Source organism: Canis lupus, chromosome 15, assembly GCF_048164855.1.
Source record: "Canis lupus baileyi chromosome 15, mCanLup2.hap1, whole genome shotgun sequence".
Taxonomy (NCBI): domain Eukaryota; kingdom Metazoa; phylum Chordata; class Mammalia; order Carnivora; family Canidae; genus Canis; species Canis lupus.
The window spans coordinates 49,033,841-49,165,462 of record NC_132852.1 but is presented as its reverse complement, the minus strand read 5'-3'; the positions used below and the strand labels follow the sequence as shown (position 1 = coordinate 49,165,462).

Below are 131,622 nucleotides of genomic sequence, written 5' to 3'. Positions count from 1 at the left end.
TTCCTCCTTCCTAGAGAGTCCAAACTGCAGTAATATTCACATGATGGAATTCAAGCTCTGAGCCCTGAAGGTGCCATTGCTGGAGATTCCAGCCCAATCAGGCTCTTTCCACTGACTGCCCACCAATTCTCTCCAGTTATCTCGAACTAACAGCAGTTGCTTCATCAAGCCCAACAACCATGACAGATGGCACAATATATCACAAACTGAACAATAAATTCCACCATCACCACAACAAAAAGGCTCCAAAGTCTTCCAAACCTCTTGGACATGGAGCAAAAAGGACAAGAATTGTCTTTCCTATTTCCTTTCTTCTTCTAATTCTTCCACCACTTGTTCTCCATCTACCCATTCCACAATATCAAGGCCACCTTACAAAAAAACAAAGCAAAACAAAATTACCTCACTCGAGGGTGACAAAACATGAGAGATGCCTAACTCTGGGAAATGAACAAGGGGTAGTGGAAGGGGAGGTGGGCAGAGGGTTGGGGTGACTGGGTGATGGGCACTGAGGGGGACACTTGGCGGGATGAGCACTGGGTGTTATGCTATATGTTAGCAAATTGAACTCCAATAAAAAATATTTTTAAATAAAATTTAAAAAAATTTTAAAAATCACCTCACTCGAGGTATTATATACAACAATTGGAGATGAAAGGCATAACTTCTAGAACACTACAGGAGACCAAGTATATTTTAAATTGCTACTTCTAAGGGATGACAAAACAATAGCAACAATCCCCCTATGCTCCCTTTGATGTAACTGGGTAAAATTTATCAGAGAAGATAGGTCTAAGGTGTGGGAGCTGAGTGGCAACTACCCTTAGGATTTAGGTTAAGCTCTTCTCACCTTGCATATGTTTTGATTTAAAATAAGTACCTTTTGTTCTGCTTGACTCTCAGCTCCCAAATCTTCCCAACTCCAGTCTTCACGGAAGGCACCCTTGAAGTCCTTCCATTTAATGCAGAGTTCTTGAGCACAGCTTGGTATTTTCAACTAAATCCAGTAACAGAATTCAGGCTTCACTGGCCACACCCTATTTCTCCCACCCAGATATTTTTCGTTTTTGTCCAGCAAAGTGTCATCTGTTCCCAAGAAAGACAAAAAGAAAAAGAAAAATGTTTACTTAAACTAATACACTCTAAAGTGCTCAGTCCATTCTCACCAAATTTAAGATGCCTGAGACCCAGTTTTGATAGAGAATATTTAACTAACTTAACCAGTGAAGCTTTAGTTTTTTGTTTTTTGTTTTTTTAATCCTCACTTGTAAGAACATTAGGTTGCAGGTTACTGCTGTGCAGTAGAGCTGCTCTGGATGTATTTATTTTATTAATAAACCCACATTTACTGTGCCCTGTAAGATACAACATATTGTGCTAAATAATGTGTAGGTGCAAAGTAAAATATATCACAGATCTTCTCTCTCAGAAGTTTATAAATCAGATGAGATAGGTAGAGGGGATAAGATGTGAACATAAAACCCTATAATATGTGGTCCAACTAAGTTAAGTGCTGTAAAAAGCTACAAGAAAGGTTCTGTGAGAGTCCAGAGAAGGGGAGAAGTGTTGCTTCTTTTCTCCAAGAAAGGCTGCCTGGAGAAAGAGGCATTTCAACTGCCCTTTCAAGAGCAAAGAGAAAAGGGCCTTCACAGGCTTCGGAAGGGAAAAGAGAAGCTCCTTTGGGGAAAGGATGTTGTAGTGAATGGAAGACTAACAGGTAATGTTTCCTGAAGAATCTTGTACCTCTGAGCTCATTTGGATTGGCTTACTTTAAAAAAAAAAAAAATTTATTATTTTTTTTCAGAGAAATAGAGTGCCTGAGTGTGGAGGTAGGGAGTACAGGTAGGGCATGCAGAAGGTGAGAGAGAATCTTAAGTAGGTTCCATACCCAGCTTGGAGCTGGGCCCAGGACTTGAACTCATGACCCTGAGATCATGACCTGAGCTCAAATCAATAGTCAGGACACTTACCTGACTGAGCCACCCAGGACCTCGTCTGGACTGGCTTACTTTGATTTTGCCTAGTTTCAGAGTAATGCAGGTGATGTCTGCATACGTAGGTGAACCTTCTGTGCTTTCAATGTATCCAACATTTCTTAGATAAAATTATGCAATTGATCTTGTTCTCTCTCCCTCATCTGCCCTCCCCCCCCCTGCAAATAGTTCCTGGTAGGAGAGAATAATTAAAGCCAAGTCTAAAGATGTAAGGCCTCTAATTTTCTCCATTATATAACTAACATGAACCCTAAGCTACACACTGACTCCCATCAGAAACATCTGGGACAGTCCCTGTACTTGTTTCCTGGAAATTAGGTAAAAGATTTCCAGGTTAAGAGCAAACTTTAGTATCTCCTCAGCCACTTTGCCTAGAGAGTGACAGTTCCGTGTGCTTTAATGAAAGCAGTTCTCATTACTATGAAGTACAATTAACTGCTACTAGAAGAAAAGTTTCCCATTGGCCAAGATCCTTGACCTTCCCTTGTTAAATGATAAACTGAGGCAGGGACACCTGGATGGCTCATTCGGCTGAGTGTCTGACTCTTGATTTTGGCTCAAGTCATGATCTCAGGGTCATGAGATTGAGCCCTACATCAGGCTCTGCACTCAGTGTGGTCTCTTTGAGATTCTCTCCCTCTCCCTCTCCCCCTAAGGCCTGTGCTCTTTCTGTCTCTCTTTCTCTCTCTCTCTTTCAGATAAATAAACAAACAAAAAAATAAATAAAATCTTTAAAAAAAATTAACTGAGGCATATTAGATTTCTAAGACTTCATTTGAGCGAAAATGGATTCATAGTAGGCTGTGTGAACCCAGAAGTAGTTAGGAGCACTCCAGCACCTATAGGAGCCCTGGCGGAGACTTTATAGAGAAAAGGCAGAATCAAAGCATGGAAATTACTAGGGTGTCTACAGCTTACAGAGTTCCTTTATCTGGGAAAGCCTCACTTTTGATGGATTATCCTTAGGTTTTGATTTCTTAACCTTGAAGCACTGCAAGCTTAGGTTTTGGGTTTGCTTATATAGGCTACTAAGGTATTAAAGTCCCCTCTGTCTAATGACCTCCTTCTTTAATTTAATACCCTCAAACACAGATGCTAAAGGAAAAGAGGCTCCCCTGTTTTCTAGACCTTAATATGTTCCACTTGTTTTTTAAGTGACAGCAAACAACTGATCTGATTGGCTGTTTTTCTCAGAATTTGTTAGAGGACTGCATTGAGGAAATTAACCAACTGCTTGAGGATCACGTAAAATACTCAGTTTTATAGACATTAATTCTTCTGCCCAAGAGAACAAAAGATTTCTTCCATGCATAAATAAATTAGATTTGAGAACTGTATTTGTGAGCTCTATGACTGACATCATGCAAATCTTGAAAGGTGAATTCAACACAAAGCAAACAGAAATTAGGTAGCAGTAATAGTACTACCTCAGATCCTAGGATGCAGATATGTTAATAACCATTAGAGCCCTTCTGTTCCATTCCAATCTAATATTTTGCAGCACATGTTGCTTGTTGCTTGCTCACTGATAAAATGGCTGACTTGAGTGACTACCCAGAGAACATCTCCATTTGGAAAGAGATGACCAAAAAACAGCAAAACCATTTTACCATGCATTGAGGAAGAGGAAGAGGAAGAGGAAAAAGAAAAGAAGAAGAAGAAGAAGAAGAAGAAGAAGAAGAAGAAGAAGAAGAAGAAGAAGAAGAAGAAGAAGAAGAAGAAGAAGAAGAAGAAGAAGAAGAAACTAAGTATTTGCTGGGATCTCAGAGAAGGAAATGAACTCCAATCCTCATGCCCCTTAGATTTACACAGGATTGTCAAGAGCTGAAAAACTTCAAAGTAAAACAAAACTGTGGTTCAATTTTAGAAATATGAAGCATTTGGAGTAACTAATTTGGCCAAATATTTATGTTTTGGTGCATAGTTGAACCGCTTATCGGACCTTCAGGAATTCTTTGTTTTTCATTTTTGTTCTTTTATTTCCTCCATCTCCTCCTCCCCCCACTAGAAGCAAAACACCCTCTGGCAACAAAAGTTAAAGATGCTTCTCCATAGAGGCACCAAGCCAGGCCCAAGGGGGTTGATCTCAAGCCTCTGCCAACTGCACTCCAAGCATTAATTTTCCTTCCCCCATGCTCGCTTCTGGGAAGTGCTGGGAAATGTAGAAATCTCTAAGGCCTCCGTGGGAGAGAAACAGAAAGCTTTCCCCTGATAAGTATACCAACCCTCCTCTTTTATTGACTCACTTTAAAAGGCTGCTGTGGAGAGGCTGGCCTTTGTGTCTGTACAAACTGGGGCAGAGAGGTAAGCAGGAGCGTCCCCAGGAACGTCCAGGGACAGAGAACCAAACCCTTTGCCTCTCCTTCCATTACCAGCACTCTTTACCCTTCCTTGCCTGGGTCCCATGATCTCTCTTCAATCCTCACCTTGAAGAAATAGAAAACTGCTTAGAGAGAAGATGCCCATTTCCAAGAAAGAAGGATGGGTGACACTTTGTTTTTTACTCTCAGTACCCACAGGGGTGAGGGAGGCATTTTGGATAGCCTCTGCTGGAAATGATGCTGACACTGTGGATACTTATAAGACAGGACAGAGCAACTGCTATCTTCTTTTAGCTCCAGGTTGACCTCTGCTCTCTGGGAAGCCTGCAGTGACAAGTTCTGTATTTCCTATTACTTTCTTCCCCTCCCAGCCCTGGGGGCTGCTGAACCACACCAGAGATCCCTGGTGGGCCAGATCAGCTCCTGCTAGCAGAGCCCTTCTGCTCCCAGGCTCCACAGCCCACACTGTTTCAAGCACATTCCAGGACATTCCATAGCTGGGAGGCTGGGAGCCTGGAATGTCTGGAACCCACAGAGGAAAGGTGTCCCAGCATGCTCCCCCACCCCAACCAAAGTTCCCCAAAGATCTCAAAGCACTCTCCAAGGATGATTTCATTTTCTGATAGGTGTTTATTTCTATTTTCATTCCTACTATTAGTAATGACTCCCTTTTGTGTGAATGTCACTTTGATTGTTTCACATAACCTACCTATATCATGGTAAGAGTCTCATCATGGGAACCAAGAATTCAACTACCAATTGGATATTGTGGAAACTCCTTTCTAGCACACAGGACTGTGAAATTTAACGATGAGGTAGCAAGTGACTGCTCCAATTCTGTCCTTTGAAAGAAAAATATATAATGTGGGGCCCAGACATATATCATACATCTATCATGTGTGTGCATGTGTGTGAGTGTATGTGTGAGAGGGCACCAATGCTAATGTAGTCTTCAGGACTTCCATTTCCTCACCTATAAGATAAAGATAACATCTGCTTTACAAAGCTCTTGTGCTCTTGCTGCAGTGCCTAGAACATAATGGACACTTTATAAATATTTGTGGAATAAATATGTGGATGGATGGACAGATGTAACATTTCTGGGCTTATTTCCTCATTCTAAGCTTGCTGTTCTTGCTTCACAAGGCATTAAGAAGATTAAAGGATATCAAGCTTTTTAAAAATGCTTTTGACACCTGAAACTAATATAATATTATATGTCAATTATATGTAATGTCAATTTATTATATATTTAAATATGTTATACTTAACATAATATTTATTATACATTTAGATGTCAATTTATTGTAAAATAAATAAAATGCTTTTGGAAACTAAAAACTGACCATAATTATGTAAGATTATTATTCATGTGACTACTACTATAGGCATATTAAAACCTCATGAGTCTATTTCTCTTCTATGCAATGAGCACTAGACAAATCCCCAGTACGAATCAGGGAGGAGCTCTTCCCCTCTTTGGTTGTCGCTGTAACTTGGTTTCTATGTCCCACTCTCGTCTCCCCCATCTGAACTGAGTGCTTGAGGTTGGGGAGTTTCAGAGCTTTATAGGACAGCATATGGTTAAGAGCACCAGTCCTCGAGTCAAATAGCCTGAGTATGGGTCCTAATCCCACCACTTACTAAAGAACTTAACCCCACTATACCTAGTTCAATATACAATGGGGAGACTAGTAGAATCCATTTCATGGGGCTGCCATGAAGGTTGAAAAAGACCATACATGTAAAGCATTCAAAGGAGTGATTGCACATGGGAAGAACTCAATCAATATTACCTGTAACCACTGTTGGTACTATCATTATTGTTGTTGTTGTTATTATCCCATTTTTTAAAAGATTTTATTTATTTATTCATGAGCAACACAGAGAGAGAGAGAGAGAGAGAGAGAGAGGCAGAGACATAGACAGAGGGAGAAGCAGACTTCCCTGCGGGGAGCCTGATGCAGGACTCAATCTCAGGACCCCAGGATCTTGATCTTGACCTGAGCCAAAGGCAGATGCTCAAACGCTGAGCCACCCAGGTGCCCCTATTTATCCCTTTTTTTAATGGGGTATGCAGTCAGTAGATGAGAAAGATTGTAGTAGAAGGCCAGAGGAACAACGCAAACACCAAGAAGGTTGCCAGCAGTATGCTATGGATGCAGAGGGAGGAGACATCTTATTCAGCATCCTCACCACCTCCTCTGTGTAGTCTGCAGTTTGTCCCTGTGCCAACATACACAGATTTTAAAAATAATACCCCAGATTTCATCCGAGGAGTGCAGAGCCTAATGTGTCTCATGATGATCACACAATGCTTCCATTAATACAGCTCAGTTTGCGGAGCCATATCACAGTGTTGGCTCAAATCAAGCTTTTGGTCAAATAAGACCCCCAGGGCCTTTTTACATCAACTGCCGCCAAGTTACATGTTCTCCAGCCTGTATTCCTATAATTCATTTTGGGACCTAAAAAAAAGACTTTGCATTTATTCTTATTACATTTCATGTTGTTAGTTTTGGCTGGGCATTGCAGCATGTCAAGATAATTTTGAATCTTGATTCTGTCAACTATCTTATATCTTATTTCTATCCCCTCCAGACTTGTGTCACCAGCACATTTGATCAGCATACCTGCTACATCCTCATGCAAAACACTGATAAAAATGTGGACCAAAACAAGTGTAAGAGAATAGCTCAATATTTCAATTGCAGAACCCTCTGCTTACTTGAATGCATCCACTAATCATTTGAGATCTGCTTAAGCAGCTTTGAATTCATTGAGTAGTACCCCTATTTCACTTTTATTAAAAAGTGACTACCCAGAGAAGCCTTGCTGACAGCAAGATACACTGCATCTATAACATTGTTGAATATCATTTTTAAATTTTAAAATGTCCTGGAGTGCTGGAATCTCCTTTACACTTGATGAGAATGTCGATATCTACATCCACGTTACGGATAGAGAACCTAGGAGGTCTAGATTAACTTCAAAGTTATGCCATTTGGCTACCACTCTTAGGGTCCCATTTTAGGCTTTAATTTGAAGGGTGTACTTGTTAGGATATGCTATCTGATGTTAAAACAAAACAAAACTACCAAATCCAAGTTGCCTTAAGGCAACAGAAGTTTATTTCTCACATGAACTCACATGAAGTGCTCCTGATTGATAGGCTGCCTACTGTGTCATTCTGGAAACCTAGTTTCTTCTGTCTACGACTTCACTCTTTTCTTGGTCCTTGGAAACCTCTGCATTTAACTGCTAAAGGAAAAAAAAAATAGAGACAATTACAGGTGGAGTGTTTCTGCACTCCATATTCACCTCTGAATATGTCACATGGTCCAGGCATGGAGTATTGTACGTCACCTCTGAGTATGTCACTGGTTAGAACTCAGTCCTTTGACCACCTCCACCTCCATGGTAGGCTGGGAAGTGTAGTCTAATTATGTGCCCAGCAAAAAGAGGAAATCAGTATGAGGAACACTAAACCTAGCTCTAAAAGAGACAGCAAATATAATTTAGGTGAATATACATTCTATTTCAGGTCAAGTATGGGGATAAACCTGCCAGAAGGAGGTTTGATAGATCAGGACCTGTAAGAGTTTGGTTCTAATTTCAAGTCCATCATTTACTGAGTAACAAAACTGTAAGATTTCTTGGTCTATGAAGTACTGTCTTAGCACATTTCATCTAGCCCTAGCCCAGTGCCTGGCACATAGGTGGCACTATAAGTATTTGTTCAATCATTGAGTGAGTATATGAATAACTTTTCTGGACTTTACTTATTTCCAAATTTTCTCTAACTACCATACAGGCTGTTGTAAAGATCAAATGGGCTGTGGCTATAAAAATGCTTTGAAAGCTAAAAGTCATTATACAAAATAGAGAGTATAAATTTTACTCATATTTTTACAAAGTTGTGCCATTTATGTCACATTCTATGCTTTTTTTTTTTAAAGATTTTATTTATTCATGAGAGACACATGGGGGGGCAGAGACATAGGCAGAGGGAGAAGCAGGCTCCCTGCAGGGAGCCTGACGTGGGACTCAATCCCAGGTCTCCAGGATCATGCCCTGGGTGGCCGATCTGCTGAGCCACCCAGGCTGCCTCACATTCTATGTTTGATCTCCTCTGCAGTTTTCCCTTATTGCACACAGTAGAAAAGAGACAATCTCTAAAACCATACAAGGTAAAGTTCTACCCCAGTTGTTTTTTTCTATGGCTTGAAGTCCAATTCACCAATGTCTCCTCTCTAGTTAAATTTCAGAAGCAGGTGTAAGTGCCTATTGAGGTCAGGACACATGGTAAGATTTGGGGTGAAGTACGAATTAATCCAACCCACACTAAAACAGATAAAAATACTTGTCCTGTAGTTGAGAATCCATCTGATAGTTTTATATACCATATAGAACTTACCTAATTTTTTAAAAGTACACTGAACTGTTGAACAGAGAAAAATCAAAAACATTACTAAAGCCAGTAGAAAATATATTTAATTAGAGGCTGGATTATAGATGACCTTAAATGCAAGGACAGCGAATTTAAACTTTATTCCACAGGGAACAGGGAGGCTATGAACAGTCACTAAGCCAGAAAAATCACATGGTCAAAGTCGTATGTTAGAAAGATGTATCTGAGAGATGGTATCCTAGACAACTCAGAGGAAAATGCAAGAAAGGGCTAATACAGGAGTCTTTGCATAAGTCATAGGGGCTGTAGCAGGGGAAAAGATAAAGCATAAATGAAAGGACTTCTAATTCTGATAATATGGCATGCTAACATAACTTGAAAACTGTCCCTTCAAATATGCCTACAATGGCAGGATAAAATGCAACAACAAAAAAATGTTAAGATTTTACTTATTTATTCAAGAGAGAGAGAGAATGGGGACACACACACACACACAAACGAGTGAGGGGAGGGGCAGTGGGAAAGGGAGAGGGAAAGAATCTCAAGCAGTCTCTGCACTGAGTGTGAAGCCCCATGTGGAGCTCAATCTCATGACGCTGAGATCATGACCTCAGCCAAAACCAAGAATCAGACACTTCATTGACTGTACCACCCAGGTGCCCCAACAAAAAAATATTTTAAAAGCAAATTCAAGATCATAGGAAAGAAAGGAAAATCACAGAAGGACAAAGACTGAAACCAAGTAAGTCAACATGTAAAGTGATGTTCCATTTGCCCTCAGAATTGGAGTGAGTCACACATCTTCGTGACCCTTAGGACTTGGATTTTAATGACTACAGGAGATCAGGCCTTGAGCCTTCACAAAATGGGGGTAGGGATGAGACTATTATACGAAGCCAAGACCCTTATAGGCCCGAACCCACTGGGGAAAATACTGACCCCTCCCTGCCACCATCCTTCTAAATTCCCCAACCAGCATAGTAAGAGGACACAGAAATTCATTTGTCTCTCTTTGTGGAAAAAAGTCTTTCCTGAGAATATGAAACCCTGGACCTGGTCTACACATGAATTTGGTTTTTAAAATTTCCCTATTGGAATGGCCCAGAAACTTTCAAGCCAAGAAATTAATGTAAAAACTGATCCCTGGCTAGTAATATTTTGGGAGTGCCTGGCAGAAGCAATTGCAAAAACACTCTAGAGAGACATTCCACGGTTCAGAATACAGTTAGTTTCACAAAAATAAGCAAGCCCCACACGAGATGAGCTCACAATAAAAGAAATGGCATAATACTGAAGGGACAAATCCATCATGGGCAAGAATCAGTAGGAATTCACCACTATCACTCCCACCACCAAGAGAATGGAGCTACTACAACAATCTAAAAGAATATTTAAAAAGGCATGTTTAGAATAAAAACACTTCAAAAAGAAAGAAATCCACAAGGTGCCATGACAAAAAAAGTTTTTTTTTTGAAGATGAAATAGTAATTTTAGAAATAGTTACTGAAATTGAAAACTCAGTGGGCAGACTAAACAGTAGATTAGACATGTCTGAAGAAAAATTTGTGAACGAGGATCCCAGAGAAATAACAAGATAGAAAATTTGGAAGGGAGATTAAGATAGAAAAGCTAGCATGCGAAGGTTCAATTAAGTCTAAAAGGATTTCTAGAAATGAAGGAGAAAGAATGGGGCTGAGGCAGTACTGGAAAAAGTAATGGTGAGAATTTTCTAATTTGATGAAAAAATAAATCCTCACAATGAAGCAACATATATATATATATAAAATATACTTATATACAAATGCATTTATATATTTTAAAACATATATATTATTTAAAATATATATATTATAACATATTTATATTATTTATAATATAGTTTATTTATATTATATATTTGTTATTTATAACATACTTATGTATATAATTGATATTATGTATAATTTATAATTATTTGTAATTACAATTTATAATTTATCAATGTTACACATTTATTTATATTTTGTATATATTTTATACATTTATAATATATACTTAAAATATATTTATGCTTTATTGGAATATATTTATAAACAAAAGATATTTATTTATAGTGTAATTATTATAGTTATTGTAATTTGATGAAAAAATCCTCAAGATGTGGTGTGTGTAGATATATATGTATAAAGATATACAACATAGTTATATATATAAATATTTATATTTATATATTTATAAAAGTGTATCAATATTATGTATGTATAAATGAATCCTGGGTAACATATATAAAAATTTGTCAAGGGCCATCTTTTTTGGTGGTGATGTAGTGTACCATCAAACACCACCAGTGGTAGTTCTCTAAGGAGTTAAGGCCATCTTGACACAGTCGTCATTAGCCGAATCAGTCGCCACAGGCTAGACAATGTATTGTTTAGCTTTGTTCTCTAAGGGATGGTGAGTGGCACTCACTTGGTCTCTGTTTGAGATAGAAATTTCTCTTTGAAGAGTGATGAATGAAACGCAAGGGAGGGATCCTGTTTCTTTGTGTCTCCACCCTGCAAGGTTCCGTCTGGGAGTAGACAGGACGTGGAGTAGCATGAGGGCAGTGGCAGGAGCCGGGGTGTGCACCTAGAGGTGTGCATTCATCTTTAGCTCTACCTCCACATGTACATGCATATCTGTACAAAGAGCTCTAAGTACATAAATGCGCTATCTTCTTTGGCTGGGTCACATTCTAAACCAGAATTTGAGACTCCCTTCATAGGTTTTCACTGATCTTATGCCCTCCATTAAGAGATTTGGGGACCTCATCTATCTGCTCCAGATATAATCCAGTTATTATTCTCTCCATTTAAGGGAGATATTTGGTTTGGGCTTTTGATGTTGGTGGAGATGGTTCTTTTTTATTTTTTTAACCTGAATTTCTTTTTTTTAAATTTTTTTTTATTGGAGTTTGATTTGCCAACATATTGCATAACACCCAGCGTTCATCCCGCCAAGTGCCCCCCTCAGTGCCCATCACCCAGTCACCCCAAGTCCCCGCCCACCTCCCTTTCCACTACCCCTTGTTCATTTCCCTTGTTAGGTGTCTCCCATGTTTTGTCACCCTCACTGATATTTTCACTCATTTTCTCTCCTTTCCCCTTTATTCCTTTTCACTGATTTTTATATCCCCAAATCAATGAGACCATATAATGTTTGTCCTTTGGTGGAGATGGTACTTAGAGCAGAAAGTGTCCTCTGCCTTCACTCCTTTTCTTCCACAAGGCACAGAGAGGACAAAAACTTACATTACATTTCCCGTGGAAAGCACTATATCCAGGAGGCCAAAAACCCCTCAAAAAGGACTGTTTAAAAAAAAAATGACACTGTATCTGGTCATTCCTCTCCTTCCTAGGATTTGAGGTATGAGTAGCTTTTCTAGATTTCTTGTCAGTGTCTTTGTGGATTTTTTTCCTTTTAGTAGCATTCTCACCAGCTTCCCATAGGGCACTCATCAGTGTCCCCGAGATATTTCTCCTAGGTTACTCTCCAGGACTCTATCAGACCCCTTATAACATGGACCTCAGCTGTGATCTCAGGAGCCACCAGGGCACTGAGCTTTTTCAGAAGACTACAGTGAGCTTCCAGGTCTGCAGGCAGCACTCTCCCAGCTAGAAGTTCACTCTCCCCCAGGTACCACACACTGCCAGACTAGGGAAGCAGTACAATGTCCACAAACGCTGCCTTGTCTCAACTGACATCCCTTTTTATTCAGTGGTTTCCTCTGAGGAGCTTGTTATATGTCTCTACCTCCCGTAACTATCTCAGATAGCCACAACATTTTACAAAAAATTTCAAATTCAACTTTCAAGTGCCTTATGGTTATAGGATAACATGTTAAACTAAGTCCCAGGAGCAATCATAGAGACCGCATAGTACTTAGAATAAGTGTATACATTTATTTCCCCTAAGAGCACAAAGCTCCACCTACACACACACACACACACATACACACACACACACAGAAATACCATTCCTTTAGGAGTGTTTGACGGTTATCCAAATAAGTGTCCTGCATGATACACACACACACTCACCAGATAATATTCATATATGGTATTACTATCCAAGTTTAAGTTCTAAGGTTTATGTCAATATTTCACTCACCCAAACTCAGTTATTCAAATATCCTGAATGGAGTTTATTATATATTTTTCTAGCAAGACCCCTCCAAATGAACTAATGTGTATAAATTTTGAATTACGTGCTATGAGGAGGTGATACATCAATACTAAGGCACTTCAAAGAGAAACACTTGTGCTGCATCTACTAGACACCAAATATCTTAATGAAAATTGAAAACAGTGACTCTCAAACACTAATTTTCTATGCGTCCAGATGGCTGGCATCATCTGAAGTGTCTGAGTGGTACAAAATGATTCACTCTTGAAGAACAAAATGAGTAAGTTTTCTCATGAATTTTTAAAAAAGAAATTAAAATCTAGCAGCTTTGATATGGTTTTTAGAAATTATTTATAGGAAACAATGTTTCATTTGATGATTACCCTTGGATATACAAAGGAACTAGAAGTGTGTTCATTTTCTGTATGTGCCTCTCCTCAGGCTTTGCAGGCCCAAGAATTACTTGTTTCCCTGCGTATTAACCGGCTTCCCCTCTATAAGTCTCTGGTAATGTCGCTGTTGCAGATCAGCAGCCTCCTAAATTTTAATACTTATTAATATAAATAACGGCATAATATGTTCTAAATCCATGGTATAACACTGTATCAGATTTATTATATAATAATGTATGGATTCAATGATATATAATAATTACATAGCTTGTATGTCATAATTATGGTATATAATTTAATTACCTGACATATTAAGCATCCAGTATGTCACCTACAACATGTATACAAAATATAGTCATTGATGTCAAGAAATTCACAATTTTATCAGAGAGCATTTTGACTCCCTGCATGGCATAGAAGAGTCCTTGGAAGGGAGCCAGTTCCCCGGATGGAATTTACAAAGCTGACAAGTATGTGTGTGTGCTGCTGTCCCGCCCACTGCAGGAGCCGGGGATCCTCTAACCCTACCCCTGACTGCAGAGGAGTCTGTCAAATTCTTGTGTTTCATGTCTTAGGAAGCCTATTGTTGGAGCACAACAAGGCACCTTTCTTCAGAACCAGTTTTTTCAATAATAAAGTATTGTTTTGATCTTATCTGCCACTTGTCCCTCTCAAGTGGGGAGAAGGGTGTAATTTATTGGGGCCTCGCCAATCCCAGCAGGGATAAGACAGGTAACAGGTAATTATAATACAAAGCACACTGTGATCAGTGCAGTGTGAGTTCCAAAGTAGAGATCCTTAGCAAAGGAGAACTCATGTCCCTCAAGAGAATTACAAAGTAGCAGAATCACAGTGGAGACCTTTGGGGGGGCATCCTACTTCAGAGCTTGTTATAATTTTTTATACACAGTATATAATCCAATCAATGAATTAGTTATCAACTAAATCATAAATAAATAAGGACATTAAATCATTTTTGAGTTAGAGTTTTTGTCTCTTGCTGTTGGGTGTAAAACTACCGCATGTGATTGTATACTGGTGGATAAATTAAAAAAAAAAAAAAAAAACAACTGGTTGAGGGGTAAAAAACTCATGGGAAATAAAAGTGGAGAGGTAGTTTGAAGTTAGAGGTAGAGGATCCTATATTTATTGTGTGCATTTGAGTCTTTATGCTTTAGGCCTTAGGCAACCACTGAGTGGTTGAGCAGAGAAATAACCAGCTTAGATGTGTGCTTCAGGGATCTATATGGTAGTGGTGTGTGGGGGCATAAGGTTCAGCTCAGGAGGGGAAGACAGGAAGCAGGAGGAAGTCAGATTTTGAACTAGAGGGTATTAGCAGGAATAAAAAGGAAAGGATGAACACAAAAGATCTGTGTTTCTAACAAAATTAATAGAACCTGACTACTCATCAGATGTGGGACAAAAGAAAGGGGGAGAATTAAAGATTCTATCAAGGTTTTGAGCTGGTGCAATGAGAAAGATCTTAACAGAAATGGGAGGAATAAATGTTCAGGAAAGAAAATAACGATTGAGATTTGAGTGTTAAAAGCAACACATAGGTAGAACACACGTGTAGAACTTCCAACGAGGAGGTGGCCAGGTTGAAGACGCGGTTTCAGAAATGAGTCACAAACAAGGAAGAATTAAAGCCATGAGACTGAACGGGTTTACCAAGAGGCCTTACAGAAGTGAGGGTGGAGGGGGATGGGGTAACTCGGTGACCGGCACTAAGGAGGGATGAACACTGGGTGTTAGGCAATATGCTGGCAAATCGAATTTAGACAAAATATTTTTTTAAAAATGAAAATAACAGTTAAAAAAAAGAAAAAAAAATAAAGAAAGAAGTGAGAATGAAGTAGAGGGCCAAAGGCAGGTTCTTAGGGGAAACCTACATTTCAAGCTGGAAAAGAAGATGAGACACAGGGATAAAAGGAGACGTGAGAAATTATTCTCCGGGAAGCCTAAGGAGGTGAGACTTTCACAGGCAAGGGAAGGTGAGTAGGATGCGCCATAGGGTCAATCACATAAAACCACTAGGCAAAAACACTGCATTTGGTGTCCAGCTAGTGACCTTTAAAAAAATCATTATGGAGTGGCAGGCCACTGCCCAGGTGGCCATGGCCAAAGCAGACGTGTGACCTCGGCGTGCAGCGACATCAGCTCGCAGTTTGGGTACCCAGCCACCGGGTCAGGGGACTAGTGCACAGGTCCAAGTTTGCCGAGCTGGCGGGCAGCACCGTGGGGCTGGAGGGCACGCGTGGGGCCGGCCGGGATGGGGAGGGGTCTCGGGAACGCCAATGCCCGAGACGGCCCGCAACCCTCAGGCGTGCCTGGGCGCCCCCCGCGCCCCTGGCCTGGGTGTTGAGAGAGCCGCCTGTGGGAAACCGCTGGAAGGCAGCGAGGCGGGGTTCAGCACCGCGGCTTCGGCACTGCGGGTCTGAATCCGCTTCCCAGGCCAGCTTATCTGTGCCCGCCTGGAATGCTCAGGTCTGCAGCCTCCAAAGCCTCGTCCGCTGGCCTGTTCGGAGAAGAAGGAGGAGGCTTCTAAGAAAGCCTCTAAGGAAACCTCCCAGGGAGGGGGAAGTTTTGAAAGACTGTTGGATCCACTTCTGGATGCTCTCTTCTGTCCCATTGATCTGTGTGTCTGTTTCTGTGCCAGCACCACACTGTCTTGATGGTCACAGCTTTGTAGTACAACCTAAAATCTGGCATTGTGCTGCCTCCATCTGAAGAAAGTCCATGGTATTTTGATAGGGATTGCATTAAACGTGTAAATTGCCCTGGGTAGCATTGACATTTTCACAATTTTAATTCTTCCAATCCATGAGCATGGAATATTTTTCCATCTCTTTGTGTCCTCCTCAATTTCTTTCAGAAGTGTTCTATAGTTTTTAGGGTATAGATCATTTACCTCTTTGGTTAGGTTTATGGTCAACTAATATTTGACAAAGGAGGAAAGACTATCCACCAAAAGAAAGACAGTCTCTTCAATAAATGGTGCTGGGAAAATTGGACATCCACATGCAGAAGAATGAAACTAGACCACTCTCTTGCACCATACACAAAGATAAACTCAAAATGGATGAAAGATCTAAATGTGAGACAAGAGTCCATCAAAATCCTAGGGGAGAACACAGGCAACACCCTTTTTGAACTTGGCCACAGAAACTTCTTTCAAGATCCATCCACAAAGGCAAAAGAAACAAAAGCAAAAATAAACTATTGGGGCTTCATCAAGATAAGAAGCTTTTGCACAGCAAAGGATACAGTCAACAAAACTAAAAGACAACCTACAGAATGGGAGAAGATATTTGCAAATGACGTATCAGATAAAGGGCTAGTTTCCAAGATCTATAAAGAACTTCTTAAACTCAACACCAAAGAAACCAACAATCCAATCAAGAAATGGGCAAAAGACATGAACAGAAATCTCACAGAGGAAGACATAGACACGGCCAACATGCACATGAGAAAATGCTCCACATCACTGGCCATCAGGGAAATACAAATCAAAACCACAATGAGATACCACCTCACACCAGTGAGAATGGGGAAAATTAACAAGGCAGGAAACCACAAGTGTTGGAGAGGATGCGGAGAAAAGGGGAACCCTCTTACACTGTTGGTGGGAATGTGAAGTGGTGCAGCCACTCTGGAAAACTGTGTGGAGGTTCCTCAAAGAGTTAAAAATAGATCTGCCCTACGACCCAGCAATTGCACCGCTGGGGATGTACCCCAAAGATACAGATGCAGTGAAACACTGGGAGGCCTGCACCCCGATGTTTCTAGCAGCAATGTCCACAATAGCCGAACTGTGGAAGGAGCCTCGGTGTCCATTGAAAGATGAATGGATAAAGAAGATGTGGTTTATGTACACAATGGAATATTAGCCATTAGAAACGACAAATACTCACCATTTGCTTTGACGTGGATGGATCTGGAGGGTATTATGCTGAGTGAAATAAGTCAATCGGAGAAGGACAAACATTATATGGTCTCATTCATTTGGGGAATATAAATAATAGTGAAAGGGAATAAAAGGGAAAAGAGAAAAAATAAGTGGGAAATAGCAGAAAGGGAGACAGAACATGGAAGACTCCTAACTCTGGGAAATGAACTAGGGGTGGTGGAAGGGGAGGTGGGCGGGGGGTGGGGGTGACTGGGTGACGGGCACTGAAGGGGGGCACTTGATGGGATGAGCGCTGGGTGTTATGCTATATGTTGGCAAATTGAACACCAATAAAAAATAAATTTATTATTAAAAAAATAAAGGTTCATATGATTCTGAAAAAAAAAAGAAAAAGAGACTGTTGGATGAGACAGTAATATTTACTGAGAAAACTGAGAAGTCAAGTATAGAAGGAAGCACTACTTCGAGCCAAAAAAATAAAATTCTGTTGCTTAAAAAAGAAAAAAAGTAATGCTTAGGGTCCCCGGGGTGGCTCAGTTGGTTAAGTGTCTGCCTTTGGCTCAGGTGTGATCCAGGATCCTCTGGATGGAGCCCGCATCCGGCTCTCTCCTCAGCCGGGAGTCTGCTGTTCCCTGTGCTCCTCACCCTGCTCATGCTCTCTCTCTCCTCTTTCTCTCAAATAAATAAATAAATAAAAATAAAAATAAAATTTTAATGTAATGCTTAAAAGGGGATAATGTGCAGCGGCACTGGGCTAGCTCAGTTGGTAGAGCTTGCAACTCTTGATCTCCGGGTTGTGAGTTCAAGCCCTACCTTGGGTGTAGAGACTCCTTAAAAAAATAGTCTTTAAAAGGTGTCTGGGGGTAGCCCGGGGGCTCAGCAGTTTAGCCTTAGGCCTGGGGCCTAATCCTGGAGACCTGGGATCGAGTCCCATGTCAGGCTCCCTGCATGGAGCCCGCTTCTCCCTCTGCCTGTGTCTCTGCCTCTCTCTCTCTCTCTCTCTCTCTCTCTGTGTGTGTCTCTCATGAATAAATAAATAAAAATCTTTTTTAAAAGTTTTAAAAGGTGTCTGTGTGTGTAAGGGGGAGGGGATATGCATTTGACATGTTAAAGAGCTTATTCCTGAACCAAAACACTTACCACCACTGTAAAATGTTTTCAAGGCTTCAGTCTCCTATCTAGCATTGAGTATTTTCTCTACTAAGAAAACCACTTAGGTAGGGAGCAAGCTGTAGTCCTTGAGTAATCACAAAGGAGATATCAAAGAATCCAGCTTCCTCACCTAAAGCTGAAGCTTCACACAGTGGATGATTCAGGTACTGAGGATGTAGAAACTAAAATGCTGACTCTGTGATCATTGTTACTTGCTGTGAATTGACCTGAAAATCTATACCCACTCTCTCTACCCAGCCATTACTCAGCTATATAATCTCACTCTGGGTACCTGAAACATGAGATCACTGCCAAAGATAAACCAGTGATCCATGCCACCACTCTGGCACAGCTGCTACGCAAATGGTAGGTGTTTGTTTTAAGGACACTCTCCTTCCCATCCTGTTCAATTCCTGTATCTTTTTATTTTTTTTTCAATTCGGGGGGCGGGGGGAAGGCTGATGTAGTATTCTTCACTTTAAACTTATTTGATTCTTCTTAAAAGAACTTATCCCCTTTTAGCTGTCTTTGCTTAATGGATGAAATTAGATAAATGTTGATATTTCTATGATTCATGTAATAACTTCTCCCTACCCATTTCAAACCCTACAATTTTGTAAGTTAAAAAACAATGGCAGTAAAAGTTTTAAGAGTTGCTGGCAATAAATAAAATAATGAAAAGAGTCCCGAAATTTTAGGCTTTTGGTTTATTCAAATCCATTTAATTAGGGGGGAAAAAAACTATTAAGAATGTAGCTTTTCACTTTAATTGTGGAAACACTATAATAGTATCCCAAGCTGTGATTAAACTGACCTTAGATTTCACAGTAATAAGCTAGGAAAGGTGAATTTGTGTGTGAATGGAAAAGGCCCAGGTCCCCTTCATCTATGGCAGGTTATTTGTGGTGGTTTAGAATTAGCTCATTTGTACCCTTACCCTTAGACAGAATCCACATATTAACCTTCCTACTAGCCTCGGTCCTAAAGAGACCTTATTTTCACTCTCCAATGCCTTTTAAGAGTGTTGAGTGTAAAGTATGTTATCACGAGGACACAATGCTACTGCCCCAAAGTCAAAGAAGTCACTTCTAATCAATCACCACTGGCAAATATAAAAAAGCAATCTTTCTTTTTTCTAAAAGAGTCTTGCCCAACAGCATCACCATTGCTGCATGGTTTGTAGGGTCTCCCTTCCCTACTAAAGAGGAAGAGACACATACCAGAGAAGGGGCATGCAAGTTCCAACTCATGTGCCAGGAAGTACATTCTGGAGAGTCAATTTTTCATCCGCCCAACTGTGTAGCAGCTGCATGGCACAGTCTTCCACGTGTGCCAAGCATGATGTAGGATTGATTCTCTGTCCACAATCACTTCTGCCAGTCCTAAAGAGCTGCCGGGTCCCTATCACATATCTCTCCTGAGCACTCTGTGGTAATCGGGACATGATGATATTTACTGAACTTTCTTATTCTAGGACATTCTCCAGTAGTTCAAGGAGCTTGAAAGATACATCTCTTCCTTTCCCTTACTCCATCCTTGTCTTTACTTCCCACACTTACTGTAAAATGTTAATAAAATAAATTTAAATCACGTAAATCCCATCAACAGAGAGAGAGAGAGAGAGAATGAGAGAGAGAGAGAGAGAGAGAGAGAGAGGCTTTTCTTTGGGTCTCTGCACTCTAAATCCAGAAATCTCACCACCCCCCCACCCTCACTCCTTCCCCTCCCACCCCCACACAAATGCCAGCCTGTCTGACATACAAAATCTGATGACTCAGGAAAGCCAAAAGTCTATTTTAATCCTAAAATTACCGTCTACATTGCTATTTTGTAACTTGTGTTATTCCTAATTATGGTATTAACCAGTCAATGTTTTAATTTTTTTCTAATGCTAGAAGATGAATAAGGCCAAAAACTTATAAATAGACCAACCCACATTACTAGTTTCTGCGTTTCTTCAAAACACAGGATGCCAGATAGAAGACATCTTTTGAGATATAATCTGTTATCAGTCTAAGTGCCCTAAGTCTGAGTTTTTTAAGAGGCTTAAATCACGGCGCGATGCTTGCATTACTACTCGTAAAGCCTGTTTCTGCTGATAGTACCTGACTGACTCTCTTCTGATGATGAAAAAATTGGGAAGTTAGAGTCATGGCATGATGCATTTGACAGAAGCATTTCTGTCTTTCTCCACCATTGTCTGCTCTGTTGGGAAAACCGAAGGATTACTTGATGCTCTTTCGTTTTACTTCTCCTTATGGATCTTCTAATGTTTCTGGTGTTTGAGTTATATTTAGAATCAGACACTGTGGGTGCTTGAGAAAGAGAGAGAGAGACAAAGAGGGAGAACAGAAAGAGAATCAGGATGAGATTTAAATCCTGGTTTGGATTCTGGCCTTTTCTGGGAAAGGGTGGTCCCCCAGAACTAAAACTCATCCTTTACTTCAGGGCTAGCAAATTCCCCAGCAGAAACAGCCGTGGTAACCTCCTGGCTTCATGTCAGTGACTATTCAGGCTTAGGTGGAGCTTTGTGAATCCCTCTCTCCAGCAAGAAGTCTCTGGGGCTTACAATCTACAGAGCCTGCCTTCCAGAGGCTCCCATCCACCTGTTGGATCCTTCACCCAGACATCTAGATGTAGCAATGGCACCAATAGCTTTCATTTCCTCTCATCTGGAGCTTGCCTCACTGAGGTACATATTGCTGACTTTGCTTCCCATAGGCAGCAAATAATTTTCCATATCTCCTTAAGGATCACTCACATATTCCTTAATACTGTCCCCTCTTCCTCCACTTTATCCTTGGATCTCAAGGTGGCAGACAGAGGCTGCCAGGTTTATTAGGTATGAAGGTATTTGGTAAGTCCTTCAGAGCCCTAAAGTCAGAACCAGTCTGCACACAAGGATTAAGGTCCACCAGCCAAGAAGAAGGAGGCCCTTGGCCAAGGGGTGATTTATGCTGCACCAGCCTTCCGAATCCTTCCTATGTGTCCCTTTAGAAGAGTTCCTACCTGGACTCAGGACTGCCCTCCATGGGCTGTGTGCCATGCACTGGACCTGGGCTTCTTCCTCCCTTGCATCAGCATTTACCTGCCGTGTCCTTTTTCTGTCCCTCCTCCCTAGGTGAGAGGCAGCAAAGGACACAGACTAAACAGGTGGGCATTGGAGACCAATTCTGAGGGTTTGAATCCCAGCTATGCCACTTAGCAGCTGTGCAACCTTGGGCAAGTTACCTGACTTCTCTGTCCCTCACTTTAGTCATCTGTAGAAAAGGAATAATAATAATAATACCCTATGACAGGGCTTTTATGAGGAATGATGAGTTAAACTGTGCATGAAGCATTCTGTAGTACCAAAGAAGTCTGAGTTACTACTTGAAAAACTCACTCCTCAAAGGTGTTAAAAGTGATAACTGTTTTATGCCTTGTCACTTACATGGTTTTTGTATTTTAATGAGATCTTTGTGGAAAAGGTCCAAGGAATTAACTTCAAAGAATAAAACAAGAGAGACAATGCAGAGATCTTCCATTACTCTTAAATCATACTAATGCAGCTGTCCAAAACACTGGCCTTTCCAGCCAGATATTCTCTAATCTAATACTTCCTTTCGGTCAAGGAGAATGAGGGTGCCTGCTTAAAAATCATCACAGATCAAAGACTTAATTAATCCAGGAAGCAAGCTGGTCAGGACTCAAACAGGGTCAAAGTCATTCCCTACACTAGAAGTACATATAACTACCTTTCAATCCCTTTTTAGATTTTATTTTTTCTCATCCTGGACACAAAAATTGGTAGCCAATAGGATGTCCATAAAGGAAAAAGTGTTAGTAAAGAAAATTACCAGAAATAGGAAGTTAATAACACAGACGATTTATTCCCGAATGACCTCATAATTCTCAAATATGTCTGACTACAAGGTATTTCTTAGGAATAAAAGGAAAGAAGAGCTTAGCTGCGTGCCAAAACTAGGTCCTGAAGAGTACATGATGGGTCACTAATGCTAAGATCTCCCCTTCGCCCTGCCCTCATGACTCCCTAACTTTGGTAGATCTGAAGTCATGGAATGGACCCTTGTCAATTACTATCATCATCATCATCATCATCATCATCATGCTGTTCACATTCTGCACTTCCTAGTTTGGAGATTTCTTTCCCTATACATCTTAATGCAAAGCAAAACTTGCTTCCCATCACAAAGCTGAAGCCACTCTCCCAACCTCTCTTGCACTCAGAGCTCAGACCATGACCAAGACTGTCAGTTGGACGCATGCGACATAGCCGTTAGCTAGTGGTACAAAGAGGCAGAGGTGAGGAATATCCTTGCTGGGAGTTGGCAGCAGCAGTGTCAACAAAGCTGACTTCCTAGGGGCAGCAGAGGCTGAGAAGCAACAGTTCCACCTGGGACAGGACTTCAGAGCACAGGCTGTGGCCTCCAACATTATCCTCGCGAGATGGGCTCTGGAGCAAGATGTTGGCTGTGGTCCTGACTGCTGCCAGGCCTCATTTGTTCCTGCTCGATTTCTAAGACAGGTTCTGTAGTCTGTGAAATACACAATATCCTTTTATTAAATGCTTTTTCTGCTTAAATCGACCACATCTGTTTCAGTTGTTTGCAACTATAAAACCCTGACTAATACAACTGGTGAGGCAAGATTTTTACTATGATGGCTGGGACTGCCAGCTGTCTGCCAATGCTCTCCATTTCATCTTTTGGTAATAGAACTTGGAAGTTAGCTGTATCCTCAGCAGCACTAGGCCCTGATCTTAAAAAGAAAGAGTGGATGCTAGTTGTTTCATTTGTGTCTCTTCTGGGTCAGTTGAATTGATGGATTTTTCTTCTCATTATGTGTTGGGTTGGTTTTTTTTTTTTTTCAACTTTTTTGCATGCCTGGTCATTTTTTGATTTGGATGTTAAACATTGTGAAGTTTATCTTGTTGGGTGCTGAATAATTTTGTATTCCTATAAATATTCTTGAGTTTTGTTCTGGGATATGGTTAAGCCACTTGGTATATTAATCTCCTGATGCCACTGTAACAAATTATCTCAAATTTAGTTGCTAAAACCGTAGGAATTTATTCCTTCACAGTTGTGGGGGCCAAAAGTCTGAAACCAAAGTGTCAGCAGGTTATCTCCAGGGGGTCTAGAACAGAATCCTTTTCTTGCCTTTTCAGCTTCTGATGGCGGTGGCGCCTGACATTCCATGGCTGGATCAGTCCAATTGTAGACTCTGCCTTCTTTCCATTGCTCTCTCCTCTTTGTGAATCTAATCTCTCTTTGCCTTCTCCTTCTTCTTTTTTTTTTATTTTTGTTTTTGTTTTCTTTTTTTAAAGATTTTATTTATTTATTCATGAGAGACACACAGAGAGAGAGAGAGAGAGAGAGGCAGAAACATAGGCAGAGGGAGAAGCAGGCTCCATGTAGGGAGCCTGATGTGGGACTCGATCCCGGGGATCCAGGATGGTGCCCTGAGCTAAAGGCAGGCGCTAAACCACTGAGCCATCCCGGGATCTCCTCTTCTTTTTTTTAGATATTTATTTATTTAAGAGAGAGAGAGAGAAAGAGAGAAAGCAAGCACACAAGTGGGGAAAGGGGCAGGGGGAGAGAATCCTCAAGCAGACTCCTCACTAAACGCTGAGCCAGATGCAGGACTTGATCTAATGACCCTGAGATCATGACCTGAGCCAAAACCAAGAGTTGGTGCTTAACCAACTGAGCCACCCAGGCACCACCTTCTTATAAGGACACTTGAGAAGATATTTAGGGCCCACTTGGAGAATCCAGGTTGATCTCTTTATCTCAAGATTCTTAATGTTAACCATATCTGTAAAGATCTTTTTTAGAAATCAGGTAACATTGATAGGCCCCAGGGATCAGGACTTGGTATCCTTAGGCCATCATTCACCCCATTACACTTGGAAACAATGTGATCCTTTTAGGTCTTATTTTAAGCTGTGGTGGCACCTGAGCAGTGTTTAATCCAGGGCTCATTTTGCCTTACTTCTGATGCAAAAGCCCATGAGGAGTCTACCTGTGCCCCATGAATTATAAGGTTTTCTGCTCTGGCTAATGAGTAGAGGAGCTGTTCCTGACTGTGAGCTCTAGAGAATTATCCTTCTAAAATGCTTAGGTGATTCTTTCCCGGCACTTGGCTGGTTTCTCACACGTGTGAAGTAATCAGGGTTCAGATGACACCTGGGCAGGGATGGGGTGAGGTGGGGAGGGGTGGACCCAACCCAGATCTCCAGAGTTGTCCCCATGGCATCCTCCTCTCCCATACTTTACCTTCTGCATCCTAACTTCTGGGGACTCCCAGCCCAATCCTCAACTCTGGATCCTCCCCATCCAGCGCCACTGTAGGGCTTACCTTACTTGTTTCCTGTCTCTCAGGGATCCCTGTACTTTGTCACCTGATGTTCACTATCTTGAAAAGCATCACTTAGAACGTTTTGGTTTTTTGTTGTTTTCTGAGGAGAGATTATAAATCTAGTCTGTTACTCCATCTTGGCTGGAAATCAAAGCATGTTTTTTAAAACTAAAAACTATAACCGAAGGTGCCTTCCCTTCCACTTTCTCCCCTCTGGCTGGCTAGGATGTGGATGTGATTCTGTGAGGTGGAGGGGCCATCGTGGGCTAAGAGGTAAGAGCCAAGGTCAATAGAGAAACAAGGTAGAAGGGACCTGAGTACCAGCCCCTCACTGTCCATACAATGCTTGCAAGGAGAGAGACGCATTTCTCCCTTGTTCAAGCCATCATAGTTTCAGATGTCTTTGGGCCTGTAGTTTGGTACCTATTTAATAGAAGTGATTTATGAAATGTCATAGTGTCCTCTAGTTTTGCCCTTTCTGGCAGAATGATTTGAAAATTGATACAGTTTTCTTTTTTAAAGCTTTTATTTATTTATTCATGAAAGACACAGAGAGCAAGGCAGAGACATAGGCAGAGGGAGAAGCAGGCTCCCTGTGGGGGCTCAACCACTGAGCCACCCAGGTGGCCCTGGTACAGATTTTCACTGAATGATGCCAGTAGACCACAAGAGCAGTATGTAGTCATATCCACAGTCTCCCATGGGAATAAATGTGTGTGGTGCGCGTGTGCACGCATGTGTGTTGCATAAATCAACAAGCACTGTAATTTATTTTTACTTCTAACAAAATTTTTGAGCACAATAAATAACACTTACTTAGTGGCGTTTTACGACTTCTAACTCCTAGTTCGGGACCCTTGAAGCTCTGACCCGTGGGCTAAATGCCGCCGGTCGGTCACCTGGTTTTGTACAGCTCACAGCTAGGAGTGATTTTTACCTTTTTATGTAGTAGAAAAACATCAAGAGTATTTTTTTTGACAAGTGAAAATGATACAAAATTCAAATGTGAGTGTCCATCTGTACAGCTTTATTAGAACACAGCTACTTTCCATCATATGTGTATTGTCTGTGGCTGCTTCCACGCCTTAGTGGCCGAGATGAATGGCTGTGACAGAGATCATGTGACACACAAAGTCCAACACATTTACTGTTACCCTTGCAGAGAATGTATACCAATCCCAAAACTCAAGCTCTAGTACTTCATAGAAATTGTGACGTGACATAAAGAGGATCTTCACTTACAGCCCTCAGGAAACGATAGAAGGGAGACTGAACCCAGAGCCATAGACACCAAGCTCACTCACGGTTCTGGAACTTGTGAACAAGAGTGTTCACACACTACAGTCACAGCTGGTGGGCACGGCTATTCTCCAGGTATTCCAAACCACCATGGAGCACACAGCCCAACCAGGGTTTTGTACTCACTTAGCCCACCAGATTTGGAACTAGAATATTCTTGAGGTTCCCCCTCAAATCTTCAAAATTGACCAACAACACTACCGCACTATAATGATGAATGTGCCCCTCCCTTTTCACATAGAGAATTATCTTCCTTCTGTCTCATGCTTTATTCCACTGGCCAAAACTTTTGGAGACCTGTTAACTAGGGAGAGTGCTGTTCACTTTAGTACCTGTTCCAGTGGGATCCTAAGTTAAAAAAAAAAAACAAACCCTCAATGATACGATCTCTCAGGCTCTGTTCATGACGAAGGGAGGAGTAACATTTGTCAAGCACCAACTTTTAGCAATAGGAGTACCACGGAATTAAGGGACTGATGTTAATGCCATATTTGGTCTAGAAACTGAGGAATAGCTGAATCCTGCCCTAAATCATCCACTTTTGAAAGCCTTCCTGAGAGAGATAAGTGTACAAATCATGGAACCAGACAAAGTAATGCTGTTCCCAGCAGAGTTTCAATCCCACAGGCAACGTAGAATCCAGGGAGCTAGGGTAAACCGGTGGAAGCCTCCATTTGTTCCATAGAAGAGAACCCTGAGGAGGTCTATCTCCATCAATATCTGCAGTGAGGTCCAAAAAGTGTTGGATTAAGGAAAGGCTCCACCCAGGGGAAAGAAAAGAGGCCTTTGCTTTGAGGCCTACAAAGGGAGCTAACCTGGGCTTTCCACACAGGTGCCTGGGCCAGGCTGAGGAATGAGAAAGGGGTCTTCCCAGTTCTGAGGAGCAAGCCCTATGCCACCTAACTCCATCATCCCCAGAAGTGGAAGAGAAAAGGGAAGGAGTTGAAGGTACCCACCTCTGAGACTCCCTAGGCAAAGGGAGTTGACTGTGGTCTTGCAAAGAGATCTGGAAGCAGAAGCCTGTCCCCTGGTTGGGCACAGCACCTTTATCTCAGCATACCGATGTCTCCAACAGGTGCAATGGCCATTTAATGGCTTAAGTGTCCTTGAAGCACCAACCACAGAAGATGAGAGGGAAGTGGACAGGAGGCGAGTTGAGGTCCCCCTTAGGCCAGGGCCAACTACCTGCCAGAGGCATCAAAGATTATTCCATTCCTTTGAGGTTGTCTGACTGCGTCCATTTAACAAGCCAAGAAACCAAGGGTCAAAGAGGCTTTGGATTTGAGGAAACAGTGTGTTATGGTGGAAAAAACATGGGCTTTGCAGTCAAACAAATCTAGGGTGACTCAGCCAGCCACTGACTATGTATGATTTAGCCAAGCTGCTCTAAAGTGTTAAATGTAAAAATACAGTGGAATCATACTGCGCATGTGAGACTAGCATTAAGTCTGGCATATGGTAGGTGGGTGGTAACTTTAATTATTTTCTTTTCTCCTCCAGCAAAAGGAGGTGGAGTTGGGAGCCTGGTCTTCCTGACCAGAATCCAGGTGCTCTCCCCTCCCTGACAGCTTCTTCTCAGCTTCCCCTGAACATAAAACCCAGGTTCCCACTGTAGAGCCTTTTCAGAGTTAAGCTGGTTGATCTTCATATTTTAGGAACAGAGGATGGTTCCCAAACAACCCCTTTTTAGGTCTCTCACCCACAGCCTCAGGGAGGGCTGGAACTAAAAGGCTGGCCAGTCTTGCCCTTTCCCAGTGATTTTTCAGGCTTGCAAGGGAAACCCTTGAAGGGAATCCCTCTGGGCAGCAAAGTCCATCCCTTTTATGGACAGATTCTCCTGCCCTGCATAGCAAACCTGGAGCACATTTTTTTGGCACGTAAAAGGCTACAGATCTTTTTTGTCCAAAAGGCAAACATGCTTCTGTGATTCATAACAGCGGCTCAGTTTAAAGGTTTTCAAATCCCATTGAATGCCTCCTTGATTTAGATGTTTCTCAGGCTTAATAAATAGTAAGATACTAAAGCCAAAAGGATCTCCCTATTTACAAAATGATTTTGTGTAACTGGCTACCTCTACACTAGGGTTTCTCGACTCTGGCACTATGACATTTTGATTAGAGCAATTCTTTGCATTGTGGAATGTTCAGCAGCCTCCTTGGCCTCTACCTGATACATGCCAGTAGCAATGCCCCACACCACCCCCAAGTTGTGACAAATAAAAATATCTCCAGACATTATCAGATGTCTCCTGGGAGGCAAAATCACCCCCACTGGAGAACTACTGCTCTAAACAGATCCGGTATGAGATTTAAAATGAACTTAGAGTCTGCAATTTTTATTTATTTTTAAATTTTTTTTAGAGAGAGAGAGAGAGAGAGAGCAGTTGCCCACGAGAAGGGGGGAGGGGCAGAGGGAGAAGGAGAGAGAGAATCTTAAGCAGGCTCCACACCCAGCACAGAGCCTAATGCAGGGCTCAATCCGAGGACCCTGAGATCATGACCTGAGCTCATATCAAGAGTTGGACACTTAATGGACTGAGCCACCCATGTGCCTTTGAAGAATATTTTTGATCATGCAAGTAAAATTTTACAGTAGTGGGGCCACGTGTTTAGTATGATTTATGGAAAGCAGCCTCAGGACCTTGTGATGGGGATTCCATTTGGCACTAAGTATGTGAATCTATACTGGAGATCCACCATGGGGGTTTTTCTTTTGACTTTTTAACAGCAGCTTTTTACTCTGATTATTTCCATTTTTCTCTGAAAAATGGAGTACAGCTGAACAATTTTGGTTAATGTAGTGCTGTTTTACCACTTTTTATTCCATCTCCACCCTCTTTTTCTTTTTCTTTTCCTCGGCATGGAACCTGCCTGGATTCTCTCTCTCCCTCTCCCTTCCCAACCCCCCTCACACTCTCTCTCTGTCTCACTCTCTCAAATAAACGAATAAATAATACTCTTCAAACAACTGATCCAAAATCCATAAAAATATATAGTTGCCATTTATTGATCATTTATACTTGTTCCTATAGCAATGCTATAAGATGAGACTCATTAACCCCATTAGGGATGGAGACATGGTCAAGAAAGGTTGAGTAACTTACCCAAGCTCACACAGCTAGTCACTGGGATTGGCTCAAGACCTCACCTACCCCTTGCCATACACACACACACACACACACACACACACACACACACACAAACAATCACACAGTCATGCACTGCCATCTGGTTGTATTCAATGCACAGTTTTTGCTACAGTAGCTCAGTAAACCCAGAAATTCTAAGTTTTTATCCACAGAAGCTGAAACAAATCATGCTTTGTGCTCAATTCATAGAATTACAGAATTCCAGGGCTGGCAGGGACATCAGGGTCATAAAGTCCCCCTCTCTCTCGCTCTTTTTTTTTTTTTTTTTTTTTTGCAGATGACCTATACCAGGCTCAGTGAGTCGAAAGGAACAAAATCACAGCGTTAGTTGTTACAGTTAACTAGAATATTAAATTAACTCAGAACCCTCATTCTTGAAAATACCCTGTTCCTGTGGGTTTTGTTGTGCCCCTGAGGGCACATTCTTCTTTCTCAGAGGGCTGCTTTGCCACTTTCACACCAATCATGGGGCCTCCAGAGCCTCTCCAGGGCACCATTTTGCCCCCCTCCAGTGGTGGGTGGGGGCACACGGTGAGCAGCCCCCTGGTGTTGAGGGGCAGGTCCCCTGTTGAGAAGACCCAGGAGGTCTATTTGGCAGACCCCAGCTTTGCTAGGAAGCTATGCGGCAAAAACAAAACCAGCACTTCCCAACTCTTTGCTCCATACTATTACTTTTATAATCTATGGCTCCCTTTAAATACAGTGTAGCATAACAGGCTTATAATTCAAAACACATTTGGACAAAATGTAAAATCCATACTGTACAAGCCCATGAATGTAAGAAGCAATGTTCCCTTCAGCCCTCCTATTGAAAGCAGACAACACTTCTTCAAACAACCTGACATTTTTTGTCTGCTTGTTTTCACGCTCTGTAATATCCACTCACTGTTGCTTTCCTATCGATCAACTGCTAAGTTTCACATGGGTCCTCTTGCTGGTATGTGAGTGCACGTTAAGAACTTGTTTTGTTTTGTTTTGTTTTGTTTTTCAGGACAGACATTCCCTGCTGTGCTTTTCCTGGATTTGGACTATTTTTATTATTTACTTTATGTTGCCATGGAAATGGGGAGATCACAGATGTTAAGAGTTGGAATCTAGGGCCACAGGAGACATTTATCATTGTACTTTGTATGAAGTGGGCTCTTGTTCCTTGTTTCTTCAGAGCCTAGTGTTTATTTTATAAAAGAGTTACTAATGAGGACTCAAGCCTAATGAAAAATATGAAACTCTGCTTCACCTCTAGGGCACACATTTTCCACAACAGTAAATTATCCTATGAGAGAGCAAGTTGCGGCTCATGAAAACACAGAGATTAGCAGCTGTCAATTTATTCCCATTTGGAGACAGAATGATGCATCAGAACAAGGGAGCCATTCATCATTTTCTCCCATCCCCCTGAAGAAGAGAAACTTTCCCAAATTATTTCAACCATGCCCTGCTAGGAAACAAAGAACCGGGGGGCTCACCAGCATGTCGCCATCATCACTGATAAATGTTTGCAGAGTGTCAGTGAGCAAAGTGTAGGTCTGAACAAAACAAAGTATGGATGCAATGTTTACAAGGCTACATGCTAACACCGTATTTTTAGTTACTACCCAAAGTGGAGGTAAAAAGAAGCAGCAACCTTTATTATTTTCAAGGTTCTTTGTGGCTCAAAGCACAACTGAATTGAAACAGATCAATAGAAGGGCACAACAACTCACTGCAGGTACCTTTGAGGATCGACTCTAAACATTGTGACTTTTGAACAAGTGTCTTATAGAGTCCACTCCCCTAAGGGCCAGCCAAGGCAAATGGTGGTTGCTGTTCCTTTGTCCAAATCAGATTGGGGTCCTCCATGGTTTCCTTCTGCACACAAGTAAGGCTGTTGGTGTTCAAACAAAACAAAGCAGATGGACACCCAATAGTGACAAAAGATTGCCCCCATCACAATGATCCAGTGCCTTGAGAAATCTCTCCTATCTGCTCTCTCCAGTGACCAACACCTTGAGCTCCTTCTCTGTCTCTGGTGAATGCCCCATTAGCTTGCTTACTTGACTGTTGGCTCCTTCCAGGCCCTACTCTCAGTGCTAGGTTTGAGATTCTCCACTGGTCAACACCAATTCCTCTGAGTCAGACCCATAATCCTCTCCTAACCGCAACCCTTGTTTTAGGGACCTCACTCCACCATTTGCACTAAAAGGTATCTGAACATAATTTTCATCCTTCTCTCTTCTTTCTATTTTCTTTCATGCTCACTTTTTCTTCTCCTCTCCCTTTCCTTCTAGTTTAAAGCTCAGATTTTTCTCTTTCAACAATCATTTTTCCTTTCCCAGTGGCCTTTATACTTTATTTTGAAAATTAACATTTTTATAGCTAAAATGTTTCAAGAGGCAATAGTGGCAGCAAGAACATTGGACTCATTTCAAGCTTCAGTTCCAACATTTACTAGTTGTAAGATACTGGAGGAAATACTTAATGTTCCTACATGTCAATTTCCTCATTTGAAAAATGAAGATAATAGTCTATACTGTATGGAGCTGTTGTGAGGCTAGCACAAGAGAAAACCTCTGGTAGGTTCTCGCTAAAAAGTGATTCATTTGTTCAGCTTAACTCAAAGATCCAGTTGACAAGTGTTATTGATCTAGGTAATGGTGATGGCATCTTCATAATGTAAAAAATCTAGATATAAAAAAAAATCTAGATATAGGTGTCAATAACTATGAAAGGTCTGAGGTTTTACCCTAGCAAGTTAGCCTAGTGGAGTTGCATGAATGCTGGGTGAAGACACAAGTCTCCTGGATCAGAGACAAGGGACTTCGTTATTCACAGAAATACAAGTAGTCAAATGTTTTGGCATTTTTCTTGTATCAGTTTCCTAAATCACAGTCCCCATAGAGTGACATGGAGAGGGCCAGAGGACACCTACACACAGTCAGGCTACAGGAGGGGAACTCTGAACTTAGGGAACCCAAACTTTTTACAGTGGTCAGTAAAGTGTGCCTTCTGTTGGCTCCAGGAGAAAACACCATCTCTGTCTTCCAAGGCCATATGAACATCCTTGAATAGATAATCTAGAAGAAAGTCAGTGCCTTTTCTTGCAGGACATCCGGAAATGTAGGAGACCTGGAGACCTGGAGAATTGTCTCCCAACAAGACTATATTGTTTGTGAAGCATTAGCATAATCCTAGCAGCAAATGGACAGTATATTTGAAATTCAGATGCAAGTTCAAGTCTGTGAGGTCCATCTGCATTGTAACCAAATCTATATTAAAGGATGGAAGATTAGTCTTTTAATTCCAACATCCTTTTGAATAGTAATTCACTACAATGTAAGATTTGTATATTCCTAAGTACAGAACAGGTATTACAGACTATATTTGGCCACTTATCTTAGCTCCTATCTGAGGTATATTGTTATATGAAATTTTCCTTCCTTGAGATGCGTTATATTAAATTTTCCTTCCTATCCCATAATATATAAATACATAATTTATAGCAGTATAGTAGAGTGGTTAGGAACCCAGGCTCAGGAGACAGCCTACTCAGGTTCAAAATCTCAGCATAACCATACAGAATTATCTTGGGCAAGTTATTTAACTTCTCTGTGCTTTATTTCTGCTTCAGCAAAATGGAGATTATAATAGTGTTTACTTCATAAGATTGAGGAGTGGGTAAAATGTTATGATCCATGTAAGGTGCTTAGAACAATGTCAGGCTTAAGATAAATGTCAGCTATTTTTAATAGTGAATATTCACACCAATCGTTTGGATGGAGTGTTCTTCCCTAAGTGGACGACTTTTTAAAAATGTATTCAGGCTGAGAACCTAGGATTTTACAATAAAGCCACAGGCACTTTATAAGCAAAACTACTCTCCCACTTTTCTGCTTCTTACCACTAACCAACTTTACTATGGTTCTGTGTCAATAAGAAGAAAGACAGATTGGCATCAGATAAAAGGACCACCTTCTCTGAGAATTCATACACTTAGTATTGAGTTTTTTTTGTATTCCAAAAAAAATGCTCTTGTATTGACTTTGTTCATGTGCTGAAGGGGAGATGAGGAGAGTCACACTTCCAGATTCTCATCTAGAAATAAGCAGTTTTTATTATTTTCTCTTTGTTTTAGCTGTAGCCCAAACATGCCATTCAATGACAATATTGGTAAAATTCCAAATAGAAATCTATTTATATTTTCTTAGCCTTTTTTTTCTTTTTAATTCTTAAATTCTCCAAAGGCAATCAGCACAAGAAATCCTGAGGCTCCAAGAAAATGTTTTTCAACCCACTGAACACAAACTAGCCCTGGTCTGTATGTACCCTCTATCACTTGTAGCTGGAAGCACGTTTGCCATCAGGGCATCAAACCACTCGCTTTGAGGACCTTGAGGACCGGGAAACTGAGCCAGCGGTGGCAGGAGAATGCCCCAGGCAGTGAGTGACAGAGTTAGAAGCTGCGTTCCAGGGCTGGCTGATGCTCCATATCATACCTTCCTTCTGCTCCACCAATTTCTCTTCCTTCCTCTTTCTTCATTCTCACGGCCCAAACAGGTAAATGTAGTTGGTACTGCATGAAATGTATTCATTGAGATGAACTGAGTGGAAATTAAATGTGTTTCATCTTAGTTGCTGGTGCTTTATTTGCTCTTGCGAACAAGGTAACAATGTCACTTTATTTTTTTTTTTTATTGGAGTTCAATTTGCCAACATTTAGCATAACACCCAGTGCTCATCCCATCAAGTGCCCCCCTCAGTGCCCATCACCCAGTCACCCCAACCCCCCCACCTCCCTTTCCACTACCCCTTGTTCGTTTCCCAGAGTGAGGCGCCTCATGTTTTGTCACCCTCACTGATATTTTCACTCATTTTCTTTCCTTTCCCTTTATTCCCTGTCACTATTTTTTATATTCCCCAAATGAATGAGACCATATAATGTCTGTCCTCAGATTGACTTATTTCACTCAGCGTAGTACCCTCCAGTTCCATCCACATCGAAGCAAATGGTGGGTATTTGTTGTTTCTAATGGCTGAGGAATATTCCATTGTATACAGAGACCACAGCTTCTTTATCCATTGATCTTCCAACAATGTCACTTTAATTTCTCAGTTGGGCTCTTCCAGCTTCTTAAAAATACAGTGATCCTTACAGCGATGACACTATTCTGTTTGACACTGTAACGATGGGTACGTGACATTATACATTTGTCAAAACCCACAGAACTTGCGCAACACAAAGTGTAAGCCCTGACATAAACTCTGGTCTTTCATTGCTAGTAGTATATCAATATTGATGGTTCATCGGTTCTAACAAGTGCATCACACTAATGCAACATGTTAATCCAAGGGGAAGTTGTTGCCAGGTAGAGGAAAGAGTACGAGGGAACTTTTGTACATTCTGCTCAGTTTTTCTGTAAACCTAAAAACTGCTTTAGAAAATGAAATTTAGGGGCACCTGGGTGGCTCAGTGGTTGAGCGTCTGCCTTTGGCTCAGACAGCAATCCCGGGGTCCCGGGGTCAAGTCCTGCTTTGGGCTCCCTGCATGGAGCCTGCTTCTCCCTCTGCCTATGTCGCTGCCTCTCTCTCTGTGTCTCTCATGAGTAAATAAATAAAATCTTCAAGAAAAAATAAAAATAAATAAAATGTATTATACATATATATATTTTAAAACTATAGGGGATCTCTGGGTGGTGCAGCGGTTTGGCGCCTGCCTTTGGCCCAGGGCACGATCCTGGAGACCAGGGATCGAATCCCACGTCGGGCTCCCGGTGCATGGAGCCTGCTTCTCCCTCTGCCTGTGTCGCTGCCTCTCTCTCTCTCTATGTCTATCATAAATAAATAAATCTTTAAAAAAAATAAAAATAAAAATAAAACTATAGTAGTCCAACCTTGTTATATTTTAGAGATAGTATGGTAACAGAGTTTTTTAACCAACAATGATAATCACAAATAAACACTGGTGATTTTTTTTATCTCATTTTGGATGGATCTTTGGTGTAAAAAAGTAAATTCCAGAATTTATTATTCATAGTGTTCCCATCAAAAAGTAAAGTTTACAATGTAAATAAATATATTTATTAATAAAATTGACAATTTACATGGCACTATTCAATGTAGTATTTTTAAAGATTTTATTTATTTTACTTTAGAGAGAGAGATGGCACCTGCATGAGGAGAGGCAGAGGAGAGGGAGAGAATCTCAAGCAGATGCCGTGCTGAGCATGGAAACCCTTGTGGTGCCCAGTCTCACGACCCTGAGACCATGACCCAAGCCAAAATGAAGAATTGGGTGCTCAACCAACTGAGCCACCCAGGCACGCTGATCTTCAATGCAGTTTTGAAAGAATTTGTCATCTTACCAATGGCTGGTGCAGACCCACTCAGTGTACAGTGAACATGTGAATTAACTCTGGTAATGGTTTTGAAATGAATGATTCCCTCTGACTTTTCTCCCCTGCCATTGTTTTCATACTGTCCATACAACTAGCTTATATTTTTGCCAATTTACTTGATGGTGTGTTAAAAACTGATCTAAACACCTAAAAATTTCTTCTTCTGTTGTGCACATGTCAAAAGTTTTAAAAAGTAATAAATCTTTTTCGTATTTGTGTAAACATCTAACACAAAGGCAAACAAAGCAGATTCTCACTCACTAAATCTGTAAAGATTTTATAAAATCTCTGCCTCTGAATTAATTCATCAAGTACATTGAGTGATAATTCTTGCATTCCACAGTATGCTCTTGTCAGACAATGATAGTGGTTGAACTTTTTTCTTTTTATTTTCTTTCTTTTTTTTTTTTAATGTGGTTGAATTTTTATAGTAGCCAGTTGCATTGTTAGTAACAGAACATTTAACAGTGTTTTCCCTGGTGGAACATTCCATTCTCCCTCATAGAGCACATCTACTTTGAATGATGTTGCATGTGAATTTTCATTGTCAGATTTAATTTTAGTTCATATTCAGTTTTCTAGGAACAGTAATCTCAAGACTGTAAGAGGTAAGATGTCAATAGTCTTATTTTTATTCTTACTATATTTTGTTTCAAGATACCATTGTAACTTGGCAGGAGTCATAGAACTATTTTGCAAATTTTTACTGCATGAAGTACATCCAGTAACTTTTAGAACCATAAAAGGTGAACCCCAGTAACAAATAATTATTACCATTCTTCTTGTCTGCTAGACGTTATGAGAGAGTTTTCCACACATGGCCTTTGTTTTCTGGACAGGTGCTTCATCTGGTCAGCCTTGTCTTTATTATCTTGATTCTTTTCTTGTTATAAGCATAATCATCTCATCCCATGAAGGGAGGATATAAATATAAATATAAGTTATCTCTCATATACATGTGTATAACATTTATTAATGTGAAGGTCAGGAGCACAGAAAACTTAATTCACTAAAACCACCATAATATGATACTATCGTAATGCAATGTGTTACATGTCCACTTGTTATTGCACAACTGATTTCCACCCCATGAGGAGAGCATGTGCTGCACATATGCCCCCAAGCTTTGCCCAGCATTTAATGGAGCATGATCACCACCATGTAAACGGAGGGTACACGCTTGCAATAATTTACCCTAGGAGACACACACAGGTCTGAATTCAGGAACAGATCAGGGCAGAGCTACAAGCTCTGTTCAAAGGCATATCTATAAGATATTAAAATATACACACAGAGACATCAAGAGAAATGCTATTTCCAGGTCTAAAGTAAACCGAGCTCAGCCAGCAGTTCAAATCATCATAGTGGTGGTCTCTAATATGTTAAAATCTGGTGCATGTCAAATTAGAGTATGTGTTTATTATCACAGTTTCTTTTTAAATAGTGGAAGTATATATATTTGAAAACGAAGCTAGAGTTCTATACTTACAGAATCCTTGCAGCAAGGCCTAGCCTTGCTCCATCGATAATATATGACAATGCAGGGATGAACCTGAGCCAAACAATCAGAAAACTGAAGCCCCCTCCCCTCACTAGGCAAACATGAAACCACAGCTGGTACCAGCATGTGGAGGTGCAGCAAAGAGATGGTCTGAGAAAGGAGCAGCTACAATGGAATGAGATCTCCACAGAATCTTCACCGAGTGAGAAGTGGACCGAGACCTGGAAGAGGAGTGACCCGAAAGGACTGGAAAGAACTTGCCAGAAGAGGGAAAATCCATCGAGAGATGAAGGGAGACATTGAATATCCATCTCCGTGGTTGCGCAGATCCATGTAACTGTGCAGCTGGAAATTCCTCCAAACCAGCTTTCTCCAGTTCAAGACACTTCTCTCCACTTATATGGAGTCATCTGAAATCTCTCCATTTCCACCTCATGAGCTTGGGTGTGTGTTTTCTCAACTAGTGTGCTGGGGACCACCATTCCATAGGGAACAATAATTTCCACCTGGGATTATAACTAAGCTAAACTAGATTCAATGAGTGTCTTTACTGCAGGATATTAGGCCTTTACTCTTTTTTTAAAGATTTATTTATTTATTTATTTATTTATTTATTTATTTATTTATTTGACAGAGAAAGAGAGAGAGCACAAGATGGAGGAGCAGCAAAGGGAGAGGGAGAAGCAGGCTCCCCACCAAGCAGGGAGCCCAACGTGGGGCTCGATCTCAGGACCCTGGGATCATGACCTGAGCCAAAGGCAGACCCTTAACAGACTGAGCCACCCAGGCACCCAATGGATAGCAAGCCCTTATTATGCTAATATCTCTCGGAAATTTCCAAGGGAGGATAAAATATGTCATGTTTCCCACACTCATTCGAATAAAAGAAAAATTCTTCATAGAGTACCTGCAAAGATCTCCAGAAGCTCTTGCTCCACAAAACACAGAGAAATACCTCATGCCTGGAGGCCTCTGCTCTCTGTCACACGTACAGTGTATCATTCACAATCCTCTCCACGTCCCAGGGGAACTGGATGTTGGGAGCCAATCCCATCGTCAGCCAAAAGGAAATTGTCTACTGTTGTTTTCCAGGGGAGAATGACTGGGACCTAGGTCAGGTAAGTCTGGATTGGAGAGGACGTGGACAGTTTGGTGTAGGTTCCAGGCAGGCATTAAGTAGAACCACCAAAGAGCACCGTGGTTGCACCAAAACAGATTCCAGACTCAGTACTCTAAAGAGAAGACAATGCTGGCTGGATCCCCAAGCGATAGAGGTGATAGAGGTGTCTGACGTAGCAAAAGATAACTGGAAGAAATGCCGTGAGATTTGTGTTTGTTGACTGATTTTAAAGCCTGTGGAAAAGGAACGCTTCGGACTTTGGGTCAAAGATTAAAGAGAGAGAAGGACAAGAGCAGCCTGGAGCCTTCCTTAGGGCTTCCCTTTTTTCCTCTTTTTTCCCATTCCTGCCTACTCTCCTTTCTTCTTTCTTTCCTTCTTCCTTCTCTCCCTTCCTCCTTCCTGCCACTCTTGCTTCTTCTTTTTAATTTGCTAATACACCAGGGACTGTGAGAATGCTACAAAGATAAATAGCACATGGCTCCTGCTCTGAATATATCTGATAATCCCCTCTCTCTCTCCTCCACTGACCTTACCTGAACATTCTCCTACATTTTATCTTTTTTTGTTTCCTGTACTTTACATAATAGCCTGTATTAGTTAGGGTTCCCCAGAGAATCAATAGGGTATACGCACATACACATGCATGCACGTACATACATACATACACACACGTATACGTATATATACATATATGTGCGTGTGCATGTGCGTATATTATCAATAAACCAAGAAGATGTATATATATATTTTTTCCTTTTGAGAGAGATTTTTAGGTATTGGGTCATGTGATTAGAGGCTGGTTAGTCCAAAATCTGCAGGGTAAGCTGGCACACTACGACCCAGGAATGCAGTTCTAGATTGTCAAGGCCCTCAGGGATCAGAGGCTGGTACTGCCTATTCTTCTGAACCGAATGGGAAAGCACAGGGAGCATGATGGTGGGCATAGCAGAGGATGCCAGCTAGCGTCCCCATGGCATGTCCTCACCAGACACACATTCCTCTAGCACAACAGAGGCAGAGAAGTGCTGGCCTAGTGAAGGGCTCCCTGAATCCTGTGGCTAGACTGTACCCAACCCCACTGCAATGGGCCACTCTCCAACCACTTACAATCATCCAGTACATCATCAATGTTAAATGTTCATGGTAAATGATCAACTAAATTAAAAAGCCAGTTCCTAGCAGTTTGTAAATATGAGTTCCTTAAGAGTGTGTCTTCCATATATGATACATACATAACATATAAATGTAGGTGAGTGTGTGCATGTAGATACATAGAAGAAAGACTAAAAAGATAAGCTCATGATGAAGTCTGATAACTGGTGATTTTTATTTTATTCCTTATGCTTTCTTGCATTTTCTAAATTTTCTACAAATAGACATGTTTTGTAAAAATGTACAAAATATTAGACTTTTGTGATTGAAAAACAGGGCAACTTTGAAGATATTTAGATATTTAACTATTTCTGGGCCATTTAATCCTACACGAATCTGTTTCAAAAATCAAACCCTACAAATACTGGGCTCAGACAAACCCATATTGAGATTATTGGTTACAGATGAAACGTCAGCCTCTAAAGAGATAAGGTGCCTTGGCCAGGAGGGAGCTTCAGCCTCTCCCAAGAGGAACCTAATCCAACAAAGGTGTTTGGCCTAATGACAAGAATTTTCATTGCAAAAATATTTTCCATTCTTTAATCAGAGCCTAATCCAACAGGAACTTCAGATGCCCGTCATGGTACTTTCCATGTAAATCTCTATCTCCCTCCTCATTTCAGTCTCAAGAGCATTCCTGTGCTTTGCAAATGGCCATGGAAAAGCTAGGAATCACAAAAGTCTTTGTCACATTGTTGCCTGTTTTGTTAATCCTTCAAATTATAATAATGTGACTAGGTTTTTAACTAACATTCCAGGACTAATGCATCAAATAAGAACTGTCTACTCTGTGAAGACAAAAAGTTATCCCAATGAACTTCCATGCATCCAAACATTTTCAGAAAGCTTTGTGTGAAATTACTTTCAGAGGTTAGGGATATCCCTTTGCATTATATCATGTATCATGCTATTTGTACATTCTCCCATTCATCCTCAAAATATCCCCAATACTTTATCTTTCTTCCATGGCATGAAGAAACCAAGGCCCTGAGCTTTAAAATAACTTGCCAAGAACATATAGGTGGGAAATAACAAAGCAGAACTTCTGGCTTCAGGTAAAAGTGTTCCTTCCAACTTATATCTACTTCATGATTACATCCCCAATCCATCTCTTGCAACTATTCCTAAAAATCATTCTTTTTTGCTGGTCGCTTGGTTTAAAGAATTGCCAAGTCCACTTTGGATAGGGAGACAATTTGTGACCCTTTAATTCCCAAAGATCATTGATTGGTCTCTATGTTGGGTCATGGAAAATGATGTGCACACTTCAACTAAGTCACTTGTTTTCACTCCCCAAGCACAATAAAAATGATAGCTCTCACATTTTATGAGTTTTCCATGTTCAAGAAAAAATACTGGGTGCTCGACACACACGTTACCTCATTCAGTACTCACGACAACTCTCTGAGTGGGTGTTATCAGCCCAGATTCACAGATAAGAAATCTGATGTCTGGCAAAGCAATCCTCAATAATTAAAAGCATGATATTACTTTCATAAATTCTTGAACGTGTCCCCATGGCACTGGTCATGCACTGCAGTGTGATAAGACTCATTTCTAGAATGGATGCCTGGGGCTCATGTCAAGTGAAATGCATCAGGGAGGAGGTTCTATGGGTCCTTAGTGTTAAATGGCATTAGCACCTCCACCTGCTTATTAGCAAAGGGAAATCTTCGCTGGGTAGTTACCGTGCATTTGGGGTACATCCCAAGGCCTCTGGGTCCCTGGCAACATTCAAAGTGTCCCCAGACAGTATTTACTGAGGTGACGGAGGAAAATTTACCCATTGTTTACAAAAATGCTGCTGAATAAATTTGCAGAAAAAGTCAGCAAAGGGCCCTTTGAAGTCTGTGATGCTCTGTCAAAAAGGTCTCTGCAGAAACATTGCTCTGGTAGGTCATGGGTTGTAAATATTTAAAAGTCCAGGCACACAGAATGCCAAATTTGTCTGTTGGCTCTGCAAATAAAACTACCTATTATTTTTCCATTCAGTTCTACACACTTCCTAATTTATACATGGCCCAAATCAAGCCATTCCTGCCTTATACAGCGGTTTGCCTGGCCCCTGCGGTGACCTTGAATGAGTCAGCTGCAAAGAAAACAGATGTTTTTATCTGCCCTTTGTTCTTTTTTTTTTTTAAGATTTTATTTATTCATTCATGAGAGACACAGAAAGGGGCAGAGATACAGGCAGAGGGAGAAAGCAGGCTCCCTACCTGGAGCCCGACTCGGGGTTCGATCCCAGGACACCGGGATCCCGGGTCAGCTGAAGGCCGACGCTCAGCCACTGAGTCACCCAGGCATCCCTGCAGTTTGTTCTTGGTCCTTGACCTCAGAGAAACTGCTTTGGAGAGAGGTTAGAAGTCTGCTGGGGAGGCAGGGGAGCAGGAGGTAAAGGGGCAGCTCCTTCTGGGACAAGCTGGTCCAAGGCATCTTAACCTTGGCCTGTGAAGAATCAGGGCCTCTCTTCTCGGGAAGGCTTTCTCCTCACCCGGTGACACCGAGGCCATGTGTGTACCAGGGTTACCACATTCCGGGCCATGAGGCCAAAGGGAATCAAATCTACCTTTCCTGAAGCCTGGAGAGCTGTCTGGCTCTTTCCTGCCCACACTCTTCCTCACGCTTCCTTGCCAGCTCCCTGAGCATGGTGACCTAAAACAGGAAGCGATGCTGGCACCCAACTACTTCCCTGCTTTGAATGACTTCTGTCTTTCAGGAAAAATAATAATTGATCCCCCTCATTTGTAGGCAAGGGAGTAGACCGCACCCCACATTAGCGGTTCTAGAACCTGAACTAAAATTGGCCTGAGGTGTTGTTAAGATTCCTGGGCCCCATTCCCAGAGATTCCAGTTCATGGGTTCCAGTTCCCCTGCAGATGGCTTCCAGACTGGTGATCACTCAGTCCACCCCCGCTGGCACTTGCCAGATCTTCCACTTCACCGATGCCCTCTCTTCCCAGTCTGGGGCAGAACATCCAGTCTTCTATTTTTTTTTTAATAATTTTTTCAAAGATTTTATTTATTTATTCATGAGAGACACACAGAGAGAGGCAGAGACACAGGAGGAGGGAGAAGCAGGCTCCATGCAGGGAGCATGATGTGGGACTCGATCCTCAGACCCCAGGATCACACCCTGGGCTGAAGGCAGGTGCTCAACCACTGAGCCACCCGGATGTCCCATCCAGTCTTCTTCAAACCCTTGGCCAGTCACTGCCTCATGGCCCATTCACTATAACCTCGGCCTCCTGGCCAAAGTCCTGACCATTCCGTCTTCCTCTGTGACAATAGCTCAGAGTCCTTGTGTTCTTCCTCTGCGGCAGGGACACCCCAAGAGCAAGGCAAAGAGAAGGACGAGAAGCGTATTTTCAGCTGAGCGAGAAGGATCTTTGAACTTTCTCCCACCACTGCCCACCTCCCCCGCCCCCCATCCCCTCTTCTAATTGGTACACTCACCATTTCTTGAGTTTTTAAATACATAAAAGCACAAGCCAAGCATATCAGGGCTAAGCAGCACCTTCCAGAGAACTCTGGAAGAGAAGGTTGCTCTGTCCTGTCTTTCTAGGTAAGGAAACGAAAGGACAAAGAGCAGAAGGGTCTTGGCCAAGGTCAGAGAGCCAGCAGCGGTAATGGTGGGACTTGAACCCAGGCAGTCTGGCTCCAGCACTTGGGCTTGTAACCAGGTTGTTTGACAGTACAGAGATTTACCAAGAAAGAGGTGCTAGGAGTGGAAGGCAGGCTGGCAGGACTACGTTGGGGAGACACATGCAGAGTCTGGGGGCAAAGCTATCCTCATGCTGCTCCTATAATTTTGTCCTTCTGCCAGTTTGTGGGAAGAAAGAATGGCCATGCTACACGTTATCTGGATACTTTGGAAATACCACTTACATGGGCGAGGGGATTCAAACCCAAATTGTTGGATGACTTGGCTTCTATCAGTTGATTCTTTTCTAGAATGCTCCAGAAGAGGCAGACGGGGAACCCCCTCCGCCCCAGCACCCTGGTTCTGCTTCCAGTTGTGTCTCCTCCTGGCCGCATTGGCCGAGAGCTTCCCTTTGCTGGATACTGTTCCTTCCTCTGCAAACTGGGGAGAGGACTGTTCGAGGTGTTTCTGGGGCTGCTTCCCAGTGCTAACTAAGATCAGGAGTGTGTCCCACTGAGGGACTGGCATGGGCGTTTGTGAGATCTCCGAGCACCTGAAGTTGATGGCCAACGTCTTTGTCACTTGCATTTCTCCTGACTGGTTTTGTGTTGATTCATACTTTCACCTTTAGGAATGGGGAGGCCATGTACAGCCCTCGTAAGTCTCCTCAGGTTTTGGAACAGTGTTCTGTCAATGACAGAAATACTGGCATTTAGGAAATATTGCTGAATGGCTGTGCCTAGGGCCAGAGTCAGCAGGGGCCCCCCAGTGCATGATAAAGCTGCCCCTGTGCAGAACTCCTCCTTCTCTCCTTCTATCCAGGAAGCCACCCTAGGATTTAGGGGGACTCAAGGATTCAACAGCAGGTCTGAGAGGCCCTGTGACCTCATGGTGACGAGACAAGAAGACAGTATCTCCCCGACTCCTGTGAGCCAGCTCCTCCTGACTCACACGGATATCCAGCTGCAAGCAAAGTACTGATCATTTTGCTCCTCACTTGGGTTGTCTGGGGTGCCTCTGGGTTTCCTTGATAAAACAGAAAGTGTTCGATTTCTTGCAGGTATCCCCCTGTCCCTACTGGTGACAATGCCTTCATTACCAATAACTAGCCAATTCTAGCTTGTCTGCAATGTCCATATTTTCTATCATCTCTTCCGTTCCGGTTCCATAAAGTTGCTAACGGGTCTCCATGATGATGTTCGGTGATGACTATGGGAGAGGAGATGTGCGTGGACTGCCACATAGGAGAAATCACTGGTGAGACTTCTCATCTTCCTGGGCCTAACATCTGTCCTTGTGCAAGTGAAACACCCATCCTCTTGGAATGTTCTGGGAGCTATGCCGCCTGAAGCACAGGGTTGTTCTAAGCCAGTCTCAGAACTCTAGACCTCTGATGTCTAATTCAGTGGTGAGAATGTGGGCTAAATGCTTGGACACCTGGATGGGCCAATGAGCTTGGCTTAATTCATGGCCCAGACCCCACCACTGGCTGCAACATGATGCATTTCAGCATAATTATTCAAAAGGAAAAGCAAAAAGAGAGCTTGCGCCTTAAATTTTCTCAAGCTGTTTACTACCCCAATACAATCTGAAATGTTAATATTGATCCTGTAATGAGGTGGGTAAGGAAGGAGTTAGGAAGATCAGCGTCAAATGCTGAGTCTGTCTAGAACCTTTAAAGGCATTTGCTCTAAAGGAAAGAATGGTTCCTACTTTGTGCTTTCATTATGCTCATGTCCAGGTAAAATTCTGCTTTGACATTATATTTAAAAAATGGATAAAATTTGAGTGTTCAATTGGAAAGGGAGGCAGAGTTGGAAGTAGAATGCATTGTAAATATGCCAGCTTTCTGCATAATCCAGCTGTTTTCCTATCTCCTGTGTGGCCATTCTTTGTTGACTTGTTACGACATGCTTTCACAAAGAGTTGTCTTCGTCTGTTCAGGCTACTACAAAAAGTGGCAGAGACTCGGAGGCTAGAAAAAAGAAATTTTATTTCTCACAGTTCTGGAGGCTGGAAAGTCCAAGGTCAAGTTGCCAGCAAATTCAGGCTCTGGTGAGAGCCCACTTCCTGCTCATAGATGGCTGTGTCTTTGCTGTGTCCTCACATGACAGAAGGGGTGAGAAGCTCTCTGGGGTCTCTTTTATTAGGGCATGAAGCCCATTCATGAGGGCTCCACCTTCATGACCTAATCACCTTCCAAAGTCCTACCTCCTATTACCATCACATTGGAGATTAGGATTGAATTTATGAACTTTGTGCGGACGCCAACACTCAGTCTGAACAAGATTCATTTAGTTCAACAAACTAGTTATGTTCCTCTTTTAGCTAGGACAGTTTTATTTCTCACAAAAGTAACCACTCGATGGTATCTATCTTACCAGAAGAGAGATAGATCGGAGTTCAGTGCAGTTGTCTGACCTCAGAGCTCTTGTCTCCAGAAAGCATCCATTCCTTTTCATTATTCCTTTACCTCTCTTCATGCCCCAAATCCCATAACACACATAAAACTCCAAAAAATTCAGCCAGACCCATGTGTATGGGTGTCATGGTGCTTTCCTCTCCTGAGAGGCAGAGCACAAAAATCTCTCTCATCCCCTTTTCCAATCACACCATGCAATGATGACTGGTGGCAAATCGCTTGCATGTTCCACCAAAACAAGCGAATGAAAAATTGAAATTGGTTCATTTCTTGCTGTAGAGATTCCAGAAATTTCCATTATGTTGGTGATTAAGTTTCCAAAATGGATAAACAGTGTCGAAAAATCTAAATGGCAACATTAGGTAGAGGAGCAAGCACTTGTCAGGATAATGTTTTTCCCTTAATTTTACCTGTTAGGTGTGTGACCTTATGACACAAATAGCCTCTCTGAGCCAGGATCCTCATCTGTGGACTCCTGTCCTCCCAGCATTCCAATCCTGTACCTTCCTCTCCCTCTTTATTGATGAAGCTTACCTTTTTGAATAGGGCATCTTTATTCTTCTGCTTTTCTAATATTTCAAGAGAGTAAAAATTATTTTCTGAAAGTTTTTTTCATAATTTGCTATATACATTATTTTTCTTTTAAGATTTTATTTATTTGTTTGAGAGAGAGACAGAGACAGAGACAGAGCATGAGCAGTGGGGAAGAGGCTGAGCGAAAGGGAGAAGCAGACTCCCCGCTAAGCAGAGAGCCCAATCATGACCCCAGGATGATGATCTGAGCCGAAGGCACTTAACTGACTGAGCCACCAAGATGTCCCACCATATGCATTATTTTACTTAAATGGCAATTTCCGTATCTAGGACTGAAAACATTCGTTGTTGTAGCTGACCATTCCTTTGGTGTTATTTCTTTCTATTTCATGTTAATGTGGAGGAGGCAACTTAGGTTCATGGTGAAAGAGCCACTTGGAAAAAGGGAGGAAGGAAAATTTTGTTTGGCTCACTTTTTTTTTTTTTTTTTCATTTTTGCCACATGTGGGTAGGCCTCATCCAATCAGTTGAAGGTCTTAAGAGAAAAGCCTGAAGTCCCTGGAAAAGAAAGGAATTCTGCTTCCAGAATGCCTTCAGATTCAAGCTGCTAACAGTCCTCAGAACTTCCAGCCTGCCAGCCTGTCCTGCAAATGTTGGACTTGTCCACCACCACCTGCCCCAATCATGCAAACTCATATCTTAAAACAGATCTATTTCTAACTCTGTGTATGTGTATATGTACTCACACACACACACACATACACACACACCATTGGTTCTGTTCTCTGGAGAACCCTGACTGATACAGTACGTGTTTACTAAGAGTTTCTTGGACTATAACTCAATAGCAAAGAAATGAATATGGCAAGCTGGCTAGGACAGGGAAAAAGGCTGACAGTATGTGGGTCAGTAGACAGAAATTGATGACCAAGGGGAAAAAAACTATATGCCGCTATTTTAAAATAATTATTTCTATATTTATTTTGCACCTGGGTACCATATGTGCGCAGAAATATTTTAATGCAACTGGATACCCTTAAATTTTAGAGATTCCTGTGTAAATATCAAAATGGGATTAAGGTATCGAAAAAGGGATTGAGGCCAACATACAGCACACATAACAAAGTTTATTTACATTTTATAGGGGATTTTCTGAAATCTTTAGGATCTTTTGGGACTGGATTAAGTCTCTGGGATTCCTAAACCCTTAGGAGTCCTCAGACTATTTTCAATACTCTTAAAAATCACATTGAAGTCCTACCCCTGCCTGCTAAGCCTGTGTAGGCTCATTAAAAGGTCAAATTTTGTTTTCTTCAGGGCAGAATTTTATTAGCCCTGCATGATGACATTGGTTACCCTTTGCTGCTCAGTATCTCAAGTTTGTTAATCACACATATCTTTGATCCATTTTTTAAAGAGGAAAAATAGCCCAGCTCATTAATAAATATCAGATTTTGATGGCAAAATCTTTTGATACAAAGGGAGCGCAAGAGGAGGAGAAAAAGAAGAAGGTAATGAAGGCATTTCTGGTAACGGAAATGTAGGGATCCTTGGATTGGATGATTGCGGAGCTCCTTTGAAGCCCAAGCACTCAGTGAAGTGAGTCCAGTAGCTCATTAACCACTAGGCTTATGATGGCCCAATGATAAGTGCTTGGGATTGCTTCTGTGCCTGGCTTCAAGTTCACATACAGGTGGCACCGGTGACTGGCTCACAGAAGCCAGCGCAGCCAGCCAGAGTCCAGGTGGGCGCCATTGTGCTGGAATTGCAATTGCTCTTTAAGTCTTGACTGTGGGAGGCTGGAAGCATGAAATCTCAGCCGACACTGCCTAATTTTGAGTCCCAGCCCTGTTTGTCACTAGGTCTATGATCTCTTTGTGTCTCATTTCCTCATTTAGAAGATAATCGTGGTGAGATGTTCTAGAGTTGTTATAGGGATCAAATAGTTTAGCATGGAAAGCACTAGAACAGTGCCAGGAACAGAAAAGCCTTCAATGAATGTGGATTCTTATTATATGTCAGGCACTGTCCCAAGCATTTTGCATACAACTTCACCTAGAAAAGTCCCTTAAGTTAGATACTATTATTATTATCTCAGTTGTATGTGTAAGAAAGCTGTTGCTAACAGAATTTAAGGAATTTGTCTGAAGTCACTCAGTTCATAAGTGACAGAGATAAGACTCAAACAGAACCTTGATTTGGCCAACTACACTTTGCCCCCGGGGACTGTGCCAGCTGGGGGACACCAAGTTACTTCACTCACCATGTGCCTTTGGGCAAATCACCCAGGCTTCCCAAGCTTCCATTTTTTTCTCACCCAGTTTCAATAAATATTATGGTTGTGTATGATGTTGTCACTGGGGAAAGCAGGATAAAAGTACCCTCTGAAGTAGTTTTGCAACTCCTTTGAAGCCTCTAAAGTGATTTCAAAGCAGAAAGTTTAAATACTACTATAAGGATTTGCTACATGATGTCTTGTCACCTGTATCTTGCACATAAGTGATGCTCAATAAATGGTTTTTTGATGTGATTTGATTTTTAGAAAATGAAATGTAGTAAGTAGATTATTCTGTGTAACATGAAAACAAACATCTCTCTATAAAGTCTCTCAATCTAGGGATGCCTAGGTGGCTCGGTGGTTGAGTGTCTGCCTTTGGCTCAGGGCGTGATCCCAGGGAGCCTGCTTCTCCCTCTGCCTATGTCTGCCTGTCTCTCTGTGTCTTTCGTGTATAAATAAAATCTTTTTTAAAAAGTCTCTCCATCTGAATAGCAAGAACAAAGAATCAGAGATGATGGAAATATTCTTAAAAGTAATGTTTTTCATAGTATTAAAGTTTTCTATTAAAAATACTTATCACTTCGATGGACTAAAAAAGAAAAGTCATATAATCACATCAACTGATGCAGAAGAAAACTGCCAAAATACATTTGGCACTAGAAAATATATTTGACAAAACGCAACCCCAATCCATGATAAAAACTCTGAATAAACTAGTAACAAAGGATTTTTTTCAACTTGATGAATACCATCTACAAAAATCCTACAGCTAACATCACACGTAATAGTGAAAAACTTAAAGCTCTCCCAATAAGATCAGGTACAAGGCAAGGATGATTACTGATTTTAAAGTTTATATGGTGATGTAAAAGACCCAGAAGAGCCAACACAATATTGGAGAAAAACCAAGTTGGAGGATTGATACTACCTAATGTCAAGACTTTCTATAAAGCTACAGCAGTCAATACCAAAGGGTGGTAATGGGAAAAGAATAGACAAATAGATCTGTGGAATAGAATAGAAAGACCAGAAATAGGCCCCCATAAATATAGTCAACTGATCTTTAATGAAGGAGCAAAGGCAATACAGGGAGCAAAGACAGTTTCTTTGGCAAATTGTCCTGGAACCACCAAACAGCCACATGCAAAAAAATGACTCTAAGACACTGACATTACAGCCTTCATAAAAATTCCTTACACTTAAAATGGATCATAGAACTAAAGGTAAAATTCAAGACTATAAAACTCCTAGAAGATAAAAGAGGAGAAAACCTAGATGACCTTGGGAATGGTAATGCCTTTTTAGACACAACATCAAAGTCATAGCCCATAAAAGAAATCATTGATAAGCCAGACTTCATTAAAATAAAAAAAAAAAAACTTCTGCTCTGTGAAAGACCCTGTCAAGAGCATTGGAAAACAAGCCACAGACAGAGAGAAAATATTTGCAAAAGACATATCTGATAAAAGACTATTATCCAAAATATTATCCAAAGTAGACAAAGGACTCTTTTAAAAATCAAGTATAAGAAAACAAACAACCCAATTTAAAAGTGAGCCAGAGACCTAAAGAGTCACCTCACCAAAGGAGACATACAGATGGCAAATAAGCATATGGATGGAAAGATGCTTATAACATCAGGGAAATGCAAATGAGATGCCACTATACATCTATTTGACCAAAATCCAGAACAACAGACACCACCAGATGCTGGTGAGGATGTGGAGCTACAGAAACTCTCATTCTTCACTGCTGGGAATGCAAAATATGGTACAGCCACTCTGGAAGACAGCTTGGCAGTCAGTGTCTTGTAAAATTAAATACACTCTCACCATGTGCTCCAGTAACCGCTATTCTCCATATTGAACTAAAGGAGTTGAAAACACGCCCCCACAAAAACCTGCACATGGATGTTTATACCAGCTTCATTCATAACCTCCAAGACTTGGAAGCAACCAAGATGTCCTTCAGTGGGTGAATGGGCAAATAAACTGTGGTGCATCCAGCCTGTGGAATATTATTCAGCAATAAAAAAGAGAGAGAGAGAGAGAGAGAGAGAGAGAGAGAAAGGAGCTATCAAGCCATGAGAAGACATGGAGGGAACTTACATGCATATGACTGAGTGAAAGAAGCCAACTTGAATTCCAACCATATGACATTCTGGAAAGAACAAAATTATGGAGATAGTAAAAGGATCAGTGGTTGCCAGGGCTTGGGGGGTATGGAATGAGGGATGTTTACACAGAGCACAGATTTTGTGGACAGTGGAAATACTCCATGTGATATTATACTGATGGATATATGTCATTACACATTGTTCAAATCCATAGAATGCACCACACCAAGAATAAAGCCTAACACTTTGGGTCTTAGACTTTAGGTGATAACGATGTGTCAGGGTATGTCCATTCTTGGTAACAAATATATCTCTTTGGTGAATGATGTAAATAATGGGGGGCATGCGTGGGGACAGGGTGTATAAGAGAAATCTCTGTCCCCACCTCTCAGTTTTGTTATGAACCTAAAACTGTCCTAAAAAAAATAGCCTTTTTTTAAAAAAATATTTTATTTATTTATTCATGAGAGAGAGAGAGAGGCAGAGACACAGGCAGAGGGAGAAGCAGGCTCCATGCAGGGAGCCCAATGCATGACTCGATCCTGGGACCTCAGGGTCACAACCTGGGCCAAAGGCAGGCGCTAAACTGCTGAGTCACCTGGGGATCCCCCCAAAATAGCCTTTTTAAAAAACAACCTAGAGGGCTATATGCCAGGGATGTGTAAGGGCCCCTCCTGGGGTGGAACCACCGTCTGTGATGTCACAAGCCAGCAGAGGCAGCGGTCCTGCGTGGGCCTGGCCTGGTGCCGTGGGGCTGCAGTCACAGCTCCTTGTCCCATTTCGGGGTCGATAGTGCCTCCCTGTTAAACACTAGCTTGTCCAGCCCCCATCCTTGCTGCGAACACTGCTGCCCTTCAGAAGCAGCTGGAAATCCTCTCTGCCAGGGGTCTGTTGTCTGATCGTGCCTAACTAATGCAGAGGTGAACAAGGAACTAAAGGGCTCTCTGTATCTTGGGGAGCAGTGAAGCCCTGGGGCCAGGCAGGTGGGGTCCAAGCAGAAGTCCCAGAAATAGCGGCAGAGGGATTCTTTACAAAGTCTAGTGTTTTCCTTTCGATTTAACACTCTCTTAAAAAACAAAACAAAACAAAACAAAACAAACAAACAAACAAAAAACCATTGCTTAGCTTCCAGAGGTTTAGTTTTGGATGGAGAGATGTCCTTTCCTCTGTTATACAGTAATCAAACAGCAGCTTACTGCTCCGTGCCTTGGTTTACCCATCTGTGTAAACGACCTCTGCTTTGCAGGAAGCACGTCATCAATACTGGGGGGAGGGAGACTTTGGGAGGGAAACAACTGGAGTGAAGGGCTTTTCTTTTCTTTTTTTTTCTTTTTTTCTTTTTTTTTATTGGAGTTCAATTTGCCAACATTTAGCATAATACCCAGTGCTCATCCCGCCAAAGTGTCCCCTTCAGTGCCCATCACCCAGTCACCCCAACCCCCTGCCCACGTCCCCTCCACTACCCCTTGTTCATTTCCCAGAGTTAGGTGTCTCTCATGCTTTGTCACCCTCACTGATATTTTCACTCATTTTTTTCTTTCTTTTTTTTTTTAATTTTTTTGAAGGGCTTTTCTTCCCTCAGTTTACTCCACAGGCAGAATGTAAACAGCAGCCCGATTGGAAGCCTCGGCTGTCAGAAGAAAACCAGCAGGGCCTGGGCCCAGCCTGCACAGGAACAACTGACCAGTTCTCGTGGGGTCACGGGGAACTGCTCCTCGAGGCCAGGCCTCCCGGGCTATCCCAGACATCGGATGGAAATGATTTGGGCACATCCGGTATGGCCTGAATCTGATCCTTTGGGTAAGACCTGAAAAAGAAAAGAAGGAGAGGAGAGAAGTCAAACGTATTCCCCTAAAAACAATGCACACCGCGAGCTTGATCCTGAATGCTCACCCCTTGGAGCTGTACGCCTCATTCGGGGTTTGTAAGATACAACATGCTTTTTCCCCTAATCCTTTCCAAAAATGCGTTCCATAAATTGTTAGCATCCCTGCCAACGGCCCCAGTAAACTCACATACCAGCTTTAAAGTCAACCCCTTTTAAACCAATGCATCAGTCCTTTGAGTTAAGAGCGTATTATTTCCAGATTCCTGTAGCTGCCGAGCTCCTTTTTAAAGCTGCGAACGAGCATGTTTCTTTGTTGCTGTTAATTTGCAGAGAGAAGCAGATACAGGGGCAGCAATGTATGTACACAGTAGCTGTGCCATCCTCCAAAGCCCCAGCACACTCTGAGATGTCCCAACTGCCCCCCACCCCTGCCAGCCCCTGGAGGCATCAGCTCGCTCCTAAGGGCTCAAAACTCTTCTTGTTCAGAATAGTCAAGAAGTTACCATATATGTTATTGTATCACTCCTATTACTGTATGTTTTATAAGGGAGAGGTGGTGAAGGAGGCTTTTTAACCAACCCATGGGCTCCAGAGCCAAACTGCCTAGGTTTTGCAGCTGTGTGACCTTGAGCAACTTACTTAACTGCTCTGCTCCTCAGTTTCCTGACCTGTAACATCAGAATGATAATAGCATGTACTCCCTATGTTAATATGTAAAGCAACGAAGCCAGACTTGCCCAGAACGAGTTGCACACAAGTGCTAGTTACTATTGCATAATTTTTCTAGGTAGGACTTTCAGCCACTGGGGACTGCTCTAATGACTTTCAACCATCAACGTGGGAAGTGTCTAGAAGGATCGGGAAGGGCAAGCTAAAATACATGCAGAGAATGCAGGGAAACATGCCTACCAACTGTGGCCTTCCTGGGTCACAAAGGCCAATAAAGGGGGAACAGCCAGGGACTGTATGGTTCAGGGAGGTCCTCACAGACTATGGGGGCCCACCCCTCGTTTTAAAAGCCTCTCATTGAGAGGTTGAGGGCAGGACAGGGGGCAGCCCCGCTCTTAGGTCTCCCAGGCTCCCCTCCCAGACCAAGTTCTTCCCACTGCCTGGTGCTGCTCTCAGAGGGGAGAACCCTCATTCCTAGCACAGATCTGCACCGCACCCAGGGTCTGGGTTCATGCAACCACCCATCTCCCTGCTTTGAGTTTTCCCTGCCCTGAGCCCGTTACCATCTCTTTGTCAGAGCAAGTTTTCTCAAATACCATCTTCTCTCCCCCCCAATGCCAGGGCGTTAGGATCTGCCGGGATTCCTCTATGCGATGTGGCTTTGGACATGCCTTTCATTTTCATGGAGACGTAAGGAACTGGTTCCATCGCTTATTTTTTTGTGTCATTTCTAATTTCCTCCAGCTTCATAATTTTCAGGACAAGAGCACCGACCTCCGTTTTCTCTGTGTCTGCCGGGAGTGGGGTGCAGATGGATGATAACTTTGTCAGGTAAGACAAGGAGTATGTCATTCTAACCATGTAAGTCACCTATGACACATGGGACATTTATCATCAGGCTCCAGCAGGACGGCAGAGATGAAAAAGGACAAGAGATAGCCTGGGCAAGTAAGGAGGAGCCGAACTGGAAGGCAGATTACATACTCATTAATTGAAGATGCAATGGGTAGAGCTGCGTTGGGTTTTTTGTTTGTTTGCTTTTTGGGGTTTTTTTGGTAGAGCTGTTTTTATTTATTTATTTTTTGTTTGTTTTTGTATAGCTGTTTGAATAAGAGAATTGTTAATAAGAAATTCCTAGACCCTCCATATAGTCAGGCAGCCTGTGCTGCTAAGAGAGACGTGATCTACCTCTTGAGGGAATCTCAAGGCCTCTGACTCCCAGGCACAGCCCTGGGCAGAACAAGGCTCATGGGATCCCATGGGATCTCAGTCTAGAGCGGGATTGCCAGATTCTCCAAGCCGGTCTGTGACACTCCTCCAGCAGAAGCTACTCTTTCACAAGCTCCTGGAAACAGGAGCCACCATCTCAGGCAGTGTGGTTCAAACTATTGGGGATTCTGTTGAGGTGGCTCACAGGCGGGGTTTGGGGGGGCAGGAAGTAGGGAGCCAGGTGGGCAGGGTTCTAGGAGCCCTCCTCTACTTCCACTGCAGCCGCTCTCTGCTTTCAAAGAAAGCCTCCCGATTTGGAAAGAACTGGCCCTCGTTCCCAGGGCACGAACTGGGAAAACGAAGAGGCATCGGAGATGAAGTAACTGGTAACAGGTCATTTAGTTAGTTGGTGGCAAGGGCCTGGGGTAGAAGGCAAATCTTGGGCTTCCAGGCCAGGCCCTTTGCATCTCACTGTGCTGTGCCACCGACTGTCTCATGTACACATATATCTCATTGCTACGGAAGGCTCAAATAATGCTTTTCAAAGAACATGAAGAAGAAAGTGTCCAAATCTCCCTAAAGCACACAAAAGATTATCTATTGTCAACAGCCCCACGAGACAAGGATATCTTCACTCCCAGCTTGAAAGGCCTCTCTCCTCCACCCCATCTGAAGATAAACAAGGCCAGACCTTCGTACAATCAGCTGGTCAGTAACTTAACAACGTCTCTGTCTTTCTTCAACATAAACCCCTCCTCTTCTGTAGGGCCCCTTCTACCAAAACCGGGAAATCTGCTGCCAATAATTTTCACCTGTTGCTCCGTGTTCTACCTTTCCACTGCAAATGAGTGTCTTCGGTAGGCTCTGTTCCTTGGTGGTATTCACTTTTAGAATGTCATCTTTTATGATTTCATAAAGATTTCTTTGTCCCATGTTAGAGGAATTTCAGGCATCTGGGGTTGGAAAAAAAAGGGGAAGACCCCCTTTTCTTAGTGGTTGGGAAGATTTTGTGATCATATTAGGTATTCATTCAAGGTACACTGAAGGTGGCCTGAGGCCAAATTATATTCTGATTTCCCAAAGGAAGAAATCCCTCCCTGGCAGTCTGGTTCCATGAGTAGAACTTAAAGCATCCCTGGCTGATTTTTCAACCACAGGCTATCTCAAAAGCATGCATTTTGCCAGAAATCTGTCCGGTAGGGAGAGATACATAGGTAGTTTCAGTGTCCTCTCACCCTGCCCCCCATTTCACCAAAAATCTTAACTTTCCCCTGCCTCTGCCAACTCCCCTGTGGTCTCAAGTGTTCCAGGAAATGAGGAGTCATTCTTTATTTCTTGCTCCATAAGGGGAGGGCACCATGTGACTCCCTGTGGAAGGGGCAGCAGGGTGGGGAGGCTGAGGGGCTTGGCCAGAGCTGCAGAGACCCAAGCTCAGGACTCCTGGTTGGGGGGGGGGTGGCGGGGAGAGGAGCTGGCTCTGCCCCTGGCCCCTCAGCATCGCCAGCCGCCAGCCGGGAGACTGACTCCACTTGGCCCAGTGCCCCTCACCCCTGGCCCTCCCCACACATCCGCCTTCTCCAGCTAGCTCTTCCCTCCCTCTGCCCCAGGGCTCCTGCTTGCATTCCTTCTATCTCCTGGCATTTTTTTTTTCATGTCGTTTTACTTTGTATTTAATAATAGCTCCATGTTTTCTGTTTTATCTGAAATCAAGAATCATGCCTGTATCATGCGTTCACTTTGGGGATAAAACTTATGGCAAGACTTGCCGTTGGACTAATTGCTTTTCATTAGCTTCATGCTTCTTAATGATTACAAGTTGTTTGCCTGTACAAGAAACAGTTCCATTCTGTTCTCCAAATTTACTAGCCTTCAACTGCAACCAGAAACTGGAAGTCTTGGATTGCTTGTGCTTGGGGAATGAGGTTCCTGGCTTTTTTGCATCAGGGTCTGGCCATACTGAGGGTTGGGGAGAGGGCCGGTAATCCTAGCTCTTTAGACTTCAAAGCCCAGATTATGGTCCATGGTCCAAATAAAAAGCGAATTTAGCTTTTCTAAGCCATCGGCTGTTCTATGTCCCAGTTCTCAAATCCATAAAGTGGAGTGAGAAAGACAGGGGCGAGATATGTATGTTTAATAACAAGCTTACTTTAAAATCAGTTTTGAAAAACCTATACTTCAGATAATGAATTGGGGTTTCAAAGGCATGATGGAAAGAGTATACCCACCAAAAGGGAGCAGCAGAATGAATCCCAATGGAAAATTTGCGCCTCTCTGTGGTTGGAGTCATTTGGTCAAGAAGTGATGACATTACACATTTCTGAAAAGGGTGTGTGTTTTGGACTTCTGAGGTCCAGGTCTCAGCATGATATTCGGGCAAGGCCGGCATTTAACTGCTATGCAGAATAAAGAGAAGGAAGTGGTCGCGACCAGCATTCTTTCCCACCACAGCAGCGCCTCCCCAGTCTGACGTTGCCCATTAGTCTCTTCATCTCATGGACTTGAAATCAAGCTCTTTCAGCAAGTCTGTGCGCCCATCATGCCCTGCGAGATAAGCTGTCCTTCAACTGTCTCTGGGAAGGGGTGGCAGCTGGAGGCATAGGGGATCAGCAACAACCTGTCCTGGGCAGAGGGCCGGGTGTGTGCAGCAGCAAGCAGCTCTTGGAGCCAAGAAGTAGGAGTTTTTCACCGTGGAGTGTCTTCCTGCAGAGAAGCACGGCTGCCCTTGGCCACACCCCAGCTATCCATCTTTAGTCCATTCATTGTCAGAATGAGTCTGGAACTCACATGTAGGAAGAGAGGGGAGTGGATCCAGAAGAACCAAGCAGCCCAGACCAATCTGTGACTTTTTGCCCTGTGAACACAGTGGTTCACTTATTCAGTCATCCAACAAGCAATTGTTATTATTTTGAAAGATTTTATTTGTTTATTTGAGACAGAGCAAGCGAGCGAGAGAGAGCACAAGTGGAGGAGGGGATGTGGGGGTGGGGAGGGCAGAAGCAGACTCCTCACTGAGCAGGGAGCCTGGTGTGGGGCTCAATCCCAGGACCCTGGGATTATGACCTGAGCTGAAGGCAGAAGCTTAACGGACTGAGCCACCCAGGTGCCCCAACAAGCAATTATTGAGTACCAACTGAATTAGGATGGAAGCTAGGCTGGATGACAAAAAGGCATACTCACACTCACACTTAAGGGAGTTGATTTCTGTCTTCCCTGTTACATAAGATCATTTGGTGACTCAAATTCCTTCCTTATTGTTAAACTGTTTTCCCCTAGGGCAGTGCTATTCAAAGTACTGCCAGGCTTGGGCAGCATCAAGCATTGTCTGAAAGCTTGTTAGAAATTTCAAATCTTAGCCCCCATGTCAGAGCTATGGAACCTATACCTCTGGTGGTGAGGCCCAGGATTCTATATTTTACCAAGCTCTCCAGACCATGTGATTTTTTTCAGAAAAAAAAAAAATTATTGTGGTAAAATACATATAAACTTAGTATTTTTAATCATTTTAAATCGCACAGTTCAGTAGAATTAAATACATTCACGTAGTGCTGTGTCGTCACCCACCAACTACCTCCAAAACTGAAACTCTGTACCCATTAAATGTTAACTCCCCATTTCCCCCAGCTCCTGGCAAACACTATTCTATTGTCTGTGTCTACGATTTTGACTATTCTAAATTCTCATATAAGTGGAATCATATAGTATTTGTCTTTTTGTGACTAGCTTATTTCACTTGGCATAAGATCTTCAAAGTTCATCCATATTGTAACATATGTCAGGATTTCCTTCCTTCTTAGGGCTGGATAATACTGCACTGTATGTGCATACCACATTTTGTTTATGCATCCATCTGTCAATTGACATTTGGGTTGTTTCCATGTTTTAGCTATTTTGAATAATCCTGCTAAGAACATGGGTGTACAAATATCTTTTCAGGACCCTACTTTCCATTATTTTGGCCATATGCTCAGAAGTAAGAATTGCAGAATCATATTGTGATCTTATTTTTAATTGTTTAAAAACCACCATACTGTCTTCTCTAGAACAGGGTTCCCAACCCATTCATGATGATGGGTACTTGGCAAAAGTCTTTCAGGTAGTCTTGGCTGATCCTAGGAAACATTCAAAGTCAGGCTTCCCCATCGCCAAGGGAGAAGAAAAATGTGGGTAAGGAAACTGTTTATTCTAGGAGCTGAATGGTAATTTAAACTTTCTTCTGTGGCCAAGCACTCTGCTAGACATGTAGATATATTATCCTATTCCATTCTCACAAAACTCTACAGGGTAGGAATCACAGCTGAGCTGAACCCAATGGCTTCTCTTCTGTGGTCCAGGGCTGTTTTTCACTAGTCACAGACGTGCCCATAAAGATTATCTCTGATACCTCCAGCCCAACATACTCAAAATTCATTAGGTTTCCCTACACCAGCCCCTTTCTTTCTTCTTTAGACTATAAGCTAGTACCTGTTTCATTGAATTCTGATCACTAGCAAATCCTATAATTGGTGTGTTTTGAACCACGTCTCTTTTCTAGTCAGAGAAACAAGGTTAAGGTTATTCTGGTCATTTCTGCTTAAAACTTACCTGAGCCTATTTGGGTTTTCCCACTTTCTCAGACCCCTCTAGCTAGCCAGCCTCCTGCCAGACTTGTTCACCTCCCTACCCTCCCATCCTTCTGCTGCAATCCTCAGAGCCCAGCTTCAGTGCTGTGTCCCTCATGAAAGCTTTTGTGAACCCTGCTAATGAACGACAGTATTTTATTATTCCTACTTCATAACGTTATGCACATTCCTCCTCGAACCATAGCTAATGACAAACTTGAGTTAAGCTCCTTAACAGAACCAAGAGCTTGCCTTCCTATTGGTACTGACCCAAGATTCCATCCTAAGATCTTTGCCTGTAACATGCTCAGTCCTTTTACCTACATTGGTTTCTGTAAGAATTTATCAGCAAGTGGGAGACCTTAGCAGATCCACAGAGATTAAGAAATATTGATTTCAAAAAAAAAAAAAAAAGAAATATGATTTCCTCAAAGTATGCTCTTCACAGGAGGTATTTGCCTGCTTATTCCTGTGATCACCTGAAAACTCCAGCCCAGTCTGCCTACTTGAGAGTTGTCTCTAACTGATGGAACAGATTTTGACAGAGGGATCCCCTCTTGAACTTTAAGAGTTTAGATGATAATCAGTGGACATAAGAATATGTTAACAGAACCATTGGCTAAGCCGAAGCCATGTTGTACTATTGTTTTGCTTCAAACAAAACAATATGGTCGATGTGTATATTTTGAGTAGGGGGTCAAGGAAACCTCCATTCTAAATCCATCTTTTTAATTTACTGGCAGTCTTACATTTGGCAAATCAGTAAGCTTCTGTGGGGCTCAATTTCCTCTCCGTTGGAACATGTGGACAATGTACCTGCTTCTCCCACCTTAGAGAATTGTGAGCAGAGTAGAGTGAGATAAGGTATGTGAAAGAATTTAGTAAACTAATATCAGGTAACTTGCTGCTGATAGCCCAAACGTAATGACTTCTAATAACTGCCATTTATTTAGCTAGTGATTTTGTGGGTTGGCCAGACTGTGTGGTCTGTGCCAGCTTAGTTGGCCATCACTGAGCTTACTCATGCATCCATGGTGAACTGGCAAGTTGCCTAATAGATGGAAGGTCTGAGTTGGCCTCAAACTACACGTCTGGTGGTTGTCAAGCTGTAGGTTCAGGTAGCAGGAGTGGAGTGACTGTGCCTGTATATCCCATCATCCCGGGGGTGAGCTTGGGTTTCTTCACGTGGCGGCTTCAGGGTTCCAAAAGAAGACCAGCTCCAGAGTGCACAGGTTTCTCAAGTCTCTGCTAGGGTCACTTCTCTGCCATCCCATTGGCTGAGCCCAGAATCAGGTGGGAGGTCATTCTAAGTTTGATGGTAAAGGAGCGTGGAAGGATGGATACAGGAGAAAAGAAGGCTTTATGGCCATTTTTGCAATCCTCAGACCATTGCCTATCGAAATAACAGTAGCAGATGTGCTAACATTCAGTGTCCCACGTCATCGCTGGGAGCTACAGCATCTGTGCCCAGTGGCAGGGGCATCGGAGTCCTTGCTGGAGCCATCTCATTCTGTGCTTTGGGTGTCATTCTCAGCTGAGTGACCTTCCAAACAGAGAGAGGCAGAGACATAGGCAGAGAGAGAAGCAGGCTCCCCACAGGGAGCCCGATGTGGGACTCAATCCCAAGACCCCAGAATCACGACCTGAGCCACCCAGGCAGCCAGACACATAGTTTTCTAAGGTTGCAGCACTGTGGCTTTAAATACCCCACACTGAAGAAGACATGATCTCTGTTTTCCTTTTTGGCAAATAAAATGTTTGGTTCACCTATTCCTATGTATGTATTCATATAATCCAGAGAGGCTTTAATACACAAGCTCTGGACTCCCCAAATATCAACACAGATGGTTTAAGGAAAGAAGGAAAGCAAGCTCTATTTCTCTCACTGAGAAAAGCAAACATTTCAATTTTGCATGAATAACCTAAGCTCTCTAGCTCCACTCAGTGTTCTGTTTATGTGGCACCATATTAGTGTGTAAGAGAATGTAAATGGAATTTACTCACTATAGCTTCCTTGGACAATCTTATTCTTTGGCCAATTTAAAATGGACATCTCAAATTAAAAATTGCTTTCAAGGAGAAAAAACGAGTGGGAAGTATCAGAAAGGGAGACAGAACATGAGAGACTCCTAACTCTGGGAAACGAACTAGAGGTTGGGGAAGGGGAGGTGGGCAGGGGGTGAGGGCAACTGGGTGGACTGGCACTGAGGGGGGCACTTGATGGGATGAGCACTGGGTGTTATTCTATATGTTGGCAAATTGAACACCAATAAAAAATAAATTTACAAAAAAAAATTGCTTTCAAACTAAGCAGTATGGAATAGTGGCTAAGAGCATGGGCTGTGGAGTTAGAGAGGCCTGGATTTGAATCCTGCTGCAACTATATACTAGCTTTGTGACTTTGGGCAGGTTACTCAGCTTTTCTGAGGCTCCTCTGTAAGATGAAAATGCGTCCTCATAGCATTGCTATGAGGATTTAACATGATCTAAGACCAGGCTTTCTTTGCATTGGAGAGTCATCTTTGGGAGTAATTCATGATAAGTGTATGATAAAATTTAAAAGCAAGATTTCAAATACAGTATTTTTGCATGACTTTGAGAGTCATAAAGATAGTCATCATTTTCATTTCATTGTGATGCTTCTCATGACATCATTTCCAGAAGTAGTGCATTTAGAAGTGTAGAAGTCTTGGGACACCTGGATGGCTGTTGGTTGAGCGTCCCACTCCTGATTTCAGCTCAGGTCGTGATCTCAGAGTCACGGGATTGAGTCCTGCATTGGACTCCCTGCTTAGTGGGGAATCTGCTTGAGATTCTCTCCATCTCCCTCTACCCCTCCCCCACCTTCATGCTTCTCTATCTAAAATAAATCAATCTTTTAAAAAAATAGAAGCAAAGTCTTTCTCTTAATCTCTTTTTATATCGTGATAAAAACATATGACATTGAACTTACCAATGTAGCCATATTTAAGTGTACAGTTTAGTTAAGTATATTCACACTGTTGTGCAGTAGGATCCCTGGAACTTTTCAGCTTGCAAAACTGAAACTCTATGACTGTTAAATACTAGTTCCCTCCCCACCTAGCCTTTGGCAATCACCTTTCTAACTTCTGCGTGTATGATTTTGACTACTTTGGATACTTGATTTGAATGGAATCATACAGTATTTGTCCTTTTATAACGGGCTTCTTTTTACTTAGCAGAATGTCCTCAAGGTTCATTCATATTGTAGCGTGTAACAGAATGTCCTTCTTTTTAAGTCTGCATAATATTCCATTGTATGTTTATATCACTTTTCTTCATGCATTCGTCAGTGAACATTTGGGTTGCTTCCATCTCTTGATTGTTGTGAATAATGTTGCAATTGACAGGTGTGTAAATATCTCATCAATATCCTGGTTTGAATTCTCTGGGATATATACCTAGAAGTGGGATTTCTGGATCATATGGTAATGCTGTTTTTAATTTGTTGAGGAACTTCTATACTTTTTTCCCCAATGGCTTCATCATTTTACATCCCCACCAACAGTGCCAAAGAGTTCTCTGCATCTTTGCCAATACTTGTTATTTTTTGTTCTTTTGATAGTGGCCATTCCAATGGATATGAGGTGATATCCCAATGTAGTTTTTATTTGCATTTCTCTTTTTTGTTTAAGAGAGGGGGAAAGAGGGACGACTGGGGGGCTCAGTGGTTGAGCATCTGCTTTTGGCTCAGGTCATGATCCTGGGGAGCCTGCTTCTCCCTCTGCCTCTCTCTCTGTATCTCTCATGAATAAAGAAATAAAATATTTTTTAAAAAGAGGGGAGAAGGAGAGTGTGGAGCAGCAGGGTGAAAGGGAGAGAGAGAATCTTAAGCAGGCTCCATACCTAGTAGGGAGCCAGATATGGAGCCAAAATCAAGAGTCAGATGCTTAACTGACTGAGCCACCCAGGCATCCCTGATTTGCACTTTTCTTATAATTAGTGATATAGAGCATCTTTTCATATGTGTGTTGGCCATTTGTGTATTCTCTTTGGAAACTGTCTATTCAAGTTCTTTGCCCATTTTTAAATTGAGTTTTCTGTTGTTGAGTTGTAGAAGTTCCTTACATATTCTGGATATAACCTCTTATATAAATGGTTTGCAAATATTTTCTCCCACTCTATAGGTTGCCTTTTCACTCTGTTGAGTGTTTCCTTTGATGCACAGAAGTTTTTACACTTGATATAGTTCCATTTACCTATTTTTGCTTTCATTCCCTGTGTCTTTAGTGTCATACCAAAGAAATCATTGCTAAATCCAATGTCCTAAACCTTTCTCCCTACATTTTCTCTTAGGAGTTTTATATTTTAGGTCTTATGGATAGGTTTTCAAACCACTTTGATTTAATTTTTAATTTTTATTTAAGGTCCAACTTAATTCTTTTGCATGTGGATATCCAGTTTTCCCAATATCATTTAAGAGACTGTCCTTTCCCCACTGTGTAGTTTTGACATCTTTATCAAAAATCATTTGACTGTATTATGCAAAGCTTTATTTCTGGGCTCTCTATTCTGTTTCATTGGTCTCTAGACCTGTTTTTATAGCAGTCCTACAAAGTCTTGTTCCTCTGTAGTATGTTTTGAAATCAGGCAGTGTGAGACTTCCAACTATGTTCTTTTTCAAGATTGCTTTGGCTATTGTGAGGCCCTTGAGATTTGTTTTTAGGATACTTTATTCTATTCCTGCAAAGAATGACATTGGGATTTTGATAGGGATTGCACTGAATCTGTAGATAACTTTGGATAATATGGATATTTTAACTACATTAAGTTCTTCTAATCCATGAACAGTGTCTTTCATGTCTACAATGTCTTTCCATACATTTATATCTTTAATTTCTTTGAGCAGTGTTTTATAGTATTCAGTGTACAAGATTTTCATCTCCTTGGTTAAGTTTATCCTTAAGTACTTTATTCTTTTCGATGTTATAGTAAATTAGTTTGTTGTCTTAATTTTCTTTCCAGAATGGTCATGGTTAGTGTATAGAAAGAGTTGATTTTTGTGTAATTTTGTATCCTGTAACTGTTAAAATAATTTCTTAGTTTCAAGTTTTTTGTGGAATCCTTATACTTTTCTCATATAAAATTTTGTCACCCATGAAACAGATATAATTCTACTTTTTTCTTTCCAGTTTGGGTGGTATTTATTTATTTATTTATTTATTTATTTGCATCAGAGTAATGCTGGTTTCATAGAATGAGTTTGAAAATGTTCCCTCATTTTCAATTCTTTGGAAAAGTTTTAGAAGGATTGGTATTAATTATTCTTTAAATATTTGATAGAGGGATGCCTGGGGGGCTCAGTGGTTAACCGTCTGCCTTTGGCTCAGGGCATGATCCTGGGATCTGGGATTGAGTCCCACATCAGCCCCCTCCCAGAGACCCTGCTTCTCCCTCTGCCTGTGTCTCTGCCTCTCTCTCTCTCTGTGTCTCTCATTAATAAATAAATAAATAAGATCTTTATAAATAAATAAATATTTGGTAGAATTTTACAGTGAAGCCTCTGGTCCTGGACTTTTCTTTGTTGGGAGGCTTTTGAGTACTGCTTCAAATTTTTTATTAGTTATAAGTCTATTCCAATTTTTAAAATTTCTTACAAGTCATTGTTTGTAGGTTGTATGCTTCCAGGAATTTATCAATTTCTTCTAGGTTATCCAATTTATTGGCATATAATTGTTCATGGTAGTCTGTTTAATCCTTTTTATTTCTATGACATCAGTTGTAATGTCCCTTCTTTCATTTCTAATTTTATTATTTGAGTCTCATTTCTTTTTCTCTGAGTCTAGCTAAGGATTTGTCAATTTTGTTGATATTTTCAAAAAACCAATTCTTGGTTTTGTTAAATATTTTTAATTAAAAAAAATTTTTTAAAGGATTTTACCTATTTATTCATGAGAGACACAGAGAGAGAGAGGCAGAGACACAGGCAGAGGGAGAAGCAGGCTCCATGCAGGGAGCCCGACATGGGACTCGATCCCAGGTCTCCAGGATCAGGCCCTGGGCTGAGCTAAACCACTGAGCCACTGGGGCTGCCCTGTTAATTTTTCTATTGCTTCTATTTTCTATTCCATTTATCTGTCCTCTAATCTTTATTATTTCCTTCTTTCTGCTAGCTTTTGGGTTAGTTTGCTCTTCCTTTTTGTAGTCCTTGAGATGCAAAATTAGGTTGTTGATTTGAGATCTTTCTTCTTTTTTAATATAAGCACTTGTCACTATAAACTTTCTTCTTAGTACTGGTTTTATTGTATTCCATGTGTTTCAGCATGCTGTTTTATCTCCAGATTTCTTCTAAATTCCCTTGTGATTTCTTCTTTGACTCATTGATTGTTTAAAGTGAATTATTTATTTTCATATTCTATGTGATTTTTCTGTTTTCTTTCTGCTGTTGATTCCTAGTTCCATGGTTTGTGGCTTAACATGTGGTCTGTCTTGGTGGATGTTCTATGTGCACTTGAATGTGTATTCTGCTGTTTTGGGGTGCAGTATTTTGTATATGTCTCTTAGGTCCAGTTGGTCCCATTGTTTGGTTCAAGTCCTCTGTTTCCTTACTGATCTTCTCTCTGGTTGTTCTATCATAATGGAAGGGGAGGTATTAGAGTCTCCTACTATTATTGTATTGCTGTCCATTTCTCCCTTCAGTTCTCTCAATGAGTCATACATTTGGGAGCCTTAATCTCTCTTTAAAGATGATAGGATTTACAATTCTCATAAGGATCATATTTCACAACAGTGGAATGTAAAATGTTGCCTTGGAGAGACTATGCTCAAATGGCTGGAGCTCTTTGTGGCCAGAAGGGCTTGGGACACTAGACCACTCTTCTGCTTAGAAGACCTTCCCTATACTTCCATCCCTCTCACCATGCCCCAATGTAGCTTCTGTCTGCTTCTCTAATCCCATTCTATGATGTTTAATTGCTCATTACTGTGCCAAGCCTACCCTGACCTTAGCTTTTCTCTACTTCTTTAATACCCCTTTCTGCCTTAGCACACACACATGCATATGCACATGAGCACACACTGACATACATGTTGTGTTATTCAGGGTTTAGTATACACGAAATCTTTCCAGAGATTTCCAGAACCATTCTTAATGCTTGCTGGCTTTCAATCATATAAAATGTCTTTACATATATTAAAATACTTTTTGTTTTGAAGGTATATTTGTCAAGTTATATAAAACATACAAAACATTTTATCTGTTTGTTAGCTTGATTGGTATTTAAAAATATTTAGACAAGTAGCATGCAGGCTGCCATTGTGCTCTTGTACTGAAACTCACATACATTTAAGATGGGCCTGTAGGGAAGTTATATAAACAGAATTATTTATTATAGCAGGATTGTGAAAACATCTAATTTTATTCCTTGTTGGGACATTTAAGTTCTATCCAAATGATGGAACAATATTTATCCATATATTTAGATTGTTTGAAGCCCATGAACCATGGAAAAATACTTAGGATTTTAAAAATATAATGTAAAGTAAGAATAAATCTATATGAAAAATGCATGTAGAAAGAAATAAATGAAATAGTTCTCAGGATGGTAGGATTAAGGAATCTTCTCTATTTATTTTCAAAATATTTATACTGCTACATTTAACTCTATAATTTGAGTAAAAAGCAATACAAATCACTAGCCTGTTTCCACACCATTATTATGCTCTGAGCTTTCTGTCCACCAGCAGCAGGGTCTCCACGTCTGCTTGTGTGGACTGACATAGTGGGAAGACAGCCACAGAGCACTGTTCAGATTAAGATCATATATCTGCTAGACAAGAAATACTTTAAAGAATCTATAAAAATGAATAGTCCAGGACTCAAGGAGGATATATTTTTGAAATGTGGGGGGAATAAGTTTGCATGATCCTGTCTGGCATCAGCTTCATGAGGCAGAGGACTTTAGATTCATTCAGTTCTCCTGCCAGCAAAGAGAAGGGACAAGGGGACAAGTGAGGTCTGGCATAGGTAAGTCAGGGACTCTAAGGCACCCTAAGAGTCCTGAGGGATGAGCAGATACTAGGCAGGCAATGAGCATATGATGGAGAGACAATGAGGCAAAGGCAGATCCTTACAAATGTGTTGGTGCCCCTGAAACTGTGCATCAAGTTCTGTGTGGCAGAGCTTCTGAAAAGTCACCCAAAAAATTTTTGAAGAGGATTGGAGAATAAAAGTAGAAGGAGGGAAATCAATTTTTGAAATATCTAAAGAGAGAAAAGCTGAGATGTGATCCAGGACCTCAGCACGGAGGCTATAGAAATGAATTTGAAAGGAACCAGGAGAGAGAATCAACAGGACTCTGTAATTCATCAGAAGGAAAGTCAAGGGCAACAGGCAGGACGCTGGCTGAGCATCTGAGTGCATTGGTAGGACCACTGTTACCAGACACCAGCAGGACTCCAGAAACCAGTAAGGACTTGGCATTAGTTTATATTTTTGATTGAAAATCTAAGTTTATATTTATTTATGTCTGCTCTTTCCCAGGTTACAGTCCCATGGGGATCCATGATGTCTATATTTACATTTTATGTTTACATCAGCTGAGCTCAACAGTTACATAATCAAAGAAAGAAAGGCCTCTTTGGCCATGACCTCTTGTAAATTGTCAGAACTAGGTTTGCAGTCTAATCCGGAGGCATTTATGAATAAATACTGACCCCCAGTGTCTCGGTGAAGAAATAAAGATTATGTAAGGATTAAAAAACAAAGATTATGAAGTACCAAGACTCCTGGGAGAGTACCTGGAATCCAGGTACAAATCACATTCCCTACAATCCAGTTGGGAATCCTAGTGCGCTTTAGAAATTAAAATGCTCACTAGTTAACCCATGGCTAGTGACTGCCTGGAGAACTCCAAGGGATAGTCTACAGGACAAGTGTCAGAATGGATTAAGTAACCTTGATTCAAGTGGCCAATGGGCACATTAACTTTGTGATGGACTTTGTCCTCTCTGCTCCAGGGTCCAGCTTCAATTACTCCAAAGAGTCCGATCACTAACAGGGTAGGTTTTATGCGGTTCATTTCACTAATAAACTCCACCTCTCATTCCCAACCTAGGTCAACATTACATAAAATGAAGTTTCCTCTCAAGTGGATGCAAGGCAGTATTGTTGGTGGACATTCCCTTTTCAATAGCTGTGCATCTAGAGTGAATTCATGAAAAATTCTTGAGTGAACTCTGCAGCAAGCTAACTCCTTCAGCTGCAGTTGCTTTATTGAGAAAGTGAGAAAGTGACCACCTGACATCTTGGCCAACGGTTGCTACAATTACTGTCACTGGGCATCTATATTCTGCAGACTGGAAACTAGGCACTGGTTCTTTGGAGATATGTTTATGTCATATGGTGGGCTATGCTGAAATTTTTAAACACTTGGCTTTGCAGAGAAATCCATGAACAGGTTAAGCAATAAAACTGGCTTGATTGGTAGAGCTTCCTTCATGAAAACAATTTCCTTTCTTCCCTTTCATGAATCTTGTGTTGTTGGTTTTTTGTCTTTTGTTGTGTTTTTTTTTTTTGAAAGATTTTATTTATCTGAAGGACAGAGAGAGGCAGAGAGCACGAGTGGGGAGACAGGAGAGGGAAAAGCAACCTCCCCGTTGAGCAGGGAGCATGACTCAGGGCTTGATCCGAGGATCCCAGGATCCCAGGATCATGATCTGAGCTGAAGACAGACATTTAACCGACTGAGCCACCCAAGCACTCCATGAACCTTGCTTTTTAAGTGAGACTGGACTGAAGGCTTATGTGGCCAATCACAAGATGAATAAAAGGCAAATCTTTAGTGCCAACACAATCCATTTGCCTTTTGTTTGGGGCAATGAGAACCGGTCACTGCAGGCCTTTGACCCTCATCAGTCTTAGTAGAAGGACGCTTGGAATAGCAGTAGAAACCAAGGCTGCTTCAGAGTCACATGGACTCAGGCAGGGACTGGGACACTGAGATGAATGACACAAAGAACACCTGCAAGCTGGCTGCTGCACAGAGTTAACATTCAAGGAAACAGGCCCAGACGATACATACGGCTCAGGAGCCAAATGGTGACAGTAAGAAGGAATGCCACCCCAAGGCAGTAAAAGGAGATTAAAATAGAAGGTTTTGCATCAAGAGAAAGAAATTCCAGTTACTATTTGTCCAGCTACAAAGTAATGGCAACCATAATCCTGCTCCTGATTTGCTCTATCACCAGAAAAGCTAATTGTCGGTGTAATGCCTAACTGCAGTGCCAAACATAATTGAAATGAAATGCGTGTACAACTTGTTTCTTGACAATACAGTCTTGAGAAGTTTCTTCTCTTACCTAACAAGGACTGAGATTTCAAGAAGAGCAAAACAGCACAGAAATCAAGCACCTTTATCCAGTCACTACATGTAGGCTGTTTGTTTTAATTGCTTCTTTGTCAATTTTTTTCCTCCTGTCACTTTATTGTTCCTGGTTTCATTTTGAAAAATTTCAAAACCTATAGAAAAGCTGGAAGAATACAAAATTATACATGCTTTCCTCGGTTTATCAATTATAACATTTACTACATTTGCTTCCTGTCTCTCTCTAAATATATAGGGACCTTGTGTTGGCCAGACCATTCAGAAGTGAATTACAGACATGACACATCACCTTATAATCTCCAGGCCCCAAATGTCCTTTTTAACTTTTAATTAAAATAGCCAATTAAAGTTCAAATATCGAGGCCCTCATCCCAAATGTGATGGTGTCTGGAGGTATTTGGGACATACTCAGATTTACATGAGGTCTTGAGGGTAGATCCACCCCCAACCCCTCCTCTCTCCACCACATGAGAGCAAGATGTCTGTCAAGAAAACATCTGAGGAGGACCCTCATGAGGCACCAAATCTGCTAGTTCCTTGATCTCGGACGTCCCAGTCTCTGGCACTGTGACCAATGTTTGTTGTTTAAGCCACCTTGTCTGTTACAGCAGCTTGAGCAGACTAAAACAAATGTTTCATTATCTGTGATCATCATCACTCTTGTCTTTAATCTCAAATTGTCCCAAGTTTGGCACTTGAAGGCAATTTTTGTGTCCCATTAGTCTCTGGGCATTTTCTTCTTTATATTTTCTGTCCCAAACCTGGAACTGACCATTTTCCCAAACATCCCTGGTTCAATGGAATAGTAATTAGAAAGCAAGCTCAGGACAGTAGGTATCCTCATTATTACTAGGGTTTTGCTTCTAGGTCCTTTCAGCGGATGGGGAGTTGAGGGTGAGAAAAGGTGGTGTTAGGGAGAGAAAACACACACACACACACACACACACACACACACCTTCATATAAATATCTCCAGTTCAAAACCAATAAAAGAGCATTCTTTTTTATCTGTTTCTGTGTTCTATCTCCCTTCTCCCATAGTGAGTAACCTGATTCACAAGAACATCAGCAAATGTGCTCATTTCTTAAATCTATGCAATTGGCTTCAGAATTATTTAAAGTAGTCTCAGGAACATTTTCATCTTTAAAACAGTTGAATTTAACACCAGAGTCACCAAATCATCCCACATTATTCAGCAGAAACCACACATAACAGACTAACAGGTCCCTAGACAGCAACCAGAGGTAATACAGACAATATATACTAGCCAAGATTCAAACTGGACAACTTAGCAAAGGCTGCCATGCGGTTTCTCTAAAGCACCAAAAAAAAAAAAGAAAAAAAAAGACAAAGTTCAGAAGAGACTATTGATGGCTTCCATTTAAACTGTGCAGACTATTTAAATAAGCTATTTTCCTTTCAGAATCTATACTGCTTAATCTTTGGCATTTATTTCAGAAAAATCCAGTGGGGGCCGGTGTAGAGAGAGGGGAGATACACCTAACAGTGGTCACAGGTGACTGAGGTGGCAGTTGGGTGATAGACAGGCATGAGTGTTCTTTGTGCTATTTACACTCTCTGCTTTTGTGGATGTTTAAAGATTTTTATATTTTTAATTTATTTTTAAGGTTTTATTTATTTATTCATTAGAGACACAGAGAGAGGCAAAGACACAGGCAAAGGGAGAAGCAGGCTCCCTGCGGGGAGCCCGATGTGGAACATGATCCCAGGACCCTGCGACCACTATCTGAGCAAAAGACGGATGCTAACCACTGAGCAACCCAGGTGTCCCTAATGATTTTTATAATAAAAAGTTTTTTTAACGTATTCCTGTCAAATCAGAGTAAACGTAAGCTTAAATGGCCAGCTCCGACTTAAATAAAAAGCAAGTAAGAAGTATGTGGCTCTACTGTCTATACGTAGGAAGAGATAGTGACACCCTAGCTTACCTTTAGAAAATTGTCAAGGGAACTTACAATTTTTTGGCAACATAAGGTCCCAGTGTCTTAAAGGCTAGACTATATAGCTGGATTATCCTCCAACAAATAAAACATTACCAATTGTGGAAAAAGAGTGACTTTCATTTCTGCCTATTATTTGGCCAACTAACTTTGTCGTAGGAGGAAGATTGAATGATTAAAATATGCTTATATTTTGGATGTTTTATTTTTCCCCTTGGAATCAGTGTTTTAAATTCCCTTCATAGTCCAATGTGGAAAACTCTCAGGCCACAGCCAGATCTATTGTGAGGCAAGGCATGATTCAATACTACAAACAGCCAAAAACTTGGAAAATCCAATTATGCAAAACACAAAAGCAGGAAACATAATCAGGAACTGCAACATTGAGGCAATCTTGGTATGTTTCTGAGGGAAGAAGAACATAGGAAAGGCTTTCCAGGTAATGGGGAAGCTGAACTTTGAATAGACTGTTGCTTGCAAGAGCAAGAAAATGAATTAAAAATGACACCAGGGAGGATGCAACCTCTGTCTAGTAAAACTGTTTCCCCTAGCCCATTCTGTCAGAAGCAGTGAGGGGCCAGGAAAACGAAGAACTCTAACTACATGAAGGAAGGTGTGGGGAAGTACTTGACCTCGCTCTTCTCTTTTCTTGGGTGGCGACATGACCAGTTGGATTTCTGCATTTGGCCACTGGACTGGCCAAGTGCTGCCCACCGGGGATTGGTTTTAATAGGCTCACACAACACAACCAAAAAGAAATGAATAAATAAATTTGCCCCTGAAAAGCTACAGAGCATGGGGAGGCTTCCCAGATTGGAAGACAAATAACCACCACCATTACTGTGGAAATAAGCAGATCTCATTCAGAAATCTTTCTTGCACATCTTATCAAAGAAAAATACATGACATAACATATCCTTGTCCAAGGATGCTTTCTTGTCCGTGTTCAAATTAGTATTAGATGATGAGAAAACCTTCATTCTCTGAAGCAGAATGTCCGTTCTTTTGGAAAAGTAAATTCTCAGTGTCCTGGGATACAGTATTCATCTGAGATATTTAAAAATTGAAACTCTAGGAGCATCTTGCTATGGCCCTCATCTTAGCACACTGGTTCCACACTGGGACAATCATGTCAGCCTGGGCAGAGGAGACATGTCTAGTTGGCTCCAGTTAGTAGCCTTCAAGATTCCTACATCAAAAATTCTGGCTATCTTGTAAGCCATGTGAAGAAAACAGGTACATTAGGTGGTCTAAAGTTGAAGTATTGGAATTGTTAAAAATAATCTTACATGTCTTTAAAAAAAACTGAGGCACCTGGCTGGCTCAGTCAGTAGAGTATGTGCCTCTTGATCTTGGGGTTCTGAGTTTGAGCCCCATGCTGGATGTAGAGGTTCCTTAAAATAGAATCTTAAAAAAATAATTTTACATGAGGTTTTCATAAGCATCTCATTTATTTCAGCCAAGATCTCAAAAACAATAAGCCAAATTATATCAGAAAGTATCAGCAAAAAATTTAACCCTATCTTAGGAAAATTGCAAGATTCCAAAATGACTGGTTGTGAGTATAGCTTTGTGTGTAGAAGCACATCATTCTGCGGGGAGTACTTTGGGAGTGAACATCTTGATGTAGGACAAGGGAAGACTCCAATCTAAGCTCTTGAGTTGCATTAAGATATGGTCACCAATTGGGTTAGAAAAATCAGAGTTCAATTCCAGAGGTGAAACTGTTAAAGAACAGTCTGAGGTATAGCCTAGTCATAGGCTTGGAATTATAGGAAGATCTGATCTCTGAATTCTAAAGAATATTACTTGGTTAAGCAATTGGACTAAAATGAAGGGTTATGGTAGACACCATGTGTTGGTCAAAATGTAAAGCATCCACATTCCATGTCCTTATGCATCACAGATGTGGCCAGCTGTGAGCACTCCAGCTTCAGCTCTTCTTCCCAGCCATCTCCATTGGCCAGTGTGCAAAAAGAGTCCAAAGTAAGGACCAAATGGAGACCAAGCAGTAGCAAGGGTTTCAGAATTAGTTTTCTTCTATTGCCATTTACTATAAAATGGATATAAATAGATTAATCCACCAATGGAAAACCATGAAAAACTGATGAATTTTTCCCCCATGACTTTATCACTGAAATACATGTCACTTGCCTTGAAATAAGGTAAGAGTTTAAAGAAATGATGACTTACATGACCATGAGATTTAAAAATATAATCTAGAAAATAGTGTTATTGAGATTGATAAGTAATCATGTTGTCCATGGCCTACCCATGCTGCTCTATGTTATATACACTTGCTCTTGGCTGATGAACAATACATGTTTATGACAAGCCCCAATGTACCATATTTTCCCTGCTCATGTGAATAAAATTACATGCACTATATCTTACCTTTCCCCAAACCTTGATGTTCAATTTGTAGAGAATATCCATGTAACTCTTTGAGTGTTACAGGAAGATTTTGAACCAAAGACTAGTTCAGAGGCTTTTACCTAATGTTTATCACTTTGGGGATTTGTTTTCGGTCACAGACCTTTATTTTTAAACCAATTTTAAGTACCTAAAGCTTGAAGTTTAATACAACAGAACAAAAGGAGAATATAAACAGCTAGAGTTGTCTCCATGTTGCTAATTCTAGCAGCCAAAGGGGAATCCTACCGAACGTCAAAGAAAGGATGTCTCTGGACTAGAGACAAGGCAAAGGGCCTTATTGTTTGTTGTTGGCTTTCGTGGAGAAACCCACCTATGATTTATCCCATTTAATGGGCCTCTGGTTTTAACTAGCAAAGCATCCCTTTTCCTAGAGGAGAAGGCTAATTAGTAATAAATACTTAAGTAGAGTTTATTATCTAACATACCTTACTATCATTGCAGAAAGTCTCAGTAATATAAAAGTGAACTACTTATTGGAATAAGTAGTGCCTGTCAATAGTGAGTCAATAATGATTTATTGAATGATGAATACCTTAAACTTCACTTCTACTTGTTACTCTCCTGTCTTAGAAACTTAGGACATTGATTAAGCCCTACTGGTTACTAATTAGCCCCCATGAATAACTAATTCAAACAGGACTAGCAGGAGACTTCATTCATAAGACTTAAAGTCTCAGGCATCCTAAAGCCTTTATCTGGGCAACATAAATTACCTAGTTACCTATAGAAACTCTACCCCATAGCCCCATTTTGGAAAAATCAGGGGAAAATAAAGAGAGAAGAGAGATCAGCACCCATAAAACACTGCATGCCACTTCTTTTACTGCTATTCCTAGCTAGCAAATGGAAAGCCTTCATTTTTCCACTCGTTTTTTCACTTTTCCTTGATCATCTATTTTCTTAATAGCAGCTTGGATGGCCTCTTGGTCGCCCAGGAACTGGTGAGGCCCAACAGCATGCAGGTTCTCATCCAGTTCCAGGAGAATGGGGACTCCAGTGGGAAGAGTGATGTTGATAATGTCTTCATCGGAGATACCTGTAGATCAGGAAAGGAATGGACAAGACATTAAAGGTGATGCAGGAGGAAGTTCTGTTCAGTTTTGTTTTGTTTTAAGGTTTTTATTTATTTATTTATTTTAGAAAGAGTGAACAGAATGAGGGATAGAGGGAGAGGATCTCAGGCAGACTGTACTGAGCGCAGAGCCTGATGTGGGGCTTGATCCCCGAACCCTGAGATCATGACCCAAGTTGAAATTGGGAGTCGGATGCTTAGGTGACTGAGCCACCCAGGTGCCCCGCTGCACATTTATTGAGTCCCATATTTGCTGCATGTCTGAAACCATTCCAGATACTGGAAGGGATTCTAGCTATAGTTCCTGGAAGGAAAAAAACTTCCCAGAAATTAAAAAAAAAAATCTCTGTCTCTTAGAGATTCCCATCACATCAAATTTTAGAACAGTAGATACCCTTCAGGGCAACCTGTTATTCCTTCAGTTTCCCATCTAAATCCTGTACATGAACCTTCTAGTAGCATTTGTCATAGCAGCCAAAAAATGGAAATGTCCCTCAAATGATGAAGGGATAAATTAACTGTGGTAGCTGTGGTATAGCCACAGAGTAAAATATTATTTGGCAATAAAAAAGAATTGTGTGCTGATACATGCTACACATTGATGAACTTTGAAAATATTATGCTAATATAAGCCAGTCACTATGGACGGTATGTTGTATGATTTCATTTATATAGGAAAATCTAGAGTGAGACAAATAGACTAGTGTTGCCTAGGACAAGACCAAATGGGGAAAATGGGAAGTGATAGCTAGGTATAGGGTTACTTTTGAAAACAATGAAAAGAGAGGAGGTGCAAGATGGTGGAAGAGTAGGGTCTCCAAGTCACCTGTCCCCACTAAATTACCTAGATAACCTTCAAATCATCCTGAAAATCTACGAAATCGGCCTGAGATTTAAAGAGAGACCAGCTGGAACGCTACAGTGAGAAGAGTTCGCGCTTCTATCAAGGTAGGAAGACGGGGAAAAAGAAAGAAACAAAAGGCCTCCAAGGGGGAGGGGCCCCGCGAGGAGCCGGGCTGAGGCCGGGGCGGGTGTCCCCAGGACAGGAGAGCCCCGTCCCGGAGGAGTAGGAGCTGCACCAACCTCCCCGGGCGGAAAGGGGCCCGCAGGGAGTTGGAGCAGGACCCAGGAGGGCGGGGATGCCCTCGGGCTCCCGGGGACACTAACAGACACCTGCGCCCCGGGAGAGTGCGCCGAGCTCCCTAAGGGCTGCAGCGCGCACGGCGGGACCCGGAGCAGCTCGGAGGGGCTCGGGCGGTGGCTCCGCGGAGGGGGCTGCGGGGCGGGAACAGCTCGGAGGGGCTCGGGGGCGGCTCCGCGGAGGGGGCTGCAGGGCGGGAGCGCGAATCCAACAGCTCAGGCCCGGGAGCCCAGGGCGCCGGGACACAGCCCAGGATCCGGCCTCCCCCGGGACAGGCAGAGGCCGGGAGGGCCCAGGACAGCAAGGACGCTCCTGCCCCAGCTGAGCAGATCAGCGGCCCCGCCCTGGAGCCTCCAGGCCCTGCAGACGGAGAGCTCTGGAGTTCCTGAGGGGGCTGACTCCAGGGCTCCAGATCTGCGCCCCCCCCCCCCTGCGGTTGTTCCTCCTGGGGCTTCACCGGGTAAACAACCCCCACTGAGCCCTGCACCAGGCAGGGGCAGAGCAGCTCCCCCAAGTGCTAACACCTGAAAATCAGCACAACAGGCCCCTCCCCCAGAAGACCAGCTAGAAGGACAAGTTCCAGGGGAAGTCAAGGGACTTAAAGTATACAGAATCAGAAGATACTCCCCCGTTTTTTGTTTGTTTTTTGTTTTTGTTTTTCTGTTTGCTTCCCCCGTCCTTTTTTTCCCTTTCTTTCTTTCTTTTTCTTTCTCTTTTTCTTCTCTTTTTCTTCCATTTTTCTTTTTTCTTTTTCTCTTTTCTTTCCTTCTTTCTCTCCTCTCTTTTTCTCCTTTTCCCAATACAACTTGTTTTTGTCCACTCTGCACTGAGCAAAATGACTAGAAGGAAAACCTCACCTCAAAAGAAAGAATCAGAAACAGTCCTCTCTCCCACAGAGTTACAAAATCTGGATTACAATTCAATGTCAGAAAGCCAATTCAGAAGCACTATTATACAGCTACTGGTGGCTCTAGAAAAAAGCATAAAGGACTCAGGAGACTTCATGACTGCAGAATTTAGATCCAATCAGGCAGAAATTAAAAATCAATTGAATGAGATGCAATCCAAACTAGAAGTCCTAACGACGAGGGTTAACGAGGTGGAAGAACGAGTGAGTGACATAGAAGACAAGTTGATGGCAAAGAGGGAAACTGAGGAAAAAAGAGACAAACAATTAAAAGACCATGAGGATAGATTAAGGGAAATAAACGACAGCCTGAGGAAGAAAAACCTACGTTTAATTGGGGTTCCCGAGGGCGCCAAAAGGGCCAGAGGGCCAGAATATGTATTTGAACAAATCATAGCTGAAAACTTTCCTAATCTGGGAAGGGAAACAGGCATTCAGATCCAGGAAATAGAGAGACCCCTCCCTAAAATCAATAAAAACCGTTCAACACCTCGACATCTAATAGTTAAGCTTGCAAATTCCAAAGATAAAGAGAAGATCCTTAAAGCAGCAAGAGACAAGAAATCTCTGACTTTTATGGGGAGGAGTATTAGGGTAACAGCAGACCTCTCCACAGAGACCTGGCAGGCCAGAAAGGGCTGGCAGGATATATTCAGGGTCCTGAATGAAAAGAACATGCAACCAAGAATACTTTATCCAGCAAGGCTCTCATTCAAAATGGAAGGAGAGATAAAGAGCTTCCAAGACAGGCAGGAACTGAAAGAATATGTGACCTCCAAACCAGCTCTGCAAGAAATTTTAAGGGGGACTCTTAAAATTCCCCTTTAAGAAGAAGTTCAATGGAACAATCCACAAAAACAAGGACTGAATAGATATCATGATGCCACTAAACTCATATCTCTCAATACTAACTCTGAACGTGAACGGGCTTAATGACCCCATCCAAAGGCCCAGGGTTTCAGACTGGATAAAAAAGCAGGACCCATCTATTTGCTGTCTACAAGAGACTCATTTTAGACAGAAGGACACCTACAGCCTGAAAATAAAAGGTTGGAGAACCATTTACCATTCAAATGGTCCTCAAAAGAAAGCAGGGGTAGCCATCCTCATATCAGACAAACTAAAATTTACCCCGAAGACTGTAGTGAGAGATGAAGAGGGACACTATCTCATTCATACTTAAAGGATCTATCCAACAAGAGGACTTAACAATCCTCAATATATATGCCCCGAATGTGGGAGCTCCCAAATATTTAAATCAATTAATAACCAAAGTGAAGAAATACTTAGATAATAATACACTTATACTTGGTGACTTCAATCTAGCTCTTTCTATACTCAATAGGTCTTCTAAGCACAACATCTCCAAAGAAACGAGCGCTTTAAATGATACACTGGACCAGATGGATTTCACATATATCTACAGAACCTTACATCCAAACTCAACTGAATACACATTCTTCTCAAGTGCACATGGAACTTTCTCCAGAATAGACCACATACTGGATCACAAATCGGGTCTGAACCGATACCAAAAGATTGGGATCATCCCCAGGGGCATATTCTCAGACCATAATGCCTTGAAATTAGAACTAAATCACAACAAGAAGTTTGGAAGGACCTCAAACATGTGGAGGCGAAAAGCCTGCGAAAAGATGAAAGGGTCAACCAGGAAATTAAGGAAGAATTAAAAAGATTCATGGAAACTAATGAGAATGAAGATACAACTGTTCAAAGTCTTTGGGATGCAGCAAAAGCAGTCCTAAGGGGGAAATACACTGCAATACAAACATCCATTCAAAAACTGGAAAGAACTCAAATACAAAAGCTAACCTTACACATAAAGGAGCTAGAAAAAAAACAGCAGATAGATCCTACACCCAGCAGAAGAAGAGAGTTAATTAAGATTCGAGCAGAACTCAACGAAATCGAGACCAGAAGAACTGTGGAACAGATCAACAAAACCAGGAGTTGGTTCTTTGAAAGAATTAATAAGATAGATAAACCATTAGCCAGCCTTATTAAAAAGAAGAGAGAGAAGACTCAAATTAATAAAATGATGAATGAGAAAGGAGAGATCACTACCAACACCAAGGAAATACAAACGATTTTAAAAACATATTATGAACAGCTATACGCCAATAAATTAGGCAATCTAGAAGAAATGGACGCATTCCTGGAAAGCCACAAACTACCAAAACTGGAACAGGAAGAAATAGAAAACCTGAACAGGCCAATAACCAGGGAGGAAATTGAAACAGTCATCAAAAACCTACCAAGACACAAAAGTCCAGGGCCACATGGCTTCCCTGGGGAATTCTATCAAACGTTTAAAGAAGAAACCATACCTATTCTACTAAAGCTGTTTGGAAAGATAGAAAGAGATAGAGTACTTCCAAATTCATTCTATGTGGCCAGCATCACCTTAATTCCAAAACCAGACAAAGGAGAATTACCACCAATTACCACTGTCTTGTCATCAAGACAGTGTGGTACTGGCACAAAAACAGACACATAGATCAATGGAACAGAATAGAGAATCCAGAAGTAGACCCTGAACTTTATGGTCAACTAATATTTGATAAAGGAGGAAAGACTATCCACTGGAAGAAGAAAGTCTCTTCAATAAATGATTCTGGGAAAATTGGACATCCACATGCAGAAGAATGAAACTAGACCACTCTCTTCCACCATACACAAAGATAAACTCAAAATGGATGAAAGATCTAAATGTGAGACAAGATTCCATCAAAATCCTAGAGGAGCTGAGTGAAGTAAGTCAATTGGAGAAGGACAGTGTATGTTCTCATTCATTTGGGGAATATAAATAATAGTGAAAGGGAATATAAGGGAAGGGAGAAGAAATGTGTGGGAAATATCAGAAAGGGAGACAGAACATAAAGACTCCTAACTCTGGGAAACGAACTAGGGGTGGTGGAAGGGGAGGAGGGCGGGGGGTGGGGTGAGTGGGTGACGGGCACTGAGGGGGACACTTGACGGGATGAGCACTGGGTGTTATTCTGTATGTTGGCAAATTGAACACCAATAAAAATTATTTTATTAAAAAAAAGACATTAAAAAAATCCTAGAGGAGAACACAGGCAACACCCTTTTTTAACTCAGCCACAGTAACTTCTTGCAAGATACATCAACGAAGGCAAAAGAAACAAAAGCAAAAATGAACTATTGGGACTTCATCAAGATAAGAAGCTTTTGCACAGCAAAGGATACAGTCAACAAAACTCAAAGACAACCTACAGAATGGGAGAAGATATTTGCAAATGATGTATCAGATAAAGGGCTAGTTTCCAAGATCTATAAAGAACTTCTTAAACTCAACACCAAAGAAACCAACAATCCAATCATGAAATGGGCAAAAGACATGAAGAGAAATCTCACAGAGGAAGACATAGACATGGCCAACATGCACATGAGAAAATGCTCTGCATCACTTGCCATCAGGGAAATACAAATCAAAACCACAATGAGATACCACCTCACACCAGTGAGAATGAGGAACATTAACAAGGTAGGAAACCACAAATGTTGGAGAGGATGCGGAGAAAAGGGAACCCTCTTACACTGTTGGTGGGAATGTGAACTGGTGCAGCCACTCTGGAAAACTGTGTGGAGGTTCCTCAAAGAGTTAAAAATAGACCTGCCCTACGACCCAGCAATTGCACTGTTGGGGATTTACCCCAAAGATTCAGATGCAATGAAACGCCGGGATACCTGCACCCCGATGTTTCTAGTAGCAATGTCCACAATAGCCAAACTGTGGAAGGAGCCTCGGTGTCCATAGAAAGATGAATGGATAAAGAAGATATGGTCTATGTATACAATGGAATATTACTCAGCTATTAGAAATGACAAATACCCACCATTTGCTTCAACGTGGATGGAACTGGAGGGTATTATGCTGAGTGAAGTAAGTCAATCGGAGAAGGACAAAATTGTATGTTCTCATTCATTTGGGGAATATAAAAAATAGTGAAAGGGAATATAAGGGAAGGGAGAAGAAAAGTGTGGGAAATATCAGAAAGGGAGACAGAACATAAAGACTCCTAACTCTGGGAAACGAACTAGGGGTGGTGGAAGGGGAGGAGGGCGGGGGGTGGGGGTGAATGGGTGACGGGCACTGAGGGGGGCACTTGACGGGATGAGCACTAGGTGTTATTCTGTATGTTGGTAAATTGAACACCAATAAAAAATAAATTTATTATTAAAAAAAAAGAAAACAATGAAATTGTTCCAAAATGGACTGTGGTGATGGATGTACACATACTAAAAGCCACCTAACTGTATTCTTTATATGGGTGAACTGTATACTATGTAAATTATATCTCAGTGAAGCTATTAAACAATATGATACAGATCCAGAGAAGTTAATAAAATTTCTCAAATCACAGGACTGTTAGGGCAATAAAATTGGACCCGGGTTTTTTTATTTCCAAATGCCAGGACTTCAACTCTGGTCATCTGTCTGTGGCTACTTCCACAACTGTATAGGGAGAGAGGAGAATGTCTGCATCCATGCTGTGCCCTTGTGAGGGGCTGGGTACTAACTAAGCAGTAGCATCTAGTGTTCTGTTTTCAGGACTGGTAAAGGACATGAAAGATTTGTCTGATGTCTTTGAAACAGCTAAGACACTGGGATCATGATGGGCCAAGTTTAGGGGTTGTAATCTGTGACTTTAGATAAGAGTTCTAGGTCTTTGGCAAGAGGCTAGAGCACACTTGGGACTCTCTTGTTTGACCATGGCCCCAGATCTATCCAGATCCTGACAGGTCCTCTCTTTAGTATCACCACCCTCAAGCTCATGCCTGTGGCTTAGATAATAACTCACTTTTGTGTGGGACCAAATCAAAGAGCCAACTAAACAAAAGCCATGAGAACTATAATATTTCACCTACAAAGGAAGGAGAGTGCAACAAAAATAGAAACACTTCCAATAAATAAATTAAAGTTGACATTCCATTTTAGTGACTACTCAATTAATTCACACAGCAGACTAATTACTTACACATATTTAAAATACTTAGACTGGTTAATAATCAGTCAATGAGACTTAAGAGACTGAAATTTTAAAAATAGCAAATTAGGAAAAAACACAGTAAAGCTATTACTCATTACTCAATTTTGGCATAAGCCATTCTTCATCCTGAGAAAGTTAAGCAAGCAGAAGTCCTAAGGCTAGAATAATGCATCTGCACTGAATTAAGCCAATTGAATCAATACTACATTATGCAATAATGTATTATAAATTCATTAACTGGCACATCATATGAAGGTTAAAATGAGTGGACAAACAGCACATCTCCTGTCTGATAACTGTCTTAGATTTTTTTATACGGCATCCAAGAATGTATTGAAGGGAATCATCAGAGTCCTCACCCAGCAACAACCCCTCTCTATCACTCCCCATCCACAGCAACCTCTTCTTGAACCCCCAACCATTGTCTTTAATCCTTTTTTTTTTTTTTTAAAGTAGTCTCCACAGCCAGCATGGAGTCCAACACAGGCTTGAATTCATGACCCTGAGATCAAGACCTGAGCTGAGGCTGACTGAGCTACCCAGGTGCCTCTGTCTTTAATTTTTGAATCTTCACATAGGAGGATGTAAAAGTTAACTGCAATCAATCTAAATGACTGGGACATTTCAAGTAAGAAATAAGGAAAATTAATGGTAAGTCAAAGGGGTAACTCAATGATAATATGGGGAGACATTCAAACAACTTCATTTTCTGCATACGAGATTAACTTCAGATAGTTAAATCTGCACCTGTGAGCCCCACCACCCCAGGTCATTATAGCAGGAAGAGGAACCACAGCCAGTTATTAATATCACTGTTACATATATATGCTATACAGCACACACACTTGGCCTTCTATTAGAGGTGGCTGCACAAATGCTTGCCTCTCCCACCAGGATTACAAACTCCTTGAAAACAGGGCCATGTTCTCATCCAGCCCTGCAACCTATGCTCTTAGAACAGTTCCTTAGCCACTGTGAGAATTTAGTAAATTTTTGTTCAACTGTAAAGACCTTAGTATATGTTGGCTGCCACGATCCAGAAATCATTTAGCTATATGATCTACTATTACAACTGTATGTATTATATGAATCTACTTTTTACATATAAATACAAGCAATAATGAATAAAATATTAACTAAAAACTAATGCATGAAGCCTATACATGAAAGCACTCTGAAAACTTTGCCAGTGGTACACTATTGGTCAAATTTCAGGAAGAGATAAAAATGGAGACATATGCTCCTCAAAAGTAAAGATTTTGCATGTCCAGTTCTAGAGGCTATATCCTGTATCAAGAACAGTGCCTGAACTGATAGGGCCCTCAGCATGTAGCTGAAATGAATAAATCTGAACCCTTTGAGCTCTCCAATTAAATCTAGTCTTATACTGTTGAAACCTTGATGAAAGATTGTGTTTCCTTTATAACCTTCCAAGAAAAGAGAGTGCAGAAGCCTCTTAGCCTTGAAGAAGAGGTTGTTTACATTTAGTGCTAATAAGCAATCCAATTTGTCTTCCATATATTTTCTTTGATTTCTTCCAAAGGGTTTGCTCAAAATCTTTGAATCTTGGGAAACAGGAGAAAAGATGTCTGGGGAGACAGAGCTGTCTGGGGAGACAGAGCTGTCTGGGGATGAGAGCAAACCCTGAACCTATAGCACATGTTTTTGGAAACTAGGAAAAGAGGGAACCCACTTTGGTCAATTCATTTGACCTTGAGGTGCCACTCATGACCCCCTATACCTTTCCCAAGCAAGGAAGTCACAATTCAAGCCCCACTGATGGGCGATTTGTGATGAGAGGTCTGTATTCTATTGCAAAAATAAGAATTGACACAAGAGACTCAATTTCATAGAAGATATACCTATTTTTAATTAGAATTCCTTAAGGTTTGGATGCTATTACTATAACTTAAAGATAGGCTGGGAAACAATTGGGGTATATGATATATAAAGGGGTATACGATGATAGGATCACAGCCTCTAATTTAGAATAAGGCAGAGAGAAGAATCCACTCCACATTGAATTTTATAGTAAAATAGCCTATAACTTTTAAAAATAAAGGTTTTTATAGATCAATTATACTTCTAATAAGAGAAAGGTTAACCATACCACCAGACAAGCATTCACTTTGCAGGAGAGGCCTGAATTTGCAGCTTCTGAAAATATCACACTAAAATGCCAAAGGTGATACACTCCTCAGTGCCACCCCCAACAGCTGGCCCCAGCTGACCTGCCCTCCCTGCTTCTCTAATTTCGCCTCATGGCTTCTTTGCCTTGCCATGTGTGCAGCTGCACACAATTCTTCAGGGATCAAACCTGTTGTTCGTGAGTCTCCTGCATGCCACTCTGATTCCAAACTAGAGACTGCCTAGTCCTGTGCTTGAACCCAGACTAAACAATCCACTTCCGCTGGCAAGATGCAGACTACATCCAAGGCTTCAGTTCAGTGCCTGGCTTTTCCTTCAGTGTGGGCCAGCAGGAAACAAACAGGAAGTGACTATGCCAACCACAGAGAAAGAAACACACGCCTGTCTGGAACGCTGCAGAACAGGATGCTCTAGATACTAAGCCTGTGTTAGGAGCTTTCATATGGTGGTGCTCTGTGAGAAGTGTGTCTGAGTCTAGCCCTGCTTTTGCCTGGTTTTATTAGCACAGCAGTGATAACCATTTGTGCTGCTAAGAATAGATGAAGCCCTCCCTTAGGTAGGAATTTTCTTACTATATATTATCTCCTGGGTCTGTCTGAAGTCTTGTTTCTTCTGAAAGTATTAAGAGCTGCTTTCAAGTTAAAAGTAATGGAATCCCCCCAATTATCTACAGTTGAAAAGCAGAGATATTAAATTAGCAATTGGCAGGGGAGAGGCTGTCCTGATCAGGAAAGAAGCGTATCCTGGGCCCTGACATGTGGTTCTTGGGTTTGCACTTCTTGTACAAGACTGCTGCCTCGCTCTGAATTCAGAACACTTGCCTCCCTGCACCGTTCCTACTCCTGCATTGACCTACTCCTAGACTGGCTGGTTGGGAGAAGGAAAAAAAGTCAGAAGACCCCATGATGACTAGGGAATTCAGAGGCAAGTGAGCAGAAATCACAGTGGTGCAGAAAAAGCTTTACTGGAAGAGCTCACAACCCCCAAGTACAAAGCTTCATGGTGTGGCAATTTATAGCTAATTTATGAAGACAGGCTTTGGTGATTCCCTACGCGGTCCATGGTTTAAACGCTGAGTAAACACAGCACCAACTGCTCCCAGAAAGCATACCAGTGCCCTCCAGGTTAGTTTTCAAAGGCAAAGGTAGGTGTATATGTAGCAACCTTCCTTTAATTCTACTATTTGACAGTCAACTAATATTGGCCTATTATTTTGTGCAACAAAAGGCATGGTCCCCATTAGGGCAATGGTCATTTCACTGGATAAAAGCAAGACTTTTTAAATTGAGGTATAATATACGTACAGTAAAATTCACCCTTTCGAGTGTACAGAATAATTTTATGAACCCCCCAAATTTCCTTGTACCCCTTTGCAGCCTGCCCTTTCTTCACCGATCTGTTTTCTGATTTGATAATATTGCTTTTTCGTGAATGGTAAATAAATGGAGTCATACAATGCACAATTTGTTGCTTTAAAAAATAATAGAAATTTATTTTCTTATGGTTGTAGAGCTATCAAGGTCTGAGGCCTCTCTCCTTGGTTTGTAGATGGCTGTCATCCCCCTGTGCCTTCACATGTCTGTGTCCTGATCTCTTATGAGGACACCAATTATGTTGTACTAGGGCCACCCTAGTGGCCCCATTTTACTTTAATTACCTCTTTAAAAAATCCTATGTCCAAATATGGTCATATTCTGAACTACTGGGGCCTGAGACTTCAAGAGGATTGCACAATATATAGCTTTTTGAATTCAGTGTCTTTCACTTAGCATAAAGCAGTTGAGATTCACCCATGATGTTGGGTGTGTCAGTAGTCTGCTCCTTTTTATCTAAAGCAGTTTCTTTAGGTAAAACAGCTTAGTGATCAATGATTGGTCAACTGAAATAAAAACTATGACCTAGATACACTAAAAAGCAGAGTAAAACACAGGATTGAAGAACAGCTTTCCAGCCAGCTCAGAGCCTTGCCCTAGTTCCTATGTTAAACAGGATACATATGTAAAATGCCTAGAACTGCACATAGCACACAGCATGCACTCAAAATAGGGCCACCTTGTATAGCTGTGCTAGGGAACACCATACACGAACCACAATGTTAGGGTAACAGCAATAATAAGTGGAGACTCAGTTCCATCAAATTAACTTTTAATGGTTTACCTGCCAAGGATACTCTTGACTCAGCTTCTTAAAACATAGTATTCCAAACAAAAAATAGAACAAGGGAAGGGCTACTTTTCAGAAAAAAAATTAAAACAAAAAAGCCCAGGCAGTAATCATGTGTGGAGACTCAGCGAACTGGGTTTGGGTGGAGTTCACGACTCCAACTAATTATCATGATCATGGCTAAGTCATCTGAAGTCTGTCTGGGTTTCATTTTCCTTCAACAGCACCTGTCTTCTTTTTCACAAATGGAAAAAGTGTCAGCACCTTTGAAAAAGCACCTTGACTGCTTATAGGGTAAAGTCATCATACCACCAAATAGTTGAGAAACAAAATAATGTCATAAGAACCAACACTCTTCATTGCTGAGGTATATACGATATAGGGTAGATGTGTAACACTAGTATACTTTCAAGTAAAAGGATCATAAGGCACTGAGATTTTGGGGTAAACCAAAAATATAAGCAGTTATTTAATGGGGTCATCATCCTTCCTACCCCAAGTTATAGTCTTTAAATAATAAAGTATTTTTGTGATATGACAATATGCTGTCATTGGATTCTATCAGCTATCACCCTCCTCCCCAGCAGGAAGTAGCAGGTTTAGGTCTGTTGAATGGTTTAAGGACAATACAGGGAAACTGCCCCAGTTCCTTGAAAGATCCTGTTTATAGGGGAGAGTTTTATATAAACATACCTAGAAAGCATGCCTATGAATCAGATGAATCTACAATCACAAGCATTCTTACTTTGTAATCAATGCAAAGAATTTAGCAACTTTTGTTTTTACAGGAAGTGTGGAATCTTATCAGAGCCATTTCAAGGATTCATTCTTACTATTAGTGAAGGCTAACATCTTTATAAGGTGACCATATGATTTATCATTCAAGTGGGGCACTTTTGAAAATGAAAGGAGAGGCTATTAATAATTGCACTGGGCCAACAGGTATTAACCAGAAAATGACTAATGGTCATATGTATGTACATACGTAACTATACAGTAAGAATAATGTGGCAATTAAAGATGGTAAATTTTAGGACATGTTTTAAACACAATGAGCACATATAAATTGACAAGTAGTCCTTACTATCAGATAAAAATCTGTATGTTCCCCCTAAAGTAATTTTTTGGAGTCTTAAAAAGTCAGCATCCAAATTCAAAGGAATGTTTTCTTTTAGGTTGGGCCTTTATCAAGTACCACAGAAAGCCCTGTAAAACTTGAGCTCCTGAAAGTCAGACATGCAAGTTAAGAGGATTCATGTTGCTATTCCTATTCTGGTGAACATATACATCCAGAATCAATTTTTAAAAATCTAAAATCTCATTAAGAAATGACATGTTAGAAATAACACATGATTTCTTCTGATCTTGGGAAAGTCACTTATACTTAATTCTTAGAGCTGTGACAGAATACTTGGATCTTATTTTTCAATATACACTATAAGAGAAATCTCTTAGTGGAGATTGGTGTCTAGGGAACTCCTAAAATAAGACATGATAACTAATTTATCAAGTGATCCTAAAATCTAGTTTAGTCCATTTCACGGACATGAAATAATTTCTTCCATGTTAGGCGTGGAAGCCATTATAGGAAATCACAGCGACATCAAAGAGCTCCACGAATCTTAACAGCACCACCAGGGGGTACTACAGGCCAAAAAGGAACAAAGTTGTTCTCTGACCCAGGATGGATGAGCCCTGATTACATACCAGCCTTATGTCTTCTATGGACAGATCCCAATTTTCCAATCCACTCCATTTGTTTCCCTACCTATGGACTTGTGCCTAATGGCATATTATGGATTTTGTCATTTTTTTCCCCCTGAATATCGGCCATCCTTCCTGGTCACCAACCCTCCCATTTCCAGTCCCTGTCTCATCTACACCTCCCCTGTCCTTGGCTTGCAGACATCTGCCAACTCCATACCCTTTCTATTTTCACATACTTCCAACTCGAATCTCCTCATACCATTTACCTCTTCCAGCATGAACACTGCTGTTTTAAATTAATTATCTCCAAATAAAAACATATTGTCTAAGGCCTATATTATAGGGATAGGGATAGGAATTGCAATTTAAGGTTGCTTCAATTTCATTAAGCCCTGAAAGGTGATTCTGTTCTATCATCCAACTTAAAAAAAAAAAAAAAAAAAAAAGACCTTCAGAAGAAAGTTTAAATAAAGCATGAGGACTAATGCCTGCTCATTTTTCATCAATCCCTATAAATCCATTTCTGCCCTAGTGGTCAAAGTTGTATTTTGTTTTATCTTTTCCTTATTCTGTACTCCACATCCATGCATACCTACTTTGATAGCATTTCCATATATTTGCCCTGAAATATTTTTTTCTAGGCCAAAGTCAAATCCTTTCTTCCTTCAATCCCATTGACTAAACTATTTGAGCAGCTTTAATTAGAAATTCACATACCATACCATTTACCCACATAAACTGTACAGTTTGATGGTTTTTAGTATATTCAGATTTGAACAACCATCATTACAATCAATTGTAGCACATTTTCACAACCCTGACATGAAAACCTGTACCCAACCAAAGTCACTCTTCATTCCGCACCCCCTTTACCTCCACCCCGGGCCTAGGAAACAAATAATCTGTTCTCTGTCTCTAAAGATTTGGTCAGGCTGATATTTCATTTAAGTAGAATTGTAAAATATACGCTCCTTTGTGACTGGTTTCTTTCAGGTAACAATAATTTCCAAGTTCATCCATGTTGTAGCACATAAGACAATTCCATTCTTCTTCATTGCTGAATAATTTTATATTGAATAGATATATCAAGCTTAATTTACCCAGTCACAAGATGATGGGCATTTGGGATGCTCCCATGTTTTGGCTCTTATGAATAACATTTCTATGAAGGTTTGTGTATAGGTTTCCGTATGGACATATGTTTTCATTTCTCTTAAGTACTGTTATGGGTTGAACTGTATCCCTCCAAAAAGATATGTCGAAGTCCTATCCTGAGAATGTGACCTTCTTTGGAAACAGGGCTTTTATATAGAGGTAATCAAGATGAGGCCTTTGGCTCTACTCAAATATTATTTGTGTTCCTAAAAAAGGGGGGGGGGGAATTAGGAGAAGGAAGAGAGAGACAGAGGAAAAACACCAAGTAAAGTCTGAGGGCCACACTGATGCATCTACCAACCAGGGAACACCAAAGATTTCCAACAAACACAAGAAACTAGAAGAGGCAACAAAGGATTCTCACCTTGAGCTTTTGAAGAGAATAGGACCCTGCCAACACTTTAATTTAGGACTTCCAGCCCCCTAGAACTGTGAGAAAATTAGTATATATTGTTTTAAGCCATACAGTGACTGGTACTTTGTCACAGTAACACTATGAAATGAATACAGGTAAATATTGGTGGGTCATATGGTAATTGCGTGTTTAATCTATTGAGAAGCTGCCACATTGTTTTCCATACCAGCTATACAAATGATTGTTTTTCAGTAAATTATTAGTGGTTTTAAAACCTCTTTCTTTTTTTTTTTTTTTTTTAAAACCTCTTTCAAATGCATAAAGATTTCTATGGGTAACGTTGCCCTCCACAGGTAGTTCTCCCTCTACCCCCACCATGGTGATAGTCTTCTTCACCACCATTTGTAAACCTTCCTATTCCCTTCAAAAAAAGGAACAGAAACAAATAGTGAACTCATCGATGTACTCAGAGAAGGGGGTATCAAAGATGAGTTGTGGCTGGGGATGCCGAATAATCTTAAAGATCTAAACCTGAAGATAGCTGAAGAATAAATGGTATTAAACAGCAAGAAATTGTTTCTGAAGAGAAGATTTCCTAGCTCAGACAAGGAAGAAAAGAGGATCCTGAAGGAGATGATGACATTTTTTTTAGAGAAGGGAGCTTGGCCACAAAGAGATCTAAGTCTCGTCTCTGGAAAAAAAGCAACTGGCATCGTGGGACAGAATATATCTCTTGGTAGAAACTTCAAAATTCTGCATTTCAGTTCATTATTGTCCTAAGAGAAGGCTCAACTCTTCTGCAAACAATGAAATACTATAGTCCAATAATGAATTTATCATTTAAGCAATACCTAACTTTTCTGAAAGGAGAAGAACAGAGGGACGCCTAGGGGGCTCAGCGGTTGAGCGTCTGCCTTTGGCTCAGGTGGCGACCCAGGGGTCCTGGATTGAGTCCCTCATTGTGCTCCCCTTGGGGAGCCCGCTTCTCCCTCTGCCTGTGTCTCAGCCTCTCTCTCTCTGTGTCTCAGTAATAAATAAATAAAATTTTAAAAAAAGAATAGAACCCTTTATATAGTTGAGTAAATAAGATATATACACACACATACACAAACAGATTGAGTGCTATGTCTAGCCAATAATGTTTTTAATAGCCAATAAAGTCTGTAGAGTTTAGATCTCTGCACAAATAATGGATACAGGTATACAGTAATGATTTGGCTCCTGGCCATGTTATAAAAATCAAGGGTAAAAACACATGCTAGAAAGCTTACAATAAAATCTCACAAAGATCACTTTGTCTTGTTACTAATAACCTGTTTTCACTTATTTCATATACAATGTCAACCTTCCCATTTTTCACAGCCTCTTAGAGAAAAATAAAGCAGAACAGGAAGGGAATGTTGGAGAAATGTGTTCTAATATCATCGGCTAACTATGATAGTGCTAACACACAGGAAAATAGTCGACAGAGCAGATCACTCAGAAAGCACAACTGCCTGGGATTACTTAGTGAAGGGAGAAAGGGAAGGAGAGACCCCCTAGAGGTACCACAGAGCCATCACTGATGCCCAAACTGGTCAGCCTGAGTCCTCAAGAGTTCATTTAGCTCACATTACTTAAGAGGGGGATAACAGTATCGTACATTTCAGAATATGCTTAGAATACAAAATCAAGTAGTTAAAATAAAATTGAGGCAACCAATTATCTCCAGTAAGCCAACTTTTCATTTTCTGTCCCCCTAACTTTCTCCCAATCAATGACTAAGCCTGGTCTGGAAAGAGAGGACTAGAACAAAGGAATTGTTCAAGAAAGCCCGGTCTGGGGCAGCCCTGGTGGCGCAGCGGTTTAGCACCACCTGCAGCCCAGGGCATGATCCTGGTGACCCTGGATCGAGTCCCACATCAAGCTCTCTGCGTGGAGCCTGCTTCTCCCTCCGCCTGTGTCTCTGCCTCTCTCTCTCTCTCTCATGAATAAATAAATAAAATCTTTAAAAAAAAAAAAAAAAAGAAAGAAAGAAAGCCCGGTCTGGAACACAAGAATAACCATTTAAAGTTGGAAGAACATGGGCAAAACCCAAAGTCCAGATAATTTTTTATTTATATGGAAAGACTCAAATAAATTGACTTTGCATACCATTTCTATAGAAGTCTATACCCTTCCTAGCCTCCCTTTATTACAACAAAAAACCACATAATCCTTTAGATCAAGGGTTCTCAAGGTGGACAACCCCAAAGAGCAATATAGGCATTACCAGAAAACACCACAGAAATGCAAATTCTCCAGCCACATCCCAGGCCTGTGAATTCAGAAATTCCAAGAGTGGGGTCAGCAATCTATAATAAACCATATCCCCCCACCCCCCGGGAATTCTGACATTTGCTAAAGTTTTCGAATCACTGCTTTATATAATATGAATGTAAAAGGCAAAGGGTTTTTGATTTATAGAACAAAGTGATTCTTAAAAGACCGAAGCAGCAAAAGGGAATAGGAAAGAAAGTCTATCATGTAAATTATGCATTGTTAGCTCAGAAACCATGTTCTTTCTAGATTAGGCCCAAGTATAACACTTAGTAACCTCTAGAGTAAGTAGCAGCATAAAGATGGTACCTTCCAGATGCTTCAGGAGAGCCCTACTGCTATTTCCATGAGCAGATATCAGAATGGTTTTGCCACTTAATACTTCGGGAGCAATCCTTTCATTCCAAAAGGGAAGGAGTCTCTCCAGAACATCCTTTAAGCTTTCAGATCGTGGCAGCTGATCCACAGGTATATCACACACCTTATACCTCCGGTCGTTATAGATTTCATGGTAATAAGGGTGAGATTCCTCAATGGGTGGTGGGGTCACATTGTAGCTTCTTCTCCAGAGCCTCACTTGTTCTTCACCGTGATTCAAAGCCATTTGCTCCCTGTTGAGACCGATCAAAGCTCCATAGTGACGTTCATTTAGACGCCAAGAGCTTTCCACCGGAACCCACTCCTGCCCCAGCTCTTCCAGGATCAGCCAGGCTGTGTGGATGGACCGATTGAGGATGGATGTGAATACAAGATCAAACTCCAAGTTTAGTGCTTTGAGTTGCTTTCCACAGTTCCGAGCTTCCTCCATTCCTTCACTGTTAAGTTTCTGATCCACCCAGCTACAAAAACGATTCTCTTTGTTCCAGGCACCCTCTCCATGTCTTAACATAATCAGTTTGTACTTGGCCATACTGATGGCTGAGCTTCCCTAGCACTTTTCAAATGGACCAATATTCAATGACAACAATACATCTAGAAAGAGAAGAAACAGAAAGTATGTTATATTCTTCCTTCAACGGACTACCTGGGAATGGAAGCACAAGTTTACAACAGTCAGTGTCTAAGTGAAACTGGAGTCATTCCTTTGAACAGATTTGACATCAGGACGTCAGACGGCTTACACACTATGGCACATACAGGCATATTCAACAAATAATTAATTACAGGGAACCCAGTCAACTTTAATTTTCTGATGGCTAGACAGTATGTTAATTGCATGATGCAAAATAACAGAACAAATCATTCCTATGGCATGCTGCATTTCCGCCAGATAAAAAGGCAGTCCATGCCCAAAGAGGCCAGGGTTTAATAGAATGAGTTATAGATGTCTAAAAAGATGACTAGAGCTGGGAACTCCCAGCTCCTAGCAGCTGACTTCAGGTTGAAGACATCCTCCTCACTTTGTTTTCCCTCTGGTGAAAAAAGAAATATTTACCAGTCTCACTTCATTATAGAAGTTATGGAACCATCATATTTATCCAGCATCAGTCACTAACCAGTGGCAACTAGCTCTTCAATGCGCTGGGCTGCACTACGTATAAGAAAACCCAGTGTTCAACATTCCAACACCACCAAAAGTGATTGAAAGCAACACGAACACCCAATACGGTACTCCCCAAAATAATCTCGCCTGCCTCAAGACAGAGCTTTCAGCAGGCATAAATCCATATGCAAAACAAGCTATCAAATGCTAGCAGCTAAGAGATGCAGGTCGTAGGAGTGAGAGGAAGCACGCTGATAAGGAGGCCTGCTCTCCTCCTCCCCAATCCTTAAACTGTCCTATGCACACCAGCCACATCTCAGCACGAGACGAATCTGGGAAAGTGGGACAGACAATCTTAGGGTGTTTCTGAATTCCCAAAGGTAAGAGGCTGGCCCAAAGGTCTGCTGGGCTCACTCTGCACCCTGTAGAACCTGCGGCTCTGGTTGCCTTAGCCTGTCTTCACTCTCCTTGCAGCGGACACACGTAACACTGACAAATGGGGCTCACTTCACTTGCCCAGTGCTCTCCATTTCCACCCCAGGGTTTTCCACACTGGGGAGTAAAAATGCTATGAACACTAGGGCCTGCTCTTCCACCATTCTTGATGAGTCCTATTAACTGGAGATTTTTCTGTCCCACTTAACCTATGATTCACCCAGTTACATAACAGTCAGTGACAAAGGTAACTGAAATCTGGGTAGCTGGTTTCTTCTTTAGTAATTCCTAGAGGTTCTGAAGGGGAAAAAGCCCTTCAAATAAGGCTACATCTTAGTTCAGGAGAAGGCTAACTGAGGAACACCCGAGGGAGGAAGTGGATGGAGAGGTAAGCTGCAAGTACTTGAAAGACGAGGGTAGTTGGGTTTAGGGTCTCCCTTTCTTGTCAAGCATTAGCTCTGAAGCTTTCCTGCGTGAGAAGTGGGAAGCATCTGGAAGAGACTGGGCTCAGGCGAAAGCACTTCACAGAGCTGAGAACTTCTGGAGGGAGAGAGAGGCCTCTCCCCACCCTCAGCCCAGAGGGGCCTCAGGGTGGCAAAAGAACAGAGAATGGGATGAAAGACATCTGGGCAGTGTTTTTCTGTGTGATTCCTGGTGCCCAGAGGCAGAATAATCATGAAGCTCGAGTTTCAAGTTCCTTCACTTGAACACACTCCTTCTAAGGCACTGGGAGAAATCAAATAAGGAATGCACGTGTGTGTGTGTGTGTGTGTGTGTGTGCGCGCGCACATATGTGTGCACGTGTGTGTCTGTTTAATTTGCAAAAGAAAGACATTTTTGTATTGTTTTAAAGAGCCTCAATTCACCAAATAGTAGAAGCTTCAGATCAATCAAAAACTAGATCCACCCCCTTGTAACATTTATTGTTGTGTTGCTGAAAAGAGAAGCCACCTCAACCCTTACTTTGTCTTGCCAAGCAAGTAGCCTCCTTATGCTTAATGAAGCCATTTTCCCTTCAAATGAAAGAGTATGATGGACAAATTCTGTAGGCAGAAGCACTCCTCCAGAACATGAGAGGCTCCTAGCTCTGGGAAACGAACAAGGGGCAGTGGAAGGGGAGGTGGGTGCGGGGATGGAGTGACTGGGTGACAGGCGCTGAAGGGGGGCACTTGGCGGGGTGAGCTCTGGGTGTTATGCTATATGTTGGCAAATCAAACTCCAATAAAAAATATACAAAAAAAAAAAAAGAGCACTCCTCCATGGTCTTTGAGTATGAACTCTACCAAGAGCAAAATATAGAAATAACATCATGAATACCCAAGCACTTACTACCAAGCTTTGTATTATTTTAATCTGCTATATTTGCTTACTTTGTTTAAGAAATAAAACAGTTTCTCTGTTTTCAGCCACCACCACCCCCTCTCCAAATACATATACTGGATCAGAGAAACAGTACTGTAGCCACAGAGACTACACAGATACACACTCTTCCCTCACTCTGGCGTACAGGGTTGAATATAGGATAAGGTACCTGACCAGTGCATCTATCTTGGGTAAACAAAGTTACTTCCTTCTCTCCTCCTTACTGCTATCAACTGACTTCCTATTTAATTAACTGCTATTTACACAGGAGATGTTGAGGTTTAGAGTTTTCAATCTTTAAGATTTTAATCATCATGGGACCTGGTATACCAAGTGTTTACCAACAAACACTCAAGGCAGTACAGTCTCATTTAAGGTTTAAGGCAGGGGCTGCAAACTCACATGTCCCAGTGGATCAGAAAGAGGTGAAGAGCAGTGATGCTGGGTCACAGGGGTGATGGGAACCGTGGACAACTGTAGGGAACACATGTGCTTCTCTGATGGATGCAACTCCCATGTAAATGGACAGAGTTTTTGTATAACCTGGTCTCATTCAAGTAAGGGTCCCATTCTCAGACCCTTTCTGGAGGACAAACAGAAGATGGGACCTCTCAAAGCAAACATGGGAGAGAATGCAAGCCTTCGAGTCAGACCACAGAGGACCTATGAACTTGGTTTTGTCTTTAGGGGAAATAAAATGTCTTCTTTAAAAAAAAAAAAAAAAAAAAAACTAAAAATGGTCATTTCAGCTCCTCAAAGTTCATATAAAACTAAAAGGGGTAGTGACTACTGAGCTCCCCTGTTTCTCTGTGAGGCTCTGAGGAACTGGGGTTTCCGGATCTTCCAATTTTTAAAAACACCAGAAATGTACATTTTTTATGTGAAATCTGGTAATAATACTGGTAACTAATTTAAATACATTTTTTAAATGTGAGCTAAACGAAATATGTCTGGAGGCTAGATTGAGTCTGCTAACCTAGAAATTGTGACTTACAAAGAAATCTCCAGGCTACAGATGAGGGAAGAGGCCAACAGACCCCAGGTGATGGTCAGACCCTCTAACCTCCACATGTGCTGGGCTCCTTGTCCCTGAACCTCCTTCATGAAACCCTTGGCCAGTAGCCTGCAGAGCCCTGTAATCAAACTTCCACTCAACTTTGGACCGTTCCCAGAATACTTCCGCAAGCTCTGAGCTTTAACCAAGCTGAAAATGAACTGAAAGCAAAACTACCTCTTCCAGGTAACTGCTTCTTCCTTTCATCAGGGGTCTGTGCCTCTGATCCTGGGACACAGGCAGTGTTGGGCAGGCTCCTGCTACCTCCCAGTCCTAACCAAATGCCTTCCACCTCCACCATCTTCTGGGAACAGGAGAAGCCTGGATTCTGAGAATCTGTCTATATTCATATGTAGCTCTTGTGCCCTCACTTATTAGTGGCAAACAGCCTGAAAAGTGAGCACCCTATTTAAAATCCTCAATCACTTCCTGTTGGTCTTAGGATAGAGTTAAAAATCCTTAACATGACCTGTAAGGCTTTGGTTTTCCTTTTTTTCCTTGAGCATGCCATGTTCTTTCTTGCTTCAGGACCTCTGCAAACACTGTACCCTACCCAGAACCCCGATACAGCATCTCCTTCCCTCCACTGCCACTTGAGTCCCACCCAGCTTTAGGTAACTGCTAGCCATCCTTTAGATCAGCTGTATCCAACCAAAATATATGGGAAGCCACACATGTTATTTTAGATTTTTTAAAAGCCATATTAAAAAGGGGGAAATAAATAAATAAAATTAATTTTAATAATACATTTTATTAAACTTTATAGATTCAAAATATTATTTTAACATATGACCCACATAGAATACTTCATAGGGTATTTCACATTCTTTTTTTCATTTAGCCTTTGAAACTTGATGTATATTTTAGACTTAAAGCACATCTTGGGACACCTTGGTGGCTCAACAGTTGAGCGTCTGCCTTCAGCTCAGAGCATGATCTGAAGTCCCAGGATTGAGTCCGACATCGAGCTCCCCGCAGGGAACCTGCTTTTCCCTCTGCCTGTGTCTCTCCCTCTCTCTCTCTCTCTCTGTGTGTCTCTCATGAATAAATAAATTAAATCTTTAAAAAAAAAAAGTATATCTTGATTTGAACCAGCCTCATTTTAAAGGCTCAGGTGACCAGCGGCTACCATATTGATTGGAACACTCTTACAGCTTAGTTTAAAGGTTATTTCCTCTAGGCCAATGGTTCTCAAACTTGAACATACATCAGAATCACCAGGAGAAGTAGTTACAACAGGGTGCTGAGCCTCACTTTCAAGGCCTAAATTGAGTAACCTCTGGGGCAGGCCTGTGGATCTGAGGATCTGTATTTCTCTCAAACTCCCAGGTGATGCCGTGATACTGCTGGTTTGAGATCTATGCTTTGAGAACCTTGGCTCTAGGCCGACCTCTCTGCCCTTCTTCTCACCCACTGGGAAGTGGTCAGTCCTGCTTGGTATATACTCTTAAAGCATCTTGCTCTACAACATTGGGTACAGTTGTGATGGATCACTTGTGATGGATTACCTGTTCAGTATCCATGTGCCTGTTAGACTGTAAGCTGCATCACCGCAGGCCTTACTCACCCCTGTATCTCAAGAACCCAGCAAGACTATTTGACACACACTGGGCACTTAGTAGGAAGGTGTGTTGACTGAACCAAAGTCAGTTCAACAGAAGTGATTACATTGTGCTAAGGAGCCTAAGATTTGACAGTTTGGATGGTAACTGCCAAAGTAAAAACACTCAGTTGGCAGGCCTGAGGGGTTAGGAAGCCTTAATTCAAGAATTGTGGCATATTTAATGGCAAAGCCAGAGCCAATAACAATCACCCGCCACACTTCTATATCCTTCACGGTTTAGTATATTCAATGAATGGCTATAATCTCCACAGAGAAAAGAGAGACTCCAACTGACATTACACTATATGTTAACTAATTAGAATTTAAATAAAAACTTGAAACAGGGATCCCTGGGTGGCGCAGCGGTTTGGCGCCTGCCTTTGGCCCAGGGCGCGATCTTGGAGATCCAGGATCGAATCCCACGTCGGGCTCCCGGTGCATGAAGCCTGCTTCTCCCTCTGCCTGTGTCTCTGCCTCTCTCTCTCTCTCTCTCTCTGTGACTATCATAAATAAATAAATAAAAAAAAAAAACTTGAAACAAACAAAAAAACCAAAAAAAACCCAAAGAGCAAACAAACAAAACACATAGAGCCACTCAGGGGCAAACTAGAACTGCAATCCACATCTGCCTTCAATACCTGTGTTCTTTCTCCTCACCATGGAGTCTTTAGAGTCTGGGTTTGAGTATCTAGGCTCACTTGGCTTCACTTCACAGGAGCATCTCCAGTTACAACTTGTCCTTCCAAACCCAAGCAGTCATTTCATAAAATACATACAAACAAGGTGAGTATAAATGAGGGATCAGCTTATGACTGCTCTAGAGAAAAACCTCAAAGCACAAAGACAAGTGGGCAATTTACAAAGAGATACCACACTACAAATATACACTCCCCACCCTCAAATTAAAAACTTTTTTTTAAGTGAAGCTTTTGTGTGTGTGCTGTTTTTTGTGTTGTTTTCGGTAGAGCTCACCACTCTGGAGTTGGTTCTCAAGGCTCCTCATTTACCCCTTGGCAAGGGCTACCAGCACTTGAATTAAGCACTAATTTTAGTCAATGATTTACTTCATACCAAAAAGGGCCATACAGGTCACTGAATTAGTATACCCCAGGGTTTCTTCCTTTAAAAAAAAATTATTTGTTTGTTTGTTTGTTTAGTTGAAAGAGAAAAAGAGCAGGTATGCATAACCCTGAGTTCATAACCTGAGCAGAACCATTTAACCCACTGAGAAACCTAGGAACCCCAGGGTTTCTTCTTTCTTAAAGTCTGGTATTGCTCAAAGGAAAAACATACTAAACAAACATAACTTTTTATACGACTTTGTGGCTCATCTTCTCATCCCTTCCTCTTTGCTGTTTCCATCTCCTCTGGCCATTATTTTTTTAGTCCTCTAACACCTAAAGTGGGCCTTGATCACTCTATTGAAATGGTCTCCCAAAAGACTACCAATTAGTTATTTCTTACTAAGTGAAGACCATCTTTTCTCAGGATTCACACCTCTTTGATCCCTCTGAAACTATTTCAATCTACGGGGAACAATTATTCTAAGATTTCAGTGCTGCAGTCCTCTCAACTCTTTTGTTATTACATCCTGGACTTGGGTCTCCGTATTTTCCTACTCACCACTAAGAGAACTATGATGATGAAGACAGCATATGATGTCATAGCAGCTAATATTCATGGAGGGCTCACCATGTGTTTGGGATTATTTGAATCCTCAACCACCATCTTATGGAGGTTTTACAGATGCAGAAATTATTACTCTCATTTTACAGATGCAGAAATGTAGAAGGTAAGGTCGGCTTGCCCAAGGTCGACACACATTGTAAATGGCAGGGCTGGAATTCAGTCTCAAGCAGGCTGGACCCCAAAGCCTATCCTTAGGCCTTGAACCACTCTGCTATACCACCATATTGGCACCTAAGCCTCTGTCTTCAGTCCTTGGAAACATTTTGCACTACTTTATAAATGATTTATAAATTGACAGCCTCAAATATTCATTACTCTCCCCAGTCTGGTCAATGAATTCATTCTTTAAACATGTGTTTAAACTCCATTTAAACTCCATTTAAGCATGACATAACACAGGACTGTGAGGAGCATTAAATCTAATATCGATTATGTCTTCAAAGAACTGATGGTAGAAAGGGATATGTGTGTGTGTACCACTAAGGCAGAAAGTAATCCACACCATGAGAAAGCACTTCATCCATAAGGGAGATGAAAAAGGAGAGACTATTTCTGAGTAAGGTTTCATGGACATGGCACTATTTAAGCTGATTCGGAAAGGTGTTCAAGACTTAGATTTATAGAAAAAGGAAAAGGAATTTTAGCCTAAGGGAATAGTGAGTAGAGGCAAAAGAACAGGTATATACAGAGAATGGTGACCCATTCAAACTGGCTGGAGTTACAGCATTTCCCGGTTTGCCTAGAGTCCTCTTGCTTTAGGCCTAGTTCCCCAACATAATTATTATAGGGCCCCTTTCACACTTGAGTATCCCATTTGGAAAATTATATGATCCCTATCCTAAGTACAGGGTATATCAAGGGAGTAGGGAGAGGGAGCCTAGAAACATAAGATTGAAGAGTGGCTCCAGAAAGGCCTTGTGCAGAAGAAGATACGTTCTTCTGTAAGTATTGGGACGTCACTAAAGGTTTAATAATGTATATTTTAGGAGGATCATGCAACACCTACAAACACAGAATGAGATGGGGAAAATCACTGATATGAATACCTGAGAGGCTTTTGCAATGGTTCTGGTAATATGTAATGAAGACCTGGAACCAGGATAATGACTGCTGAGAGGAGATGAAGGAGGTGGATATGAAAGACACTACAGCTTAGCAGAGGTGTTGGCAACTTTTTCTGTAAAAGGCCAGATAGTAAAGTTTAGGCTCTGTGGGCTTTATTTTCTCTGTTGCAAATGCTCTATTCTGCCATTGTAGCTGAAAGCATCCACAGACAGCACATAAATGAATAAATGAAACTTTTTTCCAGTAAACTTTATGTATGGACACTGAAATTAGAATTTCATATCATTTTCATGCACGTGAAACAGTGTCATTCTTTGATTTATTCCAACAGGTAAAAAAAAAAAAAAATGGTAAGAACCATTCATAGCTTGTGGGCCATATAAAAACAGGTAGTAGACCAGAAGGCCTTAGTTTGCCAATCCCTGGCCTAGCTAATCACCTCAGATTTTGAACTTTTAAGTATCCTGTCGTGGGATAATCTCAGAATTATTAAATCACCTGATTTTATTCTTGGCCAGAACTGCAAGTACCTTGAGTAATGGAATCCCATTCATAATTGTTTTTATTCCTCACAGAAGACAATACTGCACACATTCAAATCAGAGTTTACTTTTGCTTAATTGCTTTAATAATGGATTCACAGTAAAATTATAGAAAAAAGTATTTATGCTGTTAACCAACTTCAAAAAGATGTCATTTTGACATGCTTTATTTCTCTCAGACATCTTCATAAATTGTCACAGTGCTTCACACTTCAGGTGAATGTACACTTGCTTGGGCATACAAACTGAGCAACTGGCTTAGCAGAAAAGAGATGGGATTCAAAGGAAACACACTATGAAAGTGACATTTTCAAAGATTTTTTGCTATATGTAGTATAGAAATACCATCCAAATTGCCTACAAATAAAAGATATTCTTTCCATAAGTGCCTCAATAAATCTGAAGTTATATGTTTTTAGAATTAGCATCCTTTCGGCAAGGCAGGGCTAGAGAAAGTAGGTAGGAGGGGACTGGTGTAAATACACAGCCCTGCATTTACTGAGGTTGCTTCTACAAATATTTCCAGGATCTCTAGGTAGTTTCAACAAATGCAGCATGATGATCTCGCCACTGCCTCCTACTCCTGCCCCTCATTAAGCCATATAATTTTACATTCCTTCCTCATCCTCCACTATAACTGAGGCTCGTCCTGTCTTCCAAACTAATGCTCCTGAGACATTGCTACCTCCCTTCCTCAGGTGTTTGAAAAGTAATAATATCTAATATGCTAGTATGAAAACTCATGAACATGAACAAGTGAGGAAAATTATAGGATAAAGACCAGTCTAAAAACTTAGCTTCCAAAAACTGAGTAAGAAGTGTGATCAATGATATAATGTTGAAGTAACATAAAATAAGGGATACAGAGCCAGAGCTGCTTTGATCGAAAGCTTACCCTTAAATATTAGATATTCAAATGCTACCCTCAATGACCCAGATGTTTTCCCCAGTCCAAATCCTCATTGCATAGCTTTGAGCAACTCCTAATCTAACTCCATAGGAATCTAATTCTATAAAAGGTAGGCTGGCTGTATTTGAGGAGAGAAAAAAAGGTTACTTGTATTTCTGATAAATTAAAAAAAGGAACAGTTCCTAAGGGAAATGAAATCCAGAGCTCAGTTCCTTAAAGTCTTAACAAAATACTCTTTCCCCAGAATCAAGCTCAATATTAAAAGTTCAAACATGACTGTACCTAAAAGTACCCTGTGTTTCACCATCTATTTAACTTTTCCTAAAGCTTTACAGTAACTTTCCCATTTGCGCTCTAAGAACACCTCTTTACCAGAAGCAAATGCTCTGACTTCCAGGTATTTTCCAGGCACTATAGTCCTGTCATTCTTTAACTTTACATCTACCAGCAGCCCTTACTGATCACTTGTTACCCCGGTAGCAAACCATAGCAGGTAGACCCTATTCACAGGGAGATCTATCTACATGTGTAATGAGATGAGTGTTCGCCTGGGGGACGTTGCTTGTTCCAGCCTGCATGGCATCACTGATGACAACCACTCATGACACCTCCTTCCTAACTTTGGTTACTTATTCCCCCAGGATAATAGCTTTTGTCAACACAAACTATTTCCACCAAACCCCAGGAGTTTGAAGTCAAGAAACTCAGACATTAGTCCCAGCTCTGCAAGTTACTGATAGTGTGATACTGATCAGGTGATTCAAACTTTCTGGACCTTGGGCTTCAAACTATCCATAAAGACCAGGATAATTGCTGTTCTCAAGGAACTATTAGGGAGACTAAATGAGATTATGGTGAAGCTCTCTGCCAAAGAGTGAGAGGTAGCCCTGGGTGAAGGGAGCAGACTAATGAAAATTTGCACAGGCCTCAGGGCCCTGAAAGTGATCCTACCTTGCTGGGGTATATGCAAAGTAAAAGCTGGGGATAAAGCAAAATGAAGATGAGGGTAAAGAGAAAAGGTTAAATTAGGTAGTGGGAGGAGAAATACAATCAAATGCAGTATGTGTTGGGGGTATGGGGAGTTGATGGTAAGATACAGCTCTAGAAGCATACCAAATATTACGCAGTATACTACAATCCAAATGCTTTACTCAAGGGGCTAACATTTACTCTACATTTTATAGAATGTTTGCTTTTTCAGTATTTGTGGCCAAATTTCCTTGAAAACTTTATTATTAAGTAATACTTTGAGTCTTATTTCTCCATGTAAACATTCTCTCACACCAGATTTCATTCCGAGGATATTCAAGAGACCATTGGTTCAAATATTTGTGTGTTCTCTGTTCTCTGAGCACCAGACCCACAAAGATGAAGGCACAGCTGAATGTGGATGTATCAGTCATTACTTAAAGTGAAATATGTCACTTAATCTCAACCAACTGTAGAAGGCAAAAGAGGAAGAGAGACTGGAAGATCTGCTCAAACACTAACCTCTGAATTACCTCTGAGTGATGGAATAAAGCATGACATTTTCTGCCACATTATACCCTGTACAATGGTCATTCTGTACAAAGACCAAATTTTCTACAATGATCCATTGGGTTTGGCTTAAAGAAGAGCACAAAAGAACAAGTACTACCCTTTGTAGATGGGAACTTTTATTTGCTAACAGATTGGCCCAGAATTTACTGCTATGAGATTTTTTGCTTATTGTACTTGGGGTGGAAAATGTCTAATCATCTTTATTTTTAAAACAGATTTTTAACACATGCATGGGCCTCAGAAATAATCTACTGCAACATCCGCTTTTTTTAAAGATGCAAAAAATAAGCCAGAGGGTTGAAATGATTTGTTGAAGATTACACAAATAGGAACAGCCTCAAGACTAAAACCTAGGTGTCCTGACTTCCAACTCAGAGCTCGGGACACTATACCATTTGCTTGAATTACATTTCTCTAAAGTCCACCTCCGTGGGGATTAAGGAAGGCGGTGGTGATGAGCACCAGGTGATATATGCAAGTGTTGAGTCACTATATTGTATACAGGAAAGGGATATAACCCTGCAGGTTAACTTACTAGCATTAAAAATAAAAACTTAAAGCCCACCCAGCATATGAGGTGCATCTATGTGGGAGGTGCTACAGGAAAACAAAGATGGATAAAACGTAGTTGCTGGCCTCGGGGGAGAGAGTTTTAAAACAAAGTACAAGCTGACGTGTGCTCTGCTTTCATGACAGAAAACCCTAGTACTTTAGGGTTAAAGACACCAATTGATTTTTTTCCTCCAAAAAAATCTGTATTCGGTCCATGAACATTCTGGTATCACTGACAAGCTGTAAACCCTCCATGATTTGGCAGGGAGGTGGTGGGGGAAGAGGATCATAGTAAGTTAGCCGACAACCAATTATCCTTTAACTTCACTTTTTCAAAGTAACTGTGAACTTTACTTCCATTATGCCTTTCTGTTGGCCCTCTCTAGTAATGTAGCCCCCTCATCCCTTTGAAACGGAGGAGCAATAGACTTTTTTTTTTTTTTAATTTTAATTTCTAGTGGGTCTAAGAACCTGTGATTTAGGTCGTTTTGAGAACTACATGAAACCAGTGCAGAAAGTCACCTCTTTCTCCTTCCCTGCATTCGAGTTTTGTTTTTGTTTTTTTTTTTTCCTATCTACTTAGACTTTTAGGGGTAGGTCTGCCATCGCCCTAAACACAGTGGGGGTGGCCCTGAAAGCATCGGGAGCTGGTTTCCAGGACCCCCACTACTGAAGGGGCTCTGCTACACTTGTGCCTCAAACGTCCAGGAGAGATGGGCTCATCACTCCCTCCAACTCCTGTGTATTCTTGCCGTCAAGACACCCCGACCGAGGCGAAGTCCTCCCTGCAGCTGACAGATCGGGGGGTCGCGGGAAGGCTCATCGTGAGAGAGGGACCTGAGAGGGGCCTGGAGGGTGGACGTGAGGGTAGGAGCTCGAGGGGCGGGCGGGCGGGCGAGCGAGCACCGGGTTCCCTCCAAAGAGGGAATCGGGGGAGTAAAGAACTGGCCTCCCCGCAATCCAAGTGAAAACACCCCGTCATTTAAAACCGGAAGGGTCTGCAACAGCAAAATCCTAAAACAAGACCACTCACCTGCAAGGAGGCCAGCACCAGCAGCAGCAGCAGCCCCACCAGCACCAGCAACAGCCGCCGCTCCTCGGTGCCGCGGAGCAACCAGCTCCACCTACAACTCATCACTGCCGCGGGCATCAACGCTCTTTTCTAGCTCTGGAGTCAGAAAGGGGTAGGTCCCAGCGCTCTTCCTATTGGAGGGTCGGGCTGTCACTCACGTGAGGCCCCACCCCACTCCCCAGGAACCGGTCGGGGGCTTTTCCGTTTCCCAAATCCCCGGGGTAGCAAGCGAGGCTCTGATTGGCTCTCTGAGAAGACGAGCACACGCCATAACCAGTAAGGAGCTGATTTCGACGCCGGTGGGCGGGCTTAGGCCTGGGGAAGTAGAAAAAATAATAAATAAATAAATAAATAAATAAATAAATAAATAAATAAATAAATAAATAAACAAATAAATAAAGCCGGGAGCGTCACCCGGGCAATGGAGGAACCAGAAGCGCGGGAACGTTGTTGCTGATGAAGGGCTAGGAAAGCGTTTGGGTCGCAGAGGAAATACCTGCCAGCGTAGAGACGTGTCCGCGGAACCCAGGAAGTGGTGAGGTGATGATGCCTTCTTTTACTCTGCGGAAGGTTCAACCTGGGACTGAAGGTGGGAGTCCCCGCAGACGGAAGCTCCTGCTTGCCTCCTGGTTGTCAGGTCTCAAATCGTGATTAAAGCAAAAGTCTTAAAAAAAGGAAAGAAAGAAAGAAAGAAAGAAAGAAAGAAGAAAAGAAAGAAAAGAAAAGAAAAAAGAAGAAAAGAAAAGAAAAAGAAAGAAAGAAAGAGAGAGAAAGAAAGAAAAGAAAGAAAGAAAGAAAGAAAGAAAGAAAGAAAGAAAGAAAGAAAGAAAGAAAGAAAGAAAAGAAGAAAAAGAAAAAGAAAAAGGGATCCCTGGGTGGCGCAGCGGTTTGGCGCCTGCCTTTGGCCCAGGGCGCGATCCTGGAGACCCGGGATCAAATCCCACGTCGGGCTCCCGGTGCATGGAGCCTGCTTCTCCCTCTGCCTGTGTCTCTGCCCCTCTCTCTCTCTCTCTCTCTCTCTCTCTCTCTCTGTGACTATCATAAATTAAAATTAAAAAATTAAAAAAAAAGCTTTTACAGGGCACCCGGCGGGGGGGGGGGGGGGGGGGCAATGTTGGAGCATCTTCCTTTGGCCCAGGGCGTGACCCCAGAGACCTGGGATGGAGGCCCACATCGGGCTCCCTGCACGGAGCCTGCTTCTCCCTCTGCCTGCGTCTCTGCCTCTCTCTCTCTCTCTCTGTGTGTGTGTCTCAAGAATAAATAAAATCTTTAAAAAATACAACAGACACCTTTAAAGTGCCCGCGTTGTGGGCAGTAACCCATCCCCCCACCCTTCTCTTAGTACTTGTAGAAGGACACCCCCCCCCCCCCAACTTAGGCAATCCCCTGACACTTTTGGTTGGGGAAGAAAAGTGATCAGCTGAACGCAGGAAAAGCTTATAGAACCATCCAAGAGGGAGGAGGGAGTGGAATGAGGAGAAGAATCATCGACGTGGAGGCCGCAGTTCCTCAACAAGAGGAACCATGAAAATACCCAAAGCCTGTCACAAGGCCCTTGAAGCACCGAAGTGGGCTTCAGCTGCCCCACGACGCTTGGAAGCAAGGGTCCAAACTTTGGTGGGCAAGAGAGATAAGAAATGGTCTGTTTGTCCGACCACATGGGAAACTGTCCTTCTTGATTTCTAGAAGCCGTCCTACCTAGCGTTTAGTGTCCTCTTTGGGTTTTGTTTGTTTGTTTGTTTGTTTGTTTTCCTGTTCTCTCCTCTAACAAGTTGGGTAGGTTTGTGACCGCCAGGCATAAACACAGATTGAACATGATTTTGAAAAAATATAATCTTTGCAGGTTTTAAACTGTGTGTTGAATTCATTAGCATTGCAGTGTTTGTAGTGAATGTTGCATCCCATTTGTCTGTCTTTCAGTGTGGCAGTGGGTCCCGGGATATCGAAGAACACACCTTCAGCCTCTGGGAGAGCACACATCCAAGGCCTGACGAGCCCCAGCAGGTGATGGGTCCCACCTAGTGAGAGTTGGAACTTTTAACTTGCACAAGATGGACCAGAGTTGAGTCAGAGCAGCTAGAGGAGGCTGCTTCCAGTCTTGACTCCCAGGGATGCAGCTTCCAAATCCTGTACTCTTACTCACTTGTCTTTCCTCTTCTGCATATCAGATGGGGACATTGTGAGGGGCAAGCTTTTCTACTGTGGTGTAACATCAAAGGTCCCTCCTTGAGGATGAAGACAACCATTCATTCACATGTGTCAGAGCCTTAGAGCATTTGACATTTAGGGATACTTAACATAGGACTTAAGGGCACCTGTTCACTGGATTTGGTTTTACTGTTGCAGTTACCCATGGAACGCTAGCTTGTCACATAGAACATTAATATCAAACATCACCTGCCTTTTATTTTATTTTAAGATTTATTTATTTATTCATGAGAGACACAGAGAGAGAGAGGCAGAGACACAGGCAGACGGAGAAGCAGGCTCCCTGCAGGGAACCCTGACGTGCGACTCGATCCCAGGACTCCGGGGTCACACCCTGGGCCGAAGGCAGATGCTCAACTGCTGAGCCACCCCAGCGTCCCTATCACCTGCCTTTTAGAATCTCATTGTACAGGTGAGCAATCTGAAGTTTAAGAGATTTATTCGCAATTACCCTAGTTGGTTAGGAACAGACCTGTGACAAGGATCCAAGGTTGCCAATTCATAATTCTGAGAAAATGTTTCCTCTTCCACTGCCTCCCTCTACACAACACCCCCCCCAAAAAAAGCAATTTTTTAAATCAAGATTACTAATGTTAAAATTAACTTCCATTAAAGCCAGTCAGGAGAAATTTAATTCCGATATAGCAAGCAGTATAGATATGAAAATAACTCAGTGGCTCAGTTCACTGCTTTACTGCCGGCAACTTTTGGCAGAGTCCCACTTTCATCTGAACAAGAAACGAAAACGCAGTAAATTATTATAGCCATGTTGAGCCCCTAGCCATCGAGGTAGGGTTGAACTGGTTCAACAAGCACCAAAAATCATCCACTGACCTAGGCCATTCTGCCTTTTTCTTTCCTGGCAGGGTATTGGTTCCCTCCCCCACCCACCCCCTCCCACCCGCAAACTCCAGAATTCTATGGCCCTGCATCCAATGTACCAAACTGTCTTGTCTTAACAGTGTCAGGTCACATCATAAGCTGGTTGTTTGCTGCCAGTATCTAGTGTCCCACCACACCCTGCCTTCTTCAGAGTCAGATTAAAATCTGCCATGCATCATCCAGGATAGTAGGCTTCTGTTTGGCTCCCACCATTGCCCTACTAAGGACAGGTCTAAGCACTGCTCTCAGGGATCAGTCATGTAGACCCACAGAAGGGACTTTAAAGCCATCTGTCCCTTCATTTCTTTAGAGAAAATGTATCTCGCTGAGTAAAGTGAAGAATAACAGGCAATTTTGAAATAGTTTTGCAACCTGTGAGGTACCTGACGTAGCCATTTTCCAGCCCTGGGACCTTAGGCATGCTGCTTCACTGCAGCCTCTGTCTTTAGCCATGATGGATTAAGCCCCAAGTGACTGACGTGAAAATTCAATGCAATAATACACTGTCTACCTGGCACACAAAAAGAGTTCAATAAATGGTAGTTATTCTTAACAGTCGCAGTCATGATAAATGTAAAGTGTGGGGATCCCTGGGTGGCTCAGGGGTTTAGCGTCTGCCTTCTGCCCAGGGCCTGATCCTGGGGTCCCAGGATCGAGTCCCACGTCGGGCTCCCTGCATGGAGCCTGCTTCTTCCTCTGCCTGTGTCTCTGGCTCTCTCTCTCTCTCTCTCTCTCATGAGTGAATAAATAAAATCTTTAAAAAAATAATAGTAAAATGTTCTAACTACTTAGAAGTACTCTTCTTCTAAGAACTCAAGAGAGTTTGGGCCTTGTGCTTCCCCCTTCCCCCCCTTTCCTGCTCTCAAGCAGAGACCTGGGCTCCTGCAGAGGATACAGGAGGTGACTGTCCGACGGCAAATGTGGAGAAGGTGTGGAGCCACTGGCTGGGCCAGGAGTCACCGGTATTGGGAAGTCTGAACAATGTGAGACTTCCCTATTCTAAGTCTCGACATTGAGCATCTTTGGGCAGAGATGGAGCTAGGTTGATTCCGCCCTCCCCTGCCCCCCCACATTCAATTCCGGGTGGGTGGGGACCCAAAATTCTTTGAAGTGTGGGACAAGGGAGAAAGGGAGGAAACCTGTAGAAAATCCAGAGGCACCTTGCCCCTATACAAATTCTTTACCTCACTGCTGAGGAAAAGGCCACATTTCTTTAAATTCTTGTTTTTCTGTGGTGAAGAATAGAGTAGTCACAATTTCTGCCCAGTGGAGTTGTTGTTTAAATACTGTATCATATTTACGTATTATAACCCTATATTGAAAAATATTACATTTATCATATAAGGTTTAGAAAAGAAAAAATAGGGGGGTGCCTGGGTCACTCAGTCAGTTATGCATCTGCCTTCAGCTCAGGTCAGGATCCCAAGGATCAAGGCCTGTGTTGGACCTCCTGCTCAGCAGGGAGTCTGCTTCTCCCTCTCCCTCTGCCCCTCTCCCCCTGCTTGTACTCTCTCGTTCTCTCTCTCTCAAGTTAATAAATAAAATCTTAAAAGAAAAGAAAAGTGTTAGGGATTTAGATGGGCCTCTTCTTTCCCCAAATGACAGGGCGCTCTAGTAATGTCTGTTGAACCAAAGGGACTGCCTGCTGGCCAAGGTTCCTTTTTGACAAGGCTGATAAAGGTGGCCAGGAATTTTTTTGTGTCAGGTATTGCAGAGCCTGAGGGCTGAAGCCCTGTAAGCCTGAAAGCTCTGGAAGGGTTGCCCTTTTACCCTTGCTGTCCTCAGGGTTTCCTGTTCTTTAATCTGAAGAAAAGGAGTTTAAGTAACAGAAAATTGGGGGAGGAGGTGGAAGTCAGAACCTCCACTAATAGAACCTCACCACACTCCTGTCATTTGTGTGTCCATTCTATAGATGAGGAAAGTAAGGCTCAGAGGGAGAATTTGTCCAAGCTTGTGCAGCTAGTTAGAGAAGTAGAGGTTGATTCCTATGCTTCGTTCTGAAATGTAGACTCTTCCCACCATGCTTCCCACTGTTCCTAAAAGCTGATGGATATAACTTCATTCTTTTTTTTTTTCCTGTGAGGAATTTATTGTCAGTTTTCTAGGATTTCTAGTCCCTCCCCCCCCCCCCAAAAAAAATACAAGCAAAAAATCCCCTTCTGACTGGCCGAGAATTCCTTCTGTCAGTAGATTTTCCTAGTTGTTTCATTCTCTGCCAAAGGAATATATCATCAGGGTTTTTTCTAGATTTTATTTATTTTAGAGAGAGGAAGAAAGCGAGAGTGAGCGCAAGCAGGGGGGGTGGGTTGGGCCGAGGGAGAGGGACATGCTAACTCTGTACTGAGCCTGATATGCATAGGGCTCAATCCCAAGAGCCTGAGATCATGACCTGAGGAGAAACCAAGAGTTGGATGCTTAACCAACTGAACCACCCAAGGGTCCTGTCTTCGGTTTTTGATGAACTGTCAGATGACTTAGGTTTTTTCCTACATATTGCTTATTTTCTTACAGGAGTAACCTTACTATATACATTGGAAGGTCAGAGTCATAGAAGGAAGGTCTTAAAACCCCATGACAATTTAACAACATTACACATAGTTCCCTTAGCTTTTGGGATTTATGAAGTATGACTGTGCCTGTGGGTGTGTATGTATGTCTGTGTGTATATATGTATATTTGTGTATGTATATGTACGACATGAAATGTGACTCAAAGTATGATACATATGACATGAAGTATATATATAGCAATAAGTCTGTTTTTCTGGTTTGACTCATAAACTGTCTCTGGAGGAAATTCTAAAAAAAAGGTTTTCCAGAATTGTTTAGAGCCATGAAGCATTCTTGAAATGGGTGTATAGCATCCTGATATGACACTTTGAAGCCAGTAACACTTATTTGGAAGTGTAATTTCTAGAACATTTTGTTAAACTCTTTTTTTTAATTTTATTTATTTATTCATGAGAAACAGAGAGAGAGAAGCAGAGAGGCAGAGGGAGAAGCAGGCTCCATGCAGGAAGCCCGACGCAGGACTCGATCCGGGACTCCAGGATCACGCCCTGGGTGGAAGGCAGCGCTAAATCCCTGAGCCACCCGGACTGCCCTTAAAGTCTCTTTACACAATCGAATCAAAATCAGTTTCAATCAAGGGTACATGTTCTTTTTTTTTTTTTTAAGATTTATTTATTTATGATAGAGAGAGAGAGAGGCAGAGACAGGCTCCATGCCGGGAGCCCGATGTGGGACTTGATCCTGGGACTCCAGGATCGCGCCCTGGGCCAAAGGCAGGCGCTAAACCGCTGAGCCACCCAGGGATCCCCAAGGATACATGTTCTAAAATACTTTTTTTTTTCCATTTCCCCTTTCCTCCATACACACTATCAACACCCTAACCCAAGCTACCATCACCTCTGGCCTGGAATTTCTCAGTAGACTTCTAACCAAATTTTCCTGAATCCACTGCTCTCTTTTAGGATGCCAAGGTGATATTGATAGAATATCTTTGTAGTCATATGACAACTAACCTCCCAGCCCCTCCAGCTTAAAACACTGCAATGGTAAATAAATCTTTTTTAAAAAGAGGGGGGCGCCTGGGTGGCTCAGTCCGTTAAGCTTCTGGTTCTTCATTTCTGTTCAGGTCATGATATTGGCATCATGGGATTGAGCTCTGTACTCAGTGTGGAGTCTGATTGAATTTCTCTCTCTCCCTCTCCCTTCTAAAATAAATAAGTAAATCTTTAAAATAAATAAAAAACACTGCAGTGGTTTCCCATTGTTCCTAATATTGGCCTTCCTTCTTCCTCTGTATAGCCACCAGGCCTTTGTGCATGCACTTTGCCTCCCTAGAACCCTGTTTTCTCCCAAGTTAAAGCACAGAACAATAATCCAAGTTTCCCAACTCCCAGGCTGACTGTCTATAATGCAGGTATATTACTGGGGACTAATAATTATCCAGCAGGAAGAAAATATGATTTGGAGGTTCAAAATAAGGGTAAGAGTGTGGGCTTTGGAGCCAGTCGGCCTGAGTTCCAATCCTGGTTCTGTTCTGTACTAACCATGTAAACTTGGGCAACTTGTTTAGCATCCTTGCTTTATTTCTTCTGTTGTATCATGAGCAGTAAAGGTACCTACCTTACACAGTTGTATTATCTAAATAAGTTAACACATGGAAAGGAGCTCAATAAATGTTCACTTTAGGAAGTCTCCACTATAGATTAAGGACCCTCTCTCTAAAATAAATATTCTTAGGTAAAGAATAAAATCAACCTTGTTGATATTCTCTTGTTTTCTTGGAGAAAAACAGACACAGCAAACAACTGGCAGGCCCTCCTAGGGCAGGGAAAGGCTGGTCCCAGCAGATAAGCCTTCAGGGACTGCACTACATAGGGGAAGGCATACGATTACTAATTGAAAACAAGTCCCAGGCCCCAGGTGCTAGTGCGTTGAGATAACATGAAGCCTAGGGGTTTTTAAAAATACAGAGTGAGGGGAAATACTAAAGAAATCTAGAATGGTATTTTTTTAAAAATCACAACAGCAAACAAAAGACAATCTATTTACAAAGGAAATGACCATAAGCCTTGTTACGGAAAATATCTTCTCCTTGTGTAATAGTCATGTTTGAGGCCACCTGAAGTCCCAGAATTTCCTAACAGAATGCTTTCTGGTGTCACTTCTCTCGCTACTTCTAAATGCTGTTTGTGTCCAGAGAGAAGATATTTTACCTGTAGGTCTGTGGCTCCAACATGAGTGACACTAAGCTTTTCACATATCCTATCTAAATCTTCACAGAATCTTTACTAATTAAATTTAGATAATAGCTTGACTGGCTCCATTTATCATAGAATTTTCAAACACAGAATAATGAGAATAAGCAATCTGTTACCAGTCTTGTGACCATGGGCCAGAACCAACAATTGATTTATAAGGTGAGTAATGGCAAAGGCATCAATGCTGATGATTCTTGCCTTGCTGAATGACGTGCTGAAACTCAGATTATCGTGATCCAGGATTACTCAGTGACAGTTGAAGCAGAAGACTGCAGTGCCAAGTGACCTACATTTCTTCACCTTTGGAGCTCTAAGCAAGTATGTAAAGGCCAGCCATCTATATCTTGCTAAAACTTCCCTCATGTTGAAAAGTTTGGTTTGTTTTTTGTTTTTTGTTTTTTTAGAGAGAGAAAGTGCCCATGAGAGAGTGGGACAGGGTGGGTGGAGGAAGAGGGCAGAGAGGAAGAGAAAGAGAATCCTAAGCAAGCTCCACGCCCAGCATAGAGCTCTATTGGACTGTCCCACAACCCTGAGATCATGACCTGAGCCAAAATCAGGAGTCAGATGTTCAACCAGCTGAGCCACCCAGGCGCCCCTCTGAAAAGTATTTTTAAGGCAAATAGGAAAGAACCTGTGTTCTCAGCTCGAAGCCCAATTATATTAGACAAAATATTAATAAAGACCAACTTTTAACAGAAAATTATGGAAAACATTATATTTTTTATCTCCAAAAAGGTTAAATTTAATATATATAATATATCATATTAGGCATATAATATATAAATATATAATATATATTCCTCTTTGTTTAAACTCATATATTGCCTTATGCTTTGTACCATCTCTACCCTCTCTAAAAATGGAGGAGAAAGAAAAGCAAAAATGAAAAAATAGTAAAATCTTCAGAAATGCATGGCATCTGGTCTCAGCCAGCCGATCAAACCCAAAACTAACCAATTATTCATTAAATGTCTCCTAACATTGAAGAAATTGTGGTAGGAATTTTGAATAAATTGAGTTAACAATAGTTTTAGTGCTTACCATGAACTGTGCTAGGAGCAAGAAATATAAGTGAAACATTTCCCTTGTCCTTAAGGTCTGTGCATGGCACAATAGGAAAGAGACCCAACTCATGAATTGCTGAGTACAGCCCAACAAAATGAATGCCAGTGCAATTATTGAGGTGTTTTGGTGGAAGGCTAGGAGATACTTAAATGTGTGCACAGGAAGTTCCAGGGGTGCAAAGAAATTGGCAGTTGTCCTGAGTCCCCTGCAGTCTATAATTGCTCCTCAGTCATTCCTTATCTTTCACAACCTTGGTATTTTTTAAGAATACAGATAATTTTGTCAGATGTCTCTGAGTTTGAGTTTGCACAATGTTTTCTCACAATTGACCTAAGGAGATAGATGCATGTTAGGTGAGAATACCCCAAATACCGTGTTCTTACTGTGTCCTATCACAGGGTTCATGATGTTCACATATCTTATTATTGGTGGAATTAAGCTTAATCACTTGGTGTAAGGTGGTTTCTGCCAAGTTTATCCACTTAAAATTACTGAATTTCCCTTTGTAATTAATAAATATCTTGGGGAAGATATTTTGAAATGATGCAAACTTTATTTCTCCACAAACTTTGACCTACTAATTTTGTCATCTATTGAGGGAGCTTGTCTGTAAGCATTATTATTGTGACATTACTATATTGTGGTAATTTTATATTTTTCTCCTTCTTTTTGCATTTATTCACTCAAATTCAAATTCAAATAAGGAAGAACTGTCTAGTTTCCCCCCCCCCACTTACTTATTTAATTATTTTTATCAGTATGGACTCATGGATATTTATTATATTTATGGAATAGTATCTAACACTATGACTGTTTATTTTGCTGCTCAAATTGCTCCAGCTCTGGCCCTTAAGAGCTAATTCAGTTTATCCCCTGCTTGTGTTTTGTTTTGGAGCATGTTCTTACTTTTTGATGCCACAAGATTCTCCAGGTTAATCTCACATATTACCTGCCCTGGCCCTGGACTCAACTATTTCTCTGAGGAACTCTGGTTCCTTATGATCCTTGGAAACCAGGATCAGAGAACAAGATATGAAATTGGCTAAAATTTCTGACAATTTCAAGTTGATGAAAATTCAGAGTAACTGGAATTCACATGCTTATGGGAATTGGTACAATCAGCTTGGCAAACAATCTGGCATTAGCTAGTAAAGTTGTAGGTGTTGCATTCCATGAACTGGTAACTCCACTGGAAAAACTCTTGCCCATGTGCAACAGGAGTCTGCACAGCTTTGTTCAGAATGGCACAAAACTGAAATAACCCAAATGCCCATCAGTGGGAAAAAAGGTAAATAAAGTGTGGTATATTCACAAAATGAAATACTCTAAAGCAATGGAAATGAACTTACAGCTACATACATGAACATGAATGAATCTCAGACACATTGTATTGCATAAAAATGAATACATGCAGCATGATTCCATTTTGTAGGGATGCACAAGTGATAAGATGATAAAACTAGGAAGAAAGGGGAATGATAACTATGAAATCCAGGATAGTAGTTACAGGTAGGGGATGGGATGCAGTGAGCTTGGTAATACCATCTTTCTTAGGCTGCCAGATGGGTTAGTGGACTCTCATTTTACTTAGGCAGGCATATCTATGTATGAAATATTGCATAATGGAGGGAGGTGGATCTGGAGGTAGAAAAAAAAAAGAAGAGATAGAAGAAGAAAGACAGTGAAGGGTGGAGGGAAGGAAAGAAAAACAAGCATTCCTGTACATAGTGTCTTCAGATATAGTCGGTGGTAATTCAGATTCTGACATCAAATATCTGCTTGGCTTTGGATGAATCACTACACTTCCAAGCCTCAGTTTTCACACCAGTAAAATGGGAAAAATGTACTTTGCCCTGTGTACTTATCAATGTTATTGTGAGGACAGAATGAAATGTTTGTACCTGTAAAACAGTACTTCAAAGAAGTAGCACTGTGTTCTAAAATATTAAAAAAAATAATAATAATACCTCAAATTATCTTGCTTCCTAATGCCAGGAACCCAGTGTATTTCAATATTTATGTATTAGTTCATATTCAAGGGCTGTTTAGTTTACATCCTGCTGACTTCTTGCTCAACTAACATAAGGAGGAAAGCAGATATTACACTTAATGCCTTTCGAGAAGGCTGGTTTGCTCTGACAAAATTCATAGAAGAGCAGTATAACCAGAACAATTCTGAGGTATCAGGCTGCAGGACTTGAGAGAGGTCGTCACTTGGGAAAGGCAATGTTGATGGGCTGTGCGGTGCTCAGAGGAGATAGCATGTGTGAGGGGGCTGGCAACAGGGCCTTTCTGAAAGAACACAGTGGTCATCAATTTCAGGTAAGGGCTCATATATGCCAGGCTCTGCGCTGCTTCATCTTTCTGACCATTTCATCCTCATAACAACTCTATGAGATATGTCATGTTATCTACAGATAAGAATAATAGGGCCTTGAGAATTGAAGTAAATGACCCACGGTCACCAAGTGAGTGACAGGAACAGATGTCTTCTCAGGGCTATGTCCCACCATGGTCCACACTCAATATCTACCCCATATGTCTGTTGACTGGCATCTCAGAGGTCTTAACATCTCACATGTGTAAATGATTGGCTGATACTACCGCTCATCGTCCGCCAACCTCACAGATAAATCTAGATATTGTGTATATGTGTGTGTATATATAAATATATATTTCAAATTTCAGCTTTGCTGCTAGTACATTACTGGGAACCTCTTGGAATACTAAATGGCTTGAATTATTTGTGTGAGAAAGGATCTTCCTACTATAGTAGAAGAATTCCAAAATGAAAAGAAAAAAAAAAGACATGAAAGATCACCAAATATGTCTAATTTAAGGATTCGGTCCCTATACTGTGATTTTTCTCTTTGTCCCTGTTCTTTGCTTACAATAATCATCACTGCATTTTGACTGCACTTTCAAGTAGGCTGCTTCTTCAGCCTCTGACTTCTCTGATTACTGGCTCTTGATCTTTTGCTTTTTTTAAAAAAAGTATTTATTCATGAGATAGAGAGGCAAAGACATAGACAGAGGGAAAAGCAGGCTTCTCACAGTGAGCCTGATGCAGGACTTGATCCCCAAACCTGGGATCATGCTCTGAGCCGAAGGCAGATGGCCTACCGCTGAGCTACCCAAGCATCCCTTGATCTCTTGCTTTTTAAAACTTTTGTTCTATTAATAAACTTCATTAATGGATCACTTTTTAGATATTCTAGTATTCAGTACAATTGTACCCTTTAATTTCTGAAATAAAACCTATTTTGGCAGAGTGTATTTTTATAGCTATGCTGTTAGAATTGTTACTTTATGGTTTTTTTTTTTTTTTTTTGAGAGGCTGGTTTTCAGTTTTGAATGATTCTTGGCACTGTTTTGGTCCTGGGTTATTCTAACCTTCTAAGATAAATTGGGAAAATTCCTTTTTTCCTGATACTTTGGGAAAATGGAAATGTCATAGATAATACCTGCACTCTGAATGTTTCCTGGAGTTCTTTTGGTAAATCATACTAACTCGGGGACTTTCCAGAAGGTAGACATTTTTACATGCTTTCTACTCTCTCAACTCCACATCTCACCCCTGGCACTACTCGGTTTATGTACATTTTTCTCTTCTTTAGCCACTTTTGGTAATTTGTATTTTTTATATAGTCATCTATTTCATCTAGATTCTCCAGTTTATGGTAAAATTTTATATAGTGCTCTCACAAATTTCAAATATCTTTTTGTTTTCTATACTAATAGTCCTTTCCTTATTCAAGTTGCCATCATTTCTCTTTGACTGCAGTGCTTCCTGACTAGTCTCCCATATCCATTTTAACCACCCTCTATGTGTGTCTTTTATCATTTCCCGCTATACCTATCAATGGGCCAAAAGAGCTATAAGACCTTAAGTGACAAGTGACATTCACCAGAGAAGGCTATTTAAGTAGTGAAACATGTATAGTGTCTTCTTAGTCGGTCTGTTCCTAATCTCAGCTGTGAGCTATGGGACAGAGTCATGTGCCATTCTTAGGTATGCAGGGTTGTCACCGTATATATTGTCTCTATCTCTCCTCTGTAACTGTATGTTTACACACACCTATCCTTCACAGTTCCCTGCTCTACCCAGCCTAGCTACATTTATCCTATACACTCTGTCTACATAGCTCACCTCTGTTACTGGGGAAGGTAATTCCTGTGTATGTTATCCTGGATTCCCAGCATTATAGGAACAGCTGCAGCACCTGATGACCAAATGGGGATCTATTAATGCTACAGGTTCAACTATGTAGCCATCTTACACTAAACATATCACTAAAGAAATTCCAATTCAGTTCTGCTCAGCCTCACCCTGAAGGGAGGTAGAAAAGTATACCAAGTTAATGTGCATTAGTCTTTACCCCTTTCAAATCTACCCCAAAATCCACTAAGCATATACATCTGGAATTTCAAGTCTCACCCTGCCCCTCTTCACACATGTACTTTTCTTCCTTTCCCTCTTAACCTCATTCATCATACATTTTCTGTTTATAGCTCTGGGACACCTAGACTCTAACACACAAATCAGCTTTTTCCCAAGCTCTAACTAGAACTGTGTTTCTCATTTACTCTTGGGCAGTATCCATCCTTATCTACTGAAGTTAGGAGTTGAATTATCACCAAAATAAAAGAAAAAGAAAGACAAAAGAAGAGATTTTTGTTATTACAGCACAAATTATTTTTTTAATCCACAACAGAGGATTTATATTCATCAAAAATATGTGCTTCTTTCAGCAAACAAGGTTATGTATGAAGTCATCAGTTCTGTAAAAGGCGAGGAAGAAAACAACTAGTTCAAAGAGAGCATTTTTCCCTCCTTTTTGGTATGCAATGTCACATACTGAACAATTTGTATCAAATCAATTCAATGGTAGAATGTGGTGCAATACATGAGCATGACTTGTAGTCAGGAGTCTTTGGGTCTACTCCCACGATTTATTATAGTAGCTATGTGACCTTGGGATAAATTGCTTAAAACTATAATCTAAGTCATTTGCCTGTAAATTTAAGATGTTATTTAACTATGTGACCTTTAAAATTATGGCCTTTCTGTGGAGAGTGAAACTTCCCTTAAGCCAGAGTCTTTAAAGGGGGGCTAGAGTGCTCCCAGATCAATCTCCTCCCGGCCCTAGATCCATGAAGAAACAAATTCAAATCCCCAGTTGAAGCCTTTAGATTTGTTAAAATTAAATACATTCAAATATAATAAGAAATTAACATGAATGCTAATGAATGAAAGTCAGGGGAAAACAAGAACAACACATTGAGGTTCTTGGGAATTTATAGATATTGAAATTATCAAATAGTATAAAATAATTATGGGTCAAGTGTTTTAAGAAATTAAAGATTCTACAAAAAAAAAGAAATTAAAGATGGAATAATAACTGGAAAAGGGTCAAAATACAAATCTAATAAAAATACCAGGCACATTTGAAAAAAAAACATTTATAAATAACATATAATTATTAAAACTAATAGCTTAGTGGATGAGTTAAACAGCGGACTATATGCAGCTGAAGAGAGTTAAATCTGAAAGAAATACTCAGGCTATACTACATAGAGACAAGGCAGTCTATATATTATAATATATATAATTTGACTTCCAGAAGGGGGAGATAGAAAAAAGGCAATATTTGAACATAGAAAGGCTAAGATCTTCCCCAGATTGACAAAAGGACATGAATCCACAGATAGAGGAAACAAGAGTCCAAATAGATAAATAAAAGGAAAGTCACACCCAGATGTATGATCGTAAAACCGAAGAATAGCAAAGACAAAGAGCAGATCTTAAAAATAGGCAGAGGGAAAAAAAAGTAAATAATTTACAAAGGAGGACAAGTAGGTATCAGTTTCTCAGTAGCAACAATGGAAACCAGAACACAGTGGAATATCTTCAGCGTTCTGAAGAGAAAATGATGGTCAAGTTAGATTCATGGATTTAGCAAAACTATTTTTCAAGGACAAAGGCAGTAAAGACACTTTCAGATAAAGATAGATTGCATTTGCAACCAAGAAACCTTATGTAAAGGTATTTTTAAAGAATGTTCTTTTTGACGTCTGGGTGACACAGTCAGTTAAGTATCTGACTCTTGGTTTTGGCTGAGATCATGATCTCAGGGTCCGGAGATCAGCTCCATGCTCAGCATGGGGTCTGCTTAAGGCTCTCTTTCCATATCCTTCTGCCCGTCCCCCCTGCTCTCTCTCAAATAATAAATCCTTAAAAAGAGAGAGAGAGAGAGAGAGAGAGAGAGAGAGAGAGAGAATGTACCTTAAAAAGAAAAATGGTTCTAGAAACAAGTTCAGGATAATACCCTTGGAAGAAAACATAGGGGTAAGTTTCCATGATCTTGGATTTCAGGATGGTTTCTTAGATACAGCACAAAGAGCACAAGCAACAAACAAACAAACAAAAATACTGGACTTTAAAATTGAAGATTTTTGTGCTTCAAAGGACATGATCAAAAATTGAAAGAACCCAAAAAAAAAAAAAAAAGAGGGAAAGAACCTACAGAATGGAAGCTATTATTTGTAAATCATATAAATCTTGTGTCTAGTATTCAGAATTTAGAAATTATACAATTCAGCAATGAAAAGACAACCCAGTTAAAAAATGGAGACAAAGAATTGAATAGACATTTTCCAAAAATGATACACAAATGGCCAACAAACACGTGAAAAGATGTTCAACATCATTAGTCATTAGAGAAATGCAGATCAAAACTGCAGTGAGATGCCCACTTCATGCTTAGTGGGATGGCTATAATTTTTTTTAATGGAAAATAACAAGTGTTGGGAAGAAGGTAGAGAAATTAGAACCCTTGCACATTGCTTGTGGGAATTTTAAATGGTGCAGCTGCTATGGAAAAAAATTTGCTGGTTCCTTCAAAAGTTAAACATAGCATTACCCTATGAAACAGCAAATTCACTTCTAGTTATATCCTCCCCTAAATTGAAAACAGGTATTCAAGCAGATACTTGTACACAAATGTTCATAGTGGTACTATTCACAATAACCACATTATGCTGAGTGAAAGAAGCCAGGTACAAAAGGTCACATATTGTATGATTCCATTCGAAATATCCAGAATAGGCAGATCCAAAGATACAGAAGATTACTGGTTGCCATTGGCTGGGGAGAGGAAGGAATGCAAAGTGACTGCTTAATTGGCATGGAGTTTCCTTTTGGGGTAATAAAAATGTTCTGGAACCAGATAGAAGTGATGGTTGTACAACATCATATATGTACTGTCACCGAATTATATGCATTTAAATGGCTAACATTGTGAATTTTAAGTTATGAATTTTGCCAAATACAAAAAAGTTCAAGGGAGCCTGTGTGGCTCAGCCATTTAAGCATCCAGCTCTGGATTTCAGATCAGGTCATGATCTCAGAGTTGTGCCCTGCATCAGGCTCTACATGGGGCATGGAGCATACTTAAGATTCTCTCTTCCTCTCCCGCTGCCCCTGCCCCCTATGCTGCCCACATTCATACACTCTCTCTCTCTCCCCCTTCCCTAAGAAAGAAAAAAAAATTTTTTCACAGATGCATAGAAATTAAAAAACATGTAGGTAAATCCAGACATTGTACAATATAAGTGATAATGATAATAATGTATCATTTGTGTGGTTCTGAAAATGAGTGTTAAAGTAGTAGACAACAACAAACATGTGAGTTGAGAAAAAAGTAATCAGAGCATTAATGTCCTCACAAGACCCTATGAGAGTCATTCACTCTCAAGTGCTTTTGACCGTGATTGACAGTAATGAATGTTTTATAGTCACCCAGTGTACACACATATGTATCTGACTGAAACAAAAATTTCACAAAATAGTCCTTCCCTAACTATATATGTTGTACACTATTTTCTAATCTAGTTAATTTCATTTTTAAAAATGCTAATTGTGTCCCATTAAGTTGACTCCATCAACCACTAATGGATTGTAACATGCTACTTTAAAACACAACAAAACAAACTGGTATCAAGAATATGATGGCACCCAAGTAAAGATGTGGGCGAGAAAAAAAAATAGAGAAAAAAGTCTTGAGTTGTTCATTATCTACTCTGATACTGGGTCGGGAAGCATATGCAAGTGGTGAATTGGCAGTATTTTCCACAATCTTGAAGATGTCATCATGTTCCAGTATGGTAATCTCCATGGGGCAAAAGTATATTTCTACTAATGCACTGGAAATATTTTGAACAATTCTGAATTTGTATAACATTCTGTAAATTGTCAAGATAAAGTTCTCTGGAGTATTCAATATGGATGCAGCTAATAGAATTTTTTTTTAAGATTTTTTTAAGATTTTATTTATTCATTCATGAGAGACAGAGCGAGAGCGAGAGAGAGAGGCAGAGACAGGCAATCTGTGATTCACTCTAACAAGTCTATACAAAACCTTGAGTGCTCTCTCTCTCTCACACACACACACACACACACACACACACACACACACAACTGTATTGCATTAAGATGAAGGAAATTTGGGGCGGCCCGGGTGGCTCAGCGGTTTAGCGCCACCTTCAGCCCAGGGCTTGATCCTGGAGACCCGGGAAAGAGTCCCAGGTCTGGCTCCCTGCATGGAGCCTGCTTCTCCCTCTGCCTTTGTCTCTGCCTCTCTCTCTCTCTGTCTCTCATGAATAAATAAATAAAATCTTAAAAAAAAAAAAAGATGAAGGAAATTTAACATCGACCCTTATGAAACATTCACAACATTGGCATTAATCTATTTTAAAGTAGGAAGTGACTTTCATCACTGATGATTTATTGGGCATACTATATATTTTCATACATGATTTTTTATTTATAAGACATTTATGACTTTTTTAAAATTAAGTTTTGATTTGGTGTGGTGTATTTTAGTTACTGCAACTTCAGAAGCTTTACCAGGTTAAGAAAGGGGATTATGCTGGTCTGAGCCTGTACCAGTAAATATGTCCATATTCCATGGTAGCTAAATGGCTCCTGTTTAAATTCTTGTTCCAGCTGCTGCAAAATACCTTAAGGAACAATGTTTGGTAAGGTATGTTTACACAAGAGATACAAATGTCTGTTTTTCCACCATAGCTTTTTGTTCATGTTAGCTTATCATTGAAACTGTCCATGCTCTCAAGTGAGATGTGACTAAGAGATTTGGTATCTTTAGTCCACCGCTGTCTGGAAGATTTGTACTGGATGAAAGAGTAGAAAAGACACTCTCCACTTCAGCCATTCTGCACTATTTTCAGGTGCCTAAAAGCCTTTTGATGATCTTGCTTACTGGGTTTTTAACATTGTATGCGTGCCTGTGTGTGTGTAGAAAATTTCAAACGTAAACAGAATAGTGTAATGAGCCCCACTTACTCATCACTCAACTTCAACTATGAATATCCTACCATTCTTGTTTTATTTATACCACCCACTCCCCAGCCCCTCCATTTGATTATTATTATTTTTTAGAGTTTTTATGGTAAAATTTACATACACTGAAATGCACAATTAATTCAACAGTTTTGACAACTAGACACACCTGTGCACCTGTGCCCTTACCAGAGTTCCATCTCTTGAAAGAGTCTTCCTTCATCCCCAGGTAACTCCTCAAGTCCCCCAAAAGCATCCAGTGCTTTTTCTCACCTTAGGTGGGTTTTGCTTATTCTAGAGCTTCATATAAGTGGAAACATACAGTATTTCTAAACCCTTTTGTGTCTGGCTTCTTTTCTCAGCATTAAGTTTGTGAGATTCAGTCATTTCATTGCAGGGATCAGTACACTAATGCATCCTTTTTATTGCTGAGTGGTAAAATAATATCACAACTTGTTTGCCCATCCTCATGTTGATGGACATTTGGGTTGTTTTCAGTTTGGGGCTATTTTGAGTAAAACTGCTATGAACATTCTTTATATCCTTTTGTGAAGGATATATTCCCACTTATCTTGGACAGTGACCTAGATCTACAGCTGCTGGACTATAAGGTAGGTATATGTTTAACTTTATAAGAGACTATTCCACCCTGTACCACACTTTTACACTCCCATCAGCAGTATATATGAGTTCTAATTGCTCTGCCTCCTCATCAACACTTGGGATTTGTCAGTCTTAAATTTTAGCTACTCAGGCAGCTGGGTGGCTCAGTGGTTTAGCACCGCCTTCAGCCCAGGGTCAAGTCCCACGTCGGGCTCCCTGCATGGAGCCTGCTTCTTCCTCTACCTGTGTCTCTGCCTCTCTCTCTCTCTCTCTCTCATGAATAAACAAAATCTAAAAATAAAATTTTTTTAGCTACTCTAGTGGATGTAAAGTAGTATCTCAATTTAGTGTTAATTTGCATTTCTGTAATGACTAAAGATATTGAGCGTGTTTTCATGAGCTTATCCCTTTGGCCTAATGTATTTTTCACACGTGGTTCCCTTGTCCAGAACACTTACTATCTACCACCCTTTTCTAGTTAGCTACTTACACCTTATCTAGTCCTCACCTTATTGAAAGGAATCCTTCCTCCCAAAAAGTTAGGAGTTGAGGAAATCAGCCTGAAAGCTCTATGAGAAACAGTTTTCCAGAATCAGCATCAGCCACTGTCTTTTCGCAGTGCCCTTGAACCTTAAGGCAGGGAAGACTCTTTTCCTTTACCCTCCTCCAATTCCCAATTTTGGAAATACAAACAGCCCAAGTCGTAGTTGCTCATTCATTTTGATGTTACCGGGTACAGGAGCTCGTAGGGCTGGAACTCCTGTGGAGACAGGGGCATACCATAAAATCTAAAAGGGAGTACCACGTGGAAATCTTCTTGAAGAACAGTAAGCACCTCAGCTTCAGTATTTCCCTTTGAAGGGATAATCCTGTGGCTTTCAAGCCTGTAGAGAAATAGGGTGATTACAGTTTACAGCATGAGAAAGAAATATTTCTGGACACCTGGGTGGCTCCGTGGTTGAGCTTCTGCCTTTGGCTCAGGTGGTAGTCCTGGGATCGAGTCCCACAGCGGGCTCTCTGAAGGGAGCCTGCTTCTCCCTCTGCCTATGTTTCTGTGTCTCTCATGAATAAATAAATAAAATATAAACATAAAAATAATAAAACAATAAAATGTAAACAACCTAATAATATATAGAAGTATATAATTTCTTTGGAATATAGACTCTTAAGTTACCATTGACTAGAAAAGCATCGCATTCTCTTGCTGTGCTCTGTAAAGCTTCTACCTTGACCTGCTCCCAATGTCTGCTGAGAAGATAAGCAAACAATGTTCTCAGGCTTCCTTTAGTCTGACCACCAGGGATTGCCTGGGGGTCAAGGAGGATCCTGTGTGGGAAGAGAGTAGGACTGCTATCAGAAGGGTTATAGTTTATGCTTCGCCTATCTTTCCACCCTCCATTGCTGGCCTTTTGGTTTCCTCCCATTAAAAAGAAGCGTTAGTAGTGTGTTTATAAACAGTTATGCCTCTGAGTAGGTGCTTTTGGCACACCATTTATATCCCCTGGTCACTCAGCATCCCTATGCATGCTGATAAGCTTTCTGCTGCCAATACCTGCATCCCTTAGCTCTCCCCACAGGAGCATTCTTGGTGCCCGGCGGGCTGGAAGTGCCAGGGAGCTGACATCCCTGGGAACAGCCTCAAACTCATGACAGGTGGGAGCTAGTGGCTAAGCCCTCCATCTTTCTTATCCTTTGGGTGAGACAACTCTCGGGTCTGCTCTACACCACTTCCCAGAGTAGCACAGTGGAAATGAGCCCAAGTTCCCCACAGCTATAACATACTCATAAATTCATCTACCGGCTTCCTTCCCTTCCCTGGCTCACTGTCCCCTCCCCCACCAATGTTTCCTGAGATAGTCTTCCAAATAAACTCCTAGCCTTGGTTCTAGTCTCAGGGCCTGTTCTGGAGAAACCCAATGTAGGCTAGCTTAATAATACCAAGCAAACTCACTAATAAAATATTGGTATAAACATATTGTTAGTAAAGCTTCTAATACTTTAAATGGTTCAGATCCAGCATTCCTAAAGACCTAGAATTCATTTCATTAAATTTACCTTGCATTATCTCCAAAATGTTATTGTTTGAGAATTCTTCTGAGGTAAAGATCTAGTTTAAGGAGTAATCTCAAGGGATCCCTGGGTGGCGCAGCGGTTTGGCGCCTGCCTTTGGCCCAGGGCGTGATCCTGGAGACCCGGGATCGAATCCCATATCAGGCTCCCGATGCATGGAGCCTGCTTCTCCCTCTGCCTGTGTCTCTGCCTCCCTCTCTCTCTCTCTCTCTCTATCATAAGTAAATAAATAAAAATTTAAAAAAAAAAAAAAAAAAAAGGAGTAATCTCAAAACCAGGGATGTGTATCTCACATATCTGAGTTTAGATGAAGAGTCAGCAACTTGATTTTTCAAAGCCAATTGGTATAATGTATACTATTGTTTCCCAGCATATTAAAATACTTCTGTGTATAATAAAAGATATCCTCAACATGTTGATATTTTGATTTTACTCACTTTAGCCCATTTTTTGGAAACAAAAATGGGAAGGAAGTGTAATTTTGCTGAAGAAAGATCGCTGATGCTGGTGTATAGGTGTGCATGTATATGGACCCAGGAGTCCTCAGCATCCCTTGCCCCCCACATACCCACCTAAAATATTTTGGCAAGCTTGGGTTTATGGATGTGTCATGAGTTAAGTTTAGTAAATAACTCCACATAACATTTTTATAGGTCAAGAAAACACAAGAGTAGCACAAAATTGAAACTGTGTCAGAGTTTCATGGCACAAGGTATTAGATATCTTCTGGCACCAAATATGCTTTGCTTCATTATCCATTAAAATATTTCATCTTAAATCCCAATTCCAAATCCATAAATTCAGGCCTAAGCTTAGTGCCATATCTCCTCCTCAAAATAATTATCTTCCAAATGCTTTAATACTAATTTCACTGATGCCTTCTAGTGCCATACGCTTATCTCATGATGCCTTTAGAGAAATTATTGATATCAGCATAACACAGTGCAATGAAACCTACTGGTCCGATCACAGATTATTTAATTCTCCATCTTTTTTGCTAATAAATTAAGAATGAAAGACTGTACAGTTTTCCTAACCAATATCCTTATAAACATAACCCCGTTCTTGCCCTCCCTCCACACCATGTTTTCTTCCTGAGGAAACCGGGTCTAGATTTAACAAACATCTGCAGTGATACTGTGTTTCATTGTGCTTCATAGATACTTCATTTTTTACAAATAGAAGGTTTGTGGCAACCCCTCAAACAAGTTTATCAGCACATTTTCCCAATGTTTGTTCATTTTGGGGTCTCTGGCCCACATTTTTATAATCCTTTGCAATATTTCAAACTTTTTCATTATTATATTTGAATTGCTGCAGTCTCATGATAAAACTAACAGAGGAGTCGCTTCTCGTGGGTGAGCAAAGAAAGTGGTTTCTTGAGATGGAATTTGCTTCTGATGAAGATGCTGTGAAGACTGTTGAAATGACAACCAGATTTAGAATATTACATAAACTTTGATAAAGCAGTGGCAGAATTACAGAGGCTTGACTCCAATTTTGAAAGAAAAGTTCTGTGGTGGGTAAAATCATATCGAACAGCATCCCATGCTACAGAGAAATCATTTGTAAAAGGAAGAGGTCATTGATATGGTAGAAATTATTTTGAGAAATTACCACAGCCTCCCCAACCTCCAGCAAGCACCATTCTGATCATTGAGCTGCCATCAACACTGAGAGGCAAGACCCTCCACCATCAAAAAGATAACTCACTGAAAACTCAGATGATCGGTAGCACTTTTTATCAATAAAGTGTTTTTAATTAAAGTATGTACTTTTTTTAGACAATGCTATTACATACACTTAATAGGGGTAAGCATAACTTATATGCACTAGGAAACCAAAAAATTCATTTAACTCACAGTATTGCAATATTCCCTTTATTGTGATGGTCTGGAACTGAATCCACAATATCTCTGAGATATGCCTGTATTCTGATTATTCTTTGATTCTCCCCAGATCAGTTCTGTTTCCCTCTGCTGTGTTCTTTGCCCTGGGAAGCTGACCTCAATGGACTATGTCACTGCCTAGCAAGTAGGAGTCACCAGCAGGAGGTCAGAATGTGGGAGGAGAGAGATGCCAGGGCATTTATTCCCTCCCACCCACTCTACTTCACTGTGTTTTTCTCTATGGCCTTATCACCAAACTACAGCTACCATCTGAGAGTCCCTCTGACTTTAGCTCTTAACTGGGCTCTGATAACAGGGTGGTCTCTCCCCACTGTTCAGGCTGAGGATTGCAACCGCTCCCCACTGATGGTAGTCTCTGGTTCCTCCCTCCTGGGCTCCTCTAACCCTACACATATCTCTGTAAATAGTTCCTTTATTAAACAGCCTCTACATGGGGCGCCTGGGTGGCTCAGTCATTTAAGCGTCTGCCTTCTGATGGGGTCATGACCCCAGGGTCTTGAGATGGAGCCCCACTTCGGGCTCCCTGCTCAATGGGGAGTTGGCTTCTACCTCTCCCTCCCTTTGCCCTTCCAACACCTGCTCATGCTCACATGCTTTCTCTCCCTCTTTCTCTTGTGTGTGTGCAGCTGTCTCCCTCTCTCAAATAAACCTTTACAAAAAAAACTTTACAAACAAAGCTGAGTGTACACTCTGTTACTTGCTGAGTCCCTGACTGATATAGCCTACAACCTTCAAGTTTTGGGCAGTCCATGACACAGTGATAGATATAGGAATTACAGATTCCTCTGAGCCTGGAATCAAGTAAGTACCTATGCACATAGAGACATAACATTTCCCTGGAGCACTCACAATACTCAGCAGGAAACACCATGTCAGAAATGAGAAAAAAGAAAAATATTAGCATTTGTCTGAAGGATACCATGCCATTTGATCTAGAAGCCCAAATGAAAGTATTATATCTGTATCTCTAAGTGTCAAGAATGGTATTTTCTGGGAACTGAAACAACTTTAGAAAACCTGGCTGTGAAATTATTGATATATACATCAGTCAACTATTGCAACAAAAACTCTGTTTGTTAAAGTTTGTTAAAACTTTCCCCAAAACCCAGTACCTTAAAATAACAATCACTCAATATCACATAGCTGCAGGTCAGCTGAGTGGCTGCTCTGTGTGTCTTCCCCCTCCTTGGACAATCACTCAATCTCACATAGCTGCAGGTCAGCTGGGAAGCTGCTCTGTGTCTTCCCCCTCCTTGGACAATCTTCGCCTTCCTTGGACAATCATTCAATCTCACGTAGCTGCAGGTCAGCTGGGCAAATGCCCTGTGTGTCTTCCCCCTCCTTAGACCAGTGCCTAGTCAAGACATGCTCTTCTCATGGTGATGACACAAGTACAGGAGGGTGAGCCCAACCACCCAAGCACATTTCAAACCCCTGTTGGTGTCCCATCTGCCAAAGAAAGTCACATGGCCAAAGTGAAGTAAAGGAGTGGGAGAAGGATATTTCTTTCATGGAGATAAAAGAGGAAAAGAGTAAATATTGTTTACAGTAACTTACCACAGTGGATAAGCTACAGAAGGGTCATTCAAGGGCAGGCCACAGGTTGTTCAATTAAAAGGAGGACTTTTTTTTTTTTTTTTTCAGTTTTCCTCTCAATACAGATGAACTAGAGTGACTTAAAACTGCCAGGCTAGGGGTCCCTGGGTGGCTCAGTCAGTTAAGCATCTGCCTTTGGCTCAGGTCATGATCCTGGGTCTTGGGATGGAGGCCCACACTGGGCTCTCCACTCAGCAGAAAGTCTGCTTCTCCCTTTGCCTCTTTCCCTCCCCCTGCTTGTATATTCTTTCTCTTAAATAAGTAAATACATACATACATACATACATACATACATACATACATACATACCAGGCTAAGTTTCTCAGTGTCCAGGAACAGTTTCTTGATACAGAGATGATATTGCTCCCAGTAATAGAGGTATTCTGATGTTTTAGATGTTACGCAAATGCTATAAAGATTCCATTATCTGTTCATGACTAAACTGGGATTGCCAGAATCAGACCAGATCTAGCCTTGTCCATTTATTTTGCCCTGCAAAGTTCAGATCCCCAAAGAATTACTCTCATGCTGAATCCTGACCATGGAATCAGCCTGTGAGTAATTCCACTGTCTAGATATCCAAAAACTAAGATCCAGACCACTTATTCCAAGTGGTACTCAAAACCAATAATCCTTTATCTGCATAGGGTTTCCTCAATTAATAACTGATTTGTACTTTAAGGTTTATTCAATTTGGAAGGGGTTAAAGGTCAAGAGTTCAATAGTTTTCACGAATTTGGTACACACAGGTTCTTTCTTGCCCAAGAAGGGGAAGAAATGTTTCTCTTGTGTAACAAAAGCCCTTAATTATCTTGGTCATCTTTGGGAAAGAAAGAATTGTTTAAAATGGTGAATAGCAAAGACGATAGCTAGAAGATCAACCAGAAATCTCCATTATGCTCCAAGCAGTGTGTAAACCCAATGAGTGTCCATAAATGGTGGATTGATTTTAAAAAGAAAAAAAAAAAAAAAAACATTAGCTTGGGAGTCTAGGTCTCAAGTGGCAGTAGAAGAATTGAGAGCAGGAGATACCAGTATGGCCTGCCATCATGACAACCTCTCCCCTTCCAACCCTGATGGTGGTACCAGGACTGAATTTAAGAATAAATTAGTTTGACTAGATGAAGAAGAAGGAAAATGTCCTGGGAGATAGACAAAGAGTGTGAGTAAAGTTTTGGAGTTATGAACGAACGTGCATGTGTAGGGCTAGCGAGAAGACCACCTTGATTCAAATGCGGAAGTGATCACAAATTAGGTGAGATAGAGACGGTAGTCCCAGCATCTTCTTAGGCCTAGGGAGTTAAATGGTATGTGACAGATGTTAGAAGCTTGTCGGAATGTCTTGGTGGGAAGATTTTTAAGTACAAACCTCTTCAGTTGTCACAACAGGCTGGTTTTCATTGTGACTCTTGGCCAGCTTTTGACTTGGAGATAGTAATGATCAAGGCAGATGAAAGTGGAGATGACTCATGTATATTTTGACTCCTTTACAAATTTGATTTTAGCCTGAATCATAGAAGGAGTCTGTAGCCTTTTCCCATGGTTTTTGTTGGCAGCAGCTGTGCGTTCCCATGGGAACATACATACTTACCTACTCAAACCTTCCTCTTACTCTCTCAGTTCTGTTCACTTGGATGTTTCATCTTTTCTATGGAGCATTTTCACATATAAGCTTAGAGCACAGTCTATTTTATTTTTCTTCTACAACTGAGGATTCATCCTGGATTTTTCAAATACATAAAACTCCAGATATAACTCCAAACAAAAGATGATTAAAGGAGATATTTGGATAATCCATGGTATGATAACATTACATTGAATACCATCTGCTGTAAATACTTCAGCCTTCTGCAGTGTCCAGATGAAGGAAATGTGTCAGGCTGTGCTTCTTCAGTGGTTAACTCTGGAAAGTTTTTGATAAACTTTCATCCAAAATAGGAAGAACCTACCTCCTATAGGTTGAAGAAAGTTGCTGTCTGTAACATTGCTGGGGTAACATTGCCCTTTTTATCTGGAGGAATCATAATGGATCATAATGGCGAAGCAGCAAACACTCACCCCCAAAATTCTGCACTGAACTCTTTACTCATATAGGAGATCCTAGTTTCTATGTTGCTTTATTCCTTTGCCAAATGCTAATGGCCTGAAATCCAAAATAGATGAAGCTAATTAATAGCAGTTACATATTTTCAAGAAGCTTTGAATTTGGTTATTGCAGATTTTCTAAGACATTGCTTTCTTTAGTTTATACAAAACAGCATTTGCTGAGCAAGCTTCTAGACCAAGTGCTGGTGATTCAGACATGAGTAACGCTTCCTCCAGAGTGTTTCAGGTAAGATAGATATGCACAAAATAAGCTGTAATAAAATGTAATAAGTCCTTTAACAGAGGTGTACAAGTTTTATGAGAGCATAGAAGGAAATATAATTGATTCTGTGGCTGCAGGGAGCCCTTCCCAGAGTAGAAGGCACTTGGGCAAGTCCTGAAAGAGAGGCAGGAGCTCCCTAAGTGGAGTGCAAGCATTCAAGGTAGAGAACACAATATCTAAAAGCAC

The 131,622-nt window shown here is 41.3% G+C and overlaps 1 protein-coding gene and 4 long non-coding RNA genes across 6 annotated transcripts; 3 read left to right on the top strand and 2 right to left on the bottom strand.

Annotated features, from left to right (window-relative positions):
* Positions 1–50,972: 50,972 nt before the first annotated feature.
* LOC140605162 (uncharacterized) lies at positions 50,973–51,897 on the top strand. The gene is made up of 2 exons (XR_012007890.1): positions 50,973–51,187; positions 51,833–51,897. It is a non-coding gene; the product is annotated as an uncharacterized lncRNA (long non-coding RNA).
* Positions 51,577–55,454, bottom strand: LOC140605160 (uncharacterized). The gene is made up of 2 exons (XR_012007888.1): positions 54,786–55,454; positions 51,577–52,074 (listed from the first exon to the last, which is right to left on the bottom strand). It is a non-coding gene; the product is annotated as an uncharacterized lncRNA (long non-coding RNA).
* On the top strand, positions 53,054–74,052 carry LOC140605163 (uncharacterized). Of its 2 annotated transcripts, XR_012007892.1 has the most exons (3): positions 53,054–53,595; positions 59,315–59,435; positions 67,649–74,052. It is a non-coding gene; the product is annotated as an uncharacterized lncRNA (long non-coding RNA). The 2 variants fall into 2 exon arrangements; XR_012007891.1 differs by lacking the exon at positions 59,315–59,435.
* BPGM (bisphosphoglycerate mutase) lies at positions 72,311–104,883 on the bottom strand. The gene is made up of 3 exons (XM_072777271.1): positions 104,567–104,883; positions 91,606–92,268; positions 72,311–74,350 (listed from the first exon to the last, which is right to left on the bottom strand). The coding sequence occupies exons 2-3, from the start codon at positions 92,204–92,206 to the stop codon at positions 74,169–74,171; spliced, it is 783 nt and encodes a 260-aa protein (XP_072633372.1). The 5' UTR covers positions 92,207–92,268; positions 104,567–104,883; the 3' UTR covers positions 72,311–74,168.
* Positions 104,884–105,008: 125 nt separating this feature from the next.
* On the top strand, positions 105,009–113,005 carry LOC140605161 (uncharacterized). Its single transcript, XR_012007889.1, has 3 exons — positions 105,009–105,145; positions 106,526–106,609; positions 110,666–113,005. It is a non-coding gene; the product is annotated as an uncharacterized lncRNA (long non-coding RNA).
* The last annotated feature ends 18,617 nt before the right edge of the window (positions 113,006–131,622 follow it).

What these genes read in the sequence shown, in the direction of transcription:
- BPGM (XM_072777271.1), bottom strand. Translation starts at nt 92,206, where the DNA reads ATGGCCAAGTACAAACTGATTATGTTAAGACATGGAGAGGGTGCCTGG. An exon ending in TCTCCTGAAGCATCTGGAAG is followed by an intron (nt 74,351 to 91,605) that starts GTACCATCTTTA and finishes CCTGATCTACAG; the next exon opens with GTATCTCCGATGAAGACATT.